General features: G+C 44.2%; 3 long non-coding RNA genes across 11 annotated transcripts; all 3 read left to right on the top strand.

The window, feature by feature from the left end:
* Nucleotides 1-29010: 29010 nt before the first annotated feature.
* On the top strand, nt 29011-48240 carry LOC132317115 (uncharacterized). The gene is made up of 6 exons (XR_009484009.1): nt 29011-29245; nt 37415-37590; nt 39934-40142; nt 45322-45380; nt 46021-46117; nt 48106-48240. It is a non-coding gene; the product is annotated as an uncharacterized LOC132317115 (long non-coding RNA).
* Nucleotides 48241-48258: 18 nt separating this feature from the next.
* Nucleotides 48259-109262, top strand: LOC132317114 (uncharacterized). 8 transcript variants are annotated; one of them, XR_009484005.1, is made up of 9 exons: nt 48259-52395; nt 53311-53762; nt 56820-56999; nt 72690-72852; nt 79739-79844; nt 80271-80348; nt 85918-86077; nt 108431-108682; nt 109122-109262. It is a non-coding gene; the product is annotated as an uncharacterized LOC132317114 (long non-coding RNA). The 8 variants fall into 8 exon arrangements; XR_009484002.1 differs by lacking the exon at nt 108431-108682 and adding an exon at nt 81724-81776; XR_009484006.1 differs by lacking the exon at nt 108431-108682 and having other exon boundaries at nt 56845-56999.
* Nucleotides 109263-116804: 7542 nt separating this feature from the next.
* LOC132317023 (uncharacterized) lies at nt 116805-121939 on the top strand. 2 transcript variants are annotated; one of them, XR_009483985.1, is made up of 5 exons: nt 116805-118120; nt 119639-119789; nt 120324-120549; nt 120677-121310; nt 121519-121939. It is a non-coding gene; the product is annotated as an uncharacterized LOC132317023 (long non-coding RNA). The 2 variants fall into 2 exon arrangements; XR_009483984.1 differs by having other exon boundaries at nt 116805-119789.
* Nucleotides 121940-144179: the final 22240 nt, after the last annotated feature.

The raw sequence follows: 144179 nt of genomic DNA, 5'->3' as shown, positions 1-144179 counted from the left end.
AAATTGAGTTTACTGAGATATTTCTAAGAGTAATTACTTACCATGAGTTGTCACTGTGCTCTGTTACAGTTCCTTTCCTAGCAAATGTAGATATCTGGGACTGTGTAGAATGGATTAGAGCTTCTACCATTAATGTTTGATGGGAGACAGTAGTGAAAAAGATGGATGCTTATATAACTGACATTTCCAGCATTTATGGCCGTAGACTAAAATGCCAGGCGCATAATTTCAAGTAAAATGGCAGACCCAACTCAATAATATTTAATGATGTAGTAGACCTTGGCTAGGAGAATAGCTAACGGAAGTCATTGCACTGCATTTATGGAATTGTTAAAATGAGTTGAATAATAATTATGTTTTGCAGGAGTTTTGTTTTAGAAATTTATTTCTGAGATCTGGTACTCTGAAAATAAATTATTTATCATTCCAGTCAACACAAAATATAGGAAAGACTTCGAGCAAGTTAACGGATGTCAAGATTTTTACGCTGATTTTATCCTGGTGTTTACAGCACAGAAATATATTCTGTAGCTCAGGACACAGTTTGGAAGATTGGCTGAGATTGATTTGAAAAGGTAATGAAAGATCAAATTACGTCCCAGAAGAGTCTCCTTTTAGTAGTTTGACTCTTTACAAAGTCGGACCTTTTTGTCATACTTGTAGGAATGTCAAGATTTAAATTCTGCGGAGCATATTATATCACGGAGATACTCACATGCCGGGACTATGAAATTGCTGATGATGCTAACAAACAGAATATTGACTTCCTCAGTATCCTTCTGCTAATATTTTAGAAAGCCTGAAATAAGCAGTAAGGACTTGAACTGATGGAGAACCTCAAATTGATGGAGGTCTGTAGGTGTCTTGATGCCAGGTCTGCAGCCACAGAGTCTTCCAGGGCTCTTTCCCAGGCAAAGTTTCTCCATGTGGAAGGCACAGAACAAAGGTGGACTGGAGGAAGAAGTGTGCATGGCTTTCCATTTGTGGGCCTGTAGGATTTCTATTGGAAAGCCAATGCAGCAGTGTGTCAAGTTAGGTCTTCCAGCCAGAGGCAGATGATTGTGCAGGCTTTCCGGAAGTTTACAAATGAAAAAGGGCCAGCATATGCAGTGAGGTTCAACAACAACAAAAAAACCCCTCAAATTTTCACTTTTTGAAAGAGAATTTTGAAAGCATTTTATCTCTTCCAAAATCCAAACACATCATTTTGACTATCTGAGTATTCTACCTACAAAAAAGGAAAATTCGGGATTGGAAAGAAATAAAAGACTTTCATTCTTCAAATGCTAAGACAGAGTCTTGAATTTTTCAGGTTAAACCAAAACCAGATATGCTAGGTAAATAAACAGAACACTGAATTGGTATATATATACTGATGAAGAGGTATATATCAGCTTCTTTTAACTGCATATGGAAGAGTCATCAAGCTGCACCTCTTTAGCCTTAAGACTTCAGGAGGTACCGCAATTGAGGACATGAAGGAGGTAGTGGTATAGAGGTTCCCTAAACAGCCCCTTCCCTTGACTGCATCTTTAACATGCCCTGTGCAGCCTGCCTTCACAGGTCCTGCACTTGGGTCACAACAACCCCATGCAACGCTACAGGCTTGGGGACGAGTGGCTGGAAAGCTGCCCCGTGGAAAAGGACCTGGGGGTGTTGGTCAACAGCCGGCTGAATATGAGCCAGCAGTGTGCCCAGGTGGCCAAGAAGGCCAACGGCATCCTGGCCTGTATCAGAAATAGTGTGGCCAGTGGGACTAGGGAAGGGATCTTGCCCCTGTACTCGGCGCTGGTAAGGCTGCACCTCGAATGCTGTGTTCAGTTTTGGGCCCCTCACTACAAGAAGGACATGGAGGTGCTGGAGCGTGTCCAGAGAAGGGCAACGAAGCTGGTGAGGGGTCTGGAGCACAAGTCTGATGAGGAGCAGCTGAGGGAGCTGGGGTTGTTCAGTCTGGAGAAGAGGAGGCTGAGGGGAGACCTCATCGCTCTCTACAATTACCTGAAAGGGGGTTGTGGTGAGGTGGGTGTTGGCCTCTTCTCCCAAGTGACTAGTGACAGGACAAGAGGAAATGGCCTCAAGTTGTGCCAGGGGAGGTTTAGGCTGGATATTAGGAAAAATTTCTTTTCTGAGAGAGTGGTGAGACACTGGAATAAACTGCCCAGGGAGGTGGTGGAGTCACCATTGCTGGAGGTGTTCAAGGAACGTGTGGACGAGGCATTGTGGGACATGGTTTAGTGGGCATGGTGGTGTTGGGTTGATGGTTGGACTTGATGATCTTACAGGTCTTTTCCAACCTTAGTGATTCTGTGATTCTGTGTCCTGCATCCCTGAAGATGCCTTTTCAATGGATACAATCCCCTTGGACCCCAGCAGGACTTCGTGGAAGACAGTGCATCCCACTTGATAGAGCTTCAGAATGGGCTTTAGTTTTTTCTTTGTGGACTGTCATGTTGAAGAACCAATTTAATTCCACCATTGACCAAGCTTTTCTTCCCCATTTTTGTGTTTTGTTTTTTTGGTGTTGTTTTTTTTTGGTGGTTTTTTTTTTTTTTTCCTAGAGGCATATAATTACCCAAGGGAAACGTAGGAAATTTTTCTTGCAGTACCCCCAGTAGATGTCCTTACTAGTGATCTGAAAAGACTGAGTCCTGAGTAACTGAGCTGCTTTCTTTCAGTGAAAGTTATGCTTAGTTTTGTTTTTCTTTCAAAAAGCCCCCAAGCCTGCTTGTCATGACCTTGCTTATAGATTTACCAAAGCTGCATTACTGTCAATGGGCCATGCCATAGCTCTTAGCAGTACTCAGTAGGTCTTTCCGTTCTGTGCAGAAGTAGAACTGAACTGGGGAATAGCTACACTTCACATCCGAGAAGTGGATCAGGTTAATGCAAAACTCATGGAGACTTTAGCTTAACTGCAGAATGTTTTAAAATAGTTCAAGTGTGGGAGGAAGGGAAAGGCTGATGTTAGTAGATCTCATAGGTAGGGCTGCTATAAGCCCCCAAAAAATGGCGTGGTGGAAAGTTTCCAGATACTACAGAGTTGTAGGGGGCATCTCAAGAGCAGTGCTTATTTTTGGCCTTGCTTGTTTGGTACTGCAAGAACTACTTTGCCAATCTGAGCAGCCTTCCGAGCTGGTATAACTCCCGGAGTAGAGCAAATGGTAGTCATAAGTGTAAATTCCTATCAATGGCAAAATTTCCTCTCACTTTAACAGGGCCAGGATTTTCCTGTACTGTGAAGTTCTGGAAATTTAAACTAAACCTCTCTTGTTTCAGAACTGTCTAAAAAAAAACCAGCTCCAAAGGAGTTGGAAATTCCCCCCTGGAGAGTGTCAGCAGATACCCAGAAGACATCTCCAGGGTCACTTAATTCTCTGGATGCTATCCAACTTCTATTGAAGTTAATTGAAAAAACTCCCGTTGACTTGAAGAGGTTTTGGATCTGGCTCAAACGGCTCGTAGTGGCAGCAGATTGCAAGAAGGAACCCCACTGTGCAATTCCATCCATCTGCCTATGGGTAAGCGTTTGATGATACAAATGTATTTGCTCGGAACATGTTGTGAGGCACTTCGCTTCCAATTAGGCAGTATTTCAGACTGAAGGAGATCTCTTCCTCTCACCTGAGGCCTTTGTTATCAGAGATCTATTCTGAGCTGGTGATCTATAAAGTAGCTATACAAGCTCATGCACAGCAATGTCACAAGTTTCTTCTCTCTGTTCAGCGTATGTAAAAAGACAAGCTGGTGCTAGGTTAAGCTAGTGTTCAGATTCCTGCATGTCTGCTGGATGGATGTAGAGCTGTTTGGGTGAGACGAAACAAAATGTCATTTCCATCTCAAGCCTGTGCTCAGTGATACCATCAATCTTTCACTATGTCAACTGTGGGGTGAGAGAAGAGAACTGTTTCGGAAACAAAGTAGAGAAGTATGCTAAGTGCAATATGTAAGGACTCTCTTAATTAGCACACACAGCTGTGTGTTGCCCTTTTCATCTAAAACTGGTAAAGAAGGGGGATGATGTGTGTGGAAAGCATATTTGAAGGATGGTTGTCTTTAGTAGTATTGCAACATACCAGAGAATCAAATGAGGTTTGATGTAAAACACAGCCAGAGACCGTGTAAATTGCCCCAGCTGATTAGGAAACAGCGAAGCTGTTAGCATCCTGGAACATGATGCGTGTAACAAAATTGCTCGATGGTGTGAATTTGGAGGAGAGCAACTGAGCAGCCTTATTGCGTGCCAGGCCTCAGCGGTGTCCTGTGCCTGCTTTAATCATCAATTACTGTAATGCTGGGGCAACCCACCAACAACTTAATTATTGTCTGGAGCTCCAGGCCATAGGCGGCTCCTCTAGGCTATGTTACATCATAAAGCAAATTAACCAGCGTGCGGGCTGGAAGGGACTGTGCTGTAGCCTCTGTGTCAGGGCGTAGGCACTCCTTGAGGTCGTGCTGGAAGCGTCTCAAGGTCAGACTCCGTGCACATGAGGAAGAGACGTTCTCTAGTCAGGGAACCCATAGCACAAGGATAAAAAGACAGGCAGCGATATATTTTATAGGCTTGGGGCAGCTGTGTACTGCCAGTGCAGGCAGATGTAGCAGAAGACACTTCTGGATATCGAAGTAATTTATTTGCCCAGGACAGCGAGCCTGAGAGCAGCCTCAATTTTGCACCATGATGAAAATCAGAGCAGGAAGCTCGAATGGAGTCTTGCCCAAGCTCACAGGGGCTCCCAAGACTCTCTTGATTGCTTTCAGTCAGTTTAGTCAAGCCCTCGGGCTCTTCTCCAACCCAGTATTTGTCTGCCTCCAGGCATCAAAGTCTGCTACTAATCTTCTTTTGGTGCTGGGCTAGATGGTGTCCTTGATAGGAATTTCCAGGATGGATAATACAGACTTTTTGCTGCTTGTGGATTTTTGCTTATATTGGTCAGAAACATATTCAAATCCATGGTTTTGACCAACAGACGTTTCAATAAACATACGTATAAGCAAGAAGAAACTTCTCTGCAGGAGAAAGGTTTTAGCTCAGCTCTGAAAAATGGTTGTGATCATGAAGCCAGCGATATGATAGTTTCAATTTTTCTCTGGACTGCAGTTGCCCTCCAGTACCAGGGCTCATAGGTCATACGTGGGTGTCATTTAAGGAAATCACTTTCCAGCTGATACATGCTACAATACCCTGACATGGAGCGGAATGTTAGATTTCACCCTGTTGCAGGCTGCCCTTCTGGGCAGGGACAGTGTGCTCCAAGCAAGCCCCCTGCCCACTCTTGCGGAGAGTTCATTAGTTTACAAAGTTCTGCCTACTTTTTACTTAAATGTTCTTAAAACTTGACATGCCTTTAGCGAGATGGGCACTTGTGACAGAGTGGTGTTGACACTGCCCCAACAAAATGGACTGGAGCTAACTGAAGCTGAGCCAGTCTATGAGAGAGCTGAGTTCGTGGGATCCAAGCAAGGTTAGCCAAGAGACCTTTTGAATACATTGAGGTGGTGCTAACTGGAAAGAATAGGCTTAATTTGGAGCTAACGAGACTGTGCTGCCCCGATAAGGTGCTGCTCCTCGACGTGTGTATTGGATAGGGGTATGCACATCCTGAAATCTCATGGTAGTCTCCACGTGTGGCATGTAGCAGGTTGTTTTCTAGACAACTGTAGCAAACTGAAGAAAACTAAGAGTTAGTATGCAGGCCAGCAAGTCTGAGTTATTAAAATTCCCTGCAAGATAATAGATTGGAGGAGCTTGCCCATTGTGCTAAAACGCCCAGTTAATTTGAGAGCCAAACAGATGGGAAGTTTTGAGAAGGTAGGAGAGAAAGGAGATAACAGAAGCTGCAGTTACATACACAAGATTTGCTCTGAAATAACAGCTATATATGGAAATGATTTGCAGGATATTGCCCATATGCTTCCCAAACCTGCGCCCTGGCTGCGGTGTTTTCGATTACATCCCCAAATGCTGTCACATCTTTTGTAGCGCTGTAGCTGAGAGGGGTTTTGAATGTGAAGCTGGGCGAGCAGCAAGATTAATTTCAATATTAAAAGCTGATGATCTTTCACAAAGGTGTGCAGCATCACCAGGCCATAATGGCTGCAGATCTCGCCATGAGCAGGCTGCAGGAAGAGTTGCCTCTCCATTTGTAGCTGGGTGGCTCATACCAGCCCGCAGCAGCCTTGCCAGAGACATTGCGCAATGCACACGCCTGCTCTCCTAGGGGCAGAAGAAACATCAAGCCCCCGTCTTCAGGGCCCTGTGCTGGTCTTCCCATCCCAGCTACATCTCCTTCCTGTGACTTGGGAGACTCCACACTCATCAGCTAGCTGGTTACGAGATACCAAGATTTTAGGTGGTTGTTTAGCTTGACTAACTGCTTTGATAGATGCTTTTGAACGTCTTGATATAAAGGACATAACCCCCCCTCCTTGTAGCCAATTTGTGGCACTTTAAGGACTTGTTTGGCTGTTCTTCCTTCCTTAAAATCGCTCAGATCTCATCTTCCATCCCCATGTTCAGTTGTGGGGTTTTTTTCCCTCTGCATACGTGCTCCCCACTTCTGGAAGCAAAGGGAAATGGCTGCTTTTGTGTGGACCCCCTCAAACACGGCGGGTATACAAGAACATTAAAGCAACTTCAGAAGGAACATGTTTTCTCACATGGGGGCAAAGTGAGGGTGCACCAGAACCATCTTTTGCCCTCTGCTCTGTTGAAATCCCTGTATAAGTCTTCATTCTTCTGGTTCTTATCTGTGAACAGGGGGGCAATGTCATTAACCTCACTATTCCGGGTGGTTGGATAATAAAATATCAAATCAAATTCAGTGTAGAAAAAAAAACCCCAAGTGGTGCACATTGGGGAAAAAAATCAATCCTAACTGTACATTCAGCTATGGGTCACCAGCTACCTGTTAGCCTTTCAAGAGGAAGATGTTGGGGTTAAAATAGATAGTTCTGCCACAACATTGGCTTAATGATCAGTAGCAGTCCTAAAAGCAGGTGTAAGGTTAGGAATTATTATGAAGGAATAGACAACAGGGTAGAAGTCATTATTATAGCACTGTATAAATCCACGACTCCCACCTCTTGAGTACTCTGTATTTCTGGCAGCCTTACGTTTGAATAACGTTGCTGGAAAAGATCCAAAGGACATATCAAGGACAATAAAAGTATGGAAGAGCTTCAGCAGAGGGAGTGATGAAGCAGCTTAGGCCTTTTCAAGGTGGAAAAGCAATGGCTGGAAGACTGTGAAATGAGTTCATGGTAGAGAACGATTGTTCAGTGTTTCTTCCAGGCCTTCAAGTACTAGAGTTCAGCAAGGAAAAAATATCACAAAAAGACTTAAAGCAATTCACGGAAGCATTTCTTTACAAAGCATATAGTTCAGCCATGGAAACTCTTGATGCAGAATGTTGTGACCGCTGAAAGTTTACAAGCATTAAAAAAAAAAAAAACCAAACCAACAATAAAAAGCAAAACAAACCACTGGAAAAGTCCACACGGGAGATGTGAAAGGCTAACCGTTCAAACCATGACTACACTTCTGCATCTGAGGTCTCCTGAGCTTCAAGTACTTGTGCAGGGAGGGAGTGTTATTAAAGTCTGTAGCTTCTAATTGAATTTCATGTGAACCCTTTCTTTTATCCTTACTCAGATCTGTAAGAGAGCTTTTTCTTCTCCCTATCAGCATTATGGAGGGATGGCTAGACTGGTCTTTTCCCTCTGGGAAGGTCTATGTGAGGACTATCTCACAGTGAATGACCATGACCTTCTGTTTGCAGGGTGGATGGTAATTTCTTTACTTCATGAAGGACTTTCTCTCTTGAAACCTTGTCCTACAGTTCACAATGTGTGAAATCGATCTTTTCTGAAGGAGTGTTTTTTCCTATGGTTCTTGCATCTTTGAAAGGGAAGTCGAGAAGAAAAATAGAAGAGATCACAAAACACTTATTACTCACAGTGTGATTCAGCAGGAAACAGAAGGGCAAGAAAAGAAAGTAAAATAGAGATCTCTCGAGAAGGGGCTGGGGAGAGGAGGCAGGAAAGAAGCCTCATGTCTTGCAGAGAGGCCAGAATCACTCGCTTGTTTATTGATCCTATTATAACCTGAAAAGGCGAACTGTGAAGTTGGAAGTAACAAGTGCCCAAGGACTCTTTGCAGGCTTATAAAATCCAGCCCATCTCTTGCAACTCAGCACCGAATTGAGGCTCTTTCAGACTAAGGGAGTTGCAGGTCACTCATTGGCAATAGTGGCTGGTCTCTGCCAAGTAGATTATGGCTTCATTCCCTCTTGTCTCTCAGATGAGTTTTGTCAGATACTTCCTAGTCGCGATGTGGTAGAATTAGTTTTCTGGCTGCTTTTTAGCCTGGCCTGGTTAATAAAACCCTGGGCTAGGACTCAAGAGAACTGATTTATATGTGGGGTTCTGCAGCTGAGAGCCAAGAGGTCAATCAGTTCCTCATGACTGTCTCAGTTTCTCCAGCTGCTAAACAGAAAACACAGATGTTTTAGAAGTGTTTTGAGATCAATGAGAGCAAAGAAGTGCTAGATAGTCTCTGAGCTAGCCCCCTGCACAACTGTGTGCCCCTGTTGTTTTAGAGTCTAGACAGGGTGCTCCTGTGGCTCTGCCGGCAGTTGCTGAAGACGTTGTACCACTATCTGCTCCTTATTTTCCCTTTCTCATCCTCATCTTGAGGAGAGGATGGGATGCCTGTCCTCACAGTTGTGTTGTCTCCCAAACCTGTGCAAGATTTTTGATCTGCTTCGGTGCTGGGAATTATTTGAATGAATCTGCGTCACTTTGCACTAAAACGAATTGGGAGTGCTTGCATGAGGCACTCAGGTATGTTAGCTGCAATGTGTTATAGCCGGTCAGGGTGGTGAGATTAACTACTCCAGTGAGGTCTGCCAGAGGACATTTGTCTCAGCCTTTTTTTCCATATATCTGTGCCATTAGTTGTATGTCGGACCTCTCAGCTGATGCTGGAACAGGCTTCAGCTCTCACAGCTTTAACCCTTTACGCTCAGCCATTTATCTCCAGTGACAGTCTTTCTGGGGGCCTCTAGCTAAGTCTTTTTGAACTTGCATGTGCTCTATCTATGGCAAATTTCATATTTGTCCTACATATTTGTCCTGCTTCCTATTTGGAAGCAGGCTCTGAGGAGAAACAGTCAGGGAGCTGCTTAGCAGTGTACAAAGCTTTGAGAAAAGCCATCGTGTGAAGTAGCTCAGAGGAGGAGAGTTGGCAAAACACAAACCTGAAATTCGCTGATGCTTCCAAATGCATCCAAGAAGCTGTGGAAGCTCAGAGTTGCATTGTCTCAGAGCGAGGGTGCTGGTGCCGTGGTCCAACTGTGAGGTGCCAGAGCTGTCTTGAAACGTTTTTGCCTGAAGAACCAGCAGCAAAGCAGCATAGGGCTTGGTCCAGGCTGCCTCATGAGCCTGGAAACACAGGCTGCTTCTCCCTCCTCCAAGTCAGAGCAGCAGGGAAGGCTGAGCTTCTCGGGTCTGTTCCTCCCTCATTTGAAACTGCAAATGTCAGGGGGCAGCAGTGGGCGACAGGCAAGGCAGCGCCAGCACGCAGCTTCTTGGCTGTGAAGGCAAAACCGGACTTTGCTGCTCTCTAGGAGAGGGGTGATGGCAGGGCTCACCTGTAACAGACTTTTTTGTCTGCAAGAACTCACAGGCCTGTCTTGTATAATTGTTTGAGGATAATTGATTCATTATATGCCTGCAGCCTCAGCTCAAGGTGAATGTCCATGATAGGCAGAGGGGGTCCCTTCTGTAGCTCCCCTAGGTGCTTTCACAGTTAAAAAAAAATCGGATTACTCTCTCACTTGTAGTCATCTACTGAAATCAGATACTAAAGAAAAGTTGAAGTTTAGTGATGAGAGCAGAAGACTGGGATTGAGGTTCCAAATGTTTCCTGAAGATATCAGGGTCCAGTTACTGTTCAAACCTGGGAGAAGTCTTCCACAACTCGTCCATGTTGACAAGCATGCATGTTGTTTCTTCAGGTATGTTATGTTCAGTGAATGGTTATTGTGTCTGTGGTATTTCTAGAACTTATTTTTCTAGCATTGGAGCTTCCTTAATTTTTTTTCTACACAATTATCTTCGTACCTCCCTGTGTTATAGCTCCTATTATTTAGAGGGTAGCTGAGATGGGGAGGCTAAGCAGCTTAGTATTATTCTGTACAACATACAGCTTTCAAACATATTCTTCTGAAGCCATATACAGACAAACACCCACCAAGCTGTCTCCATCTTCCTCTGCGAAAGAAAGAAATTCCCGCTGAGAAGTGATGAGAAGAGATCCTTGCAAAGAGACAGGCTGAGTAAAATGCAGCAGGACATGGGAGTGTGCTCATTGCTCCTCATTAGTGGCAGAATCTATACGGCACATCACAGCACACGCAAGCTCATGTGACAGCTAGTGCACCTCCACGCTATAATACAGTCAAGCTGTGAGGACACAAAAGCAAGAAATTTGCCTTTATTCTCCTAATATTGTTTTCAGCAGGTTTCAACTTACACAGTCTCTTAGAATATACTGACAACTGCTTTCAAAGATGAAATTTTAAGTGAGATCAAATTGCTTTGTGTGGGAAGATTTTTGTGGCTACATTTTCAAGCCAGAATTTTAAAAATCCAAAGCCAAAAAGCATTTCTTTTCAAGGTATCTGTTTTAATGTAAAAAAAATCTCAACAAAATCCACCCAGAAACAAACCCAACCCTGGTCTCTCTTTTCTACTGAAAGTAATAAATACTTGGTTTGAGCTAGTGTTTAATTTTTTCTGAGATTCAGCAGTGATTTATTCAGTTACAGGAAAGTATAAAGCTGCTGTTATTTGCAGAAAAGCAAAACAAATGTTTGTAGTAGAATCATAGATTTTGGGGCTCGGAAATGTGTCCAGGAAACACTGTAAAGCATTGATACATACACCAAAGCAAGAAAAGAATACAAGCTTACAGACTGTATGGAATAGCTGCTAAAAAGCTTTTTGTAAAGGGTTTTGTATAGTATACATTTGACCTTAGGAAATGCATAAATAAAAATACAATAAGAAAACCTAGGAAGAATACAATATCTACATCTTGTCTGCTCTGTTATCATGGACTTTTAGCAGAAAAACGTGTGTGTTTATCACGGATTCCAATTTCTAATGATGTCCTTGGTACAAAGGACCAGCAATACCATTCTTCAAAACAGTTGTCATCTTTCCAGTGAAATCCATAGGGAATTTACCTTTGCAAGACAGATAAGCCAATAATTAGTTTTACTAGAGTCTGCATAAGCTGTGTATCATGAGCCAGTGAAATGAGAGAAATGTAGGCTCAAGTGAACTGCACTGTATTTCTCTTAAAATTGGTAAGATTGACCCCAACTGGTAGATTTCTCTCTGTATTGCATGCTTTAAAAAGTGGAATTTCTTTACCTGAACTGTGTACTTTGATCAGTGGGAGAAACACAGGTTTTCGCTATTTGTATTGGTAAGTATTAACATACAAATAGGCTCTCTAGTGTTATTTTCCCACAAAATACAGATATGGCAGGATGTAAAGGTGCAAAAGTCTTGGGCTAATCAGAAATCTTGTCAAAATTAGGGTCTCGGTAGGTTTTGGTTTGTTTTATTTGACTTGATTGTAAGTATCATTTTGTGAAAGAGAGTTTTGAAAGGTCTCAGCCCGCTGAAGGCAAGGAATTAGTTGCCACTGACTTTTCTCTGACGGGTGAAGGATGTCCCCATGGTCCAAAGGGCTTCAGCCTGGAAATTACTACTCAATCAGACTCTTGCCTGGAGAAATGCGCTAATCAAAAAATACTTGGAGTTCTGTCTCACTGTTGCTTCTCTGTGAGTACCAAGTCAGAAAGCACTACTGATTTTCGTCATTAAAGCTTGCCTCAGATCAGGAGGTGACAGCTCCGCTGTCAGAGAGCCAAGAAGCACTGATGCCATACATATTTATCTTCCTACAAATGGAAGAAACTACAGTGGAGTCATGTTTTCCCATTTGTAGGTGGGTATCAAGATTTCCAAAGCACACCGGAGCGTAAATATGATGCATTTAAGTTACAAAGCTGAAGGTTAGTCAAGGCTAGGAGACACGGCTTAGGCAGGAACAGAAAAGTAAGCACATTCCCAAGCAGAAAAAAGAACGCCAGCATCATGCCTCATAAATAGGTTGTCAGTGGCCTTTGTCTGTGCGAGTCTCAGGGACCGTTAAATGTGAATCCAAGCTCATATAAATAAAAAAAAAACAATTAAAAGCAAACCCTTATGATATTTTCATGCTGTAACTCAAATATTTTCCTTCTCACTGTTTTTTATTTTCACGTGAAGCGTGAAACTGAAATCTGTTTTCTAACATATTCCTGCAAAAAAAAACTAAAACAAAAAACCCCCCAAACAAAACACAAAAATTGCTCTGTCTCCCAAAAAAGTATTTCACTTTATTTTCTCTTGAGGCTACTGCCTGGGTTGGACCTGATTCAGTGCCCTGGATTTTAAGACCGAATTGTCCTGCTGTTAGTTTTGATAGGTTTTGGATCAGGCTCCCAGATGAAGACTTTCAAATTGGTTTCGCTGCTGGAGCTCAACAATTATACATTCAGAAACTCCACTGTGCTATTAGCTGTGAAACTGGGATCCCTGATCTATGGCTGCACAGTTATAGTGATAAATTAGCGAGGTGAGATCTATGCCTGAGAAAAAAAGGAAATTGGGGATTTGGTGGGTGACCTGCTAGTTCCAGAAAAGGATAGAGGGAGGGGAAAAAGAAAAAAAGGCTCAAAGAAATAAATATTCAGATGTTTTCTATCTCACTTCTCCCTGACTAATATGTTTTGCCAAAGCCCATATTGAACTATCGTGTTTCAAGCAAGACTTTTGAAATATTTAAAAAGAAGAAAATTTCAAGGATATTTCCAAACGAGTAACTGTTTTAAAAGGAAAAATTGAAATGTTTTGTCACAAATTCTTAGACAGATTCAGAGCAAGCAGTCTGGTTCAGGGTAAGGATTTGTGACATGCTTGCTGATACTGGGAAATCTGCAGTCTTGCGGTTGAAAAAAGCCCTTTGCTTGGCCCAGCTGGAAACAGAGGCACCCTGATTTCTTGTCACTAACGATAGGAACATTTTATTTAGTTCACAGTGTCGCATCTGTTAATGATACATGTACAGAGCTCTCAGCGGGCTTATTTTTCATAGAGTGTTTCTGTTACTTCGACATAGAGTTAGATTTAGACACAGGCATCCTAGCATCTTACCAAACTTGTAGGTCAATGCCAGAGCAATTTATTATTAGGTAATAATTAACATTGGGTACTATCCTGCCAGAAGGGTTTAGAATCATACACGGGTTCAACTGCAGTTTCACTGCATCCCAAGTTGGGTTATGGCCAGCCACAGCAGCCCATTTTTCAGTCCCCATGAATGCACAGAATCTATAAAAATGAAGCCTCTGTTAATAATACTTGTGTTCCCCTTAGGTATGATATACAAACATGTTTGAGGAATTGGGGTGTAGGGATGTATCTTCTGCAAACAAGTCATTTTGTTAAATTTTTTAAAAAAATTCTAATTACATTTTTGCCTTAATCTCAAGTTCTGAAAATCAGCGCTGGCAGATGTAGCAGTGGATGTGAACAGTACATCAAGCTCTCTTGCCATTGCTCAAGTTTCAATGTTGTTTGGTTTATTGGCAGGAGCGACTGGAAGGTAAAGTATTTGATAACTTTCCAGCGTGCTATTAGGACGCTGAACTTGCTGTGAGAAAACAGGGTTTAGAAATGAGATTGTAATGACAGCATATGTGCACAAAATTGAGGAATTAATTTTTATTGGGCTAGCAGATATGGGGCTATCCCCTGAAGATGGCAATTATTTTTAGCTGAGGTGTTTGGACTGGATCGGTTTAATTACAGGGTTTTCTACTAAGCAAACTTAATGGGTTTAAGCCTAGCATCTGCCCTAGGCTTTGGCCCTTGAGTTAATTCCCCCCTAATTCTTGGCTCTGCCCCAGTACTGATGTTTGGGGGGAAGCCTCTGGGCCACAGAGGAACAACAGTGCTGGTATGAGTTTCAATTTGCCTGTTTCGATACTGGTACCAAACTAGCCTCCATTAAACTGATTAAGTTTTTAACAAATTATTCAGCGTGCTGAAAGGTTACCCAATGTAGCTACTTATTAGTCACTTTTCAAATCATTAGCAAGCTATTTATGACACCTTCATGTGCAGGTACAAAGCCTTCTGGAGGATTCCTCCGATTTAATTTCTCTAGCTTAAAGCCAAATGGAGAGAACAAAGGCAGAGCTCGCAGTCACTAATTAAGAGGATGAAGGAAGGCAGAGGGGATGCTGACAGGAGGTGACAGGCTCATTGAAAAGAAAAAGCAACATCCTGAGAACGGGGAGATATTATAGACAATTATTTGAGGCTTGCTGAAGTGCAAAACTAATCCATGAGTATCTCGCTACCTCTTTTTGTTAAAAACTGCTTTGTCCTTAACTATTTACTTAATACTGCACAAAAGCAGCTTATAAATTCACATCTGAAATAATACTGAGTACAAGTTCTGTTTTTCTTTGCCAAAGGACTTTGGTAGGACATGTAGTCCCTTGATTACCAAATGCTTCACGAGAAGCTGTCAAAGGAGCCAGGCTGGGAAACAGGATTTCCCCGGTCCCATGAGCATGCTGCCTGAGGTTGACAAAGTCTCAGCAAACCTTGCTGTTCCGGTGGTCTGAGCATCCTGGCCAAGTCCTCTAGCAGCAAGAGATTTCAGTGGAGCAGAGCTGGCCGTGAGAGAGCTTTGCTTTGTGGGGCAAAGACGGGCTTTTCTGTCGGTGCCCAGGGGCTCGCCAGCGTCAAGGGCAGGAAGGTGGGAGGAATTTCTGTGGTTTTGGCAAAACTTCTTGCCAGTGTGGTGTCACCTTCCCATGTAAAAAGCCCCGATAAAAAAAAGTAATACATTTTAAACCCCGCGCCCCTAAAAAAATAAAGGGCGAGTCACTGATCATTTGCTTTGGCATAAACTCATCGCCAGCCTTTCTATTGCCCTCACCTGCTGTTCATTTTCTCTGTGGTTACCTGGCCTTTTCATTCCCCAGTTTTCCATCCTTCTTTTTTCTTCTCCCTTACTCCCCTGTTTTTTTAAATACTAAGTTGCTGGGGTTTGTGCAGCTGTGATACTCACCAAAATCATTTTCTCGGCTGTAGACAAGGGAGCAATTCCCCCCTCTGGAGCCGCATTTCTTCGGGGAGTCACCAGGGGCTTTGCAGCCACGATGCAAATGCATATTCTTCAATTTCATTTTCCCCTCATTGTCCTTGCTGCCTCAGACCTGTGGCCATGATGAATTTGGTGTCAACACCAACACAAATTGCTTGAAGCACCCAATTCCTGCTTGAGAGGCTGAAACGGCCGGTACCCTAACCGGTGCCATTTGGTGGTAATTATTGCTTTCCTGAAAGTGTTGGCAGAACAGGATCCACATTGACTACTCGGCTGCTGCTTTTCTCAGCCCCGCTTGTTAAATGTAAACGAAAATGATAGTTCATCAAGCTACAAAAAGCACAAGGATAGGTGCCCATCAGGCAATTGGGAGGTAGGTAATCCTGCATCTCCAGATCTGCTTGGATGGGCTCTGAGAGCCCCTCTTTGATCTGGCGTGGGGTGCTCGGTTGTTGGTACTGCCACGCAGAGGTGAGTCCCCATAAAGCACGGACTGTCGATGTCAGAAGTGGGGACCCTTGCTGTGTGTTCATGCAGTCCATGACACAGTGGGCTCCGTTCTCAACTGGGGCTTGGACTTTTCGGGTGTGACTTTATTATAGTAATCGCCATAGGACTGACTTGGTTGTTCTTGGTCAATTCCTGTAACGCTTCTAATTGGTTCATGATCCTGGGGCAAAAGAAATCAGCAGTTGAAGTAGTAAAGCTTAAGCACTGCTGAAGCACTGTTTTGTGGCACTCGAGTTAAATGGGAGCCCTAGCTGAAGAGGAGGGCTCATTTGTAAAGCTACCTCTTTTTTTGCCTGTTTCTAAAAATTTTTATTAACAGAACAACTGTTTCATTAGCGCACTGATTAGCCGCAGAATTTCTCTGCTGTCGAAGATGTGTGAAGGACAAGCTCTTAACACAAAAGGAGCAATCAAGGGGAAGCAACTGTTTGCAGCATGCATAACTGATTTCTAAATGCTTTTACACCATCCTATTGTATTTACTCATGTACAGAGATCCTGGTCCTCACTGTACAAGGGTTGGGAGGCAGGGCGAATTGCACAAACAGCTGAGCAAAGAGGTAGAGAGCTCTGTGAAGCACACCCACTTCTGAGTATCGCCAGACTGAGGAGGTAAATGCAACAGGGAGAATAGGGGATGATGAACACTGATAGATCCTCATCGTAGGAGCCACAGAGACGGATGGGAAACGGTCTGGAAGGGGATACAAAGGTTGCTTGTGCTTGGGCTTGCTAAGGAGGCAGAATCCAACAAGTATTTTTGTCTTTGTGGGAAAAGCATTCATTTTCCAGCGAAGGAAGCCCCGAGTCCTTATTTCTGGGGCGATGCTGACTCTGACCACTGTCTACTTAAACCATCCATGCTGGAACCGTGTATAATGCAAGATGTACCCAAGTTAGTTTTCGTCTTGCGTACTCAAGCAGCGAGCGTTGATGAGCAGCTTGGGGTGCTGCAGGACAAGCCGTATGTAGCCACTGTTCTCAGTGTGTACAAGCCCCAGCTGGCGCATCTCAGGGTGTTCAGGCCAGGTGTCCATGCCCAGGCTGCAGATGATATAGGCAAACTGGGGTCGGGCACTATTCATAGCTGCTGGCCATCCTAGCTTATATATTTGACAAACAAAATGGGTATGCTGCGATACTGAGAAGCTGACAATATGACAGAGACAATATTTATCTTTACTTTTCTTAGTTATCAGGCTTAGTGTAGAAGGACTGTCCCAAAAGGTGTGAATTAATGTTTACTGAATTCAGTGGGAATTTTTTGGTTCAATATGAAGATTTTTTTACAGCTTTTGAGTAATCAAAAGGGACATTTTCAATTTTATTTTTTTACAGTAGCAACTAATGCCTAATTTTCACGTTATGCAGGCACTTCATTTTTTAAAGTCCTTCAATTTTTTCTCAGGAAAATCAACTTTGAAAAGTTATTCTTTTCAAATTAGTTTAATCTTTATTTTCCAAATCTGAAATTAGATAAAAATCTTGCCCAGAAGCTATACTATGCTAATTTCCATTTTTCATAGCAAAATAACATTCTCTAAAACGATACTGCTTGTTTCTGTTACAGAATGAAGGTCAGTTTCTCCATCCACCCATGTCTTGTGGTATCTTGGCATCAGAGTTAATGTTCTTCCTGTTCAGTACCTGTTACTTTCATTATCTAGCCAATCTTTTTTTTAACACAATAACTGACTTTTCTAGTGTGTGATTAATGTCCTCAAACAGGTACAGCTATCAACTGGCGTGTATGGGCTAGAGGTATTACATGAATTATGCAGACTGCTGGATGCAGTTGGCATTTGAATACAATTCCCTTTATAAAAATTGATCTCTCGTTTTCTCCCCTAATCAGTCATTTGTACTCTACTTACTTTTTTTTACTCTGATCCTTCTTTTCTAATTAACTCTTTCATCCTCCTCTGAAAGCTTTTGCAGCTTGACCAGAAGCAGATCTGCTGAGAAGGCCTCACTACTTTTGTCTTTAATAATAACTCCAAAACAGAAATCTGTATTAAGAATACAATAAATGGAGGAGTTTCCTTCAATTAACACTCACAAGGAATGGTACATTTTGTAGGCCATAGTTTTAGAAGAAATCATAAATACAGGAAAGTACCATTCCAGGAAATTTTCATTGCCCGTTTATACAGTCTTCAGCTTTTGAGCTATGCAAAGTGGGTTGTATAGGTATGCACTATACGATACTATACAATACTATACTATGCCCCAGAGAGTTTGCAGTCTTACAAGAGAATAGGAGATGGGGGTGACGAGATTTTTGCTCATAGTTGAACTAGCTGTTTGTGTCCAGGGTTGACTAGAACCAGATTTTTTTTTTAGCTGCTTATCCTAGTGCCCCCAAATTAAATAAGCTGTGCGCTGTGAGTAGAAGGGCTGTCATTTGGGGGGGTAACTCTTTCTCACTCATTTTGCACTGGTGTAAAATGAGCTCAAGGCAGTGATCAAGATACTCAGGAGACAGCTGGAAAGATCGTAGATGTTGTTTAATGATGAAAGGACATTTTGTGTTTGCACCAAAGAGGTATTTAAAGCAAGGTACTTAACATTAGTGAAAAAAACTTGCTCTCCTAGCAGCTGCAGTGTTCTCTATGCCAAAGAAATGCCAGGAAGTTTGTTTTCTGTGTAGTGGGGGTATATGTGCGCCATGTTTGTTTGAAAGCTGTCCAAAACAAATTAAATATATGTGTCTATGCTCATATTTAAAACTAAAGTGACCACTATACTTGCAGTGGAATTATGTTTTAGTTACAAGATAACCACCTAATTAAACTTTTTCATATTTGTAATTTACTGTTAATAATATAACCAAACGCTTTGCTACATGATTTATAACATTTGTAGAGTAAATATACTTAGCTATCAGCAGTATATCTCTTAGTTTGGCAAAAGGATAATATATATAAGGTTGTTATTACCTTCAGCTTCATGTATATCGCCTTTAATTACATGATGAAAAGCAAAACTTTGCAATAGAACAAGTCTGTAGTTACATAAATCTTACTGAAAAATATGATCGTGTATCTATTAATATCCATAGCTAATCTTTACTTTCAACTGATGTAAACTCTGGTGTATCTCTAGTGACTGCTCTGGAGTGGGGCTGTAAGGTAATAAGCTCCTTTGCACTAAGTAATAATCACTCTGAGGTCCTGCCCTAAATTGCCTCTCAGCACTAGCAGATTATGAAATGTTAAATAAATGCATATAATGGGAGGAGAACTAGACCCCGGGGTTTAAATGAGACATGCTTATAGCAAATGAATGGTTATGTTGTGTTTAAAGCAGATTAAAATACATCATAATGGATTTCATTCTTATAGCCTTTTCTGTGTAAAGTTGTATGTAGCTGTAAGTAGGGTATGCACTGCAAGCCCGTGGGCATAACAGAAGTAGCCTTGTGCTCTTAGTGCTCTGCCTTCTTCTCTACTGGTGACTCTCCATTCTTCCTTTTCCAGAGTCTATTGTTCTTCAACCTGCTCCCATTTTTGTAGGCATAGAAGGAGGTGAGGATCTGCTCTGGCATTTCATCTCTCTGTTCCCCGGCTCTAAAGAGGGAATACTGACCTCGTGCCAATTTTTTTGTGTGAAGATAAACTTGTGGCTGTTTGTGAGGCTCTTATCTATTACGATAATGAAGGCTGTAGTACTTAGAGTAAGTGGAAGATGAGGGGACACATCTGTAGGGAAGTGTCTTGCAACACAGAGGAGTTCTGATTAGAAGTTTGGGATGAAGGAATGCGTTTCACCATAATAGTATTCTGACCCTGCTAATATTACTGATGTACGTTATTTCATATCCCTACACAAGATAATTGGATATAATTAAAGTGGGCAGACTTCTTAAGTAAGTCAAGATCCTCTTTTCAAAGGGCGAATCGAGCTGAGTAATCATTGCTGTTCAGCGCTCCTAGAAATGAAACAGAAATTTGGTGCTATAAAACCTACATTTCTGGTGTTTGCCCTAAACTCAGTAGAAGAGAAAAACTGTGGGCAGAACTGAATTGGTGGTCAGATTTGGGAGAAATACTGCTAAGAAAAAATTTAAAATATAATCTAGCATCTCTGTGTAGACCTTTTCATTAGTTCTACCTTAGCTGGTCCCAGTTCTGTGCATGGCAGTCCCATGTGCATAGCCTTGGAAGACATGTTGTGCAAAGGAATTGTGCAAACCTAGATAATGCGCTTTCTTGTGGTTCAATTTCAGAAAGGCTGATGGACCTTTTCTTTCTTTCTTTGACCCTGTATGGGATGGAAATGGCTTTGTTCACACTAGATTCAGGAAGTCAGTGACTCTAGAGTGTGAGTGAGCTCTAGGTGCCTTTTTTCGTGGTTGAAGACCTCAGGTTCTTATACCTGCTCGTCGTTTTTGGAAAACTTTCTCCTTTCTGGAGTTTGAGGGATGCACCAACGTTACCCTGCGTGTTTTTTCCCCAGGCTCCCATTTCCCTTGCTCCGCAGACCTGCTATCTCTGTCCCTGGCACAACTTCATTTAGTTTGCATCCTCGTTGTAGTGACATGCTTCTTTCCTGCTTAACATGTACGTCACATACAAATGACAGCACTTCAGCAAGGTCTGACTTTGTAGAGAAATCGGGATGTCTGTGTGCGTTTGAGCATGGGAATGGGCAGATGTATTTTACATTCATATGTAAGAGATGGAAAAAGAACAGCAGCTCATTCATGAAATGATTCTTCAAGTTTGTTGTAGCCTTTTAAGTCCAGATTTTTAAATGTGCCCAAGGTTTTAGGTGGTTGAATTTTAGTGGCCTGATTTAAAGAGGCTATGTACTTACTCTGTACTTTGATATCGGACTCCTTTACAATAACTCCATTTGGAGGGCGAAAAGGGAAACAGCTGAAATCACAAGTCAGTGCTGAAGTGCCAGGCCATTTATTACGGTTAATTTTTAACAATGGCACATGTTATGCCATTTGGAGAGGCAGCATGCTCTTGGTTCTCATGAAAACAGCAGTGCTGAGCTTTTGTTTGCTTGGGAATAATTATGCCAGGCTTGGACGTATGTTTTCATATTTCCCTTCACAGTGCTTGATGGTTGTCAGATGCTGGTATCTGTCAGTAAGCCACTTCTTTTTGAAAACCACGGCGTTAATTTCCAAAGGGTTCTTTCATTGACATGAATTAAATATACTATAGTTAAGTTACAGAATCCCTGAGTTTTTAATCTCGGTAAACCTGAAAAGTTAAACACCTCATATTGCTTTCAGAGCTTTATTCCATCCAGAAGAAACCATCTGCTTTCCACCAAAAATCACTCTGTTTCCTTGATCTCTTCAAATTAATCCTACTGTGATTAACTTCAATCCAATTAAAAAGAACATGTAGGCAGCTGCACAGGTCTGATTACACGAGGACATGATAGTAGGGCTCCTCATAGGGGAACCAGATTAAGGGCTGATATGTTAGGCTAGATGAGGTCGTAGCAATGCTTCAAACCCTGGTATCCTGGCACGACACGCGGTATAGAATAGTACCATATTTGCTAGCTATAAAGCTCCTTGCAGTCAAGGAACTCCGGGGTTTTCGTGTGTATATATATCGTTACACATCCCTATAAAGATGCTATGAGACTGAGCATTTACGTCTATAGCAAGATCTTGAAATACAGCTTTATTTAGTGCAGAAGGCTAAAGCACGCCGCAAGAGACAGGCACTCCCCCGCTGCATTTCCACGGGCCTGTGGCAAATTGCGTCTTCCTTGTTTATTCCCAGTGAAACTGCCAAAACCAGGGGGATTTGGGAGCCTAAGAGTTGCTGGAGCTTTTTTCGGTTTTGTACAACAGCCTGAAGAGGAGGGGCAGGCTTTTAGGCACCAATTCAGAGAAATCATCCCGCACCTCCGCCTCCGGGCTCGTGCTTCTCGTGAGCTGCCTCTGGGTCTCGCCACGGGAAACACGAGGCACGGACTTTGCCATGGAAGTTTGTCTGTCTGAGCCTGCGTGTTCCTCTGCACGGCGCTGAGCAAGCTCCCAGCATTGCAAAGGCTTGTTCCACATCACGGAGGAATTACCATCAGTTTGTGCCGATAATTTAATGAGAAGCACTTCAGAAACGTTTTTTGTTATGAATCATATTGCCATGAATGGCCCTGAGGTTGGTGGTGGACCAGGCTTGGAAATGGCTCAGCGCCCAGCGCATCTGCTTTCAGATTCCTAAGTGGGGAGTTTGGTGGCTGGGATTTGATTGTCCCCTGGTGGGACTGCTGGAGACTATCCGGCCTTGAAAAAGAAGCAAGAGCAAGCCCAATTTGGGAATTTTTTTAGCATATGTAAAGAAAGGAGAGAAAATGCCACTCTCAATTTTATTTTTGCGACATCTTTGAAGGACCTGACCATGGTGTGACCAAACCTGAAAGCTACCCCAGAAACACGATTATAAGACAATAGGAAGAGCAGAGCACTTTTGAGTAATGAGTCCAGCATTACAAATTAAGGCTGAAAGCTTTTATGATTGAATTGGTAGCATTACAACCTGGGCATCGGCTGCTTTTCTGTAATTGGAATAGGGCTTTTTTATTAAGGCTGTTTATATATATATCCATAGCTTGTCATTAGCAGTAAGACACTGATTTGTAGCAGCATAAAATTATTCCATTGAATGTCACTGCAGCTCCTATCCTTTTTTAACTTTTCTCTCTTTCTTTCCTTCCCTTCCTCTCTCTCTTTTTTTAACTTAAAAAAAGGCGGAGAAGACCATTACCACACTGATTTACGTAAATACAGCCCTAATACAGACTAGTGTTCCAGCAGTCACATAAAAATGATTCAGTGCCAAGCTGTTTGTATCTTTAATAGCTTCTGGGATGGAAGGAATCCTCTTCCCAGTAAGGCCACCTCTGAAGGACTGGAAGTGTTGCAGATTTTTCAGCAGAGCTGCACTGAATACTAGGATGATGAATTGGTGACTGCGGGAACATCTAATTCAATTAAAGCTCTGCATCAAAGAACTGTGGCTGTCAACATTAGCAACCAGGTAAGGATCTTGTTGACCTGAGTGTTTAAGATAATCTTCAGAAATTTTGACAACAGGTGGCCAATGTACATCAACTATTCATCCAATATTATGCCAGTTAGAAAATACGGAGCTAACTAATTGTTATCTGATTAAATCTGATGATTAGTAAGAAAGCCAGCATGTGCTATTTATTAGTCTAGGATATTTTTGTCTCTTTCCCGCCATACTTTTATGTGGCTTTCTTACATGTCTCATAACCTTCGTTCTCTGGGTCGCTTCTGTGTACCCAGAGACTGTATACAGGATATGCATAAATGAAAAATGTAAAGCATTACTTATAGGCTAATGCACCCAACAAAATGAGTTGGCTAACAGGTTGAGCATTAACCCACTCACTACCCCAGTGAAACATTCAATTGGTCCTTACTGGCCAGGCCAGTAGGGCAGGGACATCTTCTTCCGTTGCTCCTTGGATCAGTGCTGATCCTTGATGTTGCAGTTTCCATCCCCTGAGTCTTCCCGTCTTCCTACCACCACTGCCTTTACCCGTCAGTATCTTTCATGTTCACGCTCTGGACTGCTTACTGTCCCCAACTCAAAAATTACACTCTGTGTTTTTTGCTTTTCTGACCTTGCATGGCTTTAGGTTCCCGTGGACTTTCTCACACCATAACAGCACCTTGCCCAGTAAAATGCACCTGAAGTAAAACCAGTGCGGGTGCTGAAATACAGCCTTGCCATTAGTATTTCCTCCACCTCTTCCAACTTCCCTCAAGCATTAACTGCACACTGAATCAAACAATTTCTGGGTGCTCATAAGAGAAAGAAATGGGTGGTCACCCCTCTGCCGCCGAGTTTGCAAGTCCTCTGCCTGGGCACTGGGCTGCCAAAGCAAAGGGAGCTCTGTCTCCCTCGGCTTTGACTATATTTGCGCTGCCTTGTACGTGCTGTTAGCCTAGAGACATCTCTGTTATCTCAGAGTAAGGGATAATAATGTTTCTCTGTGGAAATCAGCCTTTCTCTCCACCACCAGTATCTTTATAGGGACATATTTCAGCATGGGGAGGTTCATATATAGAGGCTTATGTAGCCAGATTTCCTAAAGTACTGGGCAATAATGTCAGCTGAGATCCCTTAAGTAAAAATGATAAAGAGACCGGAGAGAATGCAGTATTTCTGCATTGTTTTTGGAGTCTGGTTTTTTGTGTTGTGGCTTTTTTGTTTTGTTTTGTTTTGTTTTGTTTTTTTAACCCTTAGCTGGCTTAATTGGGAGGTACTGGTTGGTTAACATTTGTAATAGGAACTTATCTTGCTTCTGAGCCTTATTTAGGCTGTTACAGACACCAGCTGTTGCAGTATCTGGCTTCAAAAGTCATTAGATGAGGTACTGTGAAGGTGGACGCTGTTCAGAGAGTGCACCAATATTATAGAGCTGGGACTTTGTAATAGTCATTTGGAGAATGTTGAGAGGGCATATCATATATAGCATAATATTTTAATACAAATTTTGTTCCAAGAAGGACGTGTAGCTTACAGTGTAAGGCAACTTAGTGTCATTCAGAATCACCTGAAGAGCAGGTTTGGAGACCTTAAACCCTGACTGTTATTAGCTCTTTTTAAGAACAGTCTGGCTAAGTGTCTATCCTGCACGACTAGTCTGCTTGATGCTGCTGCGGGCAGGTGAATTGAGCAGGTATTCTCCTGAGGTCCCTTCCACCTCTATTTCCTAAGATTTTCTAAATGCCTTTCTAAAGGTAACAGCACTTGCAATCATGGCGAAAACAGATCTAGTGGTTGGTTATTTCTATGAGAAATTGATAATCTGTGACATTAGGTAGCAAGTCTTATAATGCCAAAATATGCAGTGTGGTCTGACTCCCCTCTTCCACACATGGGAACAAAGCAGTGGTTAATGCTGCAGGAGGCTAGAAAGTTACAGTGACTTAAAACTGGTGTTGAGAATAACGTCTGTTAATAAATAGATGAATTAATAAATCAGCGTTTTCCCCTGCACAGACAATAAAGTGAACAAGGATCTTTAACCTTGCACAGGGTCTTTGCCAAGTAGGTTCAAGAGATGCTTTGCTATTTTTGAGAGCTACGGAAGGATATTTTGCAAGTATCAGGTATGAAACTCCTCCAGCACCTGTCTGGCAGAACTGGTTTTAATATCTGTCTGAGTTATTAGCAGGTTATCAACAAGGTCAATCCCAGTGGCGTTCTTTTCAGGGGCTGAATGATCCCAAGCAAGGGCAGATGAAATGAAGCCAAAGTGAATGTTTGTTAGCTAAGGACAACATTCTTTTCTGATGCTGTCAATCACGTGCACAGAAAGAGAGATTCAATCATAGTGAAGGCATTGGACATTCAGCTCAGCTTGATTTTTCAATTTTATAAACAGCAGGAGGCTCAGAAAGAAACAATGAGGAAAAACAGGGCTATAGAATCAGCAAACAGAGTCAACTTTTGATTCCTGTGCCATTTAAATCCAAATTATAGTCATTTACTCAGTCCAGAGAGCCTGAATTTTCACTGTTTTCCAATTTAGGCAGCTGTGACAGCAGACTCCATGAAAAAGTCCTGCTTTAAATTTAATTGGTAAATTCACACCTCCTCTTCTTTTTTTTTTCCCCCCTCATTCTGCTATGGCATATGTAATCCCATGTAGTTATTAGTGTTAGAAACAGTACAGACTGCGCAATAACCTTTGCAGTTAGCAGGAAAAAGGAAGTGTCACTAGTAAACTCATAGCCTCAGATTCCCATCCTGCTGGACCTCACATATCAACGTTGTAGGGACACGGCCTTTGCTTGGAGTTCCTGCCCTATTCCTGCGTGGAGAGCTGAGGTTCTGTCTTTCTTGCTGAGGAATAATTTTTAAAGACAATGACTATAATAGTGGTAATTATTTCTAATCAGATATTTCAATCTGAAAAGAAATATTTCTTTTTTTTCTCTATTTTAAAAACTCCCTGCATGAAGATGACATGTCCTATACTTGAGAAATGCTGCCTTATTTATCAAATGTTGAAGCCCATAGATTTATCCCAGTCAATATCCAACTAAAACAATTTATTCAAAATTGGAAAAAAAGCAGTGAAAAGCTTTGCTTGACCAAAATCCGTAGGCAGTTCAGTACTTCTGGGAGTTAGGACATAATATTTTGTCTAAATGAGTTAAGCGCAAATCCAACTAATTCAGATTCCTTAAGATCCCCATACTTGGTGTTTTCTGTGGACTGACTGGAGACCTTCATAATCTTTGCTGGTAGGACACACAGGGATTTGGGTGGAATTTTACCTGTTTGTGCCTAAAGTCTGGCAGGCAGACTCCTACATTTTTAAAAGCTTATCCTGTAGACTTCTCTGTATTCAAAAATGTTTTTTGAATTTAAAGCTAGATTTAAATCCCCTTGGAAATTTTGAAATAGGAATGAAGAAGTCCTCTATTCTTCATGTTGGTTCTGGCATTTCCATGTAAGTGGCTGTGTGCAAGCATCACTGTTGCCAGGGTGTAACCGGTATACAGGACCTCTTCTAGTTATTGTTGAGCACCCTCTCCTGGCTCTCTGCTATTTGCACATAAGTCATCTCATGAACTGAGTGCTTTGGGATAAACTGCAGTGCCCAGTTGAGTTTAGGAGGATGCCTCTTCAGATGGTGTGAGTTGCTGCTCTCCTTTAAGCCTACCCGGTTTTTTTAACAGCCTAGCTGAGAAATCCTTCTAGCGGTGAAATTCCTCGGTAAGGATTTTTTTTCTTTCCCCTAACGCCGCCACTTCTAATTGATCCCAGAAAAGCACTTGCAGACTAGAGAATACAATGCATCAGGCATAATCTGATAAGGGGATTATGCCCAGTTGGTAAAAGGTTGTTTATTGGGTGACTGAGCCTACATTCACATCTCTCAATGGATCTTATCGTTCTGTTAATACTTCAGGAGGCCTAAGGCTGAGTCTAGGGATGAATTGGTGTGTCATAAAGCAAGTTTATTTGCAGGGATTATGGCAATAAGCAGCAGCTACAATGAAAATAGGAGGTGAAGTTGGGGGATTACCACTCAGTTAAGAGTTACAATATGAGAAACAGTCATCTGATTTTTGGATCTAATGATAAATAGAATTGGGGCACACGGAAGTTTTCTTGCACTATGCAACTGTCTGCTTGCCATGACTAATGCAGTCCAAAATTCTTCGCACAAATCATAGCAGGCAGGGCAAAAATCTTCACGCTTTATTCTCTCCTGTTATTCCACAGTCATGTTGCCAGGCAGCATTATTGCTAAATTTAACAGTTCCCAGGCGCCTAGTCTGGATCCATCCAGTAGCTTCAGGTATCTAATGAAGGCACCTACATTAGGTCTTGGCCCATTGTTATCTTTGTAGGAGTTAGGCAGCCCTAGAGGGCCAGGTTCAAGCTTTGGAGCGATCTCGTTCTGCTGAGGACAGCAGGAGCCCGGGGAGATGAAGTTCTTAATTTTGGTCCCTGATGGATATGCGGTGGGCTCTGCTGTTCTTATCAGCCCGTGTCCCTGATGGCTTCAGAAAGTTATTTGCTCTTGGTACATACTGTACATTGAGGCAATCACCATTGCACAGCGTACAGAGTCCAAGGACCAGGCTCCTCCTAAAGGTGCTAACAAGAGCTTCAAAACAGCATCGTAGTCAGTTCCCTCAGTGCTGACAATTTTAAACATGCAATTTAAGTGCTTCTGGGCTCTCTTAAAGTTGTAACATCACCCAAAGTCTCCGAGATATTTGTTCTAATTATCATATTAAATAAAACATTGATTTAGCAAGGAGTTTCTAATATCAGTCCCTCTCATCTTACTCTCAGGCACCGTTCTTGCTCAACCCGAGGCATTCTCAGAGCAGAAGGACATTTCTGAGCACTGGGAACATTGTCACAGAGCGTGCACCAAACAGTAGGAAGCTAATTTGCAGTAGCCGAGGATTATACTACATCACCTTTTTATTGCACTGTGCTCTGTGGTTTCCTATCTAGCGAGTACGACCCTGGCTTTTATGGAGGAAAGCCATCATCCTCTCCTAGACGCTATCGTAGGACTATTCGGTGTAAGTAAAGATATCCTATTCAGCTCTTTGATTTCAGCCTTCTAACCAGCTTTCATTTTGGATTACCCTCAATTAGAAAGTACTTTGAATTTTTCTGCTGTTTAATTGGAGAATGGGAATAAAGAAGCAGGTCAACACAAAGAGAATACAGAAGTATTTTCAGGTCATTGTGAAATCAGAGCAGCAGTGTTACTGAATTTGAGTGGATGTGAGCAGGGGCTGTTTCAATTTGTGTGTGACTTTGATACAAGCAGAGAGACCAAAGTCTTACAGTTTTTAAGTCAAGAGGCTCAAAGACGAAATTGACTGCAGCTGAGATCTGAAGCAAAATACTTTGTTTATTTCCTTTGTATGCGTGAGAATATACCTTTTAAACTGCCAGAGAAACTCCCTAATTTGCAATAATGAGAATAACTGGAAGAGAAAGAACAGCACAAGAAGAGACATCATATCACGAAGTATTCATATTTATTTATTCCACGCTGAAAACAATCGCCCCGGCTTTCTTTTGTCTGATTCCTACATCACCAGGCCAGTTTCATCAGGAATAAATGCAAGTAGTTCCACTGATTGCAGAGGGCTGGGTTCACCAAAATACCCCTGTTTCACGCCAGCTCGAGTAAGGAAAGAATTCATAATATGGGGCCTTACTGTACATGTGGCTTTGCTCGACAATGATTATTGCTGTTAATTACCATTTTTGTCAGTTAGTAGAAGCAAGGGGAGGCCATAATAGGCATGGAGCAAAGACGGCTAGATGGGAGGCTTTTGGGGCGAAGGTCAGGGTGGGAGCAGGTTGCCTGCCCAGCTGCAGGGATGGTGTTGATGACTCTGGGATTTTTATTTTTTTTCTTTTTTTTTTTTATCTGGGCTGCGGCATTGCTGGCCAGGGCTCCCTGTGCACACACATGACATCCGGCACGAGTGGCACGGCACCAACCAATCTCAGACCTGGCCAGGTCCGCGTTGCGATGCATCTTCAGACCATCTCTAGCACTAGCCTGACTCAGCGGTGAGGCAGGTTTTTTGCCCGCTCCAGGTTTTCGAGCAAGCGTAGGAGCTTTGTTACTTGCACCAAATCCACTCCCCTGTGTCTTTCCCATCCCTGTTTTCTGGGCTGGCTAAATTAATACTACCAAATAGTCCTGCATGGGATGGAGTCCTGTTTTCTCTTTTTATTGTCGGCCTAATGGACTGCACCAGTACCCGCCATAGGCAGAGAGCAGTTACAGAGTGAGACGAGCGCATTATACCTTCCAATACACCTGTAATCACCTGCAAGATCACGCTGCGGAGCAAGGCTTTTCCAGCTTCCTTAACCTCTGCAAGCCAGACCCTCATCTGGAGTAACTTGGCAGTACTCCACAGAGTCAACGGAGCGCAGCCAAACTGCAGCAGCCGAGAGCTGGGCCCTGCATCTTGAAGTAAGTGAATTTGCTCGGCTAATTGCACGCAAGTGCTCCCTCCGAGCACCTGTAAATTGTTGAGTTTAATAGGGTGGCAGCTGTTGCCGGCTGCCTGGGTTCTTGCTGCCTTGGAAGTAGTTGGGAGATGAGAGCAGCAACTTGCAGCGTGATTATCTTTTTCTCCATTTCCCCTCAATTTCATTGTCATCTTCTTCTCTCTTAAGTGCGCTTAAAAGCATTTGTTGATCCTTATAACACCCACAGGAGCTGTTGTGAAGTGCACTTTTTGTGCTTAAGGTTTCGAAGCCTAAAATCTCTGACCTTAAGAGGTTTGGAGAGTGGCTTAGTTTGAAGTCTGCTGCCACACAGACACCTGCAAAACATCGCACTTAAGCTGGCACAGCTGGAGGGAGGGATGGCTCATAATGATGGGTGGTTATATTGCCGCATTTCAGTGCCCTCCTTTTCCTGAAGGAATTAGAGTTTGTTGCTGGCTGAGTGGGAAGTAGGTGCCCGAATATTTGGATGAATCTGGCCTTTGGATTTGAAAGCCTGATGCCTGTAGTGGGGCAATTGCTTTTGCAAACGGTAGTAGAAGGGACGTAGAGTTGCTAGCAATAAACGAGAGAGGTTTTTTCTAGTTGCACAAGATGATAAAATCAGGGGCAAAATCAGAGCTTTCTGCATGAGATGCTGTAAATAACCTGTCTGTGCGGTGGAAGGAATTTGGCACGCCTGGCCGCAGGATTTACCTGGCTGGAGTAACTCTCAATCTGCAGATGGCAGAGGGAGCTGAAGCTCTTAATGCAGGTACCTCCATCAATTCTTGAAGTGCGTTGGATGAAACCTTCTTTGTGATACATCACAGACAGCCAGGAAGGACTCTGGAGGGAGATGTATTGCTCTGAAGGCTGGCTGGGCTTATCGCAGCCCCTTCACCGCTCCTAAAGTAGGTAAGGATTGTTGGCTCTGCAGTTACAATGGTTGAGTGCAGGCAACTTAGCTACGACAGTTAAGAGTTAGGATGCTACGGACTTTATGGTCTTCCTATTTTTGCAGGACAGAAATCTGTGTGTGTGCCTGGAGTCGTCCAGCAAGCATTGCCTCCGCGGGTAGCTTTGTGCTGCCGTGTCTCTTGCATTCTAGGTTGTAAAGTATGTGTTGGCCCAGGCACATTTCCTCGTGTTGCAACTGCATCTGGCTGTGTGACCTATACATATAAATGAGCGTCAAAGTATCAGAGATCCCCTGGTGTAGGAGCATTGCCTGTAGTCTTGCTTTAGAAAAATGAACTTTTGTGTTAATCCGCTGCTGGCAACAGAGGAACTCTTGACCCTGAGCAGCCGGAGTAACTTTCAGCCAGGGAGGATTTGCTCCTCCCAGGAATAACCAGGCAGAGCAGGAACATACTCTGTCTGGTGTCAAAGCCAGGCCGTGGCGTGGCAAAGTCCTTGGGATTCCTTGGGTGGGGAAAGGGAATGCAAGGACCTGACTTTTTAACGCGGTGGGTAGGATGCTGCCCTAGTATGGTGAAGCAGGCGTGCCAGCCTCTGCTTCCCAGCACCGTCGGCATTTTAAATTCAGCAGATGAAACAAAGAAAGTACAATAGATCTCATAGCCCGAGCTGACACCAAAATAAGATGGCAACCAAGGGAAATACCCAGGCTGGTAAGCTTTTGAAAACCTGGCTGTCGGTTTTAGAATTGGATTTCTTTTTTTTCCCTACTTTGTTTATTCTCATACTTGCTGAGTGGCCAGGGCCTCCTCTCAGTTCCTGACCACAGGTTGCCTTTCTTTGGCTTTGAAGAGGGAATAAGTTTAACCGGTATGTTAATAAAAGGACAAGGTCTGTCATGATTAATAGTCACACGAAATCATGTGTGAAGAACATTTCGGTTATAGCTGTCCTCAGGAGAGAAGAGTTTCCCAAATATCTTAACAGAAAGAAGGAAAAGGAACAATTTTTCTTTCTCCCCAACTACTGTTTGGATCAGCTGAACTATGCTTGGTTTTTTACAGAAACCTGGGCAGCCCAGGTTAGGGGCACATCAAACACAAACCAGCTAGCCCACCGGCTAAGAACCCCCAGGACCAAGCTCCTAGTTGGTGTAGAACCAAGAAAGGCAACTTGTCTCAGCTGCAAATCTGGCCCCATTGCTGTCCTTCGCTTTTTGACTTCAAATCTGGAGTCGGCTTTGGCATCAATTAGCCAGAGGGAGGGACACTGCTTAAAGCAGACCCAGGAGACAAGAGTCGCTTTGCACACAGGTGAACAGCACCCGCTGAGGAATATTGCTGCCCGCAGGGAAAGTTTGGGGGGGGGGAATTGGCAGTGAAAGGGTCAAAAGAAGTTTGTGAAACCATTAGAAAAATTTTGGCTTTTGCTAAAACTTGGAGTGGCACTCCACTGGGAGCTCTTCCAGCCCAGGGGCCGTTTGCTGTTTGAGATCATTAATAGCCAGCTCAATTTTCTCCAGTGTGATTGGCTGAGCCAATATATTCCTATTAATTTGACTGAGCTCGGAGACAGAGAGGAAATATAAAAACCTCTTCAAGTTGCTGGTACCTTCTGGGATCTCAGGCATATAGAGGTCTTGAGAAATCCTGACAAATTCAGGCTTGGGGGTACGTTTTCTAAGTGGTTCACAGGGGTTTAGCTGCATGATAATGGGCAGTGTTCGGGTAAAATGTTGCAGAATGGTTTCAGCATAAACCCTGTGGGGTCTGGTCCTGGTTTTTAGTGGGAGTGATGCTATCTCCAGGAATAATCTAGCCTTTTATTTGGGTTTCCAGAGAGTTTGCTGATATTCTGCCCAATTTTTACAGTGTAAATAAAATTGGTTTGGATGTTTATAGCACAGATCAGCAGACGCTGTAAGGTATATAGCCCAAATAATAGTAGTGAAATCTATTGAAATGCCACTGGGCTATAACCCATGAGTAGCTGCCCCAGCCTGCTTCCTTCCCCTGTGTTTTGCTGAGTGGTTAGGAGCACTTGCCCATTGACTAAGCTCTTTCCTTTGTCCGAGATGATTTAAACTCACCCTAAAAAAAAACCGCATGTGAATTAACAGAGCAGGAAGGTGAAAAATGACCCTTCTGTTTTTCTGAATCATTGTGAGGTTTGGCACCTGGGTCTTGCTGCTCCCTGGAGAAAAGGGAGACTTTTGAATTGCTGAATGAAAAAAAAAATAAAAATATTGCGCCACTTTATCCATCTCTGGATTTAACCTGGAATTCTGTCGTAATGAACTTTGCAGTCATGTCCCTGTAAGCCTTGAACATATCAGCTTTAAAGCAATTTGTATCTATCGTTCACCCTGGTGCCTTCATGCTTGGCTATGAAAATGTAGAAACCCCCAAAACATGGTTGCTGCCCAGAGAGCTGCTCTCCATGCCTAGGATGCCAGTGGATTCAATTGCAGACACATAAACAGCCAAAAGAGAGGTAATATGCACAGGCACAGCAGCCTCAAACACGTGGGCTACTTCACTATTGTCAAGGGTGTCCTGAAATGATGCATGTGCAAGAAACCAGTGCATCAGGATAGAAAACAGTTCAAGCATGGATGGTACAGCATTTATGCTGCATGTAAAAGAGCTGAGATGTAGAGGGCTTAGCTGTCTACCATGAAGAAATAGCTCCAGAGAGGACAATGCTTCACTGACAGAAGAGAGCAGCGTAGTTTTTGTGTGTGTGTGTGTATATGTGTGCGTGTGATTCAGTTAATCAGCAAAATGTGCAACAGTTTGCCTTAATGTGAAACATGTACCTTGATCAGCAAATTATCTGCTTGCACATTAAATTATGCACCGTGATCTCTGAGGTGTATTCAATATTGAGATCGGAAATTTTGTCGTTAATGGAAACCTAATGAACAACAACGACGTTATGCTCCTCGGTTGACTTTTGTCAGAAGCAACCCATTGTAGTTGGAAGGTGACTTTTCTGAGTCTCTGGTGGTAATATGCCAATTATTTCAGTTATCGATGGTCCTGGAGGCTCCAAATGCTTATCATCGATGTTTTACCTCAGACTGTGTATGGAGTAGGGTTTCTCAGTATGTAGATAAAAGCCAATTTGAATGGACTGGAGGAAAGAGAGACCAGTTTTTACCATGCAGATTTATAGCTAAAGGCATTCTACCAGCTTCTGTATTTCAGCTTCTTTCATCCTATGAGGTGGCTTTTAGGATGTGCAGTTTCTTTGGACTTTGGATAAGAAAAGCTCAAGCTGATACCTTCACCTACAGTTAATGTGTAGGTGCCTAAATTAGAATATATACATATGCAATGCAAAAAGTGCCTGAGGATGACTCTAGGTAATTCTGTCTCTGAAATGTTTATTATTGGGACTATCAAGCCATCAGAAATCCCAGTCAAGATCAAGGTCCCGTTATAGCAGACTCCCTCTCCCATCCTTGCTCTACAGTTTAAACAGAGGGGTGGGAAAGCGGTGTGACTTTTTCAAGGTCACTCAACTTGTCAGTGACAGACCAGAAGCTAAATGGGAATTTTCTGCTCTTTGGTTTACATTGCAGTACAGGGGTTGGATTGCAGGTCGTATATATTTATGTCCAAGTTAGCTTTTAACTAGTAGTATGGGCTTCATCTACTATAAAGGGTGTCTGGGTGGGCTTGTGAAGCCCATGTCCCTGCTATGCCTGCCCATACTGTCCTTTCAAAGTGTCTCAGTATGTCCGCACCATCCCCGTTTGCACCATGAAGCCTTGCACAAATAAAGCTGGAGGCTTTACAAAATGCTCTCACTGATGAACTAACCTGCTTGCTTTCTGCTCAAGTGGGTAGGTTGAAGCCAGATTTGGATGCAACTGTAATTAGCTGTGACATGGCAGATGTCACGGGCTCACAGCTTGATGGACAGCAAGCTCCAATTTCTGGTCTCTGTTCCTCAGCTGGTGTATTGGCTGCATAGCCGGTTCCCTCCCAGGTACAATTTGATTAGGAACTGAGTGGAGCCGTGTCTCTCCCCCTTCTCTGCTTGGACCTGTGGAGCAGAAGTGGGGCCGGGAAGATGATGGGCACTGTTCATCCCATTGTAACAAACAGTGTCAGATACCGGGCACTTGCCTAGTTGGTATGTGCCTGTTGGGTGAAGTTGGGTTTTGGCTTCCCTGGGGGGCTGTACGCATACACTGACCCTGCCTACAAACACGAAGTCCAGTCTGCCGCTGGATGAGACCATTTGCAGGGCTTAGAGATGTCTTGCTTTTACACCCTTCTCCATTGCTTCACACTATTAGACTTCCTTTTCTTTTATGAAGGTCCTAAATTGCTACAGAAAACAGTATTGTTTTCTGCTGGCTTAACTATTGCATTCCTTAAGGCTTGTTTTTCAATGCTACACTTTACTGCCTGTTAGGTTAACTGGATTTTTATCTCCTCTGCCTTTGACTGTCTTCTGTAAAAGCCCATAGTAAGCCACAGCTTGCCCGGAGGAATATTCCAGGAGAGGAAAGGAAGAATTCAGGAACAATAATAATGCAACCCTGGCAACACTATTGCAAAATAATACTACAAAAACATTTAGGCATGAAAGAGTGGTCCCCCCTGCCACTGATATCTACTTACAGTACAAAAGAAAGAGCTCCCCAGGGACTTGCTACTGCTTGGAAGAGATTGCAGGTCTAGTTTATCCCCTGTAGATGCAGGGGCAGCTTTACAGGTATCTTTGAGGTGTGCATTAATGGGGATGGTATCTTCTCTTCTTTGTTGTTCCTGACCCCTTTTTCCCCAAGTATTGGAGGAGAAATGGATTATATTCCATTATATTCCCGTGGGTGTGATAATTGCCCTTGCCCGTGTTGAGGTGTTGCCCCCTCTTCCTCTGAGTCCCCAAACAACTCCAGTTGATGTGGGAACAGAGCAGATATGCACGAAAGCAGAGTCTGCTCAGCAGCCCCAAGCAGCATAGGTGAGCAGGGGGCAAACATTCCCCGCGCCCTGTCTTGTAGAGGACACGGCTGAAATGCAAAATGGGCATTTGATGCCCTAGCCTAGTGCTGTATCCCCCTCCATTCAAAGATACTCAGCTGTGCTCCTCCCTTGTTGGCTATAGCTTGCCTAAAGGCTTTGCTAACTTTACCCTGAAATATGTTCCTACAGACTGTTTATGCTATTCTGAGCCAATTAAATAAAAGCACTGTTAAAATGTTTGCGTTTCCTTGTGTAGCAGCCACTGGGCTCTTTATCCTACAGCACTAGCAAGGGCTGCTTTGGGAGGGGACTTGTGTGCGACGTGGGCCAAGTGCGCTTACTGTGCCCACACAGAGCTGATCCCACCAGAGCCCACCCCAAGACACAGAACAGACACAGGGACAGACTACTCTTTACAAGGCTTGTTGAACCAGAGGCAGGGATTTTGAGAGAGACATCTATAAAGATTGTCCAAGTCTTGTAATAATTTGAATAGTTTGGAGTAGATAGTGTTGAACGAAGGTATCCTGGCACTGCTTTGATCGGTGAAGTTTGTCGTGGTGAAACTAAGGGCACTGGAGAGCTGTTCGTATCACTTCTATGGCTAAACGTGGCAGTAGATTTTAATTTTCTTTTATCAGAAGTTATTTGTGAGCTAACGTTGAGGGCTGATCCAAGCATCAGGCAGCTTGCAGAGAGGTGATGGTGACACACAACTGTTGGTTGGTCTACAGCATGTGTTCGGTCATCAGCTGGACGATTAATGTGAAGAGGAATAAAAGATGGATTCTGGTACCATGAAATTTAGGAAACAGACAGAAGGATTACTGAAGCTCTTGTCTTATTGTTACGGGAGTGTGAAGGATTCATGACTTTACGGAGCAAATAATGTATTATTTCACACAACAAGCAATAAATGAGGAGGTGAGGGAGAAAGATCTTTAAATATTAGTGGTCTGTGTTGATGGTCAAATTGCATCATATGGAAGAAGAAACAGAAATCAGTGCAGGAGTTTCAGGAACATTCAAGTAAACAAAATCTCAGTGAGGAGGTCCAACCAAGGATGGCCCTAAACCAAGGCCTGATCTCAAATTAATGTTCCTAGCAATACAGAGGGGCTGTCATGATGTTTTATTCTATTCTGTTTCTGATAGAAGAACAATAATTACTGGGAGAAGGAAAGGGCAATTTATATTGCCAAACGCAGCCTCTCAAGTAGTAGGAGTGAGACCTAAATCCTAAGTTTTCTTCTTTGGTTTTGTATATTTGACAGCTTCTAGTCCTTCAGCAGTGGCTTGCTTTGTGTGTTTCAGTTTTTAATTGCAGGTCTCTATTTAGTTACAAAAAAGATTAAAAAAGAAAACTAAAATTATCTGATAACCATGAAAATTAAGGATTCAGAGAATAAATATTGTGAGTCTTGCAATGAAATGGTGATACTTGTTCGCTGAGAGGGAAATAATGAGGAGGAGGGGGACACCGTTGCTGAGCGCATGCTGTTGAAATCTTGCGCATAGAAGACTTTAATGTACTTGGTACGCAGGACCAGGAAAGTGCCTTTCCACCGAGTAAAGGGACTGTAATTGCATTTAAGCAAGTTGAAATATTTATTCAGCAGGTGTGTGCCTTCAGATACCAAACTGCTTTCTGGAAAGGAGCGATCAATAGCTGGTAGTGTTCCAAATAGTTATTTTCAAATACCGTCTCTGGCTATTCAAGAGCCAGATGTGCATTAGTTTAGCAGTACCCTGACAGTTCAGGTTGCCTTTTTACTCGCAGAACGTGAGGGGTAACAGATGGTGTCCAGTTAAGCTAGGCTGTCCATTCCCATCCTGTCATCTCCAGCTTGATAATTGTGATAATATGATACCCTCTAACTTTAAATAGCCTGGGACTTTGTATCTCATCATGCATTTCCTGCCATTCAGCCTGCTCTTAGATGAAGTATTCAGCATCTTTAATGCTGAAGAAATCTTACGCCTATTACATCTTGAAGCTGTTAATAAAAAATATTAGCGTGAGGCTTTTCTACTTATTCCAGATGTTTTGTTGTAAAGATACATTCTTTCTTCAATACAAGAAAAAGCAGTAATAGGTGACAAGCAAAACATTCAGGTGACAGACCTGTGTTTAATCCACTGTTCTCATTTTTGTGCGAAGCCCTAGGATTGTATGAATGCTGGGGTTATGGGAATGCAATGAAAGCCCAAGATACCTCAGGAAATAAATGCTATTTTTCTCTCTGCAGAGCAAATTCATTCACCAGCTAGCTGTGAGAGGTCACTCTGCCCTTGGACTTGCTGCCATACGGATGACATCAAGCTGGCCAGACTCCAGCTAGGACAAAAATTGTTGCTTGAGAGCTGTTTTCTAAAGCACCTTGTAAGATACGGGATGTTATGCCTTCCCCTGACACTGAGGCTTGTAAGTCAATTTGGTGCCTTGAAAATTGTGCTGTTCCATCATAATACAAGTGTAGCAACAACCTGAGGATGTGGGATGCCCCTGTCTTGTTTCTCCATTGACTTTAGAGGGAGCCTAGGCAGATGTCTGAGGCTCAGCGTCTGATTTTTAGATGCAAGAACCTAGATCATTTTGGAAACTCCCCTGCATGTCCAGTTACACCACTGAAAACTAGGCATTGGGTGAACGGACCCAAAAGAGCTCAGGAAGGCTGCAAAGATCTGAACATGCTCTCTCCTGGGTGCCAACTCAATCTCTTCACTTCTTGGAAGTGAGTAAAAGGCACCTTTCCCATCCATCAACTGGATTTACTTTTTATTGAAAAGTTCTACTCCTCTAAGTTGCTGAAAAGGGAGCAGAATACTCACCACCCGTCAAAGCGAGTCCTATTCCCAAACACGCTAGTGGCAGGTTACATGGTTTTAGTATTGTGCTTCAACTTCTTTCTAGCTTCTCCACTCCATACCCTGGGTGTAGCCACATGCCCCTCTCACACAGCAGGCCCACCCTGGTCTTGTGGCCAGGCTTCGTGACTGCTGCGAGATGGTGGGGCTCAGCTCTCCTGTTCCCATTGACTTGATGACAAGCTGGTGTTGTCATACCAAATGTGGTAGAACAGAAAATTCTTCTTCCTTACACTGGTAAGAAGCACCAGTCGTGCGTGTTTTGCATCATATTGCAACTGGAAAGGGGTAGTTGAACTGACTGAGCTAATCTTGGTGCTACTGATGATCTCTCTGTCCTTGAAATCTAGGACTGCTTCCTTGAAGCTTTTTAATAAGAGCTGCTACAGGCTTAACGTGTTGGCATTAATTTACTCTTCACACAGGAACAAACCTTACAGACTTGCATGAAACACTAGTTGGAGCTGACCCTGATATAAGTCACTAGACTTGGGAGAGAAAAAATCATTAGAAACCTGTGCTCCTGAATCCCTTCCCTGCCTTTGTCCTAGGATACAAATGTATTACTGAGGTCCACAGAGTCGTCACAAATTCCCCGGCTGGGCTGCTCGGTTTGGATGGCTCCACTTCCCTCTGAGCTGTCATTTGCACTCAGCCCTTGCTCTGCTAATCATCACCTTCATTTCCCAATGTTCAGTGACCATGTTTCTACTTCACGTCCAACAGGTGCTTTCTGGTTGGCCTTCTCCCAACTGGATAAGGCTATTTTTGGCCAGCCGGCTATTTTTGGCCAGCCTGCCCTTTTTGTCCCCGAGCGGTATATTTCAAGGAAGGAACAGTCACCCGTTTCAATAGAAACTCGCCCATCATCCACAGTGTGTAATACAAGGCAAGCCTGCAATGTTGTCTCCATGAAGAAACGTGTCATCCTCTTTGTGTGTGAAACAGTGTCTGGGGCTGTCCGTGCAACCTCCATGTGCGGTGATGTGCGGAGCGAGCAGGCCGTAATACGGCCTTTCTAGGAAATGCTACAGACAATTATAAAACTGATGGAAGCAAGGATTTTTTTTTTTTTCCAAGGCTACAGAACACACAGAAATAAATATTCAGGCTCTGTAGCTGCAAGTAAGCCCTAGGGCAAGGTCAAATGCAAACATTTCGGTGACTTTTTGGATAACCTGTAATGGCCTTTTCTGCCTTCTAGCATGTAAGAGCCATCAGGCTTCTGGTCAGAGTATTGGGTTGTGCTTAGAGCTCATGTTATTTCTTCCTTTAGGCTAGATACTGTTCTTCGTGGTTATTCTGCTATAAAGGTCAAGCCGCTGAGGCATTAAGTGCATCCCTCCTTTTCCTGTATTAGTGGTTTTCTCTTTTTGGTCTGCTTCCTCGTTTGGGGTTTGTGCCTTCCTTGTGCAGTTACAATGTCTATACATCAAAAGCAGGTTAAACACTTTAATGTACTCTCATTCTGTCTATTTTTTTCCCCTCTGGTTTCACAAACTGTTTCTTATGTTGCATATTGATATCCCCAGGAAGGCATTCTTTGTCAGGAAGCAAATTCAATTGAGTGGCAACGCTTGACACCAAGTTTATGGGTAATTGGTGATTAAGTTACCTCTGACAAGCATTTGGCTCCCAAAGAGAGAAACAGTGTATTCTAAATATACCCTAGTCTACTTCAAGGATTTTTGATGTTGGGTGAGAGTTATAGGATCATAGTTAATACCTTATGATTAGTTCAAAATTTTGTCTTTCAAAGAAGATCTCAGCAGGATCAGAGGCAATATGGCAGGAAATACAGTTATTGTGCTAGTTTGGGGGTGTGTGTGGTTTGTTTGGGGCTCTTCTTTATTTTCCCCTTCTTTTCTTTTCTTTTCTTTTTTTTTTTTTTTTTTTTTAGGGACATGACAGATGGAAAGCTACGGTTAATGTCCCCTGTGGGAGATGATGCTTTTGGGATCTTGGGGTAACTTGGGCACCACCCAGCATGGCTGAGGCATAGGCAAGAACTGTCAGCCAGGCTATGGTCATTAACCACCTATGGCCAGCAAGTCCCTTTGTGAGGACAGCTTCATTTTCTGTAACATGGGAAGGTTCAAAATTCATCAGGTAATGAGGGTTTTATTAGGGGGTTTATATGTTTTCCTATGTTCTGTGAAAATTATATGTGGAGATCATCCTTGTCTTTTTCTGCAGTCTGGCCAGGGTAAAAGGAGAAAAGCTGTGAAACTGTTTCCTATACACCTTTTTCTGGCTCATCAAGGCAGAATCATGTACACAGTGCTGAGCTTCCAACCTTTAATCTTACGATTAGCCATAGCAGGATTGCTTGTACCTCCATTTACTAGTCAAATGTTCACAATTTTAAGACTGAACAGCTGAATTTCTTCTGCCTTGAGTCCTGATTCTGCAAACAGTTCTTCTCAGAAGGGGATTTTGTGCAGGTCAGGCACTTGATTTCCTTTTCTGTCTTTAGTATAACCCTGAAAACTGCCTCGGTGATTATGGCCTTGTGGTACAGCAAAGCACAGCAAGTGTTTGGTGGTCTTTTTTTTTTTTTTTTTTTTTTGTGTTGGTTGTTGCTTTGGTTTTTAGTTTGGCTTATTTTCTGGAAACCACTAGCCCCAATTGGTTTGGGAATTGCCAAAAGACTGCTTTAGTGCTCTAAGCACCAAAAATCTCAGTCCAGCAAAGTCTCACTCTCAGGCATAGGTTTAACTTCGAACGTGTGCTTTGGTTTCCTTCATGCAAAACAGACTTTTGGGAACCCCTCAGGGTTTTATTCGACTCCAGCCACATTTGGGGGCCAGTAGCACAGCTGGAAGCGGTGTATTTAGCTATGCATGGCAACACTGGGCTGTGTTTTCTTTCCCTGAAGATGGGGACCGGGACACAATTGTAGCTAGAAGGTGTGTTATTCTTACAGGCTGTCTACAGTATTTAGGATTGAAGGGTGCTCTTCTCCCTAACGGTGCTGTTTATTGGCAGTGCTGCTAATGCAGCTGTCTCCAGCTCACCACTGAATGAATGAGAGGAGCTTGGAAGTGATTTATGTCCACTCAGACAGAAGCTCTGAGATGAGAAAGAAAGGAAGGAAACGTGCAGTTGCTGAGCAGTTGCTTTGCACAGAGATAAAAAAGCTGCTGCAGACGGTTCTGCCTAGGACGGCACGTGGTAGCCTGCAAAAGCAGGAATAAAAGTAGTTTGGGACTTGGTTTCATTTCAGCTGGTGCCAAAATCAGTATTTGGATGTGAATGAGTGACAGCAGTCTTATATTCCTGCAGAAGGCATTGGGATGAGAGATTTGGAAACACGTCCTTCTTTTTTGCTTTGCTTAATGACGAGAGTCAGGTCACAGCATCTCTCTGTGCCTCAGTTTCTCACAAAATAAAGGGGAGACCATACTATTTATTGCATTAATGTAGTCTGTGGGGTTGGATTTACCCCCCATATCACAGGAGTTAATCGTGTGGCAGTCTTTCTGTAGGTAATAGAGACAGAAGAACCTCCAGAGAGCAAATGAGCCCAGCTGAGATCTGAATTGTTCTCTGAAGTTTCATCTCTGTCCAGCGGCTAGAGAAGACAGTCAAGACATCTGCACGTGCCTTCTAGGCATCCTGATTAAATGCCTGCAGGACAGTGGAATGAATCAAGACCTTGAGAGCTACAGATGTTACCAAATTTACACCACCTGAAATATTTTCACTGGCTGTGCAGGAATTTTGCAAGTGTAAAACACCCGGAGAGAGTGCCATCCGCATGGTTAATCTCTCCTAGTATCTTGTCGCTTCTGGAGGCTTATGTTCAAATCATCATAAAGAAGAGAATTTTTTCCATTAACATGCAACCAGCATTGCATTTCCAAGCGCTAGGTATCACTTGGGGTCATTAGACTGCTCTTCTGCTGCAAACTTGGGGAAAATTGTGACTGACCTCATACAAAACTAGGGCTGAGATATAAGAAATCATAATTCATAATTAAGCAGTGCCCTGAGCACTGCAGTTAATTAAAGGGTGTTTTTATTGGAGAGGGGTTTGTTATTGTTGTTTTGGCTTTTTGTTTAAAGAGTCTGAAGTCTATTTCTTTTTGGAAGGCTTGCCTAAGCACTTTCTAACCATTATAATGTCATTATATATGGGATTCATTACATTAGAGACATTAGGGGAGATTAAAAAGGATCTATTGGAGGCATTGGCTGAAAAAGAAAGGATAAAGACTAGTTGCAGTTTGAGCTTTTATTATGTGGCTTGAAACAAATGCTGAAATATTGTATTTAAGCTAAGTGTGTTTGTTGGAGGGAGCGTTAGGAGGGAAAGCAAAGCAGCAAATACCACTCTCTCCATTAAAGAAGGAAATCACAATGGCTGGGAACAGTGTGTTAATTAGCAAACTAATTTCCTTGTACTTTAAGTGCATAACAAGTTTTAAATGCCTTCCGAACGGCTTGATATCAATTGTGTTTTGTTCTTTGAATGTAATTGTTTCCATGGCAATGCTGAGATCTGCTGTACGTGGATTATGCCTGTAAAGCCATTTATGGGAAGCCTGTATTAGCTTAGCAGCTGACCTGTATTCAGGTTATATTTTACTTTTGTTGCAGTTGTTTTACAAGCAAATGAACAAAGAAAAAAAAAATTCACTGGAAATGGGCCAGATCCTCAGTCCATCCCATTTGGCTTCATTTCACTGATTTTAGTGGAGCTGTGCTGCGTTACACCAGCCCCTGTTCTTTGGAATATCTTCTTTATATATGCAGGAAAAAGGGCCGCAAATGTCGTTTCCCTGCTATTATAGGCCATTGTTCAGGTCGCTTTTAATTTGCTGCCTAGTGAGATGCTATATCAAGTAAGCTCTTATCCCTCAGGGAGAGCAGGTAACGCCAGGGCATTGCTGTAGGGCTGCCAGCCACTGCTGGGCAGCTGGAAAGGGCCAAGAGGGGAGCGTTGCCTTCACGGGGCAGCAGTCAGCGATTGCAAGGTGACCTGGGTGTTCCTGTTAGCGGGAGGGAAAAAGTCGTACAGCAAAAGGGCTAACCCACCAACTTCTCTGGTCTTCCTTTGAGCAAAGAAGCAGCACATCCCCTTTTCTCTGCCAGTGGTGCCTTTCCTCCTTGACTTTTATGCGAGATGCTGTAATTACACCTTGCTCAGAATCCCTTTACCTTTTCCCATGCTCATTAGATTATTTTTTTTTCTGTTGGTATCAGAAAGAATAGTCTGTGTTCAAGAATTCACTAGAAGCCCATACTTTTTCAGCTTGGCATTTGCTGGATTTCCCCTCACCCCATTTTTCCAGTGGTCGTGAAGTTCAGGGTTACAAAATACACTGTCTGCTTCAGGAAGAAGGGCCAAATACCTATGTTAAGACATTGAAGAGCTGAGTTCAACTCCTAGCTCTGGCACAAGCTAGTCCTCTAGCCTTGGGTGGATTAGATAGTCTCACAGCCTTGGTTCCCATCATGTAAACCATTAATTTTTCATTTTCATCGACATTTATCAGTCCTAGTCCAACAGGACCGATTGTTTACCACGCTGTATTGATACAGCACTTAGTAGAAAGGAACTGGAGATCTTAAAACTGTGACTCTCACCAGGAAAAAATTATTCTGTAATGACATTTCATTTACTCGTTTCATAATTTACAGGCTTCATGTAAGATTCAGTCTCCCAAAACTGGTACGAACTGGACACTATGGTGTCTACCCTATTTTGGCTTTCTCTTTTTCATTTAGAAATGTGAAGGATTTGGATTCATCCATTTGTTTATATAGTTATAAAAGATTAAATAGAGGGAATACATAGCAACTCAGGGAACAAATGGAAACGTTTATACAGAAAGCTCAGCAGTTTCTAGTTTAGTGTGTGTTTTCTCTTTCCCATTTACCTTTGTTTGCTCAAGACAAAGACATCAAACAAAATCCTGACCTTGAAGAAAGACTGATGTGTGGGACACAGCATTCAGGAGAAATGTACCCTCTAAAAAAAGTGTTGCATAAATGCTTCTGTCTGAGAGGAATTAAACTCTATTTGGGAGTGGAGGAGAAAATAAAAGAAACTCAGTTTTACCTTTGCATCATCTACCTTGCACGCTGCATGCCCCCTTACATCAATAGTCTTTAATCTTTATTTGCATTCAGCTGTTCTTTGTGTGCTGTGTTGTATTTATCTTTTATTTAGACCCAGGTGCTCATGTTTAGAATTGAGTTCTACATGAGGTGAGGCATAAAGATATATAGTAAGGACAGTCCTTGCCCTGAAGCATCTGCTAATGATAAGACAAAACAGAGGGGGACCAAAGTAAACGTTAGCTCTGTTCTACATGTAGGAAACTAAACTATGGAGAAATTGAGTGATTTGCACAAGGTCCCATAGGAAAATCGTCTGAAGTTGGGAAGGCAGACTTCACACACTGCGTAGACTGCACTATCACAATTTGTAGCTAAACATTCAACATACCGGAGATTTAAGACAGCTGGGCAGTGGTGTCCAGGCACTAAACCATTAGAAAGGTACTTATGCTTCAGTGACGTAAATGTGAGGTAGAGCCAGAGGGCCGTTTTCACCTTCTGCTAAGTATTGTCCAGGCGTTGAGTTCGAAGCCAGTCACAAGAGCTCCTGCAATGCCTGAACGCACAGCACTCGGGAATAATGGGGGTGAGTAATTTGCAGCAAGCAAGAAATCAGTAAACAGCTCTTCCTTTCATGCTTGGGTAAAATATTGATTATCTCTAAAATATGAGGCAGCACCCAGATATTCCCCAAAGGATGTCCCCTGGGGGTATTTCAGGGCATTTCTCCGTGCCTCTGGAATTCTCCCTGAAAATGCTCAACCTGGAATTGAAAAAGGCTGCGTTCTGGGAAGAGACGTGACTTTCTTCATTTCTGCTAGCCGGCAGTGTAAAAAAGTATTACAAGCAGAGAAACTGAAGAAACCCTTGTTTTAAAAGCTGTTTACATGGCCAGACTCTAGTTAACTACGCTTAGTGGAAAGACAAATGAGAGCTAGCATTGTCTAAGACCATCGCTCTGGTCCCTCTAACTCAACACTAGCCAGGTTATGTTCGCTCTTGTAACACCTGGCCCTGGGAAGTGTTAATGGACTGACAGCCGGTGAAGAGTTGTTGGGAAAATGGATTTTTAGTTCAGCAGTCAAAATGGTTGTCCCAGACAGTTTGTTTTGTTCTTTTAGGAGAATGGAGAGGGGAAAAAAAAAGAAGAAAAAAGTAATTTTGTATTGTCCTAAACATGTTCTATTTTTTTAATGCTTTTCCTTTTTAATTATTTCAGTTTTTAAAAGAAATTTTGCTCCAAAATGAGAAGCTGAACAACTTTATCTAAAAAAAAGGGTAAGACAGTATTTCACAAGTGGAATTCATACCTTGTCTCTCCTCCTCTCCATACTGTTTTTTGGCCATAACTACCTGTCCTGTTTGACCCAAACAGTTTCAGCTGCATAAAACCACTTTTTTTGACATCCTACTGCTTGGAGAAATTGTTGCAGCATCATCCTTGGCCACGCTTCATCTTGAGAATAGCCAAGTCCTCTGTTGCCATCAGACTCTTACTCTCTCCATGTGGTCAGCCCAGGGCCCCCTTCCTGCCCGGAGCTGCCTCGATCTGTCACCAGTACAGTACGTGAGTTTAGGCTCATTTAACTGTTACCGTGACCCAGAGCCAAGAGCAGGCAGAGTAAAGCTCCAGGATAAAAAGCTTCAAGTACTGCATTTTCCTCAATAGCTTATCCCACAGAGGCGGTGCCCTGTCCCAACTTGGTCTTCCCCTTCCGCTGGCCAGGTACCAGCCTTTTCATGCCTCCCTCTACCTTGGCCTCATTCTGTTCAGGGACATTGCCTCTTGCTGCTCCAGATGTGTCCCCGAGGCTAGAGCCCTACTGTGGAGTGAGCTAGCCTGCGTGGCTTCTAATTCCGTGTGCTAACCCGTGGTGTTTCATTCACCGCGGTCTTTTCTTTCTCATCTTTCCTGCAGGTAGGAGTGAGAAGTCCCAGCGTTTGCTTCTCCATTGCTCCCTGTGGGGTTCACCTCTTCAGCCTTCTCTCCGCTATTGGCAATAAGGAGCTGTCAGGTAACCTAATGATGTGTAAGTCATTACGACATCTGCACCTCACCTCCAGTAGACTAAAGAATCCTTAAAGTTTAAGACACCTTTCTCCTGAGTTAGTACATTAACACTTCTGCCTGGTTGTGTCAAAGCCCTCTGCCTCCCCGGCATCCTGCAGAACAAGCACGTTAGCACAGCGTGATGCTGGCACCATTTCTGAGTGCTTTGACATAGGAAAGGTATGGAGAAATCAGTTCCTAGGTGTTTTTTCTCGCCCCCTTCAGTACATCTTGCTTGGCCAAAAGAACAGCTACATTCACTTACTGGCCTGCTCCTTCGCTCCTGCACGCAGGCATGACAGTCATGTCATACACGGCCATTCTCATGTGTACTACGCATACATGCACGCTTGCATGCGCATCTTTTCTCGCATACACACCTGGTGTAAATTTGATTTTGGGGATGTTTTTCTGGACTTTGGGGTTCTTCAGAGATTTATCTCTAGGTGTGACTTGGAGCCTGTTAAGGTACTGAAGTAATAAATTTTCCTCACTAAAAGGGATGCTAACGATATCATCCAGTCCTGTATTGCACCCGTGCTCTTATAAAGCTGGAGGAACCAAATGCCCTACAGACTCCTTTACTAACGATTGGCTTGATGGATCCCACTCTCAAAGAACCTGGTTTCTCTCAGGAAACTTTGGGAGTTCTGTTCCCAGAAGGATGTTTCAGGCTCTGCAACTGAGAGATTTTAGATTTACAGGGAGAAACAGAGTTAATATATTCAGAAATTAAGGAGAAGAAAAATGGAAGTTAAACTTGTACCATGTAACATGGAGCATTTCAAGCTCCTGATAGTGATGACCTGAGGTATTAATGTATGAGGGACTGTGGTGAGTTGGGAGCATCTATTCCAAATCCCTTTGAGTTTTAATCTGGGGCAAATGAGAAAGGGGAAAAAAAAAAGATGATTTAAAAAAAGCTGTGTGCCTTCTGCTGTCAGTTCACTCTACAGGAAATCTGAACAATATTCGGGAAATACTATAACTCCCAGAAAAGCCTGTTGTTTCTAAGCAGAGCCAGTCTGGTCTTATCCACACTGAGGAGCAAATGGGATTGACAAGCATGTAACAGAATTGAGACAGAAAGTGTGAAACTGTGTTTGAAAGCAGCGAGAAGCTTAGAGACAACCTTAGTTTCAGTGTGATTGAGAAATGAGAGGAGGGGGAAAAAAAGGGTGTTCCTTAAAGGAATTGGGTCTGCATTTGGAAAAGGCAGTGGGCACCTGAGGGGACCTAAAGAAAACCGGACTAAAAGCTAGGCTTTTGTGTCAAATAACAAAAAGTTAGTGGATATCATTAAACAGAGCATGCCTGGCTCGGTGGAGCTGAGCAAAAGCCATCAGCATGGCAGCAAGTGACATCCACTTTGCATCCCTTATATGAGTGAGTAGGTGAGGACTAGGAGCCAGAGCAGAGCCACATGGGCAGTGGAAGGAAAGTCCCGCCAGCTGAACGCAACCCTCATGAAATAACTGTCTGGCTGAACGGTGGAATTCATCACTGACTTGAGGCAGGGCATCACTCAACTGAAAATTGAAGGTTTAGTTTCCAAAACTGCTTTGCATGGCAGTGCGACCTTGTCCGTGCACGTGCGTTTCACTACAATAGCACTGACATTTGTGGATCTAGTTTTGTCTCCTGGGTTTGGAGGGTTTTCTGTGGGTTTTTTCATTTGTTTGTTTTTCAAAAGGCAGAACAAAATTTTCATGTTTACTTGTCCTGTAGAGTGGGATTTTTGTCAGTCTGAGGCAAAGCTGTGCGTACTTTTTAGAAGGTTTTTGTGATTTCTAGGAAAGGAAAAAGCGACCGTTGTTATGAAGCTCTCCCCTCTTCTCTCAGCAAAGGGGAAGGAATTTGGCTTTCAGCTAACTTTCAGATGCCAAAATACCACTCAAGGGAAGTTTCATAGAAAGAGATGGAAAAATTGGGTAGTTTTTGTCTTCTTTACAGATGAGTGATTTGGTGCCTTTCGAGCAGCTCTGCCGCACTGAAGAGTGTCTATGTGGTAACACAAGGCTGTGCCTGCGGAGCTGGTCATGCCTGAGCTATGGCTGGAGCTGCAGCATCTGCTCAGGCCCAAACAACACCTGCAAGGGTTTTTTTTTAGAGCTGAAAGATGAATCTTCAAGGCTATGACCAGCTCCTTCATTCCTTCTATCATCCCCAAGGCTAAAAAAAAACACCTGTAGCTTTGTACACTTTCCTAGTCCCCTCTGAGAAATGCCACCCATGGTCCGGCACCCCAAAACTCACCCTATTCTTCCTCCTGGGCATCTCTTTCTGTTCAGGATTTAACAGCTAGTATTGGGAAGCAGGAAAATACTTGGCTAAACAGAAAGGATTTGCATGCAGAGCAGCTGCTTTCATGAATGAGATGAGCATGTGCAAAACTCTCCATTATCAGTGTGTAACCTGCTCACAAATATTTAAATAGTGGTGATTTGTGAAAATCCTGCAAAGTGTGTCATCAGTCTTTCTTCAGCTAAAAAAAAAAAAAAGGCGGGGGGTTATTTTTCAACTTGGCTATTTGCTTGATTTAAGTGCGCTCAGCCATGTGTTGAGGGCACAAAAAGACAGAAGCAAGTAATTAAGCAGACCAGTTGCACTCCACAAATAACAAATAATTGAGATGAAGTGTTTAGAGACAGTTCATAGGCTAAAAGTCATTTTACATGACTAGTGAGTGCTTGTGAAAAATATACGCACTTGTGCGAGAAAGGGGTGGCTCATGAATAACATGCAAACCAGAAATAAGGTATCAAATCTGGAAAAGGATTTTTTGAGACTTTTATCACCTTGCTGTGTTGGTCTAAAAGTCTAACTAGACCCATAGGCACTCTCAAGTAGTCAGCAGAGAGGTCTGTACACTTATTAAATGAGTTGCCTCTCACTTTGGAGATGCAGTCCTTTCCCATTGCTCCTGGAAGGAGCATAAACCCTGGGGTTATTCAAGACATCTTACTTCAAACCAGGTAAAGTCAAGGGAAAAGTGCTGCTCACAGAGTGAATTCCCAGCTCCGTTACTATCAAAGGCAATTTTGCCTTTGTTCAGTATTTTCTGAACAAGAGTCTTCCCGTTTAGGAAGCAACGTCCCCCAGAAACTTAGAGGAAATGTACAAAATTATAGGACAGGGTGAGTGCTAAACCTTAAGCTTACAAACAAGCAAAAAGAGCAGCAGATAGCCAATATTTCTGTGCCTTTCCAAAAGCCTTTTTTTTTTTTTCCCCATCGTGGGCAATAGTATTGAAACTGGCATAATCCACAACCTAGACCAGACTTTTTAAGTGAAGTGGTTGAAATCAAAAGGTATCTAGGGTTTGTTTCTTTGTTTGTTTTTTTAAATTGTGCTTTTTGGTAAAATAAGCCATAGTGCCATCCAGTTTTGCCAGAGTGGATATTAAATGTTATGGTATTTGAAGTGGGCCTCTGCGTAGCAACACCATTGTGAGCTTGTCCAGAATGTCCCGGTAACACTGGCTGTCACTTTTTTACCTCTTTCCCTGCAAAGTTACCCATCCCTAGGTTTCTGGCAGCCGGTAATATCCTCCCTGCTCACTGTATGGAAGGAGCATGGTGAGAGTTTGTGGAAGACTAATGAACCAGCGCTGTGTTGGGAACTATCATAACCTGGTGTAGTTGTCTTTATTTGCGATGTGTTCTCATGCCACTTTGGGAGGTGCCGGTGGGAGAAAGACACTCCTCACTCATGCTGTTTGCCAAAATTTCCAAGAGTGAACATCCCCCAGCGTGGTTTGGGTGTAATCTGGTCCAGCAGTTCTTGCAGAGCTACGTGTAAGTTTGCAGTATATCAGACGTTATCAACTGACGAGCAAAATGACTTATCAACATTACAGTGGTTGTACTTTGACAGGTATTCAAACTGAAAGATCAATTTACATTTTCTGAAAGGAAAGAATATGCAGTAGATTAGTTTTGAAATGGTTTTTAGTACAAGGAATGAAACTACTTACATCGGTGATTTTCTAAGGTTACATTTGGTTTTGCTGTATTTTTATTCTCCTCTTCTAGATGCAATTCATATTTGCTAAGGATTCTGAGCATTGCATTAGAATAAGGAAGACTTGGAGGGCAATTTCAGAAAAATAGATATCCAAATCACTACCATAATCCTTCTGGCTCTTTGAAAATGAAAAGTAGAGTGTTTCAGAGAGCTGTTTATTGGAAAGATTAGTTTTATCATGAAATTATTACTTCAGCACATGGTTTGAGATTGGCCATTACCTTAGAAAGTTCACAGATGAAAACACAGGGAGAGCTGCCAATGAAAAAGACCTAATGACTGAAAGAGTCTTTTCCTTGGGTGCTTTTTTTTTTGCCTATAGCTATGTATTGGCTTCACCTGGGAGAAGTAAACAATCTGTTAAAAGCCAAGGATAGAAAAAGTAAGTTAAAGCTCTACTGTAAATTCTGTAAATCGACTGATTTTGTAGGAGAAAGCCATTTTACTTATTTATTAATAGTGCTAGGTAAATGTTGAAAAAACCCAAAGTATTTATGAACGAGTGATTTTTAAAAATACACTTTTTTGTTCTTTCTTCAGGAATAATCTGGCTGTGTTTACGCGGCAGACTGGAAAAGAGCTCTTAGTCCTTTTGAATGCGTGTGTGCATATATGAACAGCATGTGATGATATAACAGACCCATTAAAGGGAAGGCTTTACATGCAAAAGGCAAAGACAATTCCTCTGATGTTTGGTAATGCGTTGACAGCCTTAACCTAGCTGCTTTATTAGAGGTAACCCCTTGGGGAAGACCTCATCTAGATCACCTAAAAGCAGAAACCAATTGCTGCCAATTGAATGCTCTAAGTTTTCTTGCAGCACCATTTCACAATCTGCCTAGTTTAGCTGTGGAAGGACCCCAGGACCAAACTGTCTTTCATTACGTAATGGAGACTCAGTTGCTGTTAACTGAAGCTCTGAATTCATACTCCTTCCACATATGGAAAACTCTCATGTCCATAGTGATGGACCTTGAATAAATATATGGATGGATATGTACTCATGGCCATTCCTGATATGGAGACACATATGTTGGAAGAAGACTTCTACTGTCGTAGTCTTTCATTGTATTTTCTCATTTGCTCTTTTTCCATTTTGGTTTGATTTTTGGCCAGCGTAGGAATTTTCTTGAGTAAAACCTAAATACTTCCATCAGGAATCAGTCCCCCTGGGTTAAAAAAATGGAAGTTAAAGGAAAGCGGGTTTTGAAGTTCAGAGTCGTATAGTGAATTTTCATGTCAATATAGCATTTTTGTGATGAGAGGCAAGGGGTATTATTGAAACTTCAGCAGAGAGGGGCGAAAGGAGAATGAGATCAGTGTCCCTTTAAATGTCTCACACAGGTTGCATGAAAGCAGGCTTATATCAGTCTCCGGATACCAAGGTTTTATTTATAAAAATAAATTCTTCCAGAAAATGTCCCCAACTGGTGTCATGTTGTTGAGTGCTAATGGCTACATTAGCAGTTAGCTGCAGTTGTACATATGTCCATCCATCTGCCTTATGACTTTGTATCCGAGGAAGGTGCTGTGCGTTAGTTACTCTGTGTAAAAGTCTGCTTTTAATGTGTGTAAAGAAAAAGATTGCAGGCGGTGGTGATACACTGGGCTAAAGCCACTTATTGGTGGCCAGATTAAGCCCTTTGCTCTAGACACACTTGTCCCTGGGTAGAAGGAACCACAGTTAAGCCCAGGCAATAAAATGGATTTAATGGAATTATGGACATGTCCTTTTTCAATTTTTTTTCTCAGTCAATCCTACAGTTTTAATTTGTAATTGAATACCTTTTAAATTGGCAAAACAACTCTTCTTCGAGTGGGTTGGTCTATTTATTTTGCACAAGGTACTGGAGTATTCTTGCTGGGAGGGGGTCAGATGCTGCAAAATAGTATTTGCACTTTCTCATTGCAGTTCAATTGCAGTTCATTTTGCCTACACCTGGGGCGGCTTTTTACTTGCCACAGGTAAAAATTTCCCTTTTGGCAGGCAGCCAGAGTGAGACAACGCAGATTCAAATCTTAGTGGGACTTTGCACCAAGTCTCCACGTGAGGCTAGAATTTATAATAGAAGACATACCGTTGCAATGGGAAGAATAGAAGTACCTTGCTTGATAAGGAGGGGTTACTGTCATGGGAATATGTTGTTTATTCATTTCTTACTATTTCTCTGTTTAGGAAGTTTCAGTCTTCCAGTCAGAGAGAAGAGACACAGACATGTAAGACAGATGCAACTTCGATGTAACACATTGTGGGTAGCAAATGACTCCTTTGAAAATGTCTCAAATTCTACACTGTGTGAAAAATCTTCCTTATAGCCATCTGACGAGCATGCATGGAATTGGGCTTGCAAATATATTCTGATTTCCAATGGTCAATGAGAGAAAGGAGATAAATTTACAGCTAATGTTATTTTCCATTAATAATTCAAGCTTGTATATACTGACAGGTGTTTGTTCCAGCAGCCCGAGAGGCCACAAATATGAGCCAGTTTGCTGTATGCGGCGGTTTATTTCCACAAAGTTTTTGAACATACGTCTCTGATTCAGCTTCAGTTCTGCAGTCCTCTTCAGGAGAACATCTGAGCTGGAGCACAGATTTTAGCTATTGGTCGGTCATTATTATCCACGAAAAACTATGCTTTCTTTTCTTATTCCCAGTGTTGCCAGATGGCAAACTTTTTTAGTTGTTTATAAAATCTGCTTGTTGTCTGGTGGTATCTAGCTGGCTGATCCAGCTGTTTGTAAGCTTCTTCATAAAGTGGAATTTATCTTGCTTTAGGAAATAAAATGGATAATTTCTCCCTTTTTGCAGAAATACAGGTCACTAACCTGTCTTCACGGCAACCTCATGCAACTCCGTCCATCCAGGAGGATGTTTGCCTGTTGTTAATCATCTTTTACGTGGTGTGTGGTTTTCCCTTTGAAAAAAAAAAAAACAAAAAAAGCAAAAGCTAAACCAAAATGGTCTGCTTTTTTTTCCTCTTATTCTTACTTAATTGCTCCTCCCAATCTGTTGTATATACCTTGTAAAAAAAAAAAAAAAAAGGGAAGAAGATTTCATGTGATGGAATGGACTTTGCTAAATCTAGTGTTAAATTTAGTATAGGTGCTAAATATACTGATGCCTTCCAGTGAAAGCCTGTGGAACTCTTGATGGGAACAGACATTTCCTGACTCTGACCACAATAAGATGTCTGCTACTTGTAACGCTGCAGTCCTCTCCCCCACCAGATCAATTCAAAATCGATTATATGCATCTAGGGCAAATGCAATGGAACAGGCAAGCTGCGGATAGAATGTGAAATGAGCATGCAGGATTGCCAGCTGTGGCACTTAAATCTCAGAAATATGTCCACCTCTCCACCCGCTCATCCCCACAAGGAAATATTTGCCTGGAATACTGTAAGAATAGATGCCCACCTAAGTGTATCGGGTTTTTCTTTTCATTTACCAGCAGTTTGAAGTAGTTAAAGCTCTTCTGATTGCAGCTGTGATACTTCATGCTGTCATTGATTTCTGTAAAGAAGGTGCTACGGTTGGTCTGCGCTTCCCATGGTTGACCACAGCTTCACCTGGTCGTAAAGGTAAGTCTCGACGGAAAGCAGAGGGAGTCTGCTTGGGGCCCCAGCTTCGTTAACCGGCAAAGTTAAAGCAGACGCGGTGCCCCGCGGATGACTGAAACAGTGAGATTTGTGCAGATTGGGTTTGCGTTTGGTTCAGAGGAGTTTGAATTAAGATGGAACATGAATGCGTTCAGTAGCTGAATCTTACAGGGTAAAAGCACGTGTTGTAAGGCTTGGGGCATGACAGCCCTGCCCAGGTAGCCATGAGCTTGAAGCCCTAACGCCTGTCCCCAGGTGGGTGCAGGCATCACTGATCCGTGCCCAGTGCAGCAGTGTGGTTTCAACGGACCGTGAAGCAATGACTAAACTTGTGGGCTCTCCTTTCCAAGAAGGACTTTCCCAATTCCCGGTACAGTAGCTATTTCGGGGTGGATTTCTGCTCTGCTTGCTCATTTTCCAAGCAGCAGCTTTGAAAGGTGTCTCTCCTACTTTTCAGAGGACCTTTTTAAAAAGTGCCGACTTTCACACGGTACAGAACAGGAAGGAAAAACCACAAAACCCACAAAAACTCCAAAACCAAGATGACTGTTTCCTGCTCAGCACTAATTAGGCTAAAGAAGAATAATAGTAATAGTGGTAATTTCAAATTAATTTCTGTGCATACTCATGCATGTAAGTTGGAATCTATTTCCTGCCAACACTTCTGGTAAGATTTCAGAACTTGCATCTTTAGAGAGAAAAAACATGTCCAAACTGAATTGATTTAAGTGTTCAGATGTACAACTCTAACAGTCTTTCTGCATTATTTGCATTTAATGAGAACAAACTGTCATTGGCACCGTTTCCAGGCAACTACCAAGGAACGCTTAACCTTACATGGGGGTCTTGCAAACGGCACGTTATGCCAGGTAAAGGATGTCTTTGCGATGAAACTAGCTCAAAACATCATGTAGAAACTGTTTATTTAGTCTTATTTTTAATTAGCATTTTGCCTGATTTTCTGGGCAATTATTTTTCTGTCAAAGACTTGTTTTCCTTAACTAGTAGAATCAAGTAAAACATTATATTTTTCACATTCTGGTTATAATATTTAATAAGCCAAGAAGTGCTTTAGACTACAGTGGTTACCATGGGGTCACTTGGAAAGATTTTGACAGGTTGAGAGTGTTCCCTCTTATTGAAAATGGGAAGAGCCAGTAAGCAAAGTATGATGGGCAATTTTAGTGGCTTCCATAGAGACTGGAGCCTCATTATGCATCATACGTACTGCAGATGCCCATCTCTCTTAACAGACTACAGCCTGAAAAAACAAGAGACTGATGGAGAAATGAGGGTACACTAATGAGTGACACAACTTGCAACAGGCTATTCTCCTCCCAAGTCCCAAACAGCATCTCATGAACTGAGGGAGGCTTCAAAAATTAATCCAGTCTGGCAGTGACTGAAATTGCTTTTCACTTATTTAACAAAAAAACATACATGTGGTTTTGAATGTTACTGTGCTTCACGTTTGGCAGCATCTTAAATAAATTTTTGTGGTTATATTAGAATTTGATCACCAACGTGTTTTCTAACCATGCTTCTAAATGGTGCTTGATGAATAAATTGTCAAATAACTTGAACGTTTCTTTGGCAATTCACTAAAGTTTACATTTTCTCATCACAACTCTGTTCACTTTGAAAGCTCTTATTACTTGGTGTAAAGAGCTGATAAAGTAATAAAATAGCATGCAGTGAACAAACACTACCCACTTTTTACAACCATGGTCTGAGGATGGCTCACCCAACTCTGCCCAGGGTGCTTTGAGCCTGGATGCAAACCCCCTAGGGAGTCAGGGGAAGCTTTCACCAGTGGCAGGCATCACTTTGCTGGGCCAAGAAGGTGCTGTTTCTCTTGGTGGGTACTTGGTTTGAAAGCAGGGCACACGGGAATGGGGAAACTTTGTGGAGCGTGGCCACAGCATCCCTTCTTAGGCCAGTGGATCCCAAAGTTAAAAATGCAGTGAAATACCTTCCGTTCTTCATGATCAAAGTGGGTCTGAACGTGCCTCTGAATTTTCGTGCTGGAGGTGGGAATGGGGATAGCTTTCTCATGCAAGTTGGCACCCTTTCTTTCTGCCAGGGATCATCTGGTCCCCAAAATCCTGGCTGAGGTCAGCCATCAAGCCATTGTAGTTTGGACTCATGCCTATTTACATGAAATCACTGCTGGGCTTGTTGTCTCTTTCCCTATTATAAGGACTGGCTACTCTGGGAAGGCAAGCAGGGTAACTGGTGGGATATTTAATGTTCCAAAGTGGAAATCACCAACAGCACCAGCAATAGCTCCAGTATGTGTTCTTACCCAGTTCCCTGAACCTCCTGGGGACGTGGAGGAAAAGTGTAAAAAGGTTGAAGAGAAGATATTCTTGTTGACACTCATGGTTAAGTTATACTAATTGACATGCTTTTCTAGCAAGAGAAAATTTTCTGATGGCAACAAGTCCCCCAAAACCTGAAGCCAGAGCAACCCTGCTCTCTTGATCTCTGCAGAGATGGGCTTTCCTGTCTTATCTATGTCAATACAGAGGCGTGATGTCTTTTTTCTTCTAGGAAAAGAAATTCATGTAAGGCCTGCACAGTGTAGCCTAAAGTGAGAAAGAGATTTGTCTTTTTTTTTTTGACAATAATTCACACAGACTCCAAAACAAATGTACTTCTGAGCAGTGACTCCGTGAACAATAAAGCAAACACTCCCGACTACCCACCAGCCCATCCATCTTTTTAAACCATGTCAGCAGACTTCAAATTGTTCACCAAGTTTTTATTGTTTCATAGACAAGGAAATAATTCGTGGTGAAATACACTGAGCCATTGAACTTTGCAACTGTTTATTACTTGGTCTTGATTTCTTGCACGTTGCCGCTTCATCATTTACCTGTCATTTAGTTTGGATGACGTGGTTTATCCTCTCTTCATAGCTATCTAGATTGCATAGGTAAATTGGGAAGTTGAGCTGCTTAGCCTTTCTGCTCCTGATCGCATCCACCTACTGTCTGTAAAATTTGCAATAGTGCTGTGTGTGCGATTTCCTTGCAGGCTAGGTGTGAATTCTTCCTTCTAGCGAGAAAAACACATTTGTGCATGCTGGTGTGAAGCTTGCTGGCGAGGAGAAGAGTCAGGCTTTTGTTTGAACTGGAAGGCTGATGAACAGACTTTTTAGAAGGTGGGAAGGTACGGACAACACAGCAGATGGATACAAAGTGGTCGACGTGGCAGGTAAGGTAGGCTTTGTGCCATAAGCAACATCTTACGGTATAAGAACTGCTCAGGTACGGGTCATTTCTGTGGCATGAGGGAGAGAGAGGTGACTGCATCTGAGCTAAGTCTGCTGTTATTTCTCCCGTGTTGTTGTTGCTGTTATAAATGAGTGCCCTAATTAGAACCGAGGGAATTTATGGGCAGATATGAAAATGTGGTTACTATAGTTACCAGGTGCTCCAGCTCAGTCGGGAAATGTTGCTAATATAATGATAGCCCAAGGGTAAACACATGAGGTAAATGATGAACAAACCCCCCTGCTTGAGGAGAAAATCTTTTTCTTCACACTTTGTTTGGTGGCTTGTTCGGCAAACTAACATCTACCACTACAATTCCTTTTCTGTCCTTCCCTTTCTTTCAACGGACTGGTTTTGGTTAGATGATAAGGAGCTCTGGGGCAAAGAAAGTGCAAAAATGAAGTGGCATTTAGAGCAAGGATAAAGATCTATTTACCTGCCTTTCAAAGCTCTCTACTAAAATCCCTCCCCACTCCTCTGTACGTAGGCTAAACAGCGATGTGAACTATGTGTCTTTCCACAAGTTCAGAAATAGAACTTTTCTTGTCTTTATTTTTTCTCTCTTGACCCTAATTCCAGCAGTGACCCTTGATGCCCATCTCAGCCTGTGGACAGGGAAGGAAGAGAATGAGCAGGGACCCCATCAGCTCTCCTTTCGTGTCCCTTGGCTGAGACGGGGGAACATCTCAGTGCCTTGCTGCTTTGGTCTAAGTGCTAACATTAGCTGCCAGGTGTGGGAGGATTCAGTGAGAAAAATGGCATTTCAGAGGGATCAAGCCTTGCAGATGTGGTTGGAGTGGCCTCTTGCCTGGTGCTGCCTACAGGCAGGATCTACATAGGTTATTCCATTTGTTAGAGGGAAAGGAAGAATTGTGAAGTCAGATTAGTTCCTGCTGCAATTTCTCTGAAGTCAACGAGGTGATTGCTTTGACATAGATTTTTTTCAGTCCTGAGTAATTACCTGGCCTTTTAGAAAAAAATACAGTAGGAGACAGAAAATCAGAACGGCTGCTGCTAAGGGAGCTGATCCCCACCACCTTAAATAGTGCCGACCGTGAGCTGCTCTCTGGCTTTGGGGGAGGCATGCAAGAGGAGAAAGAAGCCTGAAGCATCTATATCCTGCTCAACCAGACATAAACTGCAACTATATTTGGCAGTATCCAGCATGTTGCCTCCTGCTACTTATTGATGGACACTGCAAAATACTTGATCCATCATTCCGTATGTGAGCATAGGGCCGGACTCTGGTGGTGTATAGAAAAGCAGAGCCACAGCGGCAGCAGTGAGCAGGTCAGCGTTAGCACTGTCACTGGCCACGCAAGCTCCAGCTCCTCTCTAGTCATCACTTCAGGCTGATGAACACTGAGATCCTTGAGCTTTCTAAAGCCAGGGACCACTGCCTATCCAGTTTAGTCTCAGATACCTTGTTGAGGTGCTTTAATCAGACACTGTAACCTCCATTTCGAGCCTTACAGAGAGGCAGGACCTCCAGAGAGCAGTTCATTTCCCCTGAGGTCTGCAGCCTGGCATCAATGCCTCTCCCTTGGCAAAAGATGCGAAAAGGCTTTGAATGCAATTGCTTCAGCTAGGGTCTTAGTCAGAGTCCTCTCCGTCTTGATGAACTTGGCCATCTTGAATGACATAATTTACTTTGGACGATGGTTTTGTTTCATTAGCAAGAAGGTGACATACCAGCTCTGTCACAAGCTGCAGGAGGAGTAGCCGTGCTGAGGTGCAAGATTAGTGTTGCTTTATAAAATGAAGCAAAGTGCCCTTGAAAAGGCATCTGATTAGGCAGTGCCTCATTTCTGCAAACACTTTCCTCTCTACCCAGAGCTTTTTGGAGTGTCGCGCCGGTGCCAAATGTAGTTGACTCAGATTCTTAGTGGAAGTAGCCAGGCAGAAATTGCACATGGATCTAAGTCCGCAAGCAGGCTGCTGCTTTGCTGCAGGCTACAGGCATGACTGTGGCTGCCCAGGGCTCACGTGCTGTAGCCCGCCCTCCTGTGCAGAGGAGAATACCGAGCTCATCCTCTCTGAAGATGGTCCTTCACTAAACATCCTGGGGTGTGAGTGGCAACCTCATGGCCTGTTGTTATAGTCTAGCTGCTGTTCCTAGTCATCTGCTGTTTGCAGTGAGGCAGGGGTTGCCCACTGCAGCTTGTCTTTCCTGCAGCTTGCCCAAGTGGAAGAAATAGAAAATATTTAGGAAAAAAAAGACCTAAAAAATGACTAGGAAAGGAGGAAGGGAGCAAACAGGTGAGATATGCACTAGTGATGAGGACGAGGTTGCTTATACTTTCCTTGTGATATAAGAGATACCAGTGAAACTAGTATCAAAGATCACTGCTGTTGTAGTATTACTTAGACCACTGGTCTGACCTAGTATAGAGTGTTTCCCTCTCTTTGATTTTAGAAACTGAAGAAAGCTTCAGTCCCCTGGGAGTTTGGGTTTGTCAGCGTGGCGTTGCTGAGCTGGGCAGTCATAGCCTGGATGGGTCAGAGAGAAAGAGGGACCATGAAATCAGATGTTTCCCTGGTCAGTGAAAGGGTTCCAGGCAGTAAGGAAAACAAAGACTTTCGTGCTTCAGTTGGATTTCAGGATTTTTCGTCTTTGGACCTGTTTTTTGTTTGTTTGATTTCTGTATGGCTTAAGTAACAGCATGAGAATCCCATCCTACCCACTTCTCCATCCCCCTCTTCTATGTCCCCTCTATCCTGTTGCTGTAGTAGTCAAGTGCTTCACAGTTTATGCGTACATTTGAATTTTTGGTCAGGTTTAAAAATGTTCCGGTTTCCCCCAAACCCAGAGTAAAGGAAATTTGAGTCTAATTGTTTACTTTGGGTTTTGATTTTTGCATATTTTAAAGTGCATACTGAATAGTTAAATTTACCAAAAAAAAAGATGTTATTTCAATCCGAAAAAACCAGCAGCACTTCCTTTTACAAAATCTTGACATTGACTCTTTTGAACTTCTTAGGATCTTGAATCTGTATGAATTCATCAGCATTGACACATGTATTTTGTGGGAGAGATAGTGAGAGGGGGAAATTCTTTAAAAATGTCCAAATAGAGAAATCGTGCTTGGCTGCAGGAATCTTCAGTGATCTGTACCCTTGTGACAGCACCAGAGAAATCTCGTCTTCCTCACTTCATTAAGATCAAGGGCAACTGCCGTGTGCTGAATCTCCAAAAAAATGTGAAACCTGGTGCTTCAGACCTCCTTTCCTTTGCTAAGTTGATTACATAGATTTCCCCCCTCCTTAAATTAATACCATGTTAAAGATACTCTAATCACAATGCTGGTTTTCTTTTTGCTGCAAGAATACAGCACACAGCCTTTGTCTGGTGGTGAGTTTCTCCCTAATTGCCTAGGCTAGTTCCACTGTTTGAATTTTGGATTGGGCAGGTGGAACGAGCCAACGTTTTATGCTTTGGGGTTTTAGCAAGACCCAGCTGCCAGACTGTGGGTGAGCTGTGAAAACACTCTTTTGTAGAGCTTGGCTATTTATCTTGGCCCCACCTTTAATGCCCAAACAGTCCAGGAGCATCTAGCTCTCCTGTGGTCTATCAGCCTTGAAATAGTGCAGGCCCAACAGAAGCAATTTTTTCTGTACAGTTTCTATACATTTTGCTCTTGCAGAACTTTTTTTTTGGAAGTGCAGTTTATGTGGCAGCCTGAACAGCAGTCTGTCTGTCAATTTTCCCTCTTTGGAAGACAAAAATCCAAGAACCCTTCAGTCTTTCAGGAACCAGAAAATGTGGGTTTGCTCTGATACCTGAACTGGTATTATAATACCGTGGATGAGGATTGCTATTAGAAGTCAGTAAGGCAGATTTGCAGCCTGCCAAGTTTTCTGGGATAGCATGGAGTACAGGCTGACAAGCCTGATCACTAAGATTGAATAAGTACATACCTCATTTTCACACCTCATGTTAGCACCAGGATAAACAAGCCTGATTTTGAAAAACAATAAAGCTAGCTGGGAAATGATCTCCCAGCTCTAAAAACCTTCAGGATGTCATCACTTTGTCACTTGATCTCAGCCGGAGCTAAGGACACCGCAAAGTCTTCCCTTACATCTGCTTTTTCTCATGTGGCTTGGGCCAGACGGATTCTTCAGCTGGAAGATGGAGTTGCTATGAGCGGTGTTTTCAAAATCAAGCCAGTTCATGCTGTAGATGTACTTACAGATCAGTGATTTTGAAAACCACTGAAGTCAGGGATCTGGTTGTTTGGACACACAGAATGACCTGGATAGAGCCAAGAGTTGCACGGGGCTCCCGCAGGCATGGTAAGGACCTTGTGCACCAGAGTATCAGCTGTTATGAGATTAAAGAGCGATGCCCTTCATTGCCTTTCTTCTGAAAGTTCCTTGAAGAAATGAGCCCAGGCATACTGAACTGTCTTTTTCTTCAGTCTCCCTCCTTTAATATATAACTTTTGAATGCTTTTGCCATTTTTAACCAAATTTAACACAAGGATGCGCAGAAGTAATTAAGCTCCTCTGAGAAAGGTGGTCAGACGTCAAGCAGGTGGGATCCAGTATTGCACCCACCAAAAGGACACCACTGATTGCAGTGAAGCAACATTGTACAGCAGCATCCTGACAATAAGAAAACTCACATCTTATTAGACATCAGTGAAGCCAGCCAACAGGGTGGAACTATGCGGGAATGCAGATTTTCAGTGATGTTACTTCTCATTGAATAACTCACTTTCAGAAGAGAAAATTAAAAACAAGAAAAACCATCTTCAATAAAATAATAGTATATGTCACCTGTGACAGTACAATAATGATGAAGTAATACACTCGAGTGAACTATGCAACCAGACATTCACTTTGGGATGCGTCACAGAATTTCTTCTGAAACAGACTTTTTTTTTTTTTTTTTTTAAGTTAAATGCTGTTTTATAAAGAACTTGAGAGGTTTGTGGGAACATCCTCAGCATGCGTGTCATTCTGCTTAATTCCTGTTCCTAAGGAATACCCCCAGTATCAGCACAGGCTGGGGGATGAAGGGATTGAGAACAGCCCTGCCAAGAAGGACTTGGGGGTACTGGTGTATGGAAAGCAGGACATGAGCCGACAATGTGCGCTCGCATCCCAGAAAGCCAACCGTATCCTGGGCTGCATCAAAAGCAGCGTTGCCAGCAGGTCGAGGGAGGTGACTCTGCCCCTCTACTCCGCTCTGGTGAGACCCCACTTGCAGTACTGCGTCCAGCTCTGGGGTCCTCAGTGCAGGAAAGACATGGAGCTGTTGGAGCAGGTCCAGAGGAGGCCACAAAAGTGATCCGAGGGCTGGAACACCTCTCCTATGAGGACAGGCTAGGAGAGCTGGGGTTGTTCAGCCTGGAGAAGAGAAGCTCCGGGGAGACCTTATCGCAGCCTTTCACTACTTAAAGGGGGCTTATAGGAAAGATGGGGACAGACCTTTTAGCAGGGCCAGTAGCGATAGGACAAGGGGTCATGGTTTTAAACTGAAAGAGGGTACATTCAGACTAGATATAAGGAAGAAATGTTTTACAGTGAGGGTGGTGAAACACTGGCACAGGTTGCCCAGGGAGATGGTAGATGCCCCATCCCTGGAAATATTCAAGGTGAGGTTGGACGGGGCTCTGAGCAACCTGCTCTAGTTGAAGATGTCCCTCCTCATTGCAGGGGGGTTGGACTAGGTGACCTTTAAAGGTCACTTCCAACCCAAACCATTCTATGATTCTATGATAATAATGTGCTATCTGCCAGTGGAGCAAAATGGATATGAGATGTACAGCTAGCTGAAAGGTGTTAAAATTGGCTTATTCATTGTTTCCTTGATTTTTCTATTCCTTGAATGTTTAATATTTTTTTCTGATGGTGATGCTATGTACGCCATACTGACTGTCACATATCTGAAGTGTAATTAGCAATGCTCATGGATCCATAGGAATCATAATGAACAGCATGAGCTCAGTGGAATGATGCGTCTTATCCACATACTTCTAAATTGATGTCATGCACAGTCTGATCCAAAATCTGGCCTCAACTTCCTCTTTCTCATCTATGTCACCCTCTTAAATTCAGCTGCATGACTGGTGAAATGGAGGTTAAACATACCAAAGTATTTAATTTTTTGTCTTTTAGGATTACTGGCTGCTTAGAGTCTTCTGTAAGCATTAGCCAGCGGTGTCTAGCTATATCAGGTTGTGCAGTTACTCCTTGGAACTACGAGCTGGCAAACTTTCCCCCTATGTGTGCAAATTGGGTTAAAAACCAGCAATATATAGAGGCATCTAGATGAGCATAATAGCAGACAAAACAGCAGCATCTCTGTAAAATGTTGCCCACCTTGTTTGGAAAGGGAGGAACTGGGAAAGTATTGGTAACTACCATCTAGAGAGATGAATTTTTCAGTTAGGATTGTGTTTTGAGGCAGTTTTATATAGGTGTTGGAAGGGTGGGACACAATAGGATGGTGATTCTTAAAGAATGGGACATCTTTTCAAGGATTCAAGCTGGAGAAAGTAAATAGTGGATCGCATGTGAGGAAGCGAGCCCTGTCAGAGCTCCCATCAGCTGTGGGCTACATCTGCACTAGTAGATTAAACAGTAGCAGAGAGCGGTTTTTGGTTCTCAGGCCAGCTGGCAGGACTTGACCTTGTCCATACTGTTAAACTCCTTCAGCTGAGCTGCGTGCCCACATGGAAACTGCCTGTTGGATGTAGTTCTTGGGCCGTGCTAACGGCAGAATTTGGGAAATGCCTTGTTGGCACAGGCCGAAGCATGCTGGAGCCGATCTGCAGATGTAGCGTACCCGACTGTCAGGGTCCCGTGCCCAGAAGTGCTTTCTGGCACTGTGGTTTTGATTTGTGCAGCTTCAGCCCACCTGTCTGCCTCTGGATACTTGTATTTACTCTACCAGTCTGTTAGTTCAGAGTTCAGAATTATCATATACGCAGAAATTCGGTCTGGTGCGAGAAGCACTTAGCCTTTGAAAGTACCTTAAACTCTTCCCTGACTTTCTGAACCTGACTTAGGCATATCCTCATTAGCCCTATTAATGACACGAGATGCCAATGGAGCGGGGAATTTGGTTTGCAACAGTGACAACTCCTGTTTCGCGAGTCAGACTTGTGTCACTGAGCTGTGACCCTTAGGAGCTGGCAGCTCCTTTGCCATCGGGACAGGGCAAGCTCTTTACGAAAACTTACAGGTAGCGTGGAAGAGCGTCATCAAGCAGACAGTTTCTGGTTGCCCCAGTCAAACAGTTGTCTTTCAAGACGTGTCCTAGATTTTAACCTATTGAACAAGAAGACAGTAAATCAAATGGAAAACACATGGTTCACTGCTCTCAGTTTTGATAGCATCAGGAAGGTCAATCAAAGATTAATGGGTAACTATTTTCTAAGCCTATCTATAATGCTTTTACCTTGGTTTCCAAAGGAAACGGGGCATATGTAGTAATCCTCTTCTGGTTTTTTCCTTCCCAGTAACTCTTACTCTGAACAAATCTGACAATTATATCAATTCCTACAAGTTTTGTCGAGCCAAGTATATGAGAGAGTCTCTGTCAGTGTCCCCAGTAAGGAAAGATGGTGTTTAAGCTCAGCAACAGACAAGCAGAGATTGCACAAGAGCGAGCACTTCTATAAACACCACAGCTGAAGGAAGAGCTCCTTCCTGAGTTTTCTCCTTCATCATCTATAAGAAAGTAGGGCTCCAAAATTGCCTTTCTGGTACTCTCCATCACACCTCCATCTTTTTTTCCAGAGGAAACATTTTGCAAATGGGACAAAGTAAATAAAAGCTACTTGGGAAGGTGAGGGCTGGTGTTTGCAGCTCTGCCTTGATAGATAAGAGCAGTAGTTGCTAGAAACGGAGGGTGGCATCATCAGGCTTTGCTGTCTAGAGGTAGCACCGCTCGACACAGCAAGCTGCAAAGAGATCCAGCTGCCTGGTCCTGCAAAAAGCCGTCTGCTCGGAAAACTGTGCCTGCTGCAACTTGTTCACAGCGGTAACAGACATGAACAAAGAGGTGTGTTTTGCCCAGAATGGGAGATTTTAAGACACCATTTTTTAATGTGCCCTGTCATTTCTGTGACTTTTCATGTTTCATTTAGAATAACAGCCTAAATGCAAGGCCAGGGTAACAGAGCTGCATGCAAAACCTCAGGTTTCAGGAAGGGAGAAGGCAGTAGTCGGAGGTGTGGCTTGTTTTCCAATTTTTTCTGAATTTTCTCATATTTTGTTCCTTTTCGTGTGCATCTCAGCTTTCCCAAGCATCTTCCATTTCTCTCTTTTTCTGTGAACTCCTTTGCTGCTCTCTTTGTATTTTTTTCTCCTCTCTCTTTCTCCCCATCATTTTGTTATTCCAGGTAGATCTCATTTATCTGTTTTGAGCCTTCTTGCTCCATTTAACTCTTTCCTGAGACTTTTCCTTCTCTTGTTTTCCCCTCTCTGTATTTTGTCACCTTTGTCTCTGCTGATACTGCCTGAATTCAGACACTGCAACTCAGGCAGACAGCAGACTCCCCTGGGTGCTGAAGAGACCCTTCATTTGACGGGGGTTGACTAAAGACCAAGCTTGAGCATCTATATTCTAACTAAAACAACATCGTATCTTTCCCTGATCATGGACTGACTTTTCTGCAGCCCTAAAGGGTGTGGAGAATTGGGTGCCATTAGGACCATTTGTGTCTAACTGGAAATAAGAGAGCTGAACTCTGTCAGAGCAGAACTACGGCTACCTAGTGTCATTTTGACACACGCGTGTTGTATTTGCAGTACGGGGAACGCGGGAATGCTGATGGCACTCACATCCAAGAGACACAACGAGAATGAGCCCTTGCTCTCAGCTATTTCAGTTTGCTATTATTTTGGACCATTGGCTATGAATGAAGTTCAAGCCAAATTGAACACAAATCACCTAGAACTGCATGTAAAAGGTCTCAGATAAAATTAGCAGTAAAGCCGCTAGCCTTGTGCAGCTTAAGTGAGCCATCGTTGCGTATCTGCCCCTAAATGTCAACACTGCTCTTCCTGCCTCCGTGCTGCTTTACATTTGAGAGCACATAGCCTTGGCAATGCTTGATTGCCACCATACGCTCAAATGCTGGCTATATGGATTGCCTTCCTGTATGGCATTTTGTGAGCACGCCGAGTGACCGCTGAAGGTTAATAGGACTTGTGACAGCAGGGACTGATGTTTGTTCTGTCTCCAGCGGCATGCAGGCAGCGATGGGGAGGCTCTTCTGCATTGTCCTTCAGGTGACCTTTCTCCTTTGCACAGGAGGAAGGCTCGTTCCACTGGCTACTCATCAGAACGCAGGAGGGCTCTGAAATTACAGGCATCGGCCACAGGGACTCCGTTTCAACCAATTTCTGGATGTGGGGGGGAAAGGACAGTAAAAAGAAATGCAGGAGTTTGTGTGGGGAATGTTAGAGGACTAGATGGCTTCTGTTCCAGACCCTGGAGCTGTGTGGCTTTGTGTGTCTGTCGGTAATCAGGAGCTGGAAAGGGCCACTTCTCTCTAATCGTCCCTCTAATTTTCTTTAATTGAGGAAATGGCTCTTTTTGTGGATGTTTCTCTCTGTCGGGCAGGTTAATGCTACCAAAGACTGCTTCAGGCATCTTGTGCAGCACTCAAATGAATGGGAGGAGAAGTGCCTCTGGCTGCATGGCATTTATTCATTGCCTCCTCCTTGAGAGGGACGTTAGTGTATCGCAGCATGATTAAGGGTAACAGAATCTTGCCCTAAATCAGAGAAAGCTTAGGAAGAAATTAAAATTGACTTCCTCAGGCCGCATATATTTGTTTTCTTTCTGCCGTCTTTCCCCCATCACAGAGCTCTAGCATTGTTGGCACGTACGATCTAATGGGTACACCAGGGCCAGCAGCGTGATGGATTTTAATGTCACGGAGAGAGTACTGAGTGAAGCACATAGAAACAAAAGAGAAAAGAAAAGATCCTTGGATTTCATTGCACAAATAAATGTCAGAATGAAACAGGTCTGGCATGACTTCAGCTCCCTGCTACCCGAAGTCAATCACACTGAAATGCTCATATAAGCAAGAAATACTGTACTGCTCTGGTGCGGGTGAAATACAGGGTCTAGAACAAACCTTGTTGACCACTTAAATATCAACTAAAACTTAAGAATAGGTTTAGTAGCACTTCAGTGCAGTCTGGGACTTTCTACCCAGCCTTTTAGCAAGGATAACCCATCCTGCAGGTTATCAAGCCTGGGTTGGAGGGGTGGGTGTGATGCTGTGCTGTGGGACCCCAATTGAAGCTTCCCTCACCCCTTTTAAGTCCCATGCGTTGAACACAAGAGGTGTGTGTCTTACATTGTGCCATCACCAGGTCTTGAGCCTGTGTTTTTGTGCACCACAGGTCCATATTTCCCAAGCTGAGCCCGGGCATCCCCAGCTCTTGCAGCCAGCACCTCCAAGAACCAAGAGCAGGAGCACATGTGTCAAAGGCAAGGCAAAGGTGACTTGGTGCCTTGGTGTGATGCTGGCTGAGATGGAGGTAAAGGTATGATCACAGGGGAATTTAGCAAAGTGTAATGAATTCAGATCATATATATGGCCGCCTCCAGATATGCTGCTGTGTGACGGCAGCTCAGGTCAGCTCCATTCAGTAAAGATTTAGCCTGAACTTACTTGGTTCAGGAGATCAACTATTGCTGTTTAATGGTTTTCACTGGAAATCCTGTAAGTGGAAAAAGGCTGGGCTCGCTCTGCTTTTTCCCTTTTCTCCACCACTTTCCACAGACAGGCTCTTTTCTCAATTGGAGCAAAACACTACATCTTTAAGGGGAAAAAAAAAAAAAACAAACAGCCAAAAAAAGGAGCAAGATTTAGAAGTGCAAGAAAGTCTTTCTTTGCAGAATAAATTGCCTTTAAGACCAGCCAAAAATATTTTTGAGCTTTTAGTTAAATTATTGCTTGTTACAGCACAATCTCTTGTGATTGCAGAGTCTTTCCAGAATCGGAGGGCAGGTATCTATCTAGCAAACAGCACAAAGCAGCAAAGTATTCATTAAATACCCTGGCAAGGGTACGCTTGTGCCCAGGTCTAGATCCCAAAGATATTTTTTTCCTTCATTAGTTCCTCCATTTCTGCAGGCATTACAAGGGGCCTTAGCACATCCACCTTGGTCTGGAAATAGATTAATCTTTATTTGCCAAAATGATAGTTTAAAACTAGAAACTAGCCTAAGAGGCATCATGTCAATTGAACAAATAATCATAACAGTTTCTGTGTCCCCTGCAAGGTTTTTCTTATTTAAAAAATAATAATAAAAAAGCTGAAAGCAAGCACTGAATCTTTGTGTGACCCAGTGAGTGCACAGACAATAAAATTGCTTTATATGTGTCCCTCTCTTACCCTTATCTTTCTTCAAAGTATCAAAAGAGGAAGGCCATAAAAACAAATACTTTATAGCATGGTAACCTCTGAACTGCACTGTTTTAAATGAGTAGCCATATAATCTAACACAAGATGATGGTGGTCTTTCCCTCACTGATGCCAGGCTGAAATGTAAGGTGAGGGCTGTGTCCTGCATGTAGCTTCTGAGCTGCTACTTGAAAATTTGGTTCACTTAAATGTGGTACAGATGTCTGGAGTTACTTGTATGGCAATGCCCTTAGGGGTTATTTCAATTAAAATACTACAGTATAAAATCAAATCATTAACCGTTTGGGATGGAAATCCCAGCTCCTAAAGAGTTCATTAGTACAAAACCTTAATGTAGAACAGAACTGTATGAATACCATGGGTTTTTGTTCACAGGCCAAAAAACAAAAAAAGGGTAATTAAAACCTCTGGTTGTTCTCATGGAAAGAAAAGACAACTCCAGTGTGTTGAAAGAATTTTATTTGATCTAAATCACTGAAATTTTGAGTTTTAAACATATCGTCTTGAAATCTAAATTCTATTTGCAGTGATAAAAAGCATTGAGTGGAACACAACCTCCTGACTCTTTTCAAATATCCTAAACAAACTGGGCACTTGCAGTACTCACCCATTCCTCTTTTCCTCCCTCCCTTCTTGTTTCTGTCATCATCGGCATGGGTTTGCCATGTTGGCTGTATGGGCCTGGCTCTTTTTAGGTAAAGCATATCTTAGAAGATATCCTTTCAAAAGTGCTTGCGATCACCTGATCATGTTTAAAAAGTCATTCTTTTCTTGGTTTCTTAAACCGTACACTTATTCTTCTCGTTCTTTCCTTCGTAAGATAAATATCCATTAGTAACTCGTACATGCTGTATAAGGACAGAGCAATAGCTTCCCACAAAGTCATGCAATCCTTCATAAAAGAGTTTGCCTCCAAGCTGTCTGATGCATTTTGCTGGGATTATTCTTTGCTGTCTGGGTGAGCTTTTGTAGCGTCATTGCTGCTGAATGCCTGGGTGCCTCAAACATGGTGCCTCTGGGACATGAGAGGTGAGGGGATATTTCACATTCTTCTAGAAGCTGTTTTGGTACGAAAATAAATGTGCCAGATTTACCCATCTCCACTATTTTATGATCCTGTATATAGGAAAAGAGGCTGTTGATAGCACAGCTTAAGAGAAAAACATGTTCCTCTGTAGGGCAGCCCTTCAACATTGGGCAAGAGTAGGATTGAGGACATTTCCAGGGACTTGCTAACCACTTACCTTCAGGGGAGAGACATGTTATGCCCACGCTGCTGTTCCTGACCAGTGGCGAAACTTCAGGCTTGATTTTTTTTTTTTTTTTTTAATCTGAATTTGGACAAAAAGTACTCTGGCATAAACGTCAACTGGGAAGGAGTTTTGGGGCTGGTCCCTTATGTTTCTCACATTTCCCGTAGAATTTTTAGCAGAGATGTCAGCCGCTTCTGTGGCAAAAAGCAGAAAGTTAGGACACGGCAGTGCTTGGTTTGCATCTGATCTTAGGTCTCTCTTTTCTGATAATGAAAGTCAGTGAGTTTTCACACGTCTTTGGTTTCATTGGGTTATTCTCAGGGCTCTGGGATGCAGGCTTCAAACCAGTAATCCTCTAGCAATAGAGAGGTTCAATTAATCCTCCAGATGCAGCTCTAACAATATCTTTCCAGCACGGTAGTGCAGAAAGGAGTCAAGCTCGTGGTTGGTACTTACGGACAAGTGTCAGTACAGTGACCTATGTCTCACTGATAGCAAGTGAAAGGTAAATACTGTGAGTGATGGGGTTGTTCGAAAGGCTGAAATGAAGCTTTGCTCTGACTCTCTAACGTGGCTTAACTTCCAGGCAGAGGAAACCTTTGCCCACCTTGAGACGTGCGCCAAGAGCAGCTTAGGAGACTGGAAGGAAAGCCATCCTCAAAACTGCAGTTTTGTCGCTCATAGGTCCATTCCACGAAGAGGAATGGTCATCAGAAGGTGCTGCTGGTGTTTGATGGGATGACTTGGCTGTGAGCGTCTTACTCCCGCCGTCACTGGGTCCAATGCCAATCCATAGCTGTTAGAGTCTTGCAAAGTCCTCCCAGCAGCACCAGAGCAGCCTGAGTGGTTTTTAAAGGAGATGTGATAGAGTAATAGTGTCTTTGTTTGGCACGTGTCTGTGGAACAGATTGCTTCTGCAACCAGATCATTTCATTTACTTGCTTTCAGTCCATGTTCTCATCTCTTTAAAATGGGCACTATAATGCTGTCTCATTATGCACAGACTTTATGGGAGAGGTTCAGTAATCATTATGAAAAGGTCAGATGCTTCTCTGAAGGGCACCTATAAATGAGTCTATAAATAAATAGTCTGGAAGCCTTTAGGAGAGGCTAACAACTTATTTATCTTTTATCCTGCTGGTTGCAGGGGATGTATAAAAGCACTAGCATACTGCTAATTAGTTTAATGCTCAAGTTTTGGTTTGGGGGCACTGAGACACTGCTGGGTGTAGCAATTGGCTTGGTACGAGGCCTGACCAGCGCTGAGCTCATACCAATGCAGAGCGCGGCTCCATGAGATCTCTGCTAAGCCTCGCTGGGGACCGCACTTCTTAATTGGTAAACGCGTGTGTTTTATTGAGATGATGCTAGCTGCAAAGCATATCCTCGGCAACAGTGTGGCACCATTTTTTTCCACTTGGCTTAGAGGAGAAGAGCAACTGTTAGTAAATGCTTTTTATTGACTAGTCTGAGTGCTGCTGGTTGCTCGGCTAGTGTTCAATAGTGTCGGCTCTGGGCTTGAAACACTCAGCTGTCCAGCAAGAAGCTGGTTTCATTCCACACTCTGGTGGTATTTAAGGTAGGTAGCAAGAAACACCTCATTTACTTTGAGGTCGTTCCACTTTTTACGGGGGAAGGCACTCCTGATCTGCCTGTGTACCAGTGAGATCACAGAATCACTAAGGTTGGAAAAGACTTATAAGATCATCAAGTCCAACCATCAACCAACAAACACCACCATGCCCATTAAACCATGTCCCACAATGCTTCATCCACACGTTCCTTGAACACCTCCAGGGATGGTGACTCCACCACCTCCCTGGGCAGTTTATTCCAGTGTCTCACCACTCTCTCAGTAAAGAAATTTTTCCTAATACCGAGTCTAAACCTCCCCTGGTGCAACTTGAGGCCATTTCCTCTTGTCCTGTCATTCGTCACTTGGGAGAAGAGGCCAACACCCACCTCTCTGCAACCTCCTTTCAGGTAGTTGTAGAGAGATGGTTACTTTCGTTTGCCATCTGCCTGTGCAACGGGTTTTGGCTGCAAGGGAAAGGGCTGCGGTGGAGCACAAAGGCAGTCGCAGTTCTGAGGGATGGCAAGAGGCAGGGGAAGTCTTGGGGTGACTGGGGGGCTGCCTCTTTGAAAGGCTTCTCCCTTGGGCAGCTCATTTAATCGCTTCAGTATTGCTTAGCTTTTTGTCACGTGAGATTCAGCTCTTCCAGCTGCAGAGGAGCCAACGGTCTCAGTGCGGAGGTTTTCGGAGCCTCTGGCACCCAGTCCTTAATATACAGCTCCTTAGGAGATCCCATCCGACTCCTCGATCCCTGGCTGGGGACTGAAGCACAGGAAAACCGCTTTACTTGAAATGTATGGCGTTGAGTGCCCCCCTCCTTTTCTCTCCAACCCAGAAGACTGGAGTTATAAAGGGTATTCAGTCCCAAAACATCCTGGTGCGTCTAAATCCATCCCGCGCCAAGTTGCAAATCTGCTTCTGCCTGCATGACCTGTGTCACACAGCTTAATGCCAGGTAAAGAGAGAACGTGGCAGTGACTCATTGTCTTACCTTTGTCAGTCTTCTGAAAGCATTCAGCCAGGCTGGGTGTTTATTTTCAATCTGGTTTAAATAACTGGGTTAAAAGAGCGGCCTTTTTCTTTGAAAGCCTGATCCCAAGGTGTTCAAGGAACGTGTGGACGTGGCATTGCGGGACATGGATTAGTGGGCATGGTGGTGTTGGGTTGATGGTTGGACTTGATGACCTTACAGGTCTTTTCCAACCTTAATGATTGCGTGATTCTGTGATCCCACCTGAGTTTGCTGTTGTCAGCAGTCTGAAGGGAAGAGGCCTCAAACCTTCAGTTGCTTCATGACAGACAGGCTGGTTTCTACCTGCTGGGCTTGCACAGGGTGGTAGTGGCTGTTGCACTCTTTGCAGGTGGGATTTTAATGATTGCAACCTTTCTTCTGTTGCAGCCCATCCTTTCAGAGAGGGGGGAAACACGTGTGTGTGTCCATGAAGAGAAAGAGCAGGGACTACTTAAAAAGGGAAATGCACCAATGCCTTAGGAAAACAAAAAGTGAACCTGCAGACTTTGTTCCTCTCTGCAAGATGACCCGCCTTAGGAATGCAAATTTGGTAAGTGGCTTATTTTGTCTTCAGTCCACTGTCTCTTCATTTTATCTCAGAATACAAAATGTTCTCCTACTTTGGCATTTGCGCTGCTTTGATTGGGCTGGAGAGAACTGCAGGGCAGCCCCTTTCTCTGATGGGGCACTGAGACGTTTCAGCCCAAGATGCAGGAGAAGGCCCATTCCAAAAACATAGAGGCAATAGGAGCTACAGCAAAAAGTACAGCTGAAGAGCGTCTGCGTTCAAGAGGGTTCCCACCTTGGTGCTAAAGGAAAGAACTAAACAGCATGTTATCACACTGCCAGTTAGTCCAGCGTCTGGCCGGCCTTCCTGAGCACTCCGGGCAAGCGTGTGGTTGGGGTTCAATTTCTACACACGGGCAGTGCCTGAATTGATATTGTTGTATGTATTAATTCAGCAATATGGGAGCTTTTCCATTGGCACATCTAGCAGAGCAGCATTATTCTGTGTAAGACACAGCAATATGCTGGACTCCTCGCTTTGCTAAAAAAGGTAGAGCTGAGAAGAGCTTAAGTTTGAGCCCCAGCTAGCTGGACAGTGCCCATTGCGTGTTGCCTTTCAGTGAGATAAAGGACTCCACCTTCAGAATGACTTGGTCGTTCGACCACTTACTTTTTCCCTGGAGGTCTCCCCTTCTCCTCTGAATTTTTTTTTTTTTTTCCCCACAAATCCTTTTCCCACAAGGGGCCTCCCCATTTAACTTCACGCTAGCCTTCTGAGAAGAGTTCAGACATGTATGATGAGGTTGGACAAGCCGAAGAAGACCACGGATAGAGACTTTCTGGATAAATAGGTCACCAGGTTCCTTAGAAGCTTGCAGCAATCCTTTCTTCTCTTTCTCACATGGGTGTAGCCTGTTTGTCCTTATTTTGGGCCTTATTCTTAGTCCAGAGCAAGGAGGCAACTTCTCCTTGCAACTTTAATCACCACTGAGAAGTATTGGATCTTCCCTGAAAGAAAATAACAGATTTTTGCAAGCAAAGAAACAAAGTGCCCTGACAACCGCTGGAACAGACTTTCCTTTCAAGCAGGATGAAATGTTTTTGCCAACCCGAGGCTGCTTTGCTTTGGGAATCTCTAATAATGGGGTTTATAGTCATTGCCAGCTGAAATATTGTCAGTCCTCCAGGCTCCATTTGCAGGCATTAGTATGTGTGTAAATGAGAGTGTTCCAGACCAAGCCTCACACCATATAAAAGTGTATGGAGCTGGGGCTAGACGGCACATAGCATTAGCTAGACTTTCATTCACAGTGTGTTATAGTTGTGGGGATCATTCATTCAAGCCCCAGTTTTTGATATTTTTCATTACTGCCCAGGTTCTCTCCTGGAAAATTTTCAGCTAAAAATTTCACCTAAAGAACTTGTGAGTTCTTTTTATATATATATATAAAATTATTTTTTTTCTCCCTAGTAAGCTAGTGAAACAAGAGCAGTTTTCTCAACATCTGTCCTGTGTGATGTTTTTTTCCCACCGGCAAGACACTTAATCACTCTTTGTTTATGTTTCCCCCTTTTGAAACAGGCATTAAAGTGTTGCCTCACTAGGCAAAAGTGTGAGAAGGATGAATTTCATCGCACACATGAAAAGGTCAGATACTGAATAAGGAAACACTGAGCTCAGTATCTCCTCGCTGCCCAAGCTGTGGCCTGGCCATGGGAGATGCCAGGCAGCTCCTATCAGCCAAGGTAGTCCTACATAAACGATAGTATTTTTTTGTCTCAGGTTAGATGATGATCAGCTTGGTGCTGGCTGACAGTTATACTTGCAGCCTTTTCAATTTTTTAAGAAAGAGATTTTTTTACACTTGCTAAAGGAGAAGAAGTGGGGATATTTGTTCTACAAGTGCCTGCTCCAGACAAAATATTTCATCTCTATTTATATTCCTTCTTTCTGCAATGGCTGCGGTTATTTTTGTCTCATTATTCATAGACCGTTGGAGGATTAATTAAGCAATAATTTTGAGCAGGCCAGATTTCTTATTTAAAGGTTCCAGATCAACAAGGCAATGAATAAACAGGACGAACAGATTTAGCCAAGGCTTACAGTGTATTAACTTCATCTCATTTCTCATTAGTTTGGTATCGAGCTTGTCTTTTAGTCTGCTGGAGTTGCACTGTATGTAAAAATCTGCTCTCAAAAGCAAGTTGGTAGTTTCTGGGATTTATAAATATTGATGGTTGAATGTGGCTCCCGCTTGTGCATTGACATTTCACGCTGGAAAAGAAGAAAGTTGCAGCAGCTGTGCAGCATCCCAAGATCCCTTGTCACCAGCCTTCTTTGCTCCACTGTTCAGCATCTCTTTTCAGCGCTCCTGAGGACAGAGACATCTTTTTTTTTTTCATGGACTTGAACCTACTTGGGAAATAAACACTCTGCGTACATAAAGGTTAATAACCACTGTTAATTTTATGCTACTCTTGTTAAAACCCCTGCCTCTTACACGTGCCTTTATGCTCTGCCGTCAGGCATGGTCGGAGGTTGTGCTCTTCCATGGTCTTGGACCAAGGTGTCAGAGCTGTAATGGTTCAATTCTGTGAATTAGCTGCTTGAATTCCTTCTTGGGCCTGGACATGAGGAATAAATATGTCACGTATCTCTAAGAAGCGAAGCACACCTCTTTCTGTCTCTCTGCAAAGATCATCATGTTTAAGAAAACCAAGGAGAAGATACTTGCATGTGTTTATGTCTTATTGAGATAGAAGTGACACTGTTCTTAAAAGCAGAGGTGCAGAGAGCAATCCAGCCTATTGATTTTTGACCCAAGTTCTTTTGTTCCAAGGGAGAAGGTAATTCATCGTTACATGACACTGTGGTTGCATTAGACATTGGAAATCTGTATAGCAAGGCGAAAAGGAATGGCTGCCCTAAAACTTCATCTAAGTCTGCATCCTCTCTTGAAAAATCCCTGTTGCAGCTACAGAACCGGTGACATCTCATCGGCTCTGAGCAGGAAGTGTCCCAAAAGGGGGTTCTTGTGTGCTTTTTCTTGCAAGCTTGCACCTCGGAGGAGAGCGGCTGAGCACTGGACACTGCCTAACAACTGCCCGTGCAACAGCTTTCTCCTGTAATGAGCAAGTCAGGATGTTTTGTACTTTTGTGCTTATATACCTTGCCCTGTCTCAACAGCTCTTGTACCGTTGTCTCACCGTCAAAGCTTGCTGTTATGACAAATGCTGCAATAACTGCAGAGATCAGCTCTTTTAGGAAGGAGCTCCACTTGTACCCTGATAAATAAACAGAAGGGCTGTTTTGTAGTGCTTTCAGGGAGAGAATAAAGAAGTCATGTTTCCCCTCATTGTCTCTATTTATGAAAAAGGTTATCTTCTTTTCTTCTTGTTTTTTTCTGACCACTAGACCACAAGAGCAGCACATTATTCCAGAAATTTTCCCAAAACATGTTGACACTATCAGCTGTTGTCTGCCAGTGTCCACAGCTGCTGTGCTGGGAAAGGGAAGGGACCTGGTTGTTATCCAGTGACGGTTTGTTGCAGGCTTAGAGGCAAGGATACCTTTTTTTTCCCTTCCCCTAACTCTTTTGTTTATTCCTCCGAGGAGAAAGCAATCCTGTTTAGGAGATACGAAGGGGATACAATAGGGTAGAGTCAGTATAATCCTTTTCTCAAGGTAATTCAACCCTTACTGCAAGAGATTTCTCTTCATATGGGTGGATAGGAAGAGTTCTCTTGCCCAAATGCTGCTCAGTGGTGTGGGGTGTGCAAGCTTAAAACCTGTGACTGTCTGGCAACACAGTGGTTCCGTTTTGTCTCCTGGTGCCAGTGGAGACCATAAAAAATACAGTCTGGATCCAGAGATGAAGTCTTGCCCCATCTTGTCACACATTTGTGTGCATGTATGCCTGTGTCTGTCCCCCCCTTAATTACAGTTATACCCACTGTCTGGATGCAACCCAAAAGTCTCGCGGGGGCTCCCGTGAATTTTGTCAAAGTAGCGTCCAGATGGAAAAGAAACGCCCTGCTGAGGGAAGGGCTTCCAGATTCATGCTTTATTAGACTTTGGGGAAGCTGCACAGTGGAACCTGTTGGGTAATAGGATACATTAGCTCTGTTGAACTCAAAAACCTACCTGTCGGGTGTGTTTGGTTTTCAGATTGCCAACAAACCCCTCAAATCAATTAGTCACGCAGCTCTACTTGCAGTGCATGTTTTCCTGCTGTTCACAGGGAGAAGCCATTTTATGTTATCTCTAATTATTTTTGCATTCAGCTTTTCTTGCTGGTTAAGGCAGGCACTGCTTTTTGTGGGGGAATTATATCCCAGGTAGCTCCTGGGCTTTTCAAATCTGCTGTAATCCATGCTGAATATCTGCACTGGTATGAGACACTGTTTGTATCACTGTCTAACACACTTAATGGGGAAGGAGAGAAGGTGGCAACTGTTTAGCCTTCCCCAAAAACCTTTCAGACTACTCTTTAGGGTAAGTAGAAGTCCACTTCTTCCTATCGCCAGATCTCCATCACACTTTCCTAGATTCAGAACTTCAGAGTTCAGCTCAGAAAGCAGGAAAATGTGATTGTTTGGTTACACTGATTTTAGTAAATTGTTTTTATATGTATTGGTATATGCACGTGTATTGCCATCTGTTGTATACATGAGCCTCACACGAGGCAATGGGCTTAGCACCTGTGGGTGGTTTCCTTTTTTGGGTGCGCTCAAAGTTTTTTCTCTCCTCCCTTTGAAGAAATTTTCAGCTGTCAAAGATGTTGGCTGTTAGGTCCCAGCAGGAAGAGGTAACCCACTCTGATCTGCACTGGGAAGAGTCTGTGTTATCCCAGAAAAAAAAAAAAAGTATCCTGGTCTTACTGTACTAGAAGAAAGTGCCACTGCAGAATTCCATATGCAATCCAGGCATCAGCAAATGTTTTCTCTCCACTAACGGCCCATGTTTTAATCTTAGCTTTCAATCAAAGGAGATGATCCTTTTCTACCACAACCCAAAGGGATCTGAAGGACGTGGAAATTGCAACTTGGAAAGCTGGACTTCTATAGGGAGCTACATGCCTGTTACACGTGAAGACACAATCCTGTTTTCTCCTCTGCATTTTCTTCACCAGCCCATCGTATCTTTTTTGGTCTTACAGATTCTCACCGCAATGAAGTACACACAACATTTTTTTTTTTTTTTTGAGCCCATCACCATAGTGTTCACAAAGACCGTGCCTTAGTCCGAGGAGGTTCATTGCTCCAGGCCTCCTTCACCAAGGCAAAGAGGAACACATACGGGGGCATCACATGAGCGGTGGCCTTAAGATGCCACAACAGCCTGATGAACGACTGCCAGCTGCCAACAGCATGCACAGGCAGGAGCCAGCAGCCATTAGCCACACATTTGGTTTGCAGTCCTAGCAGTAAAATTAGGATTTTAGTCATTGATTTTACTGAACTAAAGCAGAACTTTTTATTTATCATAGCTCTCTCCCAGCCACCAAGCCAACGTAGGAAATAAAAGGGATTTATATTGAAAGCTCAGCCAAACGCACTCCTGTTCCCCCAGCATTCGATGGAATTGTGTTTGGCAGTGTCTCCCTTGATGGCTTGGGCTACACACCTCAGGTGTGTTTTCTCCTTTTTTTTGAAGGAGGCTCTTCTTCTATGAAAAGGGGGCTAGAGAAAGGGCTTGGTCCAGAGTGTGATGGGAAAATTTCAGGATATGCATTCTCTTAATGAAGTTGTTATAAAACACAGACTTCTAAAGAATGACTAAACAGTCCTTGCTGGCTTCTTGTAGGAGCAGCAGTTAGTAGGGTGAAGTTTGCTTGCAAAACAAACTGGCAAGTGACAGTCCTTTCAAATCTACAGCAATCCCTTCTTTAAGAAGCTGTGTCAAGCTTCCGCATCAGAGGGTAGAACACGGCCCTTGTTCAATAGCTCATGATCCTCTGCATCTGTGCTTGAGGAGAGAGCACACATATCCTTTATTTTAGCCATTTAGTCAATAAAAAAATAACAGTCCTTTTAGCGAGATGAATCCTTTTGGCCGCTATATATTTCACATCGGGAGAATTCCGTTATAGAGGGATTATATTGCCGTTATTGGTAAGATTTATCTGGGATGCACTTCACATTACTTGCTGTTAAGCATTTTCCTTTGCTGCAGAGATCTTCTGTGGTTTGGGGTGCGGGCTTCAAATCTGCGGCCGTATCGCAATGGGGTGGTTCAATTCCTCCTCTTGAAGGAAGCAATGCAAGGCCGGACACTAATTCTCCAGCAGTTATCCTGGCACTAGTTTGGATAACCCAAGCAAATTTGGCCATCCTGCGTCTGTGCCTCTTGCAGACCATTGTCCTGCTAAGGAAAATGACATTGAGGAGAACGTTTCAACTTAATTTGATATGTTTTCCCCAAAAAACATCCATTAGTTTCTTTATTGGCAAAAGTCTGTTAATGCTTCTCAGTGCTGAAGGGGATGCTCCCCATTACGTCTCACTCTCCTTCACCCACTTGCTCCAGTTGTTCCTCATCTCTCCTTCCTCCTTTTTCCCCTGTCCTCAGCTCCCTGTCCCTAATTCCATCCCTCTGTCATCTGTTAATGCTTATCCAGGCAGGAGATGGCACGTTTTGAGGCTCGCTCAAGCTGCCCAGTGTCTGCTCGGCCGCCTGGCAGGACGCGTGGCACAGGGGATAGCTGGACCCTTCTACTTAGCCCCAATTTTCACAGCTAGCTGCAGTTGATCTTTGAGATTTCTACCCTCCCTTCCAACTCGGTTGAAACCAGGCGAGCAGCTCAAACGCTGTTAGGAGGGGCCTTTCAGACAGCAACCGTGCAACCACACGCCCTTAAAAAAACCAGGGCCAGAAACATCCCGTTCCAGCTAAAGAGTAAGAACATAATAGGATGTTCTCACCCCAGCAGACTGTTCCAGGGTGATCTGTGAGAAGAAAATGGGAAACGCTGCCTCTATCTCTGCCCTGTCCGGTAGCTGTCCTAGGAGCAGCCTGGAACCTGAGATAATTTGGTAATTTCATTCTTATGACTTCAGCTCCCCTTAATGACCTTTAAAATTGATTTGCTTCATTTGCTTGGGTTTTTAAGAGATTATGCTTAAGTAATGCTTTGCTGCATTTAATGTTTTGTTGTATTTTAATTTACCGTGTAATGACTCTCTATATTAAATAATAGTAACAACATCTGAAATTATTAATCAACAAAAGATGACAGACAATGCATGCTAAGTTCTCTCTATATTTTGAATCGTTTATCTCCCAGGTAACATGAGAAAAATGTTAAATCGTACTGAAACACATTCCTCAGCTGATGTAAATCAGCTAATGTACAGCAGCTGAATTTCTGGCCCATTATGTTTTTCCATGAAAGATGTCTTTGCCTTCGGAGTATTAATTATCCATGATTCTTTTACTTTTCTTGTTTTCTGCCTCTGCAGGTGCTGCTAATTCTCCCAACGTCTTCCAGAAATGGGAAAAAAGGATCTATATTAGGAAACGTGTTCTTCCTTTCTTCAGTAAGCTGCATTTTCATTTTTGGCACCCATATTTAAATCCTAATGCACATACACATATGAATGATGTGGATTTTACTGCTGACAGTTTTAGATCCTACCATGTATCAGCTGCATAGACAGCTTAACCCCTTCTTGCTTTAGCAGAAGACCATAGTTTTTTTGCAAAAGACGACGATGGCATGCACTTTGTCACACACTGCAGAGAGGTCAACAAACTGTCCCCGTCTTCAAGTCCTATCCCCCAAAATCAGTTAATTCAGATAAGAAATGATGCAGCAAGCCTGGTTGCTGGAGGGGGGATGGAGGGAAGGCTCAGAGCCCCTTACCCCGCAGCCTGCTGGCACTGGCACATGCACCAAAAGCTCCCACACATGGGACATGGTTGCGGAGGCTTCTTTCCCCTTCCCTGATGCCCCCTCCAGCAAAGCTCAGGGTGAAGCCCGCAATATCTGAGCTCTGGCATAACCTTTCCGTGCCCCGCTGTTGTACGTGGGGGGCATTTTGTGCAAGAGGGGGTTGTATGCCAGGGCAAGGAGCACCCCGTGCTGCACTGGAGGCATTCATCACTGGTGACCTGCATCCAACAGGCACGATGGGGGCCACAGCCATGGGGGACACCCTCTCCCTGTCACCCTGCGGGTGCCATTCGCCACCCCACAGCGTTTCCCCTGGGAGCCGTGGGGTGCGCAGCCTGGACGGAGCCGGGGAAGAGGATTAATCCTCTTGTCTCTACTAGATTTTAATTGGAAGGGAATCTGTCTTTGACTTAATTTCCTCTCTTGTCTCAGCTGAAGTATAGTGGATCAAAAGAAATGCAAATTGAAAGCGAATATTTTGGATGTGCCTGATTTTAAAGCTGAACATGAATAATCTTTCGTGCCTCTGACTTAATGTCTGTAGCATTTTTCTCACAAAAGTCTTGAAACAACGAATATTTCCTGGTGTGACAAAAAGAATTTACTTTTCATCAAGCAAGGAAACCTGAATGATGCCGTCACAGTATTAAAATGTAGCTACTAACTGCCTCATGTTATCAAACCTGACATTATCCTTTACGTTAAAATACCGTATGTTTTATTTTATAATGAGAAGGCAAAGACCGAGTTACTACAAAGTATCAAGGTACTGTATGTGGGCTGCCATTATACAGCAGGGGTTATTCACAAAGAAATTCAATTGACTGATTATCAGGTTATTGGCTAATGCAATTTAGTATAAAATCTTTCTTTTCCTTTTTCGTTCCTTTTCCTTTCCTTCCTTGTTATTTTGAATTACAGCACCGTGAAAGTATTTTTCAAGTGGTTAACTTGAGTTTGCTTTCCAACATCTCTTTATTTGGGAAGAAATGAATTCAATGGTTCTGGTTTATTTTTAGTGCTTGTGAAAATGAAGGATAGTTGTGCCTGCACTACAAGAAGGGTGATTTAGGTAAGTGTCTCTGAGGCAGCTTGAGTCAATTTACCTTAGACTTGTCCTGAAATTCTCTATTGCTGTGCTGCAAACCTTCCCAAGAGAAAAGATTTACTCTTGCTGAGCTGTACGGGAGTAGCGGGTGGTTTTGCTGGTGTCCTCCATTACGGCTGAAGAAAAGAGGAGAGGAAAATGCTATGCTGATGGAACCACATCAATGGGGAGGACAAAAGATTAAATTTTTTTTCTCTCCACTTATTCAACCTGGGGGTGATGGATGTCAGTTGTGTCATCTGCAAAATGCACATTAGACTCAGCCAAGAAATCTCTAAGGTGGTGGTGGAGTCACCATCGCTGGAGATGTTCAAAAAACGTGTAGATATGGCACTGCGGGACATGGTTTAGTGGGCATGGTGGGGCTGGGTTGACGGTTGGGCTTGATGATCTTACAGGTCTTTTCCAACCTTAATGATTCTGTGATTCTGTGATTTTTTTTATTCTCTCTGCTCAGCCCTAGCTTGGGAAGGCCCAAATGTATAGATGGAGAAAAAAAAACCCCACCTATCTGCTCTGCCATTCAAACCATACTGTCCTGAGCACTTACTCCGGATCTGCCCCATGGAACGTATGGGAAGGCAAAGCCCTGAGCTGAAACAAAGGGAGAAGGCGCAAGGGCAAATGCCATTTTTCCATTGCCTCGGCACTTATTTATAGACTGGGAGGAATAACTTGTGCCTGCTCTCCGAACAGAGCCATTCCTTTGCTCATGCAGAGACATCTCACAGGCCTGTGCTGTCTCCGAGTCGCTTGTTATCAACTCTTACAAGTGTGGGGGAAAGCAACAAAATCATGACAATGATAAATACTGCTTCTTCACGCGCTTACACGATGCCAGCCCAGTTTGTGGTCCAAAAGCACCACTGTGGTCTGGCTCTGAGTAAACAGAGCTATTAGCAATCACAGGAGGCCGACAGGTTGCAGGTTTAAGCTGACCAGTTGTTACAGAAAAACAACAGATTCCTCCTCACTTTTTTTTTCTTTTTTCCTGGGCTCCTTTTATTGCTGAATCTTTCACACTCCGGAGAAGAGCACTGCTGTTGCCTGGTGGCTAAAAGCAAAATCACATAAAGGGGGAAGAGAAAGGATAATAAAACAAAGCTGTCTCTCATTCCCAGCTCGATAACAAATGCAGCGAGCGATCCCGTAGGCGCACCAGGTAGTGCCCTGGGCTGGCACAGTGCCCGTCTGTGCCATCTGCTGAGCTTCAAACCTTCTCCTGCCTCCCGCCCTGCAGAACCTCCTGCAGCCAGGTGCTGCTTTTCTGCTGAAATCACTGCGGCACGCAGCCAGCCCAGGTTAGCAGTTTGATAGCATTTGCTACAAAAAAGGGGAAAGGCGGGTGCATTACATCTTCGTACTTTTGCAGTTACTATCTCTGTTATGGTATTTGTGAGTGTAATAGGACACTTCTCCAGCTATTTACAACAGGTCGGCGCAAGAGCCCTGCTTCCCATCCGCCATCTCACTGGAAACGTGGATATTTGGCTATTTTTGTTTGCTGAATGCAACTTTAGATGGAGGCTAGTGAAACAGCCACATTGGAATCATTGATGTGGTTAGTGGGTTGAAGGAGAACAATGAATAAAGATATGTTGTATATATTATGAGATGCAGGACTCAAAATGATGGGCTGTCATATAAAAGTGGGAATGAAATAGGAAATTGAGACCCAAAAAAAGGCAGTAATAAAACGCTCAGTATTTTATTCCATGTCAGACGGTTTTTCTTCTATCTAAACTGGCATATTTCCTAAAACAATATCGTTTAAGGAAACAGCTGGTCCATCGGAACACTTTCCCTCTGCTGCGTATCATCTGCCCAGCATTTTGCTCTCATCAGAAAGGTAAAGAGCATGAGTACAGAGCGAGGGCTGAAGGGAAAAAAACCTGTGCCCCTACACAACAATGCAGCAACTCCAGGCAAAGTCATAGCAGTATGAGAGAAATTCACTGATAAATCCAGCATTGGCATTTTCAGCAGGAGAGAAAATATGTCCCAACTCTCATAATTCCTTTCAGGTTTTACGAGGCCAGATCGTCAGTACTTCAAATTAGTAAGAATGTAAGAATAGTGTCTGAGATTACTGTAAAACCATCTGATTTCCCACAGCGCAAGAGATTTCCAAGAAATTCTGTACAATTCATAAATAGCAGATCTAGAAGCCTTCCATCACGTTGCTCTAGTCTTAAAAATTGCAGATATAAGATCTGGTACAAGATACTTTGGAGTGCAATGTGACTCTCCCCTTTCAGGAAAAGCCTATTTTTAGGGTTGGAGCATTAGGTTTTAGTTCAACTTTGGCTGGTCTGTGTTAACGAAGAGTTCAATTTAGGAGGCCTTCTGCCTAAAAAAATTACTAAAACATTTGGGGCAGTGCCCTCTTTCTCCACAGTAGAGTTTAACATCCAGGCTCATAACCCTGAGAGCTTTCTCCTCTGGCATTTTACCTTTTTGGTTATCTCTGGCTGCAAAGTTGGGAACCTTAGAGAGGTACCGAAATAAAAAGCAAGGTGAATGAAAGAGGTGTTTTGCCAGGAATAGGACAAGTTTTACATAATGGTGCATTTAGACTGCTTTTATTTTAACCTGAATGGGCACGCTGTACTTGCAAGAATTGCAGATACCTGATGTTGGGTTTGAAGTCTTAGGTAGACACCTTAATAAATAGCGTGGTATTCAGAGAAGGTGAGTACTGAGTGGCACCTAGTGAGTTACTAACCTTTACTTTATTCGTTTTATCATCTATCTTTCTTGCTAAATTTCTTGTGATCGCAAACGTAACCCACTAGTTCAGCCGATTTTCTTCTACAGCAGCTCTGCTTAATCAAAACCAAGGTGTTCAAGGCAGACTTGCCAAATTCGCCCACGCTGATCTGGAAGTCAAATACCCACATGTTTTGAAGAGTGGAAATGCTGGAACCTGAGTATCTCACTCAGAGCTGTTAGCTCTTTTCACCTAGCACCTGTATTGCCACTGCTGCTCAAAAGCCCTGAAATCTTTTGAAAAATACAACTCTAAATGTGCATGCTGAGCAGTTAAAAATTAGGCTTTGGGTTCTTTTTGAAAGCAGAGATCTGCAGCTCATTCGGATAAAGTTAAGGTAACCACTGCATCTCCCAAACTCTACCAACATGATGCGGATAGATGGGAAAAAATGCCAGGCAGCCTTGCATTGAGACACTTAATTGCATTTTTGCTAAAAGCACGTCTTCCAAAAAAGCATACAAATGTAACTTTAAAACTGTTTAAATTAATTGTTTTGAACTTTTTTCTTTCACTAAAATAGAAGTCAATGCTTTTACATTTAAAAAGCCATCATCTCAGTTTCAAGAGGTTTGCTTGAGGCTGTAAACAAAAATACAGAACAGCTGTATTACACAGGCACGGGAAAGAAACTCTAGTATCTTTTCCCCCAACATACATGGAGAAGCCATAGTTTCTGGTCTTGCTACAGTTGATTTACTGCAGTTTTAACTTGGCAATCTGAAGTCATATGTCATAGGCTTACGTTGCTTTAGTTTTACTAAAACTTCTCTGTCTCTTACGCAACTTGGTATCAGCTAAAGTTGGGTTCACTAGTTTTTCAAAAGCAGGACGACAGGGTGAGGAGCCTCCTGGCTCCGCGGTCGTGGCTTCTCCTTGGGCTTGACGCTCAACTGAGGCAGCAGCCCCAGGAAAGGGTGCTCAGGGCACTTCCTCAGCCAGCCTAGCTGCAGCTGCAAGAAGAGCCTACATCAACCTCAGGACTTGCTTGGGGATGGCCGCATTGCCTTTGGAGGAGCTTTTTAAGGGGCTGCAGGGCTTCAGACTCTCAGAATTACAGCGTGGTGAGATCAGGCATTGCAGTTATTTTGGAGAGGCACAGCATTCAGTCTGGGCTAACTGGAAATGGTTCGCTTTTCTCTTTTCCAAGCAAAATTTTATTTCAGCTTGGCTTAAGGCATTCTGTTCGATCGCCACCAAGTGTTTCAGGTTGCTCGTTTGGGGGTTACTGCTATAGGTTGTGCCCTTTTCAAGTGCCACCTCCAAACATTTCTCTTTTAACTCATCGGCACGCTGTGCTCCAGTGCATCTGATTTTTGCCTGCCTCTTTTCTAGGCAAAATTGCGCATCAAACAACCAGAATTTGCAGTTTCCATCTGCTACAAGCTGGGCCTTGGGTTGGAGACATAGGGCAGCAGGCTGCTGCTCTCTGAAGGAGCACAGGATTTAGGATCTATCTGCACCACAGTACGAAGAGTTCGTTTACCTCTTCCTGGTAAGTACATGCAATGTGGACACACCTGTAGCTTTTATGTAGATCTCCTTTAGGTGAGCATCTAATGGTCTTCTCCAGAGGCCCCCTTGAGACTACGTGTCAGGTGAGTACATCACATAGTAGTCCTAGTATACGTTGGAAGTGTTCATATAGTAAAAGCTGCTCAGGGTTTCTGCTAGTTGTGCTGGCCACATCACTGGGAGGTAGATGGTGTTGTGGAGAGCGTGCAGCCCGAGCAAGGTTGCATGGGGGCACTTGGGCTGATCTGTTCTGTTGGAGTTGAATTATAGCCTCAGAGCTGCGCGTGGAATAAAATGTGGTGTAGAGGACCGCAGGGCTCTTTTCCCTGAATGTTGGAAATCCCTTTCGACAGACACAGGGAAGCTGGAATTGCTGTACGGCCCCCTGTACTGATACAACAGTGTTACTAACATTTAAACAACAGTTTAATTTTTCTGGGGAGAACATATCTTTAAAATTTCTGGGGAGAAAGCAAAGCAAACCTTCAGAAAACTGCAGATGGAAAGCTGGCATTTACATAAAATGGAAGCATGCTGCAAATCATTGGAGAAAACCTATATTTTCTTGACAATTATAACAATATTAGGTAGCAGTGAAGGTTTCCAAGGCAACCTGGCCACGGGTGCATTCATGTGGAGTGTGTGTGACTACCTGCTTTGTCAAGCCAATGGATGGATGTCAGAAGGTGGTGTGTTGGGGGGGGGTACGTATCATTTCATCAATCTACACTAAGAACACTATTTAAAAGCAGAGTTGGGGTTTTTTTCAGAGTATGTCTGATTGCGCCGAGCATCTCGCTGCTTTTGTTTCTAGAATAGGCAAGACAAATGCGTGGCAGCCAGACTGAAGGCAGCTGGCTGGTGAGGTGTCCCATGGTCATAAGAGACCTTCTGGGCAAGTTAGTGTGGAGTCTGCTCGTAGATTCTTTGTGGGTGTAAATAAATGTACAGCATTTTCCCTGAATAAGCTTTCTTCTTCCTTTTGTGCCTAAACTGATGCCAGCCTGTATTTCCCGAGGTGCTAAATCAAAAGGAGCCTTCCAACACCTCAGCTTTCTTGCCCTCAATTTCAGTGCTTGGTACCATCTTGCCTTTGCCTGTCCCTCCTCATTCCTCTCCACTGCATCTCCGTTTGGTGTACGGGAGCTTTCCTGGCCTCTCCGGCTGTCCTGCGCAGCGCAGAAAGTACAACACACAGTGTGGTCTCCCATATGTTGTTCTTCAAGCCATCACTCTTTTTGCCTCTGAAGAGTCATTGCATTTAAGTGTCGTGCAAGGACCCCCGCTGTCAATCTCCAGGGAATTCACTGCCTTGTCTTTGGCCTTGTAAAAACTTCCAAGAGCTGCAGATGCAGTTGGTTTAGGAAAAAAACCTCAGGGCTGCAGAATACCTGATACGGGTGTCAGGAAAATAAAAAACCACCCCCTAGCCACCCAAGGGAACTGAGAAAGGAGTGTGGGTCACGTTCATCAGTCCTGACCACTTTCCAGATCACGGGGGCAGGTGCGACACAACCATGATGCAGAGTAGCCTGTCCCTCATTTTACCTTGCAGGTCTGTGCCGGTATTACAGCAGTGCAGGTCACCGGGGATGCAGCCAGAGGCTGAGATTTGGCTGAGCATTTCCACTGTTCTTCAATAGCAATCCCCTTTCCAAATCAGTTTTGCTTCAGAAAAAGGCAGGGAGGGTTCCCAATTAACTTTCTCTAAATCAAAACTATCACAGTATTGAGCTTACTGAAACTTTGCAGCTTCCCCTGGGAATTAACCAGTCACAGGAGGCGTTCGATGGAGAGCGGTTGTTCAGGTATTGAAAACTGCCCGCCCGATCCCTTTCTGCGCTGGTGTGAGGGCTCCAACCGCATTGAAACTCTGGTAACGTGCACAGCCGCATCCCTCGTCCCGCACTGCTTTCGGAGTAGCCACGGTGGCTGCTGTGTGTGCTGAATGTCACTCACACCCTGAGCACCCAGAAGTAAGCTTGAGTGAAAAATTAAGATTCTGAGTGAAAAATTAAGATTCTGGGAATTTGCGTTTAGATTATTTTACCTAAGTGTAGCTTTTTACTGCGGATTACAAAATGTCCTCTGTGCATGCAGATGTGCTCACAGCTAGCTCACGCTCAAGAGCTCGCACTTTGGTGGTTACAGCTGTGGCTCAGATGCGCGCCGTGCTGGTGCCGTGTCCCCCTCCCTGTGCCGATGTGCACCCTGCCATCCCGAGGTGCAACAGCAGCCTGTGTGGGTACACCCAAGCTAGCTGCCAGCTCGCTGCCGCGGTGCAAATAGCAATGAAACCAGTCTTGCAAAAAGGCTTTGCAGCCGGGGACTCCCAGCACACACATACCTGATGGCCATGCTGCTCTCGCACCCGAAGCGGCCGAGCCATGACTGGTGCCATTAGGTGCATGCACAGCACCCCAACGACGGTGCGGACATCAGGGAGTCTGCGAATGGGATCCTCTTCCCAAAGCAGTTGTTCACGCAACTGCCAAAGCCACACAGGGAGGAAATAAAGAGGGGAGGATGCAGGTCAGGAACCCATTCGATTGGCCAAGTCGGGAAAATATACTTATCTGCTTTCACCAAGATTTTCCACTGCGTTGGCTGTCCTGAAATTTTGGGCATAAGCCCATTTTTCTGCTTGTGGGAAGGAAAGAAGAGACTTGGAAACAGCCAGCCCATACGTCAGAGCCCGCATGTATGGAAAAGGGTAAACTTAGGTGGTCTTTGCTCAAGCCAGAGTAACCTGAAAGTTAGGCACCCAGCTCTGCTGCAGTACAAGCCAGCACCCAGCCTGCCAGGACGTGCGCAGTGTGCACCGGTTGTGTTTGTTGCGAGGCACTTGTGTTTCGAGAGGTGAAGTTATCTGCTGGATTACGGCGTGAGTGAGCTGCTCGGTCTGCTTAGGGCTTCTGAGCCAGTTATCAGTGCTAGAAATATGAGCACGGATATAGCTGGGGCATTGATGGCAGGCATCTAAAGGTGGCAGTAGCTCTTAAGCGTTGAATATGTTATTGAATATTTGGGCCCAAGTGATTAGGGCACTCCTGACACTTAAGTCTTGTGTTTAAGGCTCTCAACCACCTTAAAGCTCCGCATTATTTGGCATTTTGAGTTCCAGAAAAAGGTGTATCAGGCTCTCATCTCTGGAGGCAAAATCAAACGCTGGATTGAATTGCCTTTCCTTTGTACAATATGGGACACTTGACAGAGCTATAGAAATCCCATTTGAAAAATGATAGCTGTTGATTTTCTGCTTGCTGAGAATTATTAGTATTTTTCTATCCTGCAAAACCAGCTGTTAAATCAGCAAAATGCTTTGACATTAGAGCCATTTGGAATGTAAAAAATACTGCTTCTTCTTGTTGAGCTGCAAATGTTCAGTTGCAAAGTTAAGGGAAAATCTAAAAGGACGAATAATGATCTTAATTTGAAAGACGTTTTACAAGTAAACATGCTGTAGTTGTAGCTACAAATCAGATAATTGCTGAACATTTTAAAACCCAGGAGTATAAAATTAAAAACAAGAAAATCAAATTTAAGTGCAAACAAATAACAAGGGAATTCTAAGTAGAAGGTTCAGATTCTTTATTTTCTTTTATGGACCATTTCTTTATCTCTGCAACCTCAAATACCGCACAGTGGTCTCTATTCAATTACCCATATTTAAATGAGCAGGTACTTCAACATAAAATGGTTTACAGTCGGTTTTTCTATTACTGTGTAAGAAATGTACCCATGAAACATAAAAAGGTCCACCACTTCAATGAAATAACTTTTAAAAATAATACAGTTTTACAGCTATACATAAATATATGTATTCTATTATGTCAAAGAATATGAAATAATATTGCTCAGCGTTAAGCCGCAACTTTTTCAAGGAGGATACATTAGCTTTAAACTGGGATATATGATCATTGAAATACATTATTTCTGCTTTGGACTTTACAGTTCCAAGTGAAAGGTTTTTCTCCTCATCTACTTCCCATCTTTGGCTACTCTTTTTCCCCACTTGTAACGATTTCCCTATCAAAGGACTAATACGTCTTGTCACTGCGTATTTCAGTCGTGTACAATCAGGAACTGGGGGCTGTGCTGGCCCCCCACATGCTGTCCAACTCCGTGGCCCAGCTCTGCCATGCCCGCACAGCCCACCTGCTCTGACCCATGTTTTGGGAGGGTGCTGGAAGCTGGGTGGGGGAGCAAAGCTGAGGTGCAGCCGTGATGCAGGTGGCAGAGAGGCTCTGGATGTATCCCCGGCTGAGATGGGCCTTTGGCCGGGAGGAAGATGCAAGGAGGCAATGCTTATGGTGATGCATGTGGAAAATTGTTCAGCAGAACTTCCTGAGAAGGTAGAATGAAGGGCAGAAGAGACCAGAAAATATACTTCGTACACGCATCTGGTCCTCCTGTCTACCTGTGACAAAGTATGTCTCAGTCTAAGCTGATCCTCAGAGAACTTCCAAATCCCAGGGTAGGTTCTGCAGCTTCTGACAAATCTATAGTAGCCCAGATGTTTGCGCTGAGCTACAGGCTAGCTCCTTCCGTACAGCCTCCCAGCATGTCCCATTCGACTGTGGGACCCCATGAATACAGATTCCCAAAGTATCCGCTGTTACATGGTTAACTAACGTCTCTAGGCCATACCTGACCTAAATTTTATGCAAGTAATTAAAAGGGTAAGGTTTTTTCTGAGGAGCAGCTGTTCACAGAGTTGGGAGATAGAAGTAAAGTAAAAAGCATTGCAATTCCCTACACATTCTTCCTCTGAAGCAATCAATAAGTTTAATTAGAGTGGTTAGGAATGAACTATGAAAGCAGCAAAGTTAGTACCAGATAAATTAGGGAAACACTGGGACAGAAGATATATGTATGACATTTCTAACAGAAATCTGATGAACATAATTGCCAGTGCCTGTTGTTATGAAGTGGAGGAGTGCGTACATCAGGACTTTGCAGCAGTGGAAAGTCCGTCCATTATAATCGACCCATTTCACACACTGTAACTGCAGGCTAGATAAGTAATTGGAGGGGAGAGTGGTATAACACCCATGCCACCCTGCTTCCCCTTTGAGAAATGCTGGTGTTCTGTTGCTGACTAGCCCCTACAGTCAATGGGTTATGTACAGGTTTGATATAACGCTAATCCTCCTGCGTGCAATGTGCCGTGTACGCTTTGCTTCTTTCTAGTATAGAAGGGAATCTGCTCAGCGGTCCTTTTCTGGGTATCACTTGGGACAAAAAGAAATCCCAAAAGATATAGACACCCCTAGATTCATCCTGCTATCTCCCAGATGCCTAGACTTATAGAAGTCTAGTTGGCACAGGAGAGCGAATGGTACTTCCAGCTGCCCACCTACAGCTTCATTCCCCTTTGGAGATGTCTGTCTCTCTTTATTGACCATGAAGACCTTCCCAGAATAAGTGTCATGAATCTAGGCCAGCGATTCTGTCAAGTTTCAGAGGATATCTTGAGTAATTCAGCACAGCTGTCATCACTGGACTGGGTCATGCAAGATACCCCTGCACCCCTTCCAGCCTGCATTGGTATTAACATCAGCTCCAGATGCAGTTCAAAGTGAGCCATGTCTCTTCCATTCCCTCTTGCTGGTGTGCTAGACCATACTTGTCCTTGGAGGCAACCTGACTGGGGGTACTTAAATATATATTTTTAAGGAAATAGTCCCTCAAATGACAGACACACTTAGTTCTAAGTTGTGGAGGCTTCCACAGTAGGGATCATTCATAACTGCAAGCATTGGCTTCCTGGAGAAAGGATTTGAAGAAAATACTTTATTTCTAAGTTGGATTTTGTTTGTGGTGGGGCTGCTCATACTTTAGAAGTTAAGCACGTTCTTAAGAGCTTAAGAGCTTTGTTCCGTTTGGGACAAAGCGATAAGTGACAGAGCTGACAGAAGCTTTCATAGCAAACGTCTTTGTGAAAAATGTTATAGATCTATCAATACTGGGATGTTTTGTGGGCACATCCTTTTAGTTGTTTTGATGCATTAAAATATCTGAAATTTTATCTGAGGCACTGAATGTCAACATTTTGTTAGCTGAAATATCTGAACTTTCAGTTTAAAATAGCTCCTCATGTCAATTTTTTTTTAAAATTCAATTGAGACACTTAAAAGCAAAACATTTTGGGTTTCTTTTTTTTTACTGTGAGGAAAGGATTTATTTAGTTTGGAGGAGAGAACAAATTGGATGACTTAGTCTAAAGGAGAGAACATGATGGAGGACATCTCTCCAAATAAATAAAAGGCTGCTGCAGTGAGGAAGGCAATAAATCTGCTCTCCATGTTCATGGTGGATACAAGAAAAAGTAATGGGACTCCAAGTGCAGAGCAAAACAAAAAAAAAAAATCAAGCTAAGCATTAGGAAAACTTTCTACTGATGAGGCTATAGCTCTTGGAGAAGACTGCCTGACTGGAGATCTCCACCAAGATATCTCAAACCTGCTCTTGAGGACAAGCGCGCTCAGGATAACAGAAAGGACTTGTCCTGCCTGAGGGCTGGATGATCTCTGGGGTGTCCCCAAGCCTTGGGACTCTCTGATGTTGTGAGTGCTGTTTGCTTAAAGATAAAACACGATTGATATGGAAACAGTCTGGTAAGAGACTGCAGGCGCAGCAAGCTCAAGGAGAGTTTCCCTCAGACAGAGCCGGCTTTGGCAGGCTGGTGTGACCGTCCCCAGCCTTTGTGTGTGCCTTGCCCGTACGTGGTCTGCATCTGCACGGGCACAGATGGGGCTGGCAGAGGCGAAACATTGCTTTTAATCCTTCTAAGAAATGACAAATTAAGATGTGATTATAGAACTGTTAAAAAGGAATTACCACAGAGGAATTTCCAGATGGTCATGCAGAATAACTATTGAAGAGTGAACAGCAAGGTTGAGCTATTTATCCAAGTACGGTTCTCTCTTCTCTTTGTTTCCAGTTGGCGAGTCCTGTTCTTCCTTCCAGTCAGTGTAATAATTTCTTTTTCAGTCCCGTTACAACTACCTTTCTGCCTGATAGTTCATTTTCTTGTCCAGCGCTGGTAGTATTCTTTTAAACCTAATTCCTCAGGAAAATGAAATGCCTGGGATCAGTTTGTCCCCTGCTGTGGAAAATAACTTTGGGATTTTTTTGGCTGGTGTTAAGCCTATTTGATAGTGGATAACGGATGCTTCAGTACTGTTCTGTGGAGCAACATGCAATTTTGCATGATAGGGTATCAGAAGAGATCTCTGTTGATAACCTCCTAGGTTAATTGCTGTGCAGTGAGCGACCCTCTGCTTTGAATCAACACATTATTTTTAATCCTCTGGCTACCTCTTTACACTCTGTGGGGCTTCCGATGCATAACGGGTGACACTTGTTTCAGAGCCATCTAAGTGATTTAGATACAACAGTTTAACAGGTTTGCAGGATCTCATCTCTGTAGATGATTCTGGCATAATGTACATTGCAAATGTTTCTGCACATTCCAACTAATGCCTAGATGATTCCCTACTCCCCTTTCTCATCAAAGCTTGTAAATCTTTATTTGTTCTCTGCACAGTGCCTAGATTTTTTAATATTTTTTTTTTGAGTGCTGAGCACAGTATGTAAGTTGCAGGGGTCACCATGAGATCCTGATGGAATTTGTCAACTAACTGGAGGTTTCTATATTCGATAGAGCGGCCAAATGCTGTGTTTGTTCTAGATGGTCCTCTGGGAGATGATCTCAGGGATGGAGGAAGATGTCAGTCAAATCAATGGGAAGATTCTCGTTGTCAGTCTTTCGGCTCAGGCCCTTAGAAACTGTTCAGAAATCAAAAACCTTGAAGAGCATGGGTTTTGTTGTTGCTGCTGAGGATTGGCCTGGATTGCGGTTTTACTAAGGGAAATTTCCCAAGGCGTTTTACAGAAACTAGATCCACATTCCTATTGAATTTTGCTGGAAATTAGATTTTGCTACTTCTGAAAAAAATTGCCTTTATGATTTAACTGGGGCAAGGCTGTTCTAGTCCTAAAAGGCATGCTGCTAACAGAGCACTAAGTCTCCCTAGGTTAAAATAACACAGAATAACAAAATAATATACTTAACAGCAGGGCTGAGGAGGTTCTTGTTCGCAATTTCACTGACCGGTCACAAGACAAAGGGAACTCTGTAACTGGCTCAACGCTTCTTCACTATCCACATTGCTTGCATTCAGCTGCCTTTTTCGTTAGTTCTTGCACTTCCAAATCACAACATTGTTCACAACCAACTGACTATTTAAGTATTCTTGCCGTGGAAGACTGCAAGGGAAGGTGGCCTCCGTTCCTCTTTTAATCTCTTTCCTGAGAAATTGCGCCTCTGCAATGCTCTGTCTTCCATTTATTACTGTGTCACTCACAGCTTCAGTTTGTGTTGTCTCACACCTCCATGTTTGCAGCAATCCATCCACAGTAATCAAGGGTGTGACTGAATTTACATCACCTTGTAATATGGGGAGTGGGGTAAGAAAGGAAGGGAGCCAATGCTGTGTGCACCCTGTTCATCTAAACAAAATGAAGTCTGTGTACACAACATGCAGTTACTTCAGCTGCAGCAAAGCCCAAAGAAAATGCTGTTTTCTTACATTGCAGTCAGCTAGGAACGATTACAACAACTTCCACTATCGGCGTCAAAAGAAATCCTTGCTTCCAGATAGAGCAGTGTAAGTTTTCTTTGCAGGTTCACAGAGTAGCTCTCAATCTACATCTTATACATGGAATCTGTGGAAGGAATGTGTATTAACTGTTTCATCAAAATGCTGATCTTTGCTTTGTAGTCTGTGAGGCTTTCCATTGCTTCCTCATTGCTTTCAAGGCTGGCAGTGTGCTGATGGTGAATACCAGTAAAAGTTATTTTTCCTCATTCTTTCTCCATCACGTGCTTGGACCTGTAGTCTAAGCCTAGCTTATAGGCTTTAAAGTTAACCTTAAGTATCTGTGAAAGAAACTTACTGCAAATATGAGTGGTCTCTCTGCAACTTTTCTTTATCATTTAAAATTTTAACTATTTTTTAAAATGAGGATTTAAAACCAAATATCATTTGAACTCACAAAATCCACCTCTGTGAAAGGAGGCATGTGGCTCAAAATATACGCAGACACAGGAGTAGACAGCTCTGGCAATGAAATACTCTCAACAGCCCTTCCCATGCAGAATGCCTAACCTGCTAAAATAGTACTTACCAGTTCCTACAAATGAGCAGATAGGGTTCAGCAAAATACAGGATTTTTCAGATCAATTGCCAGCATTTCCATGGAAATGACAAGGATTTTGCTACTCAGGCTATTTCTGTGTATCCTTCGTGTCACTGCTATATACTCTTCTTTTCAAGTTGTACTTGTGTGAAAGACTTTACTGGCTGGAAATCGTGATTTTATTGTTTGAGGAAGGTTTCTGTAGAGAATGTCTGCTGATCCTGATCACACCTTGACATAGTACAGCTCTGTTATTAAATCTAGATCTTAGTCTTGCTTACATGTTAGGAGGATACGTACCCATAAAGAATAATTTTGCATTATAACCTCATGGGAAAAAGGAAAAGATGGGAGGCTGGCATTCATTAGTACATTAGGAATATCCTTCATTTACAGTGAAAGCTAGCGTTGCCTTTATGTATAGAAGTATATACGGTATATACCGTAGTATCAGTGGTTTTATTCTCGTACAGTGCATATTTCTCCATACTTTCCCCTTTGTACTGTGCATATCTCTCCATCCTTTCCGCTACCCCTCTATTTTTGTAGAACAGTCCTGCAAGAATTTTTCTAGCGATTCTTAATTACACTAGAAATTGGGGCCTGAGACTGGTCATTTAAAATTGTGGAATAGTATAGTGTGTTTGAAGTGCCAAGATTTTTATTTGGATGGATGCTTTGGAAGCAAAATTCCATCTGTAGTAAAAAGTTTTCAGCACATTATGAGGCAGCAAAGCATCGTTATTTGTAATAAGGAAAAAAGAGAAGCCACTGTTTTCACCAGAATTCAAAACAAGTGAAAGGGATCACACAAGAATTTTGCATGCTTTAAAAAGCATGGAAGAAGTAATCAATAATATGTGCTGGAAACAACAGGGACAGAGGATCCATCGGCCACATCAACAGCCTGTCCTGTGTCCTTCTGGGCTGCCTGAATGGAGGCACAGACGTGAAAGCGGCTTCCACCCCACATTCACAACATTGACGGTCATTTGTAGGATATTTGCTGGTGTTCCAGAGAGCGCTACAAGTTGGTGCGTTTTGCTGCTGAAGTCAAGGCATTTTGGTCTGTGGTCCAGCTTTTCTGTGCCGTCTCTTTGAAAAGTGTGTGTGTAGGTAGGCAGTGGGGGATGTCTGTGCATTCACACCCGTGTGTAAACATTGTTCTGTATAGGTTGGTGCCACACATCGCTGCTGCTGCAGCTGAATAGGCAAGAGCAGAAAATGCAGCTGGAGGGGATTTCAGGGGCCCCTGGGCATTTTCCAGGTTTCTATTATTGCAGAGCCCTCACAAGGAATTCACTCCTAATCATGAAAAATTCACCCTTGCTTTTATTTGTACAAAATCTTAGCTTTTTTGTGGCAGATATGGCTGGAAAGGTGCCAAAGGACATTGCAGCTGGCACCATGGGTACAGAGATGTTGTTGTGCCCAGTGCCGCCTCAATCACTGACAGTGCTCTTCAGTTAGCTGAAATGATGACTATGCCTTTGCCTACCTCAGTGTCAAGTACTTCTACAAATTTTGGAACACAGCGAGTTACAAGGAACAGGCAACCATTCCTTGGGGACCACACAGCTCACATCTACTCCAGTCCCATTTTAGGCTGTACTGGCTAAAGCCTGAGGCTACATTGCTAATCTGTGTCAGAGCTGATGCATGACCCTATGTAGATGTATCTGAATTACCTACCTGAGGGTCTCTGTGCTATTGCAGGTTGCCTGTCATCTTTGTCGGGCTGCTTTAGCTGCTGATATCCTGTAGGACTTTGATGTCCACATTCGGGTTTAGAACAGTTTTGTGACTGCTCTGACTCTCCCGGGACTGGGCGTAATACACATAAGCTTCTTGGGAGAGAATAGATCCTGTTCACACTCCTGAGCTCCTCGTTACAAATTTGAATTTGAAATTCAGCTTCACAAGGGCGTGAATGACCAGAAAATTAATACTAAATGAAACAAGGAAAAGAGAAAAGACAACAGTGTTTTTCATGTATGGATGTGTCTTCAGAGGAACGACCTATAGAGAAACCGTGCAGTGAAACGCGTCTTTGATAATGGCTAAAACTCACTGAGCAGTCAAATCCAATGAAGACGTGCGTTAGAAATCAGCTGTGCTACATGAGAGAGAGAGGTGCAGAAAATTAACGATGCATTCCGTAATATAATAAATATTTTTTAACAGAATAGGCAGAAGATGATGCTGCACAAGGACCAATCTTTCGTTGCTTTTGTCTTTTAATGAGAGCATAGCAACTACGTTTTGTCATGAGTAAAAAGTGCTTTCTTTGAACATAAGTGCTGGTAGTTGCATAATATGAAACTTACTGATGCATATAATGGTAGCAGTGGGCCGTCTGAGCACAATGCACGCTTTAAAATTAATCTCTGCACAGATCAGCAAGCACACGCAGACTCTCCCATGTTGACAAGAGCAAGGTACTTCTTTAGGAGAGGCCAAACTTTCGAAGCCTGGCAGCTGGAGTTTGCAAGCTTGTTGTTCCATTATTAACTCTGTAGGCCTTAGGGAAGGGGTAATGGATGAGATGATCCCATGGGGTCCCTTCCAGACCTACTTTGTTTGGTTTCATGGTTCCTAACCAAGCAAGCGATAAGCAAAAATGTTCTCTGAAATGAGCAGAGGGAAAGGGATGTGTATTAATAATGCAAGATGCTCCATCCAGTTCAAAGCAACGTAGCTGGTGCCGGTCAGAATTCAGCGAAGGGCAGGTGAAAGGAGCCGGAAGGATGGTGTTTGCTAGGGCCCCCTGCGACCATGGCGTTGCTGGTTGAGGACGAACCATAAGACTGTAAAGAATGGATTTTGAGGGAGTGAGTTTGGGCAGGAGAAGACTGCTAGGGAAAGCGTCTTCCAAGAGACCAGAGGCTAAAACAAACAGACCTTGCCAAGACGGCTCATCAAAGTCTCATTTCTTTTCAGCAAGAAGTGGCATTTTACAGTGATACCAAAATCACTCAACCCCCACTGTAAATACTGGGGATTTGAATCACAATGGCAGAACCTTACTGGATTTCTCTGCTGCTGATTTGTGTGCTGTGATTTTTTGAACGCATGAGGCTGGAGGGAGAGGTCGAGCTCCCGCTCAAAGCAAGGCCAGCGCTGCATCGAGGCAGGTTTGTCCAGTCGGGACCTGAAAAGCCCTGAGGTCTGAGATCCCACAGCTCCTCTGAGCCCTTGTTTCTGCACTTGGCTGTCCTCACAGTGAGCGCAATTCGATCTTAAAAGGGAGGGGGATCATAAAGGCTAGCCCTGAGTCGGGCAGATCCATTATCTGCTCTCAGGACTGGGGTTGCCAGAGGTTTGCCGAGACCTTAGCTGTATCTTGGCTCTTTGCAGACCTTTCAGTGCTCCAGTTGTCATCTTCATTTGCTGCTTGCAGTTTGTCTTGAGGAGACTTTTCTTGCACATTCAGTGGTTTCAAGCAATACCTCCACTTCCTTTTGGAGGGAGAAGGAATGGCACCTTTCTTTTGAATAAAATCCATCCCAGTCTTTTTCCAGTGCTCTGACTAGAGGGAAGCTACAACAAAGCGTTTGTATGTTCCTCCCTTTGCCGCCTTCCAACAAATCAAGCAAGGCTCCAGTTCACATATTTAAAATGGAACCCAGATGCTTTGTAGGCATTTTTGTTACACGTTGTAGAATATTTGTGGGTTGTAGGTCAGAATTTTCCTGTGTCTAAAAGAGTTAGATATCCTTCCCCTATCAGCTTTCAGGGGGTTTCAGGCATGCATGCAAAAGACCCTGAGTGATTTAGGTACCTACTCAAAGTCAGTGGGGCAGAGGGCCCTATTGTGCTTTTAAAAATGTAACTTTCTTCAGTGTGTTAAAAATCCCAGCTGGGATAGCTGTAGTGATAAGGCATTAAGTTCAACTGTGCCTTTTTGTAAGACGGGATATTTTTCCTCCGTGTTCTGGCAGATTTACAATCCAGAAAAACAAATCATTAAAAGATTCATTTATAAGGATAAACAGAGTTGACAAATAAAGCTGGTTTTGAAACTAGGCTGAAAAAATATTTTTTCTCAAGAGGTGATGATAGGTTTCAAAGCTGAGTCTGTGCTACCTAATGCCTACACCGTAGTTCCTCCCCCAATTAGCCAGCTGTAAGGCAGTGCCATCTTCCACTTGTCACATTACAGGCTTTATTCAAATGAGATGCAAAGGGAAGAACGAGCTGATACCACTGTCGTTACCTGAAAGAAAAACCTCCAACCTGTCCAGTACCACTGAGTAAAATTCTATTATGGAAATCTACTTCCGTATTTTGGGAACAAATGATAGGCAGGAGATAAAATGGAAAAATACATTATACTCACATGAGTAAAAGATCAGTCAGGCAATGTACTGAGATATCATTAGGGCTGATGAATCACTATTATCATTACAAAAATAACATATAATGCTTCAAATCCAGCATCGTGGTTGACTTCTTTGCTGATGAATATTTATGCAGTTTCTTTTGTTTCTTTGTGTCTCTAACAGATGCCAAGCTAAGTTCAATAGACAAATTGCATCTCTGTGAACTGTCACAGCCTTGTCCTTGTTTTTTTCTAGCAAACTGAAGTTAAATAGCAAAATGGAATAAATAAGCAGAGGTCAGAACCCCCATCCCCCTACAAGATTCAATCAACTGATAAATAATCTGTGGAAGGATTCAGTTCAGATCAAAGGAGGAATGAAAGTTAAATCTTCTTTATTTGAAATGAACAGTTTGCTTATCTGTACTCTGAGGATCATAAATTATTTAACCAACGTGTATGTCATAATCTAATTATTCACTTACCTCTACTAAATTTCTCAATATTCCTTGTGTCTGTGCTACTTACCTGCAGTGCAGGATGGGAGAATTATTATAAATGTATGAGTTTTATTAGCAAATAAGGCTTTTAAACTAATAAAAAATTACAAGGAGGAAAATAAAGATGGTTAGATAATGGTATTTGTGGGCACAAAAGCTGAGGTCAACATCATTTACTACCTTTTTCAAGTGGTGATAAATCAGTTCAATTAATTCAGTGTCTTAGCAAAATCTTGTTCCAAAGCAAACTTTTATCTTAGCACAGTAGTATGTATGGCAGATGATTTTTTTTTTTTTTTGTGCGTCAGGGACCTCCAAATGTACAGTCCTATTGATTTGCTTTGCAAGCTTTCTGTAGAAGGAAGAATCGATGGTGCCCTGTCACCCAAACAACTCTGAAGTAGAATTTATAGATTTGGGGAAACGGCTTAATTGCTGGAATGATGCTTGCAGCTAAGCCTGGCCACTTAAACTTGCGTGACTACTGTACATTATCCAAGTATCAGGCATAAAATATATAACAGTATGTAAAAGTAAATGGAAAATAATACAAGTATTTCTGGAATATCACCGCTCTTGTGAGGTCTTACACCGCATTTAAACTGGTGCTCACACAGGGGTATAATCTCTGAAGTGTCTCCCTCATTCTGCCTACAACAGCCTTGAGTCTCTTGACATCTTTTAAGATACACAAGGCTTGCCGCAACTAACTTACGCTGTACGAAGGCAGAGTTTGCCATTTAAAAAACCATGCCAGGCAGAGTTAAGGATTTTCTTCTGCCTCGGTACTATCCATTTCTTCCTGTCTTCATGTGGAAAGCCCCTGCTTGCAAAGGCAATACATGGGATCTGGTAGAAATTCAAAGGGCTAAACAGGTACCTGCCTTCTGAGAAGCATTTAGCTTGGCGTTACTTGGCTAAGTGATACATTTGTAAAGATTATGTGCCTACTTTGATAAGTAGAAACTCACACCAAAGTTGATTATCCCTCGTCAGCTCCACTGTTCCAGTGCCCGTTTCTTCAACATAGGCAGTGCCTGTCAATACAATTCCCCCTAGTCGTTGTAGTTACTTACAGCCCAATCTCTTCTCAGAGGTCTTGTAGTCCCTCTGCTCCAACTTCTTCAGAAGATGAACTTGCTGATATTTAGCAGTCACAAGACTGCAACCAAGCAGTGAGTGGGGTTTTTTTGTCTGGTAACGCAACACCAGATATACCACCACCCAGATGACCAAGCAATACAAGGCATCATACACCTCTTGCTGAGCTTTGTTCCTCTTTCTGACAAGGCCATTACGGATCAGGCAGGAGTGCCTCTTGTTTCAGGCCAAGATTTGAAATGTTTGGCTAGAACTGAATGTTGTATACCTTCCCACAATCCTGTAGCAAGAGAGTGTAGCTGCTCTACATCTTTTGGGCAGCTTTGCCGAGGAAATTTTAATACCTTCACAGAAATCATCACCTGCCATACCCACCTATACAGAAGGTACTGAGCCTTGCACTGAGCACCTCCTAGATTTTCTGTGCTCGGCCACTGCCAGGATGTTTTCCAGCGATGCCTTTGGCAAGGAATCCAGCAATGTGTAACCCCTCCCTGTTTGCTAGCACTTCCGACTCCTGAAGAAAACATTAGGTCTGGAATTGGAGGAGTGTTTTTTATGGGGAAATCTTTTCACGCACCTGCATGGTTCTGTCTTTAGCCGGTAGCTCTTCAAGTGGCAATGTAAAGTCATTTGAGTTACTTGCTTGGCCAGTTTCTAATTGGATATAATGAAGCAATGCGAAATAGCTGTATACATCCCGTCTACCACTGCTTGTTTATTTCTTACATCTCTGCGATAAGATCAGCAGGACCATTTCATACATGCAGGGCTCTCTACGTAGCTGCCGATCCCACCCATCTAATCAGGCTTTACTGCTATTTCAGCGCCGCTACATTTCTGTTCACACGTCCTTAGATTTACACTTCACATTAGCCTCTGCAAGTACTACATGAGCGTATTGGCTTCTTAACGCAAAACAAATACATGGTCTGTCGGTATGCATTACACATACATACCTTTTGCTAAAAATCAGCTGTGCGTTAAATGGATGGCGTTTCTATTTAAAACAGCGAGCACGGTCTGAACTGTCCGAGATACTCTGCGACCAGGTTGCCTAGGCAACAAAATTCCTCAAATTGGAGGGGTCTGTAACAGAAGATGTTTAGATAGCTTTAATTTGGGGGCATGGTTTCTAGAAGTCTTAATTGACTCCTTTCAAATGTATTTTATCTAGTGATAATACTATGTTTCAAGTATCAACAAGTACAGCTTCATCTACTGTATCTCTGCTACAAATGATAGCTATAAAGCGTATAAAATAAAGACAAAGGTTAAAGGGTAACTTATTTCACAGTTTGGAGTGTTTAGATGGCTGAGCCTTGCTTGTTAGCTATTATAATTACTGAACATTTGTTTATTTTCTTCATACATAGAAAGCATCAAAAAGTACCTTCTTCAATATGACAGCTGTTGAGCTAACAGACACCAAAATTCTTGATCTTGTTTTTATTAAGTTATGTGTTTTCTGCAATTGTTGCTCTAAGGGTCCCTGCAGCACGCTTGCTCTCTCCACATAACTCAGGGCCACGCAGAGTGGCTCTCTCTAATCCTGGAAATGGTGTTGAACCCCTTATCAAGGTATTGCAGACAGTTTTGTCTTGTCTCACACTGCTTTTCGGATAAGCGGATGGGCCTTTTCACAGAATCACAGAATCATTAAGGTTGGAAAAGACCTGTAAGACCATCAAGTCCAACCATCAACCCAACATCACCATGCCCACTAAACCATGTCCCGCAGTGCCACGTCCACATGTTCCTTGAACACCTCCAGTGATGGTGACTCCACCACCTCCCTGGGCAGCCTGTTCCAATGCTTCACCGCTCTCTCAGGAAGGAAGTTTTTCCTAATATCCAGCCTGAACCTCCCCTGGCACAACTTGAGGCCATTTCTTCCTGTCCTGTCGCTGTCACTTGGGAGAGGAGACCAACACCCACCTCACCACAACCCCCTTTCAGGTAGCTGTAGAGAGCGATAAGGTCTCCCCTCAGCCTCCTCTTCTCCAGACTGAACAACCCCAGTTCCCTCAGCTGCTCCTCATCAGACTTGTGCTCCAGACTCCTCACCAGCTTCGTCGCCCTTCTCTGGACACACTACAGCATCTCAATGTCCTTCTTGTAGTGAGGGGCCCAAAACTGAACACAGCATTCGAGGTGCGGCCTCAGTAGAGCACGACTGCAGCCTCCCTTAATAATCCCTGCCCCTCAGATGGCTATGGGAGCAGGGTCGCACGTTAACATGGCTTTGGAGCAAGGCTTTGGGGCTTGGCGTGGGGCAAGCTCCCACGCTGGGGGCTGTGGATGCTTCTTCATCCATGACAGGGCAGCCGTACTGCTGCCAGGGCTGGAGTCGGCTTGTTAGGGGCTACTTCAGGCTCCTCTGCGAAGGGTGACATTGCAGGGCATAGCTGTTGTGTTAGCATGAAGGTAAGGCTGGCTGTACAGCTAGCTAAGGGGATGCTGCAGCACCGCCTTGGGGATAACCATTTCCAAGGTATTCCAGCATCGGTTTCCCAAGAGTTCAGTGCCCACAACTGGGGGGAAAACACCAAAAGGCTTATCTCCCACTAGTCATTAGTGAATCGATGAGATAGTCTGAAATATTCAGTATTAGGTAACTTCTGGTGTTCCTGTAGCACCCAAAGCCTCTGTAAAAGCAAGCTGGTTGTGGCAGCTCAGGTACATCCTGCAGGTCCATGGCAGCTGACAAATCGCTTTCAGAGGTGGCTGTTTGCGTAAAGTTGTCCCCACTCAGGGGATCCCTTGGGAGCTAGGTTTGCTGGCTTTCCAGGGGCTTTGAAACGAATGAAAATTAATAGGAAGTGAGCATTCAGAACTCTTAAGAGGCAGTTTCAAAAGCACAGGCTTAATGTTTCTGTAGGCGATTTTTCCAAAGCACTCAGGAGATTTGAGAGCACGAGGCTTCCTGCAAGGCGGTGAGACTGCACTCCTCAATCCCTGAGGGAGAAGATTGCGAGCTGCCTACCCAAAGACAGGTAGAAAATATCTCTCTGAACAAGAAGTTGAGAATTTTCCCCCTTGTGTTTCCTTTCTGCTCACCTGGATTAAACTGATCTGCGCTTAAAGCAAATGTAGGACTGGGAATCAATAACACATAAGCAACTGCTGCGGTCTGGATTTAGGTATTTCTTGGTCTCACTCTGGAGCTGAGGTTTAAGGGCAGGGATGTACGGTTTTGTGAATTTTAACTTTGGGAGGAAAGAATTTGGCGTGTGTCTGCTCTGAACAGCAGAAAACTTGTGCAGATGATGGTGATATTCATCTTTTTTGCCTTCCCCTCCAAAATTAAATCTATTTGTTTCCTGAGCAGATATTTTTGCTTTTCAGCAATGTTTTCTACAGCTGTTTTTAAAAACCTCTGGGAAGTGTAGCTTGAATGCAACACATGGAAAGAGTTGTGTGCACTTGTGCTTGTGTCTTCACAAAATAGAAATTAAACTAGTTTGACACTGATTTGAGGAAGCCTGGTGAAAACGACCTGTCAAATCTTACCAAAGTGCCAGTGCCACATGCAGGCAGCGAAATGTTTTCTGCTCAACTGAGACTGGCTCATCCTCTTCTTGCTGAACACCCACGTGCTCCCTCTCCTGAAGGCAAGATCTTTCTCGCTCTCATTAGGTTTCCCTGAAAATTCAGACAGCATTGTTTGTTATTCTCTGCTGACAGTTTTTGGCCTTTTAAGGCTCAGTCTTGCTGCGTGATTATGATAGTACTACTGAATGTTGTGATTCTGTATTTTTATTCTTGATTGCCCATCAATTTTTTTGTAGCTGAAAATCTCAGTCATTTAGACAAGAGATGTCAGATTCAGCTTAAAGGAATTGGCTTGAGAGCAGTCTGTTAGCAGGATTTCTCAGCGACTCAAAACAAGATTTTTTTTCCTAAGATTTCTTTTGCATGCAGCTTTGGACATTTACTGTGAGGGATCCAGCTTGTCCCATGTACCATCTTATTCTTACAGTAAAAAGGAGAGATGAAAAAATGTACAACTAATTGCCAATGGGGTAATGAATCTCCTAATCCTTTGAAAGAGCCTGTTAATTCAGTTGTGATCCTGTGGGTTGTTTAACTAATTGTGCTTGGAAAAGAGTGGAGACACAGCGGCTGGAACTGGGACTAGAGAGAGAGCTGCTAAAGAGTAACTAGAAGGACCTGTTACCCATTAGCTATTTTAAACTAAAATTAAATTTCTGTCTAGCTTGCTGGAGGCACCAAGTGAAATGAGGGCTTCATTTCACAAAACTTGTGAATACAACAAATATATATAGTGTAAAAAGAACAGAGAATAAAAATGGCGATAATGGGTTGGACTAATAACTCTTTTGGGTAGTCTGCTTCACCCAGTATCCCTCATTTTATATCAGCCAAAAGTCAACGCATAGGGAAGAGTGTAACACATATGTAGTTTCCCCAAATACTTGTATCCTCTGAGACTTGGAGGCTTCCTGAACCAAGACCGTTTCCTTTGGTTTGTTTTTTGAATCTGCTTTCATTTAGTTTTATATGGTACTCCCTTAACTCTCATATTGGAAGAGAGATTGAACCTATGTACCCACTCCATGCTACTCACGATTAAAAAGTAAGAAAAACTCTGTTTCTGGTTGATGCAAAATAAACACAAAATACAAAGTTTTAATCAACTAAAATCTTTTAGAGCAAACTTTCCCTGGTGGTGGTGGTGGTGGTGGTGGTGGTGGTGGTGGTTGTTGTTGTTATTATTATTATTAGTTTAAGTTTTTAAGATATTTTAAAGTAAGATGGAAAGGAACTTTTAGAAAGGAAGTCACTTGGAATTGAATGACTTGTTTAAACAAAAACCCCAAACCAAAAAAACCCCAAAACCAAACCCAACATACCAAGCTGAGATGTCTCGATCATTATAATCCTGTATCTTGTTCCCTCCCTAGCCTCTTGATGGCACGAAAAAAAAGTGGAGGAAAACTGAAAGGTTCTTTTTCTAAAAAATACTGTCGTATCACCAGATCACCATTTTTCACACAAGGAGGACTACAGATCTTCTGCTATCATCAAAAAACACCTTTACAGTTAGCTCTGCACTGGAATTGCTGAAATCCTCTTCAACCGAGGGCAGCGGCAGCACAGTCCTCTAGGAGAAAAACAAGCAAACTGAAACCAATCTGTGGGGCATTTATTAAATCACATAGCCGGAATTCATGCATACAGTACTTACTTAAGTCAGTAAAATCTGCTTGTGGGAAATACATTTGGGAGAAAAGGTTCTTAGGATTTCTTAGCATCATTTTACTTTGCTTTAATTTTCAAGTTGGATTTGGAATAGCTTAACGCTTTTTCTGAAATGTGGTAGTACACAGAATCTAACAACTGGAGAATGGCAAGAAACCTAGACGTGGAGGTAAGAAGCGTATACAAGTGACTGCTGAACCCTTACTCCTGTCCATGGCTTACCTGAAAGCCAGGCACCTAATGCTGCTATGATATATGCTTATTTGCTCTTAATGGCAGCAGAAGTGGAAAATGCTAAGGGCGCGCCTCTTTTTTTTTATCCCAAGTGAGGGGAAATTTATTTTGATCCATCATTTGGCAATACTGGATGGTTACGTTGAAATCTGAGCTGGTTAGCCTGTACCTGCAGTAGCAGACAGGCCAGTCTAGCTACTCACATCACTGTTTCACATTATCTGCTGGTATTCCCCCTCTTAGGACCCACAGTGTCCACTGTGGTTCAGTGGGTTAGTCCTCCTCCACCTCATCCCCATGCTGGCTTAAGTGCAGACCCAGACGTTTCCGCACACAAAAGGCCCAAACCCAGTCACTTCTCCTGACTTCATTTCTAGTTTCTGTTGCCATTGGTTTGACAGAGTGCTTGTCTTTTATAACCTGACACTGAAAACATGACCTTAAGAAGTCCCACTGATGTGCTAAATCACCCCCACAGATGTTAAGGAAATGCCGTGATGAAACTCGGAGCTTCTGTAGACTGCTCCTCCTTTTGCAATAAGCCTTCCCCACTCCTTTCTCCACAAGACAGATCATCCAACAGGTCAAAGACCTGCCTATAGGCCATATTTACTCCCAGAAAATGCTGCCTTTCCCTTCATGTCTCTAGGAGACTAAGACAATTCTTGGGAGTTTTAAAGAAAGGTGCCTACAGGGTGGTGGGCTGCAATGGTCCCAGCACAGCAGAAAAAGGAAGCGAGAAGTTTGTTCTGCAGATTTGGTGACTTGAAGCAAGGTAAAGATCCCAGTGCCAAGGAGTTTTGTGAAACCATGCTGGAATCGCTTGAATCATCTACCAAGTTGACTGCAGAACAGCTTAGAAATAATTTCATATGGTAAATATTTAGCCTGTAGCAATTGCTTGGGAGGAACCATTTCAGAAACTTTATGGGCGACATGAAGTTAGGCCTGGCTGACTAGAGAAGGGTCTCTCCAACCTCCATGTGTAGCCAGCTCACAGAAATTTGGTCTGTTCATCAGGACAGGAAAAATACCTTTGAAGCCCATTTAAACCAGGGGAAATGGCTGTGGCTCAGGCAGGTGAATCAGGGCACATGTTCCTTGCGGGAACCCCACTCTGGACTGGGAAGCCTAACTCGAGGCAGCTGGATCTGGGAATATTTGCAGGGTTGATCTGTTTGTTGAAGAGGCAAACTCACTTCTTGCATTTCAGGGATTTTCAGATGTTTGTTCTGCATTTCTCTAAGTTGCCTGAAGCCTCTGAGGGTTAAGGTCACTTCATCCCGCTCAGCAGGATAGGGGACAGGGGTTTACAACCTCTCGGGCCCCTGGTGGCATCTGTCCTCTTTCTTTGTAATCATTTTTGCTTTCTTTCCCCATTTCTATGGCAACTTTTGACAATGTCCCCTCTATTATGCAGTTCAGCGCAACTTGGAAAAAAAAAAACTGTTAAATTTTCAACAGGGTCAGATGTCAGGCTTTTTAGAATGAGAATGAAGATTTGGCTTGCGATGCTTATCTTGGCAAAGTGGGGGGAAAATTCCTTTGTGAGGAAGCTTTTTCAAAAAGTGTACGATACGGCCTGCGATTGCGGGTGATATGTCTCTGCATTGTATCCACAGCATGAAGTAAAGGCAGGGTGATAACAGGAGAAGGGAATCGGTCACCTTTCTGGACTACCTGCAACCTTTTATGCAATTGCATGCATTTCTGTCATTGTGCTGCTTCATGGGTTTCTCTGCAGGAACAAGGCAGTCCAGCCCGCTTGCTCTCCCGGCGCCATGACAAAGGGAGGCTTTGCTTCTCGTCTCGCTTTAATGAGAATAATACAGAGCTGCTCAGCTGCCCTCACCCTTGCTTACTTAACAGCACCTCAATCCTGCACAGAAAAATGCAGTGGGAAAACTCAATATCCACGTGGCGCATGTTATGCTCATCTGTTCCTCAGTAATTACCGTGATACCCGTGGTGAGCCACCCAGGCAGCCACTGCACAGGTATGAATGACACTGTTTTAGCAAAGGTCTTGTAAACGTTGCTGGCATGGTGGTTGGTTTTTCTTCACTACCTTAAGAGAAGCTGCAGGTGCCAGACTCTCTTGAAAAGCTGGATTCCTCGGTATAGGACTAACATATTGATGGGGGTCTTCCAAAACTCTGGCCCTGAGTAGTTTTGCCTCTCTAGAAATGAGATGGCTAGAAGAGTCTCTGACCTTGTATGTGCGGTCAGGAAAGAATGAAAGAAACCCTTCCTGTACACCAAGCCTGCGAACGAGATCAAAGGGGGCTCCGAGATCAGAGCTTAACTGGAGTTGAGGGAGGCGCAAATATCGTCTGTTTTTAAAAAAATTCAGATATGTAAGATGCAGACCAGCAGTTTCAGAAGATGTCATGTTTATCGCTGATACACTTAATTTATTTTTGTCTTCTGTCCTAGGAAATGAAAATGTGCTAAATGAACGTAGTGGAGAGGATGGGCAGGCCAATGAAGACACCTTAAAACAAGTGGCTTCCCTCAGATGAACGGAGGAACAAACACATGCATTGTTTACACGCTGTTCATCAACCTCATCATACTGAGAGGTGAGTGATGGGCCGAGATCTCAACTGTGCCTCCACAGGGTTGGGAGCTGAGGTCCATGCCTGGGGCATCTGAGCCAGCAGTGTGCCCAAGTGGCCAAGAAGGCCAACGGCATCCTGGCCTGTATCAGAAACAGTGTGGCCAGCAGGAGTAGGGAGGTGATCGTGCCCCTGTACTCGGCGCTGGTGAGGCCGCACTTCAAATCCTGTGTTCAGTTTTGGGCCCCTCACTACAAGAAGGACATTGAGGTGCTGGAGCGTGTCCAGAGAAAGGCGACAAAGCTGGTGAGGGGTCTGGAGCACAAGTCTTGTGAGGAGCAGCTGAGGGAACTGGGGTTGTTCAGTCTGGAGAAGAGGAGGATGAGGGGAGACCTCATCGCTCTCTACAATTACCTGAAAGGGGGTTGTGGTGAGGTGGGTGTTGGTCTCTTCTCCCAAGTGACGAGTGGCAGGACAAGAGGAAATGGCCTCAAGTTGCACGAGGGGAGGTTTAGACTGGATATTAGGAAAAATTTCTTTACTGAGAGAGTGGTGAGACACTGGAATAAACTGCCCAGGGAGGTGGTGGAGTCACCATCACTGGAGGTGTTCAAGGAACGTGTGGATGTGGCATTGTGGGACATGGTTTAGTGGGCATGGTGGTGTTTGTTGGTTGATGGTTGGACTTGATGAACTTACAGGTCTTTTCCAACCTTAGTGATTCTGTGATTCTGTGATTCCTGGCAGGGGATGGCAACACATGCCCCCAGCTGACCCCTGTGAGCTGTGAGAAGCGCAGAGGGGTTGCACTGGGGTAGCTGTCTCATTTGCACTTGTGATGATGTTCGGAGGGAGACAGAAATGCAGCAGGCGTTATTTTGAAGCACTCTCTCCCTCCGTTGCTTTGAGGAAAGCAGAGCAGCTGTCAGGAGGAATATTGCTATTCCATATGGCTGCTCCATGTAAATATAGCACTGTAAACAAAGACCTGCCTGGGAATTAATCCCAGGGTGACTAAAAATACGTGGGCATGTTTTTGCTGGCTCTTCCGCCACTTAGCACAGCACTTTTTCCAGTCATAACTGATAGATATTTCCATTAATGCATGCACAAGCAATTCAAAGAGTTGCTGCTAGAAGAGCAGACTGGGACTTTCAAGTGTCACAAACCTGAAGCAAAGAACAGAAGTCATGTCCAAATCCTGCGCGTGGTGGTGCTGGTGAAGCCCTCAGTGCAGGGAACATTAAATGGCAGAGGAGGGCCATGCTGCCACACAACCCCAGGCTCAGACAGCTCGCCAGTGCCTGGCCAGGCTGTTTCACTCTTACGGGAAGTGGGGTGTATCACAGGTTTGAAGCTGCAGGGATGTTTGCTGTGGGTCTGGTCTGGGCAGTAACATGCCATAGTCGCATACTGCCTGCCTTTGGAGGCCATCCTGCCTCCTTGACTACCCAGCCCTCGGGGGAGATCACTCCCTGCCCAGCTGCGTCAGTCATTTTTTCCCCCCGAAAGTCCATAGAAAGAGAAGTGAAGAATAGAGACTGGATTATCTATTTCCAAGAGATTCATTTATAATTTGCATGAAAGTTTTCCTATTTTTGTAAAAAGCAAACCTCCTTCCCCTTCCCCTTTTGAAATCACAACCATATTCTGCTGCTTCTAGAGGAAGTTTTGCATTTTTTTCAGTGCTTTGAAATTAACTTTATATTCAAATAACCCCTTTCTCACTCAGGAACTCTTAAATTTTTGAAAACTAAAGAGAACTCAAGGGTGTTGGCAAGTGCATTTCTCCAAAATGGTCCCATGGTGCAGATTTGAAAGCATTTATGAGCTGTTTTGATAATGCCTTTACTGAGCTACTTTATAACTACTGGGTTCCAAAATACTTCCCTGACTTTGACCCAAGTCACTTTTTTCAAAACGGGAATTTAGGGACTTAAATCATTAGGAGAAAAAAAATCCTATCAGTAATGCGTAAGCCCTTTTGAGAGTACGACTCCAGGTCTTCAGCAGCAAGTCCATAGAACCCACATGTCAGACAACAAAGCAGGTTTCGCTAACAAGAAAATCCCCTCAACTTTGAAAACTAAACTGCCATGACACCCTACAATTCATACGCTTTTTGCAGCAACCTGTCATCAAAGCTCAACATCTTGTTCAGGTCTCGCACACCGGAAAACAGTTGCCTACGTAAACCACAAGCCGCATGGGCATCCCTCTAGAAAGAGCAGAGTGTGAGAAATTTTTTCTACGTCACATCTCATACAGGAAAATCAAGACAGAGTTTTAAAGTGGTGCACAGAAACAGAAGCAAAAATAATTGGTGTAGACAACTTAGATGACCTACCTAATTACACAGTAAACAAGTAATGCCTTTGTATGGACACATGGGAAAGGAGTTAAATACAGATCCTGACTTGGATTCTTCAACAGGAGAGCTTGGTCGGTTGGTTCTTGCAGGAGAAGGGGAGACCACACAGTCAGGCAACTGCAAACACATCACCTCAGAATTCTGCATGTGCCCTGCACTAAGGTTGCACCTAGAAATAGTTTAGATGTTCATTTTGCTTAAACCTGGATGCCTACTGTCACAGGGCTGGCAGACAGGAAACAGGACCTGAACGAGACCAATGTTTTCCTGGAGAGGTAGCCCACTGCTTGGCTGGGTACAGAACAGGGAGACATTTCTACCCTCTGTCCACAGTCTGCCTAAGGGGTTAGGTGGAATGTCTCACCACATCACAGACTACAACATTTACCTAAAGCGTTTTGATAACATCCTTTACCTGTGCAACCCCATCTTTACTTTTCCTTATGTGGCACATGATGGATGCATCCCATTGGGATTCCTTTTCCAGTAGCTCAGAATCTTCTTTTACTTTCACATATTTACCTTAGGGGGAAGAAAAGAAAGAAAAAAAAAGAAAGCATCAATGATTTGCTATTTCTCCTGTATTTGCAGTATGTGCTTGGCCTGAAGTTGTTTTTTTTTTCCCCTCTTGTTTTTTCAGACTTAGTGGTGTATGGATGCCATACGTAAATGTAATATATAACATACAATTACTGATGGAGGTATGATTTGATTATTGAGTGGATTCTTTTCCCCACAGTACAGGCTGCTCCCATTACTGAGTCCCTGAGACAGTTCGCTCCACAGAGCAGGCATGCAACAGCCTCATTTGGAGTCCTTAAAATACTGAGTCCAACAGTCAAGAGTCAGGGTATATGAGAACGTAAAATTGGACTTACCCAGATTTTTATGAAATGCAGGAGGGGAAGTGGAACCACACTGACGCTATTCCCAAAGCCATCTGTGAGGCAGTCCTGAGGTCCCCAAAATGCGGTGCCCACCAAGTGCATGCAGAAGCCACTAATTTCCTCTTGGTTACAATGATCTCACAACCGTGACTTGCTTACGGGGAACTGAAAGCCCTGCAAAACTCAATGTATTTGTTTACCCCACTTGACCAGTATTTGTTGTGACCTATACATGCTTCAACAGGGTGTTTCAAAGTCTTACCTGTTCATCAGTCGTATTACTCACTCCTCTTCATGCTTTTTCTGTGTCATGGATTTTACTGATCAAAACCACTGGTAAGACTTTATTTCAGGCAGATTTGTAGCATTCACATCACCTCATCTCCTGTGATTTTCTTGTTCTTGGTGCAGAGTATCAGATTTTTAATAATGCTCAATGTAATACAAGGTAAAGCCTGGAAGTTCACTGCTGTGGTACAAATTGATGCTTTATGAATCAAAACTAAAGACAGCATTACAGATCTGTGTTCATACATTTTCTTTAATAAAGTAACACTGGGAAGTGACACTGCCACGTCGCATTGGCATGGGATGATGTATGGTGGCATTAATCTAACTTAGTGCACAGGGATGTTTTAATCAGTTTTAATTCACTTGGCACTGCCCTCCCTCTGAAGGCTCTCCAGTTTGATTGGCGAGCCCCTTCTGGTGCTATCACGCTGCAGTCTGGAACCTTCTGACTTAGGTACTTTGCGTGTAAGGTTGTTACACAGACAAATGAATTGCATTATCAATCCTCAAACTCCACACTTTTCACTTACAGCTGCAGTAGCAGTGTGGCTTTCTGTAGGGGTTAGAAGTTGGCAGCAGTTTCCTCCTCTCCTCCTGGTTTGGTGACTGCCTGACACTGCATGTACAGGCAAGGGCAGGAGGCTGTGCCCTGGGGTGGCCAAGTCCTGAGGGACCTTCTCCCAGCAGCACCAGAAATCATACGAAGATGCTGTTTGTGTCCTCCTCCCTACCATCACACCCATTTTTGTTTTAATTTCCTCTTTTATCACTTTAGCATCCCCTTACTGCCCGTGTCTAGACCCTCTGAATAGATTTTTCGCTGAAGAGCCGTGTGTTCTTACAAACAGCAGTACCAGTAGTCCTAGGCAGCTCAGGGCTGACTCCAGGTGTATGGGCCAGTGTTTAACTGAGGTTGGAAGGTGCTGGAAGCTGCCCGGTCCTCCTCACATTTAAGGATAAGATGCGTTCTTGGCTCGGCAGCCTATCTGACAACACAGTTCCTTGGTGGAAATTGTTTATCAGCACCTGTGATTACATGGTCCCCATTTCCCTCAGACAGTGTTGTAGCAATGCGAGGTGTGCGCCAAACCTAACTCTGCTGTGAGCCAGGTCTTCACTTCTGTTGGGCACAGGGTGACTCTCCGTTGTTTGGCTGGTTGATTTGATGTGATTGTCTTTTCATTGTGGCAGGCCCCTCGCTGCAGAACAGCTCTCCAACCTGGGGAGGCTTCCCCATAGGTATGTCCCAGCTTTTGGGTTTAGGGCCACCTCTTCACTTCTTTCTGCCCCATCCTCCTCTGTTCAGGGGAGGTCCTTTACTCCAAAGTCTGTGAGTAAAGACTTGTGGATGATATATTTTTGCTGCCTTTACCAGTAGCATTGCAGTAACAGACAGAGGTCCCACTTCTCCTTCTCGTGAACCTCTTCAAAGAAAGGAGCCAGTATTGCTTTTCCTGGATTGTCCCTGAGGCTCCAGTCAGCTTGTGTAGATGTGGCACCCGGGCGAAGTACTCTCTCCTTCCCTCTTGGTTGCTGAGATCCTCATTCTGTGGCCTTCCAGTCCACTTGAGGAGCTCCCAGTGAAAGCAGTTAGCTGCCTGTTGGGCTGTAATTGGCAGCCCTTCACCAGCCTCTTGTCTCACTGCTACTTCCTAGAGTATCTTAGCGGGGCACAGTTTTGCAGAGGTATTTACCTCCTTCAGCAGTGCTAGAGGCACTGAGGAAGTCCTCTGTGAAAAGGGAAGGAGTCACATACCAGCTAGCGACAGTAGCTACCCACTGCTTCTGCACACGCAAACTGTGTGCAGTCGATCGACTACTCAGTGAAATGCAAAGCAGGCAGGAAGAGATGTTCAGGTTTTCTGGGTTTTGAAGAATGGTATCAGTAACTTTGCACATCTTTGTTATGACACGATAGCTACTTTGATATTTGGGGGGGGAATAGCTAAGCCTAATAGCAATGAACATTTAAGACAGAAGGCTCTGACTAGCTCCTTGAGTTTTCCTTTGGGGGTATTATTTTAAGGTAGTAAAAATAAGAAAAGAAATCTTGCTGGGGTTGGTTTGGCCCACAAAGAGCTACTATGAAGACAGGGTGATGGATGTGTTTGACAGAACTGCTTCTTGAAGTTGAAATACTGATCCTAAATATGTTTGAAAGAAGGCAGAGTCTGACTAACTACAGCCCAAGTGACAGGAGAACTGAGAAGGCCATTTGGTGAATAATATCTGGGTATTTCACCTAAAAATGTTATTCTTTCACCCCCATAAAATTTTCCCTGAACTCCAGTATTAGTTGCCTGAGGTCCTCAAAGGGAAGTATGGGGGCAGCTCACCATAAACTTCTCATCTGCAGTCTGACAGGCCATGCCTACGTCCACCACTCCATCTGCTTAACCTTCCTAAGAAGCTGATGTTCATCTTTGCGCTCCAGTGGATGGTTTTGTTTGTCCAAGATAAAAACCTGGCACAGTAGCACTCACTGGGCTGCCAAACAAAAATGGAATTAAAAAATGTTGGCAACTGCTCTCATAACCAATAGTCTGCTTTGAAATACTCTTGATGCTTCCTTCTCAAATTAACTTGAGAAACATTTTTACCTGCAAAATCTTCAGGAGGTTTTCCTGACCCTGAGAGTTTGAAGAGTGTCCTTTGTATGCAGAAAGCTGGAGAGAGCTCCTGAGAAAGCAGTCTATAGAAATTCTCATGTTTAGTGCTTTAATTATATCCAAAAGAGGCATTACGCAGGGGAAGGCTTTTTGGTTTGTTTCCATTGTTTTTTGTTGCAGTTTACTCACAGTTCATCTGCACTCTAAAAAGGGAACTCCTTCAGACCCCCCAGACAGGAGCAAGTCCTGCTTCGGTTCATGTTTGTTGGGTACTACCTGCTAATCCTGGAAGCTGGCCATGGCATGAGAAAGCTTGATTTATGCGGGATTTTTGGTCGGGTTTATCAGCTCTTCATCTTTGAATTTCTGAGCTGCTGGGGACTCGGCGTATCAAAGACAGAAGATTCACTCTTGCCGTGCTGTAGGGGAGAGGTTTTGATTCAACGTTTTCTGGCTTGTGGCAGCCATACTCGGGTTCCTCCAACCATATCATTCTGACTTTAGACTTCTTACAAAAGAGGGGCATGTACACACAAAACAGACCTGAACACATGCTGTTAAAGAGATTTTCGTAAGCTGAAAGCCAAGTACTTAGGCTTTTGAAAAGCATCCTAGTTTCATCAGGCCCTGCTCAATCTCCCTATCGCTTTCTCTCACCTACAAGGCTAACAGTGCTGACTGGAGGGAGCATGCTTGATCAGCACAGAAGTCACAGCACTAATTGGCTGTTAAGCTTTGGGCAGGTGCATAGCTGGGAAGTACTTATTGGCTACCTATGTGACTAGTGACTACTGAGCTACTCCTGTATCTTCTAAGCTCTATTTCCTCCCCAGCGCAAGAGTCTAAACTGGTAATACCAGCCCAGACCTGGAAGAAAGGCCAATTCATACATTAAGGACAATACTAGTAGGCATGCAGCCTTCAGGATCTGCCAGCTCAAGGTGATGAGACTCCAAGGAGAGAGGCACAGCACATGGCACAGGTCAAAGCCCTGCACAGCTCTCCAGTGGGAATGGCCCTAGCACGGCATCGTGGCCCTGGATACAGCTCTGACAACACCCAGCATTACAGCCCACACGCTAACCTGTTCTTGCCCACTGCTAGGATGAAAGCTCGCGCTGTACACATGCGGTAACCAGGATGCAGCAACACAACCGTCAACGTGCACTGCACACCATGGCAGATGTTGGTGACAGTTTATAACAGGGTACAAGGGCCAAATGCAACAGTCCGGGAGCCGAGAGGCCTGAACAACTTGCACTGCTGGGAGTTTACCATGCCTTGTAACTGACAGAGTGTACAGACTAACGTTTTGGCATGGAGGATAACCCAGGGTAACTTACTAGAAACAGAATCACTAAGGTTGGAAAAGACATGTAAGATCATCAAGTCCAACCATCAACCCAACACCACCATGCCCACTAAACCATGTCCCACAATGCCATGTCCACACGTTCCTTGAACATCTAAAACAGTTGTATCCCTGAGAGCACAGCGCTGGCTGCTCCCCTTGTGTCCACAGATTCCCACAGTCACCGGTGGAGTCTCTTCTACTACAGGTACAGGGTGCCAACTTCAAACTGTGGTCTTACCGCAAAGATGACACACTACGTGTTTTACTGACTATCTTTCTCAAAGGATTTTAATGGGAAAATAGCAGCTAGCATTCAGAAAAGGAATATAGTAACTTTATATTTTTACAATTCCTTGGTTAGTCATTTGATAACACTTCCCCATAAAGTTACATGCCTACATACTACAGATTTAGGTTTTTTGTCATCTCCAATTGAGGAAGCTCTTCTATCTGCCAAGTACTACTTTTAACCTATTTTTACCTACTCCTTTTTACCTATTCAAGGACTATTAATTTCTGTAACGGTTTTCTGAAAGACATGTCAGTACAGTTCTCATTTCTGAAGTTGCAGAGATAGCTTAATGATAACAAATTAAACTTTACCAGATTGCATGTGGGAAACATTTGGACTTAATTGAATCCCTTGTTTCTTCCAACTCAAGTATCATTTGCAAATACATATATCTACACAGACTTACACTTCACAATTTGTACATAAATATATTCAAGATCAGCTCATTCTGATCATATTTAACAGTGGGAGGGAAACAGAGTTTCTCTTGCTTGGACTCAGAGACACCCTTGAATTTGCGCCACTTGGGGTCCTTATGTTCTTCTTTCCTGTTACTTCAGTCATGGCCACGAGCTAGGTGTTGCATCTTTTCCTCCTAATATGAATATGTGATAATGGAAAATAACTAAAGCAAAGTTAGGCAGCAAGTACTTACCAATATCTATGGGGTGGAATGAATTACTTGCTCTTCTGTGATACTTCTGGAAGACATTTAAAAATAACATAAAACTGGTGTTAATAATTATCTTAGTTACCCAGGCTAGAACATCTTCCTCCGTAGGAGTCAGATGTTAACAGCCTAGTCAGTAGATTTTTTCTTTTATTGAGTTTATTAGCTGTTATTCTTAAACAGCTGTTCACCAGATGGTTTGTTATTTCTTGATTCCATCTCTTGCCTATAACAAAGAGATAAAGTTTACACTTTAAAGTTCCAGTTGCTACATTTAGGCATAGATTTTTTACCATCTTTTTTCCTTCACAGGAAAGGTTTTAACCCATGACTTATAATCATGCACCATAGCGTCAACTTCAGGAAACATGAAATGCAACAGTTAAGCCTCAGTTATAGAAGGGTATGATTATCCTCTACTATTTTATTGGTTTGGGCCAGGATAGAGTTCATTTTCTTCATAGTAGCTTGTATGGGGCTATATTTTGGATTTGTACTGAAAACAGAGTTGATAACACAGGAACGTTTTAGTTACTGCTGAGCAGTGCTTACACAGAGTCAAGGCCTTTTCTGCTCCTCACACCACCCCACCAGCGAGTAGGCTGCAGGTGCACAAGAAATTGGGAGGGGACACAGCCGGGACAGCTGACCCCAACTGACCAAAGGGATATCCCATACCATACAACGTCATGCTCAGCATATAAAGCTGGTGGAAGAAGGTGGAAGGGGGAACATCCAGCATTTGTCTTCCCAAGTAACCGTTACGCATGATGGAGCCCTGCTCTCCTAGAGATGGCTGAACACTCACCTGCTGATGGGAAGTGAATGCATTCCTTGTTTTGCTTTACTTGCATGTGTGGCTTTTGCTTTACCTATTAAACTGTCTTGAACTCAACCCACAAGTTTTCTCACTTTTATCCTTCTGATTCTGAGCAAGCAGCTGTGTGGGGCTGAGCTGCTGGCCAGGGTTAAGCTACAACAACTATTTTCCTTCAACGTTACTTCTACTCTGGAAGAATCAACATTTTACTATTCATTATTCTCCCCTCTGAGATTTCTCCTATACTTACACACACTTGTTTGAAAGAACATGACCGAAATCAGTAACTCCAGCTCTAGGTTCAGCTGCTTTGTTAAGCTGTTGTCTGGTAGAGGATTACCCTGTACAACAAACCAGAGAGCCCCACCAAGGCCACGAAGGTGCTTGGTTTTGGAGCATTTTCCTAGCAGTTGATGGAGATCCATGGAATCTCTTTTTAAGACCATCTATTCCTGAAGTATGAATTCTTTGTCAGTGTCTTCGTTTGCTTCATGATTTGGACAGCCATCTCTTGTTCCTTCTGTTTTATAGTAGGTTTTGGTGGGGTTTTTTTCCAATTAAAGATATTATCAGTTTCTTGAACTTGCAGTCTTTTCCTACTTTTTAACTGGGCTTCCTGGGCCATTATCTGGTTCTCATTTTTGTGATTAGCCTCTGCAGCAGGCCATCATTACTAATTAGCGTTTTCACAGGAGCTTTGATGTATTCTACTTGCATATTCAGCTTCTCCCTCTTACTTACACCTGTAAAAATGCTGTGGCACTTCGTCCTGTATTTGAGTAGCAATGTGAATGGCATTCCTTACAGCCTGCACCTCCCTAAAGTTTCTACATTATGTTGATGGTGCACCAATATCTTACACTACCTAAGAGGTCTCAGTTTAAGTCAACTTTCAAGTTTGTTAAACTTGAAACTGCAAACTGAAAAGCTGAGAAGTAACAGATTAACTTAAACTCACGGAGTTACTGCTATTCCTTGTTGCTTTGCTGATCACCATCTTATTATTTTTTTAATGATACTGGAAAGTCACACTGGTAAGGGCAACAGTACCCATAAAAATCAAACACCCCACTCATATTCCTGCATATTTTGTTTCTTTAGAGGACACTGGTGGTTTCATGGTTCGTTCCCACGTTTCTGCAGCCAGGGCCCCAGGGTCTGAGCTACAGCTCTTCTCTGCTCCAGGTCGGGCCAACAACGGTCATTTCCCAAGGATGCATGGATGACTTAAGGGCAGGAGTAACCTGTTGTGGTGAGCTGGTTCTTAAAGCTATTTTGGTTGCACAAGGGTAAGCCACACCATGCTCCAGCAGAAGCTGGTGGCACCCCCAGACCATCACACCAACCCATGTGAGGAGGGTCAGGGCAGGGACCACCCCAGGCCACCAGCATCCCCTACAGACCCGTAGCTCTGCCTGGGGCACTGCCTCATCCTGTTGGTCCTCACTGTGTCCAGCTCCACCATGGTCCCATCACACAGGGCACAACCTTCCCCATGCAGCCAGTGCTGAGCCTGGGGCTGCCCAGCTGCCATCCCATGAGCAGCGGCACCCTGCAAGGCATGCCAGGCTGTAGCAGCTCCTCTTCCTCCAGCCAGCGCCTGCTCCCAGCCAAGAGCTCCCTCCTCCAGCTGTCCCATCTCAAGCCCCGAGCAGCAACCAGCTCTGGGCTGCTGCACCCTTACCCACCTGCCAGGCAAGGGAAAGCAAAGGGAAACCTAGATGCATGGAGAGACAGGGCCAGGGGAGTTGATGGATGTCTTCTCCATGAGGGATGTCTTCTCCAGCAAAAGCCAGCCTGGCCCCATCCACCACAATGCTGCTGCTCTGCTCCAGGGGACACCACTGCGGGGACGGCCCTGCGCCGGTTCAACGGACAGGGCCGAACCCCTCAGCCGTGCTGGAGGCACCCCAGGAAAACGTGCTCAAGGAGGGGCAGAAAACCCCAGTGAGAGCGTGTGAGGAGGAGGAGGGACCGGCAGTGAAAAGCTCCCGCGTGCTGACCGTGACCTGGTGCGTGTGTGCTGCTCAAGGGGAGAGCCTGGGCTGGGGAGTGGAGCCGAAAGGCGCGGTTTAATGTTTGTCTTTGTTTCATACTGTGTGAATTAGTAATTGCATTTTTATTTTAATTGGGAATAAGGTAATTTTCTCCAGGTTGAAGCTGTTTTGCCCATGATGGAAACTGCCTGCAGGGAACCAGGCACCAGCCTGAGCTGGAGCAAGACCCAGACCCGCAGGTGCACCCGAGCAGCACTCGGGGCCTGACTCTCCATCGACGAAGCCCTCTTCACACTTGCTGAAGGCCGCCTCGTCGCCTCCCCCCCAGTGCTGAGCCCAGAGGATCTCCGAGGCAGGTCCTGACCGTGCGGGCAGCTTCATCCCGGCCCCGTGGGCAGGTGAAAGCGTGACCCACTGCAGCCCCGCTGCCTCGCCAGGCTCTGCCCCATCAGGGGCTCCTCGTCCGGGAGGCGACTGCGGGCTGAGCCCTGTGCTGCAGCGTGGCCGCTGGCAGGAGTGAGAGCCGGAGGGACCCGCGGCCGAGCAGCGCCTGGGGCCTGACTCCTTGGGGATGAGCCCACAGCTGCTCCCGCTCCCCTGAGGCCCCCCCCGCCCGATGCCGAGGGGAAAGGCCTGTGCTGGGCGACTGCCGGGACGCTGCCCGATCCTGCCTGGCTCCTGCCCCCTTCCTGGGGGTGGGAGTGCAGCTCCTGCTCGCTGCGGCGCCGGGGGGGCTCTTGACATGGCTGTAAATCAGTCGCTGCCATCACTTGATTGTAAGTATCATCATTAATATTGAGTACGTGTTGAATAATCAATGTACAAGTATTTAAATAATAATGAATTATTAGTTTACAAATACTGCCTGATTATTAAACGCTTACTAATTAGTTAATAAATACAGAAAGTATTGTGTAAGTGTAACACGTGAAGTCAAAGATGGTGTTTGGCTGTTCCCTCGCTGAAAAGTGCCTTTCTCTCCAGGGACGTAGGAGCCAGTTCAGTCCCAGGTTCGTCTGCAGCACGTGAGGGCGACCTGGCCGGTGGCACTGCCCCCACAAATTGCCGAGCAGGAGCCACGCACGTGCTGGGACACATCGTTTCTGCCCTTGAAAGGGGATGGGGAGAGACCTGCCCAGGGTTTACCGAATCCCTGAGGAAGAAGCCGGGCTGCCGGCGCTGAGGCCGATGCTGCCGCCTGCCCTGCTCCTGGCCCGGGACAGACCTGCCTGTCCGTAAGCTAATTACAGCTTCTGCTCGTTAGAGCAGTGTGGCCTTGGACAAGGTCGTAAATCAATCCCTGTCATAAGAATGTGAACTGTCATAATTTACATTGTCTAAATACGGACTACTGAGTTAGTGACTATTCTGGCTGTTGTACGCACCTTGAATAAAGAGCTGGACCCACGAAGACAGTGTGAGAAGTGTGAAACGTGCCTCTTCCCGCAGAGACCATCTCAGACGTTGAGTTTGGCCCGGTGCACACCGGCCCCCCAAGCTTTGGGGACCAATGCAACTGCACCCCCAACCTCCGGCGGGGGTCCATGCAGCCTGCCCAGCCCCCAGCACCCTCCCACCCCCAGCACCAGTGGCCAACCCGGTCCCTGGGTTTGACCCCAGAAACAGCCGACTCGGTTTCTGTTTCTGAGCCCAAACACGCAGGACTCGGTCTCTGGTCCAACCCCCCAGCCCAGCCCCAGGAGCCCGTTTCCAAGCCCAAAAACGCAGGACTTACTTCTTCTCCATTTTCAAGCCCCCAAAATGGCCCCATGAGCCTGTTTTCCAGTCTGGAGAAGGCAGGACTTCTTAGTCTCTGGTTCTGAGCCCCAAAACCAGCCGCATGAGCCGGGTCCTGACCCCCAAGGACACACTTCTCCCTTTGAGGCCCAAAGCCCATGACTTGCCCTCCCTCCCTGAAGTCAAATGACCTGGGTTTTTGCACCCCCAAAACAGCCCCCCCGAGCCCATGTCCAGGTCTGGAAAACACAGGACTTGGTCTCTGTTCTCAAGTACCTGAAAATGCAGAACTTCTTAGGCCTGTGTTTCTGACCCTAAAACCAGCCAAATGAGCCCGGTTTTGAGCCCCCAGAACAGCTCCTGAGCCTCCTTCAGGGCCTGACGAGCGCAGGACCCCACCTCTGCTTCTGAGCCTCGAAACCACCCCCTGAGCCTGGTTTGGAGTCCCCAAACCACATCCCAGTCTGCGTTTGAGACCCAAACCCACCGAACGACCCTGGTTTTGAACCCCAAAAACATGACTCAGTCTCTGCTCCTGAGCCCCAAAACCAGCTGCATGTGAGTGGTCTTGAGCCCCCCAAACCCCTCAACTCAGCCCCGGGGCTCAGCCCCAAACCCCTCCCTGGTGCTGGCCCATGTGTGGTGTTGGGGACAGGCCCGGGAGCACTGGGCCGTGTTTAGGAACCAGCTGGGGGGACCTGTGGGTGGGGCTGACCACGCCCCACCCGGCCACACCCTTGCACCCTGCCCTGCCTGCTACAGACCCAGCCCCTGCACCCCCGTTGGGCGGGGCTGGGGCGGGGCCTTGTTCCCCCCGAAGCATTGTTTCACAAGTATTGACTAATTAATAAATACTGAAAATGTCGTATAAATATTGAATAAAGAGCTGAACTCCAAGGTGGTGTCTGAGCTCCGAAAATCACCTTTCACCCCAGAGACTGTCGGCTGGTGCGCGCCGTCCTCCCGCATTTCGGGCACCAGCACCCCAGCCCCGTTTCTGCACCCAAACCCATGGGATTTCTGCCCCACCCCAGGTCCCGCGTGTGAAGTTTGGGGCAAGGGAGGGGGGGGTCACCCGCAGCCCCGTGTGTGTCCCCCACTCCAGAGCACCCCAAACCCTGCCAGGCCGCGGCAAGGGCGGCTCTGCCCCTTCCCCGGGGAGCCCGGGAAACGCAGCTCGGACAGGGGGCAACACCTCCCTCTGCCCCGCGCCCTGGGGCGGCAGCTGCCCCCAGCACCGTCCCCGCCCGGGGCTCCCCACGGCGCGGGGAGGTGGGGAGCGGGAGCTCGGCCGGTGGCGCCGCGCTCCCCGCAAGCGCCTGACGGACACCCCGGCCCCGCCCCGTGGGCCCGCCCCGCGCCGCCTGCCCAGCCCCTGCTGCGGGGGCTCGGCTCCCCCGTGCTTCCGGGGAGCGGCACCGGCGGGATCTCTCCAAGCACCGCCCGACAGTCCCCGCCGCGGGTGCCGGGGGGGGGGTGGTGGCCGGCTGGCGTGGCGATGAGAGCCACCGCCTCAGCTCCGCGAGGACAGGCGGGGCCGGTTGGCGGAGGGGCGGGAGGTCACCCCGGTGCGGGGCAGGGCTCTGCCACGGAGCAGCGGCAGCTGAACACAGTCACGCGTGGAGGCGGCGGTTGACCTGTGAGGGAAATGCAGAGTGTCCCCAAAGTGACACTCCGCAGCCCGCGGGTCCGTAAAGCGGCCAGACACACGCCGCGTTATCTGTTGTGGTGGCCTCAAACCCGCTGGCAGCGGGAGGGAACGCAGCACCCTCCATGCTGGGAACCCGACTGCTCCTCCGACCGACGCTGCGCGAGGAACAACTTGCAGGCCAGAGGCAGTGCCATTGTCCCATTGTCCCCTGCCCGCGAGGAGCGGGAACGTGGGCAGAGCACGGTCCTGTGAGGAAGCTGTGTAATGGGGGGACCCCCCCACCAGCTGGGGATATTTAAGAGCAGGAATTACCATGCTGTGGCCAAATCCACACCCACCCACCTCCCCACCACCCAGACAGACAGACACACACTCAGACACACAGACACCCCCTCATACAAGACCACCCCCCCCTCCCATTTCAGTGTCTGATAACCCTTTCTGTGAAGAAGTTTTTCCTCATATCCAGCCTCCCCTGGCGCAACTTGAGGCCATTTCCTCTTGTCCTGTCACTTGTCACTTGGGAGAAGAGACCAACACCCACCTCACCACAACCCCCTTTCAGGTAATTGTAGAGAGCGATGAGGTCTCCCCTCAGCCCCCTCTTCTCCAGACTGAACAACCCCAGTTCCCTCAGCCGCTCCTCATCAGACTTGTGCTCCAGACCCCTCACCAGCTTCGTCGCCCTTCTCTGGACACGCTCCAGCACCTCCATGTCCTTCTTGTAGTGAGGGGCCCAAAACTGAACACAGCATTCGAGGTGCGGCCTCACCAGCGCCGAGTACAGGGGCACAATCATGTCCCTACTCCCGCTGGCCACACTGTTTCTGATACAGGCCAGGATGCTCTTGGCCTTCTTGGCCACCTGGGCACACTGCTGCCTCATACTCAGCCGGCTGTCGACCAACACCCCCAGGTCCTTTTCCGCGGGGCAGCTTTCCAGCCACTCGTCCCCAAGCCTGTAGCGTTGCATGGGGTTGTTGTGACCCAAGTGCAGGACCCGGCACTTGGCCTTGTTGAACCTCATACAACTGGCCTTGGCCCATCAATCCAGCCTGTCCAGATCCCTCTGCAGAGCCTTCCTACCCTCCAGCAGACCAACACACCCGAGCACCTAGGAGATACTGAGCACCTAGAGAAGACACCCAAGCACCTAGAGACCCTCAAGTTCAAAAAAAATTTCAAGCGAAATCAAAACAAACATCCAACAAATGCTAATAAAGCAGCAATTACAACCAAACAGACAAAACCAAACCAAACAGAAACTGTGGGGGTGCGGAACCCACAAACAAACCTCCCCATGTCAGACTCAGATGAGCGAACATTCGAGTTGACTCTACTGAAACAACCAGGTCTCAGTGCCCTGGGCTGCACCAGTTACCCCAGTCCCAGCCAGGCTGTCGCCTCCCCCATTCCAAGGGCCGCTCAGCTTGGTGGGTGCCACGTAATGCCTTCATATCTGGGAACTGATTTTTCTGAGAGCAAAAAACAGTGAAAACAACCATAATGATCCGTTTCGACGTCTAAGGCAGACCAGAAAGTTCCCTCAGGAGCTCATACACTGACAGCAGCCCTGGGTCAGACACTAAAGGTGTCGGAGCTGCTGTGAGAGCACGCAGATACGTTGGGAACCGCAGTTTCACTGGCGAGCACAAGGCTGGGTGCACAGGACTCTCACAAGTGAAAAAAATATTAAGCGAAGGGAAAAAGAGAAGCCCAAGGAGGTCCCTGGGATCACTTTAGTGTCTCTTTTTTTCTACAACCAGATTTGTGCGCCGGAATATGGGTGCATGAAGGACACACATTGTTATCTGCTTCTTTCAATGGGCCTGAAGGACAGATAGGACTTAAAGCCTCCTGCAACTCTTAGCTGGAACAAGCACCAGGAGAAAAGGGAAGTCCCGTTCATGGAAACGGAGCCTCCGGCCCCAGTCATTCATAAAGGAGGACCCCAGGGGGGGAGCGAAGGCCGGGGTCCCCCCAAACTTGGTGTGGCAGGATGATAATTCCCAGGCTGGACAGACCCCTCCTTTCCCTGGAGCTGTCTGGGGGGGCTGCGGGGCTTCAGCAGCCATCAGCCTCTGTGCCTGGCTGCTGCCTCCCTGCTGCCCGCGCGGCCATAGGAGGGAGCAGACCTCCCCATCAGTCCCTCAGTGCAGACGGATGCTGCTCACTGAGGAGGAGGCAAGAAGCTTGGAGGTAAAAGTGACTTCTAACATATTTCTAAGGGAGAGGGATAGTTATTTTGTTAATGCCACAGGGTGTCACGTCTGCCACCTTGCTTTGTTAGGGCTTTGTTGCTTCGCAGACTGACTGGACAGGGATTTAGACAAAACGCCTCAAATTGAGATCAGGACCTTCAATTCTCATTCCTCCTCCCTAACTCTGGGCATTGAACTAACTCTCCACTTCGGAAGACCTCCTCCCTGATTGTTTGGGGAAGGGAAGATGCCTTGGGAGCTGGCTGTCTCTCCCAGAACTACGCAAGGGTTGTGGGGGAAGGCACCCCAAAAAGCCAGGGATTTGGGGCAAACTAGCTGCCTGATTTCACTCTGTTTCTCTCGGAGAGACCACCCGCTCTCAGGCAGCAATGGAGAACAGCCCCGCAGGGCCTGAGGGCCCTTACAGGCCCTAATTGCCTTGAGCAGCTTCACCTGGGTCCTCCCCACCACCATTTAAGCTCCAACTGAGGGGCCCTTTCTTCTTTTCCAGGCTGTGGGTGGGTCTTTGTACTGCTCTGCTTCTCACCAAGCTTGGTGTCCTTCCCTGGATGTCTCAATTTCATGAGCTTGTATGTGTTTTTTGTGTGTTGGACCTTCGGCTGAACTTGCTGTTGCTTCTTGCATAGCTCTGCTTCCCCTGCCTGGCTGCTGGGGGAGTTGGGCTTTATCCATGAGGGTGATGGATGTGGGGTGCGTATTTTCGGTTTGTTTCCTATCGTGGGATTGTTTGGGGCTGGCCTGTAGCTCTAGGTTAAATTGCAGGTGGTGCAGGAGGCTCTTATCAGGTTGCAGCTGTGCAGGGTTCTTCCTGCACCTTAAAACTTCCAATGGATTGAGGCTGGAAGGGAGTGGGGGTGCTGCAGTTAAATGCAGGTGATATCTCTGCCTCCCCAACAGCTGTTAACTGTTCAGTGGCACTAGCTTCTTAGCTCTTGAGGATGGTTCAAGATGTCGTTTGGGTATGCAGTAGAGTAATCTTTGCTCTAGAACTGTCATGCTGTATTTATTCACTTTGCATTGTCCTGGGGATTGCAGTGAGCAGAGGCGACAGGCATCCGTACTACACAGCAGGGTGTTGCTCTCCTGTTTGCACAGGGCTATGTGTGTTGGGGCCACATGCGTCTATAGGGCAGGCCCTTAGAATAAGTGCTGGTAATGGAGAGGGCTGTCAGGTAGAGAAAGGTGCCTCTTGTGACAGGTCTGTCTTTCTCCAGGTCCTACAGACAGTGCTGGCTCAACTTCCTCAAGGAGCAGGAGAAGACCTTTGCAGGCTGCACTTAGCTGCTGGGTGCTCACAAGGAGCAGCTTGGAGCATGTGAGTTGGGGTTGCCTGCGTGCCCTGTACCCCTTCCTTACCAGCTGCTGCCCTGCCCTTGTGCCTGGTGCCGGTTTCTGGGTCTCCTGGGGTTGTAGGGTGGTACCTCCCTCTGCCCTGCCACAGCTCAGGGATCAGTGAAGTGTCCCCTGGGGCTGTCCGTCACCTTTCTCCTGCCTCTTGCACCCCCAGGGAGAAATTGCTTGTGAGCAATCCCGCTCCCCTGGTAGGACTGCTGGGGCCACTGGCCTGGGACTTGTTGGCCACATCCTGCCAGTGGGCAGGGGCCTGCCTTGGCCCCCTTGAATACGAGGTGGCCCTGACCAGCCTGATCTTCCACATCTGAGGACACCAAGGGCATGCAGGGCCGGACCCTGCCCACAGGAGGGAAGGGGGAAGAGGCAAGATGCTTTGCTAGTTTCTTACACCCACCCTGTCACCCCTCTGTCTTCCTGCTCGCCTCAGGGAGGGGGTCCCTGGGAGAAGCCGTTGAGTTCCCCCTCCCCAGGACATCTCCCTGTGGTGGTGGGCAGCCGGCGGCTGAGGGCACCAGCAGGCCTTAACTGCCCTGAGCAGTCTGGCCTGGTACCTCCCTGGGCTGCCCCTCTGGGGCAGGGCAATGAGTCCAGACAGTGACAGGATTTGGTGAGGGCTTGGGCGTGCTGTGCCGTGGGGAGCCTGGGTGGCAGCCCTGGGCTCTGTGGTGGCTCAGCCTGGGCCATCTCAGCTTTGAGAGCATCAGTTAGTCCTAGTCTGTAACAGGCCTTAAAGGCTCTTTCCCTCACGGAGTTGAACAAGCCATTTTATGAACTGAGCTGTGTAGTGTGAGCTTGAGGGTTTTTTGGATTAACATACGCTTGTTTGCATATCTTGTCTGTGCAAGTCCTGTATAACAGTCCACACAGTGCTCTGAAATTGGGTGCTCCAGCATCTCTACGCACTCTCAGGGCAGCACTGATCTTCATGAACTCATTTGTCTTGTTGGCAGAGTCCAAGTTTTGCAGATAAGCAAACATGAGGGGTTAAGCTTCTAAATCCATTAGCTGCACAAAATATAAAGCCCCTGTACACATGGTAAAGGGTTTGTGTCTTCTGTGATCCTCTAACTGCCAAACCAACAGTCCCTTTGTGTTTCTGGTGAGCTGGAGCAGGACTTACTTCCCCTGCCTCTGATTTCTCTCCAGATGGTGAAGTCTTCCCTCCACCAAGGACAGGCCACAGGCTTCACGACCACTGTCCTGAATAACTTGCTGTGTGCCAGACTGCCAGGTGTAGAGGACTGGATTATCACCCTTATGGTGGAAAGCAGAAGTGAAATACTGCAGGAGATAAGAGGCTTTTTTTCTCTTTGACTCTGGATTTTTTTCTTTCCTGCTGATGAAAAGCTTTTACTGCCATGGGGCAGCCTGGCTGCTGTTGGCAAGGGGCTCTGCATGTCCTGTATACCGCCAAGGGGTGGGGGGAGATGAGGGCAACTTGCCTTAGTGAAACTGTTCCTATGACCTCAGGTGAGTTAAGCTGACAAGATAATGGAAATAAGCTCTAAGTTGTCTTTTCCAGTGGCCCAGGAGGCAAATTCTGCTTTTGGGATCTACTTCTGCAATTCCTAGTGTGGAAAGTCTCGTTGTGGGAGCAGCTGGGACTTTTGGTAGCCTTGATTGACCAAGTTTGGAAAGGTTTGCATGGCACAGCCAGCCTCGGAGGTGACAACTGGTGTGTGGGACTTCAATTCATCAGCCAGGGAAGGGCTTTGATGAGTGTTCAGTGCTCACTTCTGGTAGCCTCTTGCTGGCACTGTTTTTTCACTGTCCCAAGAGCCTTATCTGAGGAGAAGGTAAAACCATGTTCCTTGAAAAAGTCCTGTGTAACCCCCTTTACTGAGGCTGTGGAATAGTGTAGCTAGTGAAGCTTTGGAGCAGTGAAACAGTGAACAGTGAAACTTTCAAAGATGCAACCTGTCTGCAGACCGAAAGCTGTATCTGTTATTTCAGAATTAAGGTAGGACGTGTGTTTTGGATGACACAAGCACAGAGCTTTTGACAGCAGCAAAGCTTACATTTGATTCTGAAGATAAAATCACTTCAACTTTCAAATGGCTGTTGTAACTTTCATTGGAGAATTTAATATCTAGCAAAGGCCCTTGCAAAACCTTTAGGGTGACCTGTAATGAAAAACAAAATTGTGGTTCTATTGTTGAAAATAACTTGATCAGTTAAGAGGTCTATTTCTTGCTTGATTTCCCACCTTCCCCTTTGTCCTTAAACAAAACCTGAATGACAGTCCTCCTTCCAAGAAGAGAAGAAATCTTTCCACCTTTAAGACCAAAAGGCGCAAGTATCATTTAAGTATGTACTTTGAAGGTGGTGCTTAGCATGAACTGCATTTTCAGAGCTTTGAAACAAGAATGGGAAGTATGGTATCTTATTTGCTGGGCGTTAGTCTTGCACACTTGAAATCCAAAACAAGTAGTGCAAGTTATACTTTTTGAAGCTGTTCCAGAATGGGACGGGAACGTGGTTGGAAGAATCAACTGCTGTGTGTGTCATTTTGGCAGGAGAGTTCTTGCTTTAAGTCAGCCCAGCGTCCTTACACATGCTGCTGAGAGCTGCCGTGCGAAGCTCAGCTTGGGTAGGCGCTGATCAGACTGAGAGTGCTAAATGTATCCTGCAAAGTTGCATGGGTATTTCTTTTGGTTGCTTGGGATGACAGCTGAGCCTCAACCCAAAATGTGTTGTTGCTGAAGTCTGTAGAGGCATTGACTGTGCTGTTCTCCCTATGAATGAGGAAGAGCACCGTGCTGAAGAGCTAGTGATCTGAACACGCATGGCCGATGGGATGGTAAAGGAACAGCTGTAGAGACTAAGGGAAGAAATGTTATTATTGGTGCTTTTCAGCATTAATAACATCCCAATCCAGTGATCTCTCATATAGCTGGAAGTAAGATGCCAAGTGCCCCCATTATCCTGGATGTGTCGGAGTGAGGGGGGCATCAAAGGATGCAGGTGTGGAAGAGGTGAACAACGGGCATTTGTTTGATGTCATGCTGCTCACTGGTTCCCGGTTTCTGGCTGTCTGTCCAACCTGCAGAATACTTTCTTGTCTGCAAAAGTGCAATATTAAACTTTGAGCGGGCAACTGATAATTTAGAGTGTAATTTATAGTGTTTTCACATCCCCTTAGTTTTAGGTTCATATAAAGTCTTGTTTATTTTCCTGATTATTCATTTCAACTGTACATATGATTAAAATAATGAATGGTTATTAATTTTATCATTAGTACTATCATTACACCTACTCATATCCTTTGATATTATTGCAAAAATTATCATTAATAGTTTTAATAGGAGCTACTCCCCCATGCTAATGAGGATATAAATCAAAGTATTAAATGAGATAGAAAGTACAGTTTTGAACTATGCTCTGAAACTGAATCCCCTCTGTGGCGTGGATACCTTCAGGTTTTGCTCAGAAGAATAATGATGTATGTCTCTTCCATGTACTTACACGAGATGGGGTTTAACAACTTGACTGGCATCAATTAAACTGTCTGTGGCAGCAGGGAGACAAATTCAAAGGTAGGAGAAGGAGCAGCTAGGATGTTGCATTGCTGAACTCTGTTCTTACCTGGGTCAGGAGGTTTTATGCCCCTGGCTGCAACAAGGTTGGGTATACAGAGTACTCTGGGGAATCCCACCTGAAGGACTTCAGCCTGAAATACAGGGCAAGAAGGCTGTGCTCTGATATTGAGTAGATATCAGTCATTAAATTCCATAGGAGCATGCAGTAGAGTTCCCTGTTTAATCACTGGGATGCGATCTCTGTTAAAGCTGAGACATGGCAAAAAGGAATAAATAATCTCTCTGGTAATCCTTTCAAAGGGTGTCTTCTAAACATGGTAAACCATCTCTGCCCTCTTATTGTCCTCTGTTGCTTTGCTGCTTGTAACAGAGCGAAGCCTAGCAAGGGTATGGTGCTGGCAATGGATCAGAAAGTCAGGCTGGCTTCCTGTGCTTTCTTTTTTATTGGGTGTTTCACCCAGCTCTAGTTAAAATGCCATTAATTTTTGTGAGGCGCTTTTTTTTGCAGTGAATATTGAACTAAAGCTCACTTCATACAGCACAATGTTCTTGCCAATATGAGCAAAAGCAATATATCAGGATAATACTTTGGCATGTTTTCTGTATTCCTAGAATTTCCTGCTCAGAGTTGAGATCCCTGCTTTAAGAGGATTGCAGACTATTTGCTACGGAGCCTGCTAATGAAAGGTCTTCAGATTCCCAGTTTAAGCTAATTGTTGCTAGTCTTGTCACAGTTTTCGAGGCGAAGGACGTTGCTGTGCTGCACGGGGGAATCTGTTAATGTGTTGAATGAAGCTCCTAGAAAGCAAAAGTGAAGAAGTGCAGAGGAAACAAGAGTTGTGCACCTAGCCTATTTCTGGCCAAATACTCTGAGCAATTGTGGGGTTCAGTGACTTCAGTTGGAGTCTGCTGGCTGCATCTCTGAGGTGTTGGCTTTCTCCTCCGTTCTGTGGTGAACCCCTGTTCGGGGAGGCCAGCAGCGATGGCTAGTGTTTAGTGCCCTAGCTGATAACCGGACAGTGGTTTTGTTTGTGTATGTAGGGTGGAGAGGAAGAGCTGTTGAGAAACTTCTCACAAGAAGAAAACAAGGGAGCAAATGAAGTTGTTGGGTGGAGAGTTTAAAACTATCTTTTCCTTGCTGCCAGAGAATGCTATGGAGGGTATTAGTAAAACTTCAGGAAGGTTTAGTGAAGTTAATGAACATGTTGAATATCCATCAATGCAGTTAATGCTCTAGATAAAATCTTTCTTGGGAACACTCATCTCTTACCCGTCAAAGTAGAAGGATGTAGTGGGGTCAAGATCTGTATTGACTCTTGCTCCAAATAATTGCTAGATAGAAGACCTCAGTTAGCTGGAGTTCAGTCTGATCCAGAACAGGTCCTCATAGCTTCCTGTTCCTAGGCTTTGAGAACAATTTAGGTGCCAGCCTGGAAAACTGGAGCTGGGCCCTACCTAAACTGCTACCAGCAGCGCTGGGAGGCAAGAGGCTGTTGCAGGGAGGGTGACCGGAGCTGGGTGACTTGGCCAGAGTCATGTTGCAAGCCTGCAGCAGTCAATTTGAACCTGGGTCCATGGTGCCCTGAGGCAGCATGGAATGTGCCCCTCCGTCCTTTCAGTCTGCAACCCACCCTATTAGTCCATGGTAAGCGCTCCCTTTATACTGGTGTAAGGCACACCTGGGAATAAATGCTTTCAAATCTACTTGGCTTTGACAATGGACTGTAATTGAGGCAGGCTTGAAAAACTTATTTTTAATGTTATGCAACACTTCTGCATTACCGTTGGTGCTTTTTTGTGAGAGATGATGAAAACTATACAAGCAAATGGGGGGAATTACAGATGCATTTTCTCTTTGACCTTAGTAAATGAGGTCTTTGGTGCCAGTCATCCTTCAAACTACTCGATTATATATCATCATGTGTGTCTGTCTGAGAGCATCTCTCGTTTGAGTAGCAACAGCTCCCTCTGTCTGCCTTGAGTAAACAATGGGCTGTTGCACATCAACAGGTGATGCTATTTTCTTGTTTCCTGCCCAGTGAAATTCATGCTCTCTAGAGATGTTTGCAGCTTAAATGGATTAACTTTGAGATGGATTTAAGTTTTCTTCGTATATTTTTAGGAGTGGTTGTAAAATGTTTTGTCATTAAGTCAACTTCCAGTTCATGAATGGAGCAACTGTTTTAAAAAAGGGGCGGGGGGGGGGGGCTTGCATTAGTGCAAGAGACTATTTGCTGTTGAAAGGGAGCTTTGAACAACCTGTGAATTACTGTCACATTGAACATGTCTCTGGAGATTTAAAAGTTTTATACCCTCTTCCAAAGTGCTGCTATTGTCTGTGTAACAAATGTGAACTGAGCTGTTCTGTTAAAAGTAAGTCGTGCACACTTGAGAACATAATAGTAGCTCAGTGTTAACAATGCTGCTACATTCATTTCAGCAAACTGTTATAGTAGTACAACTGAAGCTGTAGCAAGCTGTTTGCCTTGTAGTGAAGAGCCAGCATGCGATTAAAGGCATGCTATTAACATTTCCTAGCTCTCTACTCACTTTGACATTTGTCCCGTATTAGGGTTTTTGATCACAATCTCAGCAGTGGACTTCACTACGCGTAGGACTTGAAGGTTTCATGAGGCTGCCTATAAAGGGCACATCATATCTCATCTGGTATTTGCTGCAGCAGGTAACGGAGAAACAACAGCCTGGCTGAAGTTTGTTTTGGCTTAAAATATTTTGCCCAAGAACTTCCTTTCTTTGTTAGTTTTTTTAACATATGGGTCCAGCTCCAAAGTACAACGCAGATAAAGGCTTGATGCAGCTCTACTACTAGGAAGGTGTTTGCAGTGCATTACTCTGGAGTTTGTGTTCAGATGACAAGCTAAAAACTATTCTTCTCCAGTGCAGGAAGAAAACTTGTGAGGGTTTGTGGGAGACATAGTCCAGCCAGGGTGCACCGGATTGAGGTGGCACATACAGTCCTTCATGCTGGCCATGGTTCCTGTGAGGTTTTGCTGCAGTCTTTCTGAATAAGTCTTTCAGTTCTAGCCTTTCAATCTTTGAGGGATTTTCCTCTTAACATAGAATTCCCAACTGGATGGGGGAATACGTTTTCCTGTTAGGTTACTGCTGCCTCCTTACTGAATAGGAACAAGATACCTTCAAGTGTTTTCCTCAGCTAAAAACCAATCAAACAATGTCAGCTTGCTGCTGTTCATAAGTTCTGCTTTTGGAGTGAAATACAAAAGATATCTTTGCATCTGTGTGCAGGGTCAGAGGTGTAAGAAAAGTTGCAGTGAATGTGGATTTGTGTTTCATGGCATGGCTCAAACAAGTGTGTATGCCTGTACCTAAGAAAAAACATGTATAAGAGTAGCTATTTGTGAAGTCCTCTGATTTTTCATGCTTCATAACCTGAGGGATGGGTTTTAGAGGCATGTGACTTGTGGAAGACAAAGTTAAAGCTTTGTCAGAATTAAAATGTGCTCACAAATTTCAAAAGCATATACCATTAACTACTGAGACTGTTTTAGCACCTGAATCTCTCCTCAGAGATGACAGTCCCACTGTGGATGTGCTTGTTGGATGTCCCCTCCTGGATTTAACTCCTATACTTCAGGCTCTCTCTAAATATACATATAAAATAAAACCACTTTACATTTAAAAGGTCACTTCAAATTCATGATGCATTTTTCTGTTAATAAAATATGAAATTCTTTCACGTGATGAAATATTTCATGGGTTTTCTTTTTCTTCAGTAAATGTTGTTAAGTTCAGCAAACATTCTTGAATGAGAAACAGTAGCTTCTGGAGGGGGCAGGGGGGAACCTAAACAACCCACGCTGTACAGCTCACTGACAGAACACTTGCTTAGCCCCAGGGTACATGGCTAAATTATTAATTCAGTCATTGCTGACTATTCAGTCAGTAGCAGATGCCTGGCCCTTCAAGTGCCTTGGCTCTTCTCTTTATTTTTTTGAGGCCCTCTGTCCAGCCCCTGCTTGCCAGGAGGGTGACTGCAGCCTGGGGGGGCTGGCTGTGGTCACATCACCCTGGTCACCCCAAAGTCACTGTTGACGGCTGCTAGTCTCTGCTCCCGATGTGCTGGCTTAAGCTGAGTCTGAATCTGATGCTGTACCCATCAGCCAAGTCTAGTGTAAAACACAGTATGTTCCATTTAGCACTCTAGCAGGAACAAGGGTCTCTGAAAGTGTTCCCTGTAGTCAACATACTCATGTCACTGGAAATCTTTCCTGAACCTGTACAATTTCTCCCAGTGAAACTCTCCTTAATAATCCTGCCTAGCTTTAATTAGAAAGGGAAGTGTTACTGTCTTAAGAATTCTGCTCCTATGAAATTTAGTTATGCTTCGCTCTACTAAAAGCTGTAGTGTAAACTTGCCCAAAGAAAAACAGCATGAGGTGACTGTGAGACAGTGTATGTTAATATGTAAGAAATCATCCTGTTGTTAGCGGTGTTGATAACTGACCTGCTAGTTAAAGCAGGGGGAAGTAAATGAACAGCACCTTATTAATGACTTAATGAGGGCTGTTGGGCTTGGTGAGCTCTTCAGTGGTTAGCTGCATGTTTTCAAAGCAAATGATTGTGTTAGATGTTATTTTGTGTGCAAAGTAACTAAGTTTATGGGGAGTTCTGTTCTTTTTCTCTTTACAAATAACCCCGTGCTAGTTGAAGCATTGGTATGTTTTTGAGAGCAAAGAGCACGTGCTATAGGGAGCCAAGGTACTTTGCTGATGGGTAGCGGTTAGGGGAATCTAGCTAGCTAGTTTGGATGGATGAATGTAGGAGGCAACTGTGTTCCCTGTGCCGTACTACTAAGCCAGATGTCTGGCATCCCTTTCCTTGTCTTGGTGTTGCTTGTATGAGCACCTGCATGTTCTCAGAGCCAGCTGGCCATGGGGAATCCTCTGGTCTGCCCTTTGGGCTTACTGGTCCCAGAGCACGGCCTTGCTGCTGCCAAACCTGAGAGCCAGCCAAGAGGCATTGAAGTCTGTGTGCTTGGGCTGTGGGTTGTCTGAGGCAGTCTTTAAAGCTCAGGGGGATCGTTTCCAAATCAAATCGGTATTTTGGATCTCCCGTGAAGTATTTGGGTAATTAGAGCTGTACTGTGTATGTTTGGGTGGGGATGGTGGGGAGAAGGCTGGGTTGGTTTGGTTTTTAGGTCAGTGAAGGACAGTATTGACATTACAAGGGGAAGTGAATGTATTTCCCAGCTGGTTTGGTGCTCAGAGTTTTAAGGGCTGTTTCTGTCAGCTGCAGTGAGAAAGGGTCCTCAGGGGACCATGTGCCTTGGACTTGTGTCGTGGGACTTAAATTCTCTGTGCATGCAGGGCAAACCAGGAATAGAGGCGGCTTGGACCATGCATCTTCTGTCTGAAGGATGGAGGGGAGAAACACTTCCCTCGTGCTCACTTGATGATGAACATAAGGGAGCCGGGGTGAACCCGTCTGTCCCTTACAAAAGACTTTTGCAGTGAATGAGAACTGAGGGCACTAGAAGAGAAAGGAGGTATGTCCAGGAACATGGTCTGAGCTGGCCTTTTAGAGGACCTCCTGGCTGATGCCACCACCACCGGGGTCTGTGGCACACAGGTGGCAGGCAGCTATCCAGGCTTGTCAGCTGCTGCGGCTAGCAGGGAGGAATTGGGCTAGCACACAGCCTGTCTGTCTTCCACCTTTGGGAAACTCCCAGCTTTTGACTTCCAGCCCTACATAATGGGGTTCCCACACACAGCTGGGAGCACCATGTTAGGAACAAGCCTCCAATGAGGTCTAAACTGAAGTAATAGCCAGAGGCCTTAACCAGTCTCTGGTTACTCCGTGAGTGCTGCCGTTGTCCCTGGCCTTCTGTCTACTCATCTGCACCTGCAGGGTTGAAAGCCGTAAAGAAATCCTGTTCAGTCTGAATCAAAAAGTACAGCTGGGCTTTGTGTGCACAGAGGGCTTTATAAAGGTCATGAATTGAGCTCTTGTGCCAACCTTTTTGTGATTTACTTCTCATTGTTTCTCTTTCTCCAGGAATCCCTCCTCTGAATTGCCATCTGCTAGCTTTTTTAACAGGGAGTTCTGTGTTGCAGGTTTTCTATTAGTGCCTGTCCTAACGCCTTTGTGCAGGAAAGCTGGCCCACTGCGGAGGTCTGTCACTGCCTCCATGTGTTGCTAAATCTACTGGAGCCATGCTGGAGAGTTACTGCTTGGTTTTTGGAGGGGAAAGAACGACTAGCTCCAAACAGTTTGCAGCACTAGGTGTACGCTAATCTCTGGGGCAGCAAGGAAATCCAGGGTGTGAGAGAGACTGTTGGATCAAACACAAATTCATCTTTTTTTACAATCAATTCTGTGTTTTAGGTCTACGAGGGGATCATTCAGACTCATTCGTAAGTCTTCTGTTACCAGTTCTGAGCATGTTTTGAACCGCTTTCACTCTGATGCTGTGAGAAAGGATTAGGCACAAAAGACCAGCTGCAAAGATGCTTCTTCTGGTCACTTGTTATAACTTGGGTTTACTGCTGCGCTCAGTCCTGCAGATAGCTGATATCATAGACGTGGTTCTGTCTCTCACCTCAGTGACAAACACTATAAAATGCTCAGGATGCTTTTGATTAGTAGTGATGGAGTTATGGCATGTGTGCAGCCTTCATGTGTATGTCTTTCAGAATACTGAAGGTGATTAGGTCATACTATCAGCGTTAAAGATTCTTCATAATTCTACTCTTGGAAGAAACCAGCATTTCCTTCTGCGCAGAAGAGCGAGGGGAAGCTGCTTCTGTTGAAACTCAGCCAGGTACTGTTTCTGTGCAGGAGCTGAAATGCATCGATTGTAAATAGGAGATGGTTACTACTACTTTGTGGTTTCAACCATGGCAGAAAAGCAGAGGCTAGGCTACGCAAAGCAGGAATCCTGGGGAAGGATTAATTTGCCCATCTGTGGGGCAAGTGTCTTAAGTAATGGCTTAAGCTCCCTCTGATATGATAGGGTGGGTTGTCTGGGAGAGGCGCTTGTTTCTTTAAAATAACCAGCTTAGCCTAGGTGCCTGACTTTAGCCATTCAGTGTAGGGTAAGATGATTCTCTCCTGTGTATCTATATTAAGGAACAAGCTGTTGATTTTTTCAGTTTTCCAGTCTCAGTAATTACAAGATTTCAAAGGATATCCTAGCAAAGATAGAAATCGGGGTGGGACATGTGCGCTCCCCTATGCCTTCCTAATGCCAAAGCCCACTTTGCAGATGGAAGGCTGAGAAGATCGGTGAATTCGGGGTTGTGCTGCACCCCAAGAAAATACTGAATGTCAGTATATTTGAATAATGAAATGCAAGACAGAAACATTATTAAATAATGACAAGTGTCTGCACAAGGTAATTGGTGATCCTCAGGGAAACTGTATTGCATCCCCTGAATGTCAGGAAACCCCACTTTATCTGTGGATGTTTGAGGAGTCAGTAAAACCCAGCATCTCCTTTGCTTTTGTTCTGACAGGCTGTATCTCATCTAGTGTTTCCCCTGAAAGGGTCAGACCCCTTTGCCTTTTGCATCTCCTGGGGTTTCTGAATTCCAGTTTGTCCCTAGTTTCTTTGCACAGACCTGTTTTGAGGCTTGAGTTAATATAATGCTGCTTGGTCCCCCAAATGTCTGAATTTGAGTCCCTCAGATTCACTTCCCAAAAGGTAGGCTGTTTCTCAGGAAGCTGCGTTCAGCTAGGGGAAGGAACTGTAATCTGGAAGTGGTATTTGCAGTTAGGCACCTTAGTATCACAGAAAATTGGAGGACCAATTATAGTCAATTAGCTGCCATCTATCTGAAAATCCCATCTTTAAAATGAAGGACTTGTAAAAACATCTTTGAAAAGGGAGAAAGAATAGAAAGGTAGTGTGGAAAAAATGCTGCAGGCTGCCTTTTTCTCTTGCACAGGTTTGCTCATTCAAAGTCTCTCCCAGAAATCCAACAAAAATAAAATGACTGTAAGTAACAGGGGACCTATGAAGGCTTCTGCTGACATTGGTAAGCTTAACGTTGTGTCCTTAAAATGAGCATGAGGAGCCAGCCACAGCCTTGAGATCTCCTGTTTTAAATTTTGTTTTAATAGAACGCAGTAGATAGATTGGAACAAGACAACCCTATAAATAGTAAAAGTTTAGATCTGATGGTTAAGACAGATTAAATGAGGCTTTGCAGACAAATACGGCCACAATAAAGATGTGTTTCAGTTCTTGGATTTGGGGTGGGGTTTTGGCTGTTTTTTCTTCTGCTGGTTAACACTGCTTCGTTCTTCTGGATCCATAAAAACTGAAGCTGAATCACGACCTTGCTGGGTCCCCAGGATCAGCCTAGAACTGTAAGTTGTGGCTGGATGTGCAGGACTTTCCATACCAATTTTCACATTATTCCCCCTTTACCAGCAAAGTTTAAACTCTTTTCACATTCCGAGGCAGAGAAAACTTTGTGGGACACAGGTTTTAATGCATAACGCGACCTTCAAAGTCCAAAAGAAGCACACAAAAATCAAAGGCTTGACATGAAGCAAGTGATTTGATTCTGCAAATAGCAATGCAGTTGGTTCTTCCATTGAAGAGGCTGTATTGCCTTTAGGATTTCCTGTAATCAAGACAGCCACTTGCTGGGTATTGATAATTCAGCTGCTGCCACTCTGGAAAAGGTAATTCGCTAACCACTGTATAACAATTTTCTCAGGAGTTGTTCCCCAGCTGGCTACGTGCCTTTCTCAAAGGCTTTTTTCTTTTAGTTTTACATATGTTAATATATATTATTTTTCTTTTGCATAAGATCTCCAACAGCAAGTGGAGTTCTCATTCTGGAAAGCAGTATTTCCATTTTAAATAGTCGCAAATCCACTTCTTGTGAGGACGCAAAGGCAGGAGCATGGCACTATTCACATAGCTAGACCACTGAGCAGACATCTTCCTGGGCTTGCTGAGCGAGCCTGGCTGGGAGCGGAGTGACAACATGGGGCTGACGCTAGGCAGAGCCGCCTGCCTCAGAGAAAGAAATCCTGGGGTTAGCAGTTATGATACAACCTACCTAAATCCCCATAACTAAGGGCTGGCTTTTATACATCAAAGTCTGAGAATTTCCAGCCTCACTAGAATTTTTATTTTAATGTTGTTTTCCAGCATTTCTATGCCAGGTGTATCGCTGTATATGTCAGATTGTCTCTTGTTTCCAGTTTTGTCAGCTCTAACCTTGTTCCGCAGGTTCAGGGGTAAGTGCCAGCCCTGCAGCGTACGAGTTTAGAACTCAAAGAGCAATTGATTGTTTTAACTTCTCTGCCTAGTCTGGCAAGTCCAGCTGGTCCTGGCCCTAAGGGGCCAGTTTGGCCATGCTTATCTTAAAGCATTCTACAGGCAATGCGGGGCCCAAGTGAAGCCATGGCATACCACTTTCTTGGCGTACCTCTCCTCCCACTGCCAGCGGGTCAAAGGGACCTCTTGACGAAATATCTACTTATTGCAAAATACTCCCTGGTGTGGGAAACCGCATTTTGTTAGCAAGCATCTCTCACCCAACGTGTGTCTGTTGGTTGCCATGGGCGGGAGGACTTGCTGTGCTGGGCTGCCAGGGGGTTGTTTCTTTGTTTGCAGGGCTCTTTCGAGCGCAGGGCCCTGCTGAAAGGCAAAGGCTTCCAGCTGCTAGGCAGCATCATTTTTTCCGTGCCACATCTTCAGCATTTGCATGATTTCTGGGAGGAATAGAAAGCTGGACTGACACAGGAGTAAACAGACAAGATCCGGGCACTGCAGCTGTGGGGAGCACTGGAGCAAGTCTTGCAAAGAACAGGCAAGTCTTTGCAGGTCTGAGGTACGCCTGGTAAAGCAGGAAATCACTCCGTAAAAGCCCGGTGGAGTGGCTCTGGTACCATGCTTAAAAGGGGCCCATGTTCCTCCCTGAGGTTGCGATGTGCCTTTGGTGTCCTGCCTGGCCCGGGGAGAGATGTGTTCCTGCAGGTAGCCAGGAGTTCCTCTCCTGTCTGAGGTGGGTGAATTCATAGCTCTGAGAAACGTCCTAAGGTGGAGTCCTCAACAGTTATAAATCATTTATGCTTTCTCAGTTCTTTCCTCAGACCTCGGTAATTTCATCGTTCCATCTGAACAGGAGTTTTACCTTGTTAAATTCAGGGAGTGCCACTGATGGCACCAGTCTTTTATCCTGTCCTCCTCATTTTCTGCCAGACCCATAATGAATGATTAATCTCAGTGTGTTGCAAAGGGTGCAACTACCTGTTTCTTTTGCCAGTAATAAAATATATATCATTTGATCTGATTGTGCAGCATCTGTGTTTGGATTTTTTTGCTATTTCATCTGTTTTATATTGTGAACCCACCTAAAGAGCTGTACTCTGGAAAATGTAACTTTTCCCCTATTGTCCCTCTATTTTTAATGAACTGATTTCACTATTTCCAATGCACATCAGCTTGTGTGCCTTTACCATCCATCCGTGCTGAGAGTCAAGTTTATTGATTCTAAATATACATTCCACTAGTCTCCATGCTTATCATCAAAAATTAAAGTGGCCAGATACATCTCCAGTCTACAAGCCCAGCTTTTCATGGAGATACCCCTTTAAAAATCAAATCTCCCCTCTCTATTTGTGGTCTGGAGCAGATCCTCCATGGGTGTAAATTGCTACAGCTCCATAGGGCTATTCAAATGGACATCAGCAGGGGCTGTGGTCTTTCAGAGCAGCACATTTTCTGACATATCTGTATATTAGAATTATGCAAGTCAAACAGTACTTAAATAATTCAAGAGTGTGGAAATACTGGGACCATTGATTTGTCCTCTTTCTCCAAGTTATTTATACTAAATTTTTCTTCCAATGTTCTTTTTGGGTTGAAATACTGAAAGCACAGTAAGATGGAAAATTATTTGTACGGAAACATCTTCATAGGAGGCTTGATTGCTGTTGCGCCAAGAGCGGCTATTTTAATTTACTAATGTATCCTTCACTTCAAAATAACCCTGTAATTTTTATGTTGTAAATTCAATACGTGCTATTTAATATCGCGTAAACTATATTGCCAGTTCTCAGGACTAAACTTACCGTAGTAGCTATATCCAGCATATACTTGTTTGGACACCTTCAAAATCTAGCGGATTTCTTGCAGCAACCTAACGGAGATGTTGTGGACTGACTTGCTGCAGTGTGGTTTGTCACGGATTAACTCTTCAGATAACTGGGGCTCAGACTTTACCAGTGGCCCTGGAAAGCCCAGTGACTATGTAATCGTAATTCTGCAGCTCACTTGAATCTTCCTTTCCTCAGGAAAGGTTACAAAACCGAAGTGGTCACAGTCGTCTTACTTGTCAACCCACCTCCCCAGTACCGTGACTCGCTAGTGTGTTATTTTGCTTCTCTGGCCTTATTGAAATGCTGTCTCTTAAGCTGGTGGGTTTTTAAGGCCAGGAAATGTGTGGGGATCTTCTTAGTAATGGCGGTGTGACCTTTTGTTCATAGCAACTCACCTGCTGTCTGTATAACCACCCTTGGCATTAGCGATGCTTTTCAGAAATGTGCGGCTGATGAAACGCTGAGCTGATGCACACTTTTCCATCACTTACTGATGTTCAGATAGTACGGATGACCTCTGAGGTATCTACTCATTTTATGGGCACCCTGCCTTTGAAGTCATTAGTGCTTAATTTTCACTGCTGCTTGCAGTCAACAACGGTAGTAGTGGCTTCATGAATTACTAATGTGGGGCTTAAAGGTGAAAAGTAAAGACCTCATCAAATTCTGGATATTTGCATATACATTGCAGATAATTAAGTATCTGAGAGGCAGTGCTTTTTTTCTTCTCTCCCCCTTTGCTGTTAGGGTTTTCAATAAGAGAGTCCATTTAATATCTTTTGCTGCTGAGGATTAACCTTTGTTTAATGCTGTCCGGTCCTATATGGTATCTCATATGCTGCATTAACCCTGATTTGCAAAGCAGTTTCTTGGGTTCTGTTGTGTTTACACTGGCAAGCTCCAAGAGGTAATTACAGAGCTCCTTTCTTAGAAATTAAGTGCTGCAGATGAAGTCTTTTTCCAGTAAAATCAGAAATCACAAATACAGTTCCGTTTAAGAACTCGGGGAGACCATCTTTTTCTTTTCCCTCTGAAATTCTTCGCCATTGAATCAAAAGCACTTCTTCAAAGCATTGAAGTGTATACTTAGCATGACACTCTTGAAGTCAATAAGGCACTTCTGCCTTTACTAAGCAGGCATGTCTTTAAAAAAAGCAGTTAAACACATGCTTAATTAATTATTGAGACGAGAGGTATGGTGTATATATACTGCTCACATTTAAAGAAGAGGATTTTTTTCACCGGTATATATGACCTCTTTAAAGCAGGAAACATGCTTCTAGCTTGAGTAACGCCTTTTTTCTTCTTCAACGGCATTTCAATTCAGTGTAGATAAAAATGATCTTTTAAGAATGAGTCAAAGGTTTAAATGCCTGTTTTGCCCAATCCCTTTTGAAACCCAGTTCAGACATAGAGCTTCTTTGAAATAAATAATTGTGCCAGAAGCTATGTTCATCAGGAAACTGTTTTTAGTATCACCTGCATAAACCAAATCACAGATGCTTCAATCAAGGATGATTTTTTTTAAAGAAAGGCTTTAAATTGCCTGCTCTGCAGTATCACATGCTTGCCTGTAATTTAGTGCCTTATCCAAAGGAGTGTCACAGGGATCAGCTTCTTTTGGAATGTAGAAATGATTAGAAGATTAAAAATCCATATACAATTCCCTCTTTTTTTACAAAATACTAAAAACAGCAGAAAAAATGTTTAAATTATTCTAATTCTGATAATCATGTTCTAGACATTCTCTCTGCCTTCTATTGTACTGTGTATTTTTTCTTTTTTTTTGTTTTTTTTTTTAACCAGAATAATGAGTTAAGCTTTGTGTTATATATTATTTGGGTTTTCTGAAGTTGCTCTTTGTTTATTAAAAAGGAGACAGGTAAAATTGGCATTGTGAGCAGAGGTGTACTGCCACTCTGGCATGCGTGGGCATTCCGCAAGGCATTACTTGAAAGAGGAACTCTGAGGGTTCTTAACTCTTGCACATCTGAGCCAATTGCTTTAGGAATAGGAGAACTGTGATGTTCTCCATCTTTC

The sequence above is a fragment of the Gavia stellata genome, chromosome 5 (assembly GCF_030936135.1).
Source record: "Gavia stellata isolate bGavSte3 chromosome 5, bGavSte3.hap2, whole genome shotgun sequence".
Taxonomy (NCBI): domain Eukaryota; kingdom Metazoa; phylum Chordata; class Aves; order Gaviiformes; family Gaviidae; genus Gavia; species Gavia stellata.
This window is presented reverse-complemented; position numbering and strand designations above follow the sequence as displayed.